The sequence below is a fragment of the Dendrobates tinctorius genome, unplaced genomic scaffold (genome assembly GCF_039654945.1).
Source record: "Dendrobates tinctorius isolate UK_male_01 unplaced genomic scaffold, ASM3965494v1 ptg000387l, whole genome shotgun sequence".
In the NCBI taxonomy this organism is placed as follows: domain Eukaryota; kingdom Metazoa; phylum Chordata; class Amphibia; order Anura; family Dendrobatidae; genus Dendrobates; species Dendrobates tinctorius.
Genome location: NW_027362053.1, coordinates 2,138,993 through 2,248,012, shown reverse-complemented (window position 1 = coordinate 2,248,012; position 109,020 = coordinate 2,138,993). Strand labels below are relative to the sequence as shown.

General features: G+C 44.1%; 2 protein-coding genes across 5 annotated transcripts; one reads left to right on the top strand and one right to left on the bottom strand.

Annotated features, from left to right (window-relative positions):
• Positions 1-19,129: 19,129 nt before the first annotated feature.
• On the bottom strand, positions 19,130-82,167 carry LOC141076097 (uncharacterized). Of its 3 annotated transcripts, none has more exons than XM_073563384.1 (8): positions 82,029-82,167; positions 41,269-41,366; positions 41,114-41,174; positions 36,767-36,864; positions 24,551-24,659; positions 23,923-24,011; positions 22,836-23,300; positions 19,130-19,668 (listed from the first exon to the last, which is right to left on the bottom strand). In XM_073563384.1, exons 2-8 carry the CDS (start codon positions 41,323-41,325, stop codon positions 19,330-19,332), a joined length of 1,218 nt encoding a protein of 405 aa, XP_073419485.1. In that variant the 5' UTR covers positions 41,326-41,366; positions 82,029-82,167; the 3' UTR covers positions 19,130-19,329. The 3 variants fall into 3 exon arrangements, with proteins under 3 accessions (XP_073419485.1, XP_073419487.1, XP_073419486.1); XM_073563386.1 differs by having other exon boundaries at positions 22,836-23,249; XM_073563385.1 differs by lacking the exon at positions 82,029-82,167 and adding an exon at positions 81,496-82,006.
• LOC141076094 (uncharacterized) lies at positions 82,132-101,564 on the top strand. Of its 2 annotated transcripts, none has more exons than XM_073563365.1 (7): positions 82,132-82,266; positions 84,065-84,211; positions 84,312-84,452; positions 84,536-84,659; positions 84,741-84,904; positions 87,917-88,019; positions 100,467-101,564. In XM_073563365.1, the coding sequence occupies exons 2-7, from the start codon at positions 84,134-84,136 to the stop codon at positions 101,351-101,353; spliced, it is 1,497 nt and encodes a 498-aa protein (XP_073419466.1). In that variant the 5' UTR covers positions 82,132-82,266; positions 84,065-84,133; the 3' UTR covers positions 101,354-101,564. The 2 variants fall into 2 exon arrangements, with proteins under 2 accessions (XP_073419466.1, XP_073419465.1); XM_073563364.1 differs by lacking the exon at positions 82,132-82,266 and adding an exon at positions 82,279-82,581.
• The last annotated feature ends 7,456 nt before the right edge of the window (positions 101,565-109,020 follow it).

Genomic DNA, 109,020 nt, shown 5'->3' with positions numbered 1-109,020 from the left:
TACATTGGGGGCTTATCTACAGCATTACAGAATGCTATATATAAGCCCCTGATGGCTGTGGCCGCAGCTCATAGGCCAAAAATGGGGTGACAGATTCCCTTTAAGGTTCCAAGGAGGGGTTCGAGGCCGAGGTGATACACCGGAACGTTAGATTTGAAAAATCTAACTTATTAAGGGGAGATCGGCAATTTTTCATGCAAAAAGGGCACATATTGCCGCAGCATGGACTTTTAGGGTACTCTTTTTCAGATCTTTCTCCCACCCTCTTTGTAAAAATTCAAGAATGGACACCCAAGGCACAGGGTTGTTTTGTAGTAGGTCTGACCCAGAAAAGTTTTAGAATTTTTCCCCTACTTTAACCTAAATATCAGTTGTAATTTTTTTTCTCCTGGAGTTCTTTAGGGTGGAGATTAGATTTTCTGAGCATCCCCTTGCCACGTCATCAAATAGAGACCCCTCATGTTGGGACATAGAATCAGCCCCTGGGACAGTAGCTCTAGAATGTCCGGAAGTGCCCATGGATCTTACATGGATAACCAGTGTAGGTAGTTGAACCTGGGCCAAAAGGGGGCCATTAGTATCACTTCGGCGCGATCTGTCCGAATTTTCCTTGGCAGTATCAGAATTAAAGAGATCAGAGGAAAGGCTTAAACTAGTCCTCTGACCCAGGGGCGGGCTGGGCCGGGTGGCAGAAAGGCAAATGCCCCTCGGGCCACTCCCGAGTCTGGGCCATCTGTGGAGTACATTGACTCCGTAGGGAAGGTCCTTTTGATTTAGAGAGGAAAATTTCCGGATTTTTTTTTCTTGCTCCACTTGCAAACAATTCTATTTGTGGTCTTCCTAAACAATTAGTAATGTTTTAGAATACCCCCAGGTTTAGATACCACTCATCCTGGTCTATGAGGTCACGACTGAGGTACTCTGCCTCTTAGTTTTCTACCCCTTTTAGGTAGCTTGTTGATAGTGATCTTAAGTTTCCTTTGGCTAAAGTTATCACGCTCACTTCTGTTATGAGATTTCTGGACCTTGTGCCTCCTTTTTGTTTACATATGCCAACACTGTCTTGTTGTCCAGCAGAACTTTCACATGGTGGCCTCTTATATCTGGTAGGATTTCTAGCGGTGGAATCCTGATGGCTGTTAGATCCTTCCTGTTGGAAGATGATTCTTTCAGACTTTAAGGCTATCCCCCTTAAGGATTTTGTCATCCATGGTTGCCCCCAAGCCGAAAGGATTTGCATCTGTTGTGACTACTTTGGAATTCCAGATCTCCCATGCATTCTCCCCACCCTGAGAGGTATTTCCTTTGCATTGCCACCACCTTAAAGATTCTGTTGAAATAATCTTTTTGTTCAGGTTTCCCTTGGCCCTTTCTCCTTTCAGGATTTCCACTAAAGATTCCTGAAGTGGGCTTGTGCCCAAATCACAGCAGGGATACATGACTTTAAAGACTTCAGGATTGACATAAGGGCCCCGTCACACATAGTGACGCACCAGCGATCCCGACAACGATATTACCTTGTCAGGATCCCTGGTGTGTCGCTACATGATCGCTGGTGCGCTGCCAAACAGGCAGCTTCACCAGCGATCACCAGCGACGTGGGTAACAAGCGACGCACGTCGCTTAGTTACCAGCGCGCTGGTGCAGGGAGCTGGTAACTAAGGTACACATCGGGTTTCTAAGCGGCGCGCGGCACCCGATGTGTACTTTGGTTACCAGCTCCCTGCACCAGCGCGCTGGTAACTAAGGTACACATCGGGTTTCTAAACGCTGCGCGCCGCTTAGAAACCCGATGTTTACCTTAGTTACCAGCGGTAGCTCGCTGGTCTCCCGCCTGTCACACGCAGCGATGCATGCTGGCCAGCGGGAGACCAGTGATCAAAAAAATGTCCTGGCAATTCCAGGACGATCAGCGATACCCGGCAGGGGGGCCGGTCGCTGAGAAGTGTCACACACAGCGATCTCGCAGGTGAGATCGCTGTTGTGTCACAAAACTTGTGACTCAGCAGGGATCTCGCTAGCGAGATCGCTATGTGTGACGGGGGCTTAACACTCTTAGGGTGGTCACCTGGTTTTTTATTAAATCGGACACTAACTTGCCCACTTTATTTTTTTTCCTCGGGAAGAGAAGAGGTTTGGCTTTTGGAATTTAGCAAAATTCCCAGGAACGTTTGTGTCTGTTCTAGATTTATTTTCTATTTCTTTAAATTTGTTAGCCACTCCAGAGAACACAGAATCTCCTTGACTTGGTTTACTGTTTTTTTTTGCAATCTGTTTCTAATTTCTCCACGATTAGGAAGTCGTCTAGGTAAGGAATGAATAAAATGTCTTTCAAGCTTATGTAAGCTGACAACTCTGCCACTAACTTTGTGAACGCCCTTGGAGCCATAGCTAGGCCAAAGGGGAGGACCTAAAATTGTAGATGTATGCTCTGAGATACTTTTGGTGTTTTTGATAAATAGGCATGTGATAGTAGGTGTCTCAGAGGTTTATAGCGGCCATAAAACATCTGGGAAACAAGTAGACTCAATGTTTCCATTTTGAAAGGTTTAGGCACCAGAAACTCATTCAAACTTTACTCCTTCGTCTCATTGGAGGACACAGATACTGTGAGTGTATGCTTCTGCCGCTAGGAGGCTGACACTAAGTGAAAAAAAGAGGTTAGCTCCTCCTCCGTCATATACACCCTCGCCCCTATTGCGGGCTGAACTCAGCTTTTTGCTTAGTGTTCATGGATGCACACACGTCTGGTTTTGCTCCAGACTTTTTCTTTATTTTCCCATGAAGATGAGACAGGGGCGACAGACCCCATTGAAAGGGTCCGATCTCCCCAAACCATCAACGGGAGAGCACGTTTTGAATTTCTTCTCCACGTATCCTCTCCCGCACCGTGGGACATATCTGGGCCGTTTTCCCCAGACCTTTTTTATTTTATTTTTACCGTCTATGAAGATGAGACAGGGGCAACGGATCCTATTGAAAGGGTCTGATTTCCCCAAATCATCAACGGGCAAGCACGTGCGAGTGTCCCTCCACGTATCTTCTCCCGCGACGTGGGACGCAATGCCGGACTTAGCCCTGACCACCCCTAGGTATTGAATCCATGGGCTGTACAGAGGCACAAGACAAGTCCGTGCGGCCCCCACTGCTCCACCAATGCTTAGACTGCGGTGCTGCAAGGCGGCGGATGGTCCCTCTCCTCACCCCCTGAAGGGGTTAGATGGAGGTAGGGTGTCTGCACCGTCCTATTTTGTCAAGGCCCCCTCACATACCTGAGCTGGGAAGCTGAAGAGGATCGTCAGGGAGATGGCCTGGGAGGGCTCCTGCGGCGAAGATCCGGGGCTGGAGCCTTTAGCTGTCAGATGCCACCGGCAGTGGCTGCAGAGCTATGAGAAGCCCGCACCAGTTAGTAGCGCTATTTTTTTGTGGCACCATGGGCCCCCCGTTCCCCCCCATCGCGGGCAGGGGATAAATTGAGGCCATGGCTTTAGCCGAAGCTAGGCCGCGACCGGAGGTTCCGCCTCCGAGCCGCGCGTCACTTCCGACGGTCCGCCCCCCAGGCCTGGGCGGTGGGGGATAAATTTAGTCCCTGGCTTCAGAGCACGGTTAGGCCACAGACCCGGAAATACCGCCCCTGGACCGGTTTATATACTGGCGGTCCGCCCCACAGCTGGTGGCGCGCAATTTTTGTGTGGAGGCGTCCAGGAACGGGGGGGGCACAGGACTGGGGTAAGTGCTGCCCGGGAACGAGGTGCTACCTCCTTCCCCCTATCCCCAGCAGTGAGCAGATACAGCATGTCCGAAGAAGCAGCATGCATCTCTTGTCGGGCTGCATTTCCGCGGGCGCAGAACAAGCGATTATGCAAAGCCGGCGACTCCAAACGCGCCCAGGAGCCCTCCCCTGCGACCGAACCCACAATGCTGGTGTGGGCAGTCCGCAGAGGACAAGGCTCGGGATTCCCGCTCTGCAGCGCCCGGAGCCTGACGCCTAACAGAACCTCAGTGTCCGTCCTCCTCTGCGACTAAGGAAGCCCCCCAGAGTGGGTCCTATCACTGTCACAGGTCATGCAATTGAGTCCCTTCAGGCCTCAGATGGGGGCAGGGACAGTGGCTCGCCGGCCTTAGCGGGGACCTCCGCCTCACAAGAGCCTCTCGCCTGCAGGGGCCGCTCTCACTCCAGGCAGACCCGAGGGAAACGAATCCACACGGTGTCGCCCAGTCCATCCGGTGCCTTGGCATCCGCAAATTCTGCTTCTCGCTCCCCGTCACCAGTGGTTGATAGCGAGCAGACCTCAGAATTCGACTCAGACGAGCTCTTTGACCTGGATACTCCAGCGTCACGTGAAACAGTGGACAGCCTCATAGAAGCCGTCAATCAGACCCTGGGGATTGAAGATGCTCCCGCAGCGGCTACGGGGCATGAAGTGGCATTTAAGCAAGTGAAGCGCCCGCACAGAACTTCTTCCTCTCACCCAGAGTTTGAGGACATGGTGCAGCGGCACAGAGAACATCCAGACAGGCGTTTCTCGGGTCAAAAGGCACTGGAAACAAGGTATCCGTCTGCTCCGGACCTCCGTAAAAAATGGAGGGAATCTCCGATCGTGAATCCTCCGGTTTTGCGCCTAGCCACTAAGACCCTGCTATCCGTCCCTAGTGTTTCCTCAATTAAGGATCCCACGGATCGCCTTATAGAGAGCTTAGCTCTCTCAGTATATGAGGCGTCAGGGTCAGCGCTCGCTCCCTCATTCACAGCAACTTGGGTAGCCGAGGCTATGATATTATGATCAGAAACATTAAACAAGGTCGTGCAGGAGCAGGAACTACTTGCAGAGATTTCAGAGGTCACAGGTCAGATGGCGATGGCCGGAGACTATGTAATCAATGCGTCTTTGGATGCGGACAATTGCTCGGCACTTGCTGCCGCTAATGCAATTTCTATCAGAAGATCCCTATGGTTAAGGACATGGCGAGCCGATTCTACTTCTAAGAAGTCCTTGGCTTACCTGCCTTATCAATGCAGCCACCTATTTGGGGAGAAGTTGGATCAACTTATCTCCGACTCTACAGGAGGAAAGAGTGGGTTTCTCCCTCAACAAAAGGTGAAAACGCTTTTTCATCACCCGTTTTCAGGCACGTTTTCGGGCCTTTCGCAACCTCGGGTGGACTACAGCGGCCAATTCCGCCGCCTCAGGCCACCCCAACCAGGATAGGGAGCAGCAGGTCTCATATAGAACCAACCCATTGGGGAGAATGCATACTCAGCAGCCCAGATCGAGGGGATCCAGATCCCAAAGATCGTCGGCCAAATGACTCGAGGCCTTTACCAGACGGCCCTGGCAAGGTGGGCGGCTGCCTACTCTGATTTCACCACGTCTGGGTCAATGTCGCTCACGACGTATGGGGAAAGGAATTGGTGGCCTCAGGTTACAAAATAGAATTCATCAGATATCCTCCAAGACGGTTTTTTCTTTCCCGGCTTCCCAGGGTGGATACCCAGGCAAGGGCTCTATTGGGAGCCATTCAATCGCCCCAGCACAACGAAGTCATTGTTCAAGTGCCGGAAAACGAAAGAGCTCAGGGGTTCTAATTCCAACCTTTTTGCGGTTCCCAAAGAGGACGGGTCTGCCAGGGCTGGTTTTGGACCTGAAGCTTCTGAACAAATTCATCAGGATCAGACATTTCCGGATGGAGTCTCTCCGTTCAGTCATATCGGCCATGGAGCAGTGAGAATACTTGGCCTCAATAGACATCCAGGACGCATATCTGCATATTCCCATTTTTCCTCCTCACCTTTGGCGATCAACATTTTCAGTTCATAGCGCTACCCTTTGGACTAGCCACGGCTCCCAGGGTGTTCACAAGAGTTATGACAGTTGTCATGGCCACACTGCATTCTCGAGGCATAGTCATCTTGCCTTATCTGGACGACCTCTTGGTCAAGGGCCCGTCAATACGGGTATGCGAGGAAAAGGTAAGCATCACGCTATATACACTTTTGGCCGCTAAGGATGGTTGACAATGCAAAGAAGTCATCCCTTGTGCCAGCTCAGAGGATCTCCTTCCTAGGAATGATCTTCGACACTTGCCGAGGGTTGGTAATTCTCCCTCAGGAAACGGCGCTAGCTCTCTGGCAGGGAGTCCGGACACTTCGGCAACTAGTCCCTCATACCATCCGATCTGGGATGAGGATTCTAGGGAAAATGGTGGCAGCAATGGAAGCGATAACTGTCGCCCAGTTCCACCTTCGCCCCCTGCTGCACACCCTCTTGTCAGTCTGGGCCAAGAATCCTTTCACGCTCGATCGGCGGTGCCGACTGTCCTCTCAAGTCAGGCAGTCACTCGGATGGTGGATAACCAGTTCCTCTCTGGCCCAGGGGAAACCGTTCCCCTCAGATCATTGGCTGGTAATGGCAACCGACGCCAGTCTCCTCGGTGGGGGAGCGGTGTTTCGCCACCACACAACCCAGGAACGATGGTAGCCACAGGAGGCACGCCTCCCGATCAACTTATTGGAGACACGAGCAATTCGACTGGCTCTACAGAAGTTTCATCACTTCCTAGCAGGCCGCCCCGTCCGAATTCAATCGGACAACGCCACAGCCGTGACTTACATAAATTATCAAGGGGGCACCCGCAGCAGAGCAACCATGCGCAAGGTGGGGCTCGTTCTTCAGTGGGCCGAAGCAAACCACTCGGTGATTTCGGCTGTCCACAATCCGGGGCGTGGAAAATTGGGTGGCAGACTTTCTCAGCCGGCAGGGTCTTGCATCCAGAGAGTGGTCTCTACATCCCGAAATTTTTCAGATTTGTCAACTGTGGGGAGCTCCGGATGTGGACCTAATGGCTTCCAGACTGAATGCCAAGGTGCCCACATATGTCGCTCAGGCCAGGGACTCGCAGGCATTCGCGGTGGACGCGTTGGTTCTGCCATGGAACCAGTTTCGCCTCCCATATCTATTTCCCCCACTGCCACTACTTCTGAGAGTCATCAAAAAGATCAAGAGGAAGGGGTGCCGGTGATTCTGCGGGTCCCAGACTGGCCCCGTCGAGCGTGGAATGCAGATCTAATGCAGCTGCTCGCCAACGTTCCTTGGCGCCTGCCAGAGCGCCCAGATCTACTGTCTCAAGGGCCGATTTGCCACCCGAACTCAGGGACCCTGTGTTTGACGGCATGGCTGTTGAATCTTGAATTCTAACCCAGGCAGAGTTCGGGAGCGAGGTGGTCGCTTCAATGATTAGCGCCCGGAAGCCGGCTTCACCACGAATTTACCACCACACCTGGAAGGTCTTCCTTGTTTGGTGTCGAGGCCGCTGTGTTTCTCCGCTGAGATTCTCGATCCCCAACATCTTGGCTTTTCTTCAGTCGGGCTTAGAGAGCCCGGATAGCTCAGTCGGTAGAGCATTAGACTCGGGCTTTGCCCCAAGTTTCCTCAGGAGACAAATATCGGCCTTATCCGTCCTGTTCCAGCGCAGAATTGCTACCAATTTGCAGGTGAAGACTTTTCATTCAGGGAGTCTCCCACTTGGTACCTCCCTATAAGGCCCTATGGACGCCTGGGACCTTAACATGGTCCTAAGTGTTCTGCAGGAAGCTCCATTTGAACCGCTTCAGGATATCTCTTTGCGGTACCTTTCCTGGAAAGTGGTGTTCCTAGTGGCCATCACTTCCATCTTGCGGGCTTTAGAGTTGGCAGCCCTATCCTGCTGAGCTCCGTTCCTCACTTTCCATAAGGATAAGGTGGTCCTCAGACCAGTCCCTCCGTTTCTGCTGAATGTCGTGTCCTCTTTTCACATTAATGAAGATGTTGTTTTACCTTCTTTTTGTCCAGCACCGGTGCACCGTGTGGAAAAGGCTCTTCACACGTTAGACCTGGTAAGAGCCCTCTGGAGGTACGTGTAACGGACAGCACCCTTTCTTCAGATGGACACGCTGTGCGTGCTCCCCGAAGGACACAGGGAGGGACTCGATGCCTCAAAATCGACCATAGCCAGATGGATTCGTTTGACTATTCAGGAGTCCTACCGCATTAGAGGCACGCCGATTCCAGCAGGGATCAGAGCGCACTCTACCCGGGCAGTGGGCGCTTCGGCACCAGGCTTCGACGGAACAGGTTTGCAAGGCAGCAACCTGGTCCAGCCTGCACACATTTGCCAAATATCCATGCTCAGGCCTCGGCGGATGCGAGCCTGGGTAGGATTCTCCAAGCAGCGGTGGCGCACCCTTTAAACAAGAGGTGCATGTAGCTTGGATTGGTGAGTCAATCTCCCACCCAGGGACAGCTTTAGGACATCCAGTACCTGTGTCCCCCAATGAGACGAAGGAGAAACATGGATTTTTGTGATAACTCATCGTAAAATCCTTTTCTCCGAGACGCTCATTGGGGGGACACAGCACCCACCTTATTAGCCAGATGGCTCTGTTTTTGGTTAGTTAATACGCATTTATTTATGTGATATAAGGTGGTCCTGTTCTGGACATGTTGTACCTGTATTAAGGCTGATTTTGTTGTCCTCCTACTGCTTTGGCACCAAACTGAGTTCCGACCGCAATAGGGGCGAGGGTGTATACGACGGAGGAGGAGCTAACCTCTTTTTTTCACTTAGTGTCAGCCTCCTAGCGGCAGAAGCATACACCCACAGTATCTGTGCCCCCAATGAGCATCTCGGAGAAAAGGATTTTACGGTAAGTTATCTCAAAAATCCATGTTTTAGATTTATAATTGTTCTGAAAGATTAGTCTGTTTTTTTCCTTAGAAAAGAGGGCATTGTAGGACCCTTTCCCCTTTCTTGTTCTGGCACGCAAATCAGCACCCCCTTCTCTATAAGGGACACTATTTACTGTTCTCCAGGCTGGTTATTGTGCTCCATCTGGAATTCCTTTTGCAGCATAATCCTGTTGTAATGGGAGGTTTTTAGCCCCTTCAAATCTCTTCCATTCCAGTTCCACCCACCGGACAGACTTAGGTGTAGACTTGGGGCGCATCCTGCCCTGCTCCCCCACCTCCAGATTGTGCTGCTCTTATTCGGTGATGCACTAAGCCATATACCAGACCGTGCCCCGGAAGAGACTTCAGTTCCGGGGAAGCACAGTGTCATACCAGACCATACTCCCTGAAATGATGTTACCCACTTTGCTGGCTCTCAGGGATGCACTGCGCCCTGCCAGGCCGTGCTCCCGTAAGAGATGTCCCTGTCCCTTGCTGTACCGTACCTGCTCACTGCTGACTCGCCAGGGACATCTATATGTAATGTGCTGCCCAATGCCAGTGATGCTGGGACCGCAGCTCCAGAAAAGACTTCTTTCTCCTTGGCAGCACCAGGGAACTGTAGGGTCTCCCTCAAGGACAGGAAACCACTGAAACATACTGGAGGGTTCCGCCTTTTAAAGCTGTAGGGTTTCCTGTCCTTGTGGGCAGATCCTCTATGGTGCTGTTGTGAGGAATGGGGAAAAAACACTTCTACAAGTGAATATTTTGTGTTAAATCAACTTTTTTATTTCAATATTTTTACAACCTTCATGGCAACATATAACACTTCTTTAAAATGTTTGTTTTAAAATATAGAGATCATCACTCTTCTGAAAATAAAGATGGTTAATAGGAACAATGTCCTCTAATTTACAGAGTCAGAATTAACAATATTAAATGTACAGGGGCTCAATCTGCTGGAGACATGAAATGCTCATGTATTGCAATAATATGAGAAACACAAATACTGATTTTTTTTTATTTAATTCTTTTTGCATAGTCCTAAAGTCTTTTGAGTCATAGTCCTAAAGACTCAATACCAATTTTCACTTTGATGCCATAAAACCTTTTTCTGTTACAAACTTCAGTGCTTCTAGGGGATACTACTTAAAGGGGTAGGCCATTACTTGGACAACCCTTCTCAATCATTACGTTCCACCATGAAAAGAAAAACAGTCTGTTTTCCCCTACTATGCCAGCACTGTTCCAACGATGTTGGCCGTGGGCCTTCCATGATGTTAGGTCACGTGAGCCCTGCAGCAAATCAGTTGCAGCTTCATTCTCTCTTTTCCAGAGGAAACTTCCCTTGGATGTCAGTTTTGTCGAACTCAAGTTAGAGTGAAGTGGCCCATTAGTGGCCATTAATTGGCTGCAGGGGTCACGTAACATTACAGTGCCAGCAATGGAGGTTAGTACAGGCTGTTTTTATTTTATATGTCAAAATATACTGATTGAGAAGGGGTTGTTCTAGTAGTGGATAACCCTTTTAAAAGGGAATGTATAATCAGAAAGTGACCTACTGTCTAAAATGTTTGTGTTAAATGCATTTTTTGGTAATGTTAGCTGCAATGAACAGACTGACCCTTTCTTTTATACCGAAGCATCTAATCAGGGTGTGCGCCAAAGGTCATTATGAAGGGAGTGGGATCAGCTGCGATCTCACCTATGGTGGATACTGAATTAACAGCTGTGTTAAAGTGTTATCAACCAATCATTGTACCCCGCCTGTGAGGATAAAGAAACTCCTGTACACTCTATGTGAAAGGACAGGAAGTAGGTGTTAAATAGCCCCATGTGAGAATGGCAAGATTACTCATCATTTTTTAATAAAGATTGTGCTATGAAAAAAAATTTGCACACATTTATATACAATGCATCATTTCTGACTACACATTCCCTTTAAAGAGATTGACCATTTTCTGGTAAAACATAAAAAGTACCGTAACAGTTTGGGCTGGTAAGAGTGCATTCATATTGTGTTTTGTCACCCATTTCTTGGTCCAGTCAAGGCTTATGTCCAAACCCCCCGCAAAACTGGCATATGCGCTGACAGGGTCATAGACCATAATGGTGCCGATAGAATGAAGGTGCGCTCTGTCGTGCGTCATTTTCGGCGATATACGCCTACTGGAGACAGACAACCAGACGTAGTTGACTGATATTTAAACATTACTAGTGTAATGAGGATACATATATTATCCATCAAAATGCTAATAAGACATCCCAAGTGTTTCATCCAAGGTGCATAATAGATCCAATATTTTGGATATTAATATTGTAACTTTTATGCACTAATAAATGTGTCCTCATTGCACCAGTTTGCTGACGTTTTCTTACATTTACAGAGTAACTAAACTTTTATTTACTTTTTTTTTATACAATTTTATTTAGTATGGGAAGTTATGAAACTCTGCAAATCATGCATGTCAGGCTATGTACACGTCTGAATACCTTTTTCCAGGGCTTCAGACACACGTCCTAACACATACACTGAACGTAGGGTAAAGCGCAATTTGAACATAAGCCTAAGTGACTTCCAGACTTTTTCCTCACTCTATTTGTCTGCCTACATACAGTTGCACTGATATCAGAACACAGGTCCTGATTCATTAAAGCGTTCAGACTAGAATTCTGGCGTAAAAGCTCTGAACAGTTGCAAAATTTAGGTGCAGTTGTCGGAGTTGGTATAAAATGGACGGACTCCTAAAATATATAATAAATTAGGTACAGTAGTACAATGCAGGATATGCTGGAAATGTTTTAATAAGAATTTGGGAAAGTTATGAAATGTCCTATAAATGGCTGTTCTGTTCCTGATCTAAAGGCCCTTTTACATTTAGCGATGCAGCAGCGATCCAACCAGCGATCCGACCCGGTCAGGATCGCTGGTGCATCGCTAAATGATCGCTAGTGAGCTTTCATACAGAAAGACCTCACAGCGATGCAGCAGCGACGCAGAGAACGATACTCACCTTTCACACACAGCGATCCTGCGTCCTCCCGCCCGCCTCCACGCGTCGCTGGACGTCACAGCAGGAAGTCTCAGCAGGAAGCGCCCGACGAGAAATGGAGCCGGACATTCTCGCGCGATCAGCGATGAGCAGCGGGGGAGCCGGTCGCTGGTAAGTATCACACATAGCGATATCGCTAGCAATATCGCTATAACGTCACAAAACCAGTGACGTTTTAGCGATATTGCTAGCGATATTGCTTAGTGTAAAACCCCCTTTAGGATCTTGGCTTTTAGTTGAGATGAATCTGTGCTGCCCTTTATGTACATGTTCAGTAGTGATCAGTGCTGTGGGGTCAGGGAAATGTCCTATAAATGTCTGTTCTGTCCCTGATCTCGGCTTTTAGTTGAGATGAATCTGTGCTGCCCTTTATGTACATGCTCAGTAGTGATCAGTGCTGTGGAGTCAGGGAAATGTCCTATAAATGTCTGTTCTGTTCCTGATCTCGGCTCTTAGCTGAGATCAATCGGAGCTGTGCTTTACAGTTGTGGCCAAAAGTATTGACACCCTGCAATTTTGTCAGATAATACTCAGTTTCTTCCTGAAAATTATTGCAAACATTCTTTGTTATTATTATCTTCATTTAATTTGTCTTAAATGAAAAAACACAAAAAGAATTGTCCTAAAGCCAAATTGGATATAATTCCACACCAAACATAACAAAGAGGGTGGACAAAAGTATTGGCACTGTTCGAAAAATCATGTGATGCTTCTCTAATTTGTGTAAATAACAGCACCTGTAACTTACCTGTGGCACCTAACAGGTGTTGGCAATAACTAAATCACACTTGCAGCCAGTTGACATGGATTAAAGTTGACTCAACCTCTGTCCTGTGTCCTTGTGTGTACCACAATGAGCATGGAGAAAAGAAAGAAGACCAAAGAACTGTCTGAGGACTTGAGAAACCAAATTGTGAGGAAGCATGAGCAATCTCAAGGCTACAAGTCCATCTCCAAAGACCTGAATGCTCCTGTGTCTACCGTGCGCAGTGTCATCAAGAAGTTTAAAGCCCATGGCACTGTGGCTAACCTCCCTAGATGTGGACGGAAAAGAAAAACTGACGAGATTTCAACGCAAGATTGTGCGGATGTTGGATAAAGAACCTCGACTAACATCCAAACAAGTTCAAGCTGCCCTGCAGTCTGAGGGTGCAACAGTGTCAACCCGTACTATCCGTCGGCGTCTGAATGAAAAGGGACTGTATGGTAGGAGACCCAGGAAGACCCCACTTCTTACCCTGAGACATAAAAAAGCCAGGCTGGAGTTTGCCAAAACTTACCTGAAAAAGCCTAAAACGTTTTGGAAGAATGTTCTCTGGTCAGATGAGACAAAAGTAGAGCTTTTTGGGCAAAGGCATCAACATAGAGTTTACAGGAGAAAAAAAAAAGAGGCATTCAAAGAAAAAAACACGGTCCCTACAGTCAAACATGGCGGAGGTTCCCTTATGTTTTGGGGTTGCTTTGCTGCCTCTGGCACTGGACTGCTTGACCGTGTGCATGGCATTATGAAGTCTGAAGACTACCAACAAATTTTGCAGCATAATGTAGGGCCCAGTGTGAGAAAGCTGGGTCTCCCTTAGAGGTCATGGGTCTTCCAGCAGGACAATGACCCAAAACACACTTCAAAAAGCACTAGAAAATGGTTTGAGAGAAAGCACTGGAGACTTCTAAGGTGGCCAGCAATGAGTCCAGACCTGAATCCCATAGAACACCTGTGGAGAGATCTAAAAATGGCAGTTTGGAGAAGGCACCCTTCTAATATCAGGGACCTGGAGCAGTTTTCCAAAGAAGAATGGTCTAAAATTCCAGTAGAGCATTGTAAGAAACTCATTGATGTTTACCGGAAGCGGTTGGTCGCAGTTATTTTGGCTAAAGGTTGTGCAACCAAGTATTAGACTGAGGGTGCCAATACTTTTGTCTGGCCCATTTTTAGAGTTTTGTGTGAAATGATCAATGTTTTGCTTTTTGCTTCATTCTCTTTTGTGTTTTTTCCGAATTGATCGTCAAACAAATTCGGCACAAATAGAGTACCAATATGGCAAATTCAGATTCTGAACAAATTTGCTCATCTGTAGTTAGAAGCTTCAGATTTATTATGAGGCATGCACGTATTCATGAATGAAGAGTGTGAGACTCCAGCATGAGCGTTTATCAACACCAGCATGACCAATGCCAGTCTTGATGAATTGGGCCCACTGTCACTTAGAGTACAGATGCTGGCAGTGAAAAGGTCAGCACCTATCTGCTCCTCTGAGTGTTGTACTATTCAGAAAAATCCCCAGAATGAGACACAGGTGCTGATCCTTTCACTACCATCATCTGTACTTCAAATGAGTAAGTTCAAATCTAAAATGTAGCTGAAAGCACTATAGTAGACTGGGGAAAAGCTGTGGCTTGGAAGTCATTTCCAGGTCATTTGTTTTACAGCAATGAAGATATATCCCCTAAAAAAGTGATTTGCACATTTTCACAACTTTCCAAGCTGGATAACATTATTAAAAAGGTAAATTAAAGTCTAGTTACTCTTTAAAGCTATGAATAATCTTTCCACAGAGCACCAACATAGTACACAGAGTACAGTGCCACTTTCACATTAACCAAGTAACATTAGATTGACTAATGGTCTGTTATTCATCCTAAGAATTTACATTGACTTAATGGACAACTTTCTCTGGACTATAAATGATCAGTAAACAAAAGCAACAATAGTACAGGGATTATAGTGTTACGTATAAATTACATTTCAAATAGGATGAGGAACCCTCATCCAATAGGTCAAACCACAAAAGATACAGTCCTTTACACTCCCATATACATGGAAGTCATCCAAACGCAAATACATTGGCTGACCATCCAACATGTATGGGGTCCTGACAAATCTCCCCCGATTGATGTCGGAAGAGAAAAAGCTCAGGTAATTAGAATTTCAATGCTGAATCCTTTCCTTTCCATTGGAGATAGGCTGTGCAGAACATATATATATATGGACAGCTTCTTGAAACCAGGAATCCAATATACACAGACATTGGCGACTACTTATTTTCTAATGGGAAAATTTGGTTTGCAAAAATTTTTAATGCTGGCCTACAAAGAACTCACAGTGGCTCCTGAAATGGTCTACCATTCTCTTAAAGCTCCATCACACATAACGATGTCCCAGCGATCCCACCAACGATCCGACATGATGGGATCACTGGGACATCGTTAGGCTGATCGCTGGTGAGCTGTCACATAGACAGCCCCTCCAGCGATCAGGACCAGTGACACTGAACGCTGGTTTCTAATGTAAACATCGGGTATCTAAGGGTATGTGTACACATAGTTTTTTGTCTCTGCGGATTTTGTAGAGAAAACCGCAGGAAATCCGCAGGACAAAGTGCTGCGGTTTTTCTGCGGTTTATCTGCGGTTTTGCCCTGCGGTTTACACCTCATAATGGATGAGGTGTAAAACTGCAGCGTTTCTGCACCAAACAATTGACATGCTTTTTTTATTTCCATAGGAAATAAACGTAGTGTACAACGCAGCAAAATCTGCTGCGTTTCTGCAGAGCCAAGAACGCTGCGGAAACGCAGCAGAAACCGCAAAGTGTGCACATACCCTAAGAGCCGCGCGGCTCCTGGATACCCGATGTTTACATTAGAAACCAGCGTCGCTGATCTCTGGTCTCTCGTTGCCACACGCAGCGATGCGTGCTGGCCAGCGGGAGACCAGCAATCCAAAAATGGCCCAGGCCAATTGAGGACAATTAGCGATAACCAGCAGGGGGGGGGCGGTCGCTGATCCCCATCACACACAGCGATCTCGCTGGCGAGATCGCTGTGGCGTCACAAAATCAGCGATCTCGCTAGCGAGATCGCGGTGTGTGACGGGGCCTTTATTGTCTACATTATCTCTTCCAATCACACTAAGCTGATAAGGCTTCCAGAGGCTACAGTAGAAATGCCTTCATCTGACGAATGATTACTGAACTTACATCTTCATGGTGCAAAGTCAAATTATATCGTAAGAATTCTAAAGTGAGTAATACAATAACCTACAAATAGATTACATTAAAGGATAACTCCATTGACACATTGACAACTCTTGCCAAATAGGACAATTCAGGGTTCAGAAATTTCAGGGGCGCCATAGCAAAGTGTCCATGTAGTTGCTCTCTAAAGCTGACCATACACATTAGATGGCTGTCGGCAAAAGAATGCTTCAGCCAACACTCTCACTTCTCTATGGGAAAACAACCAACTGACACTTCAGCCAGCAGCTTATCTCGGGGAGAATTATGGGATTGGCACGCCAAAATCGCACATTTGCTATCAACATCTCTCCCGATCAACAGTTGACTGGCGCCCCTGCACATTTGACTGTCGGCTGAACCGGTTGATATTGGCGAGTTCGGCAGACAGTCAAATGAGTTATGGGGTCCTTAAGACTCCATGTCTCTATCTAGCTTTGTAGTAGGTACGTCTCTTACCAATAGAGAGAGTCACACCCCAAGCCTTACAACAGTCATCACAATGCCAACTGCTCTCTAAAAAAAATTCTCCAGGCCTCTCTATGTAAATAACACTCATTGCATGCTATCATAAGGAACTTGGCTGTTCCCACACGACATAATAAGTAATACTAATCATTTTTTCTATAGATTTAAACAATACTTGCGTGCAAATTTCTTTAAGCCTTAACTAAACGGGCATTGTGGGACATGTGCTGTAGAATATCCCACCAGACACTGAACTGGGCAGGCTCCATGTACTTGGAGGGTTTTTGGGAAAACCAGCATAGATGAGTCCAGTGATCAGTAAGTTATGGTTTGTCCTAGAGATATGCCATAGCTTGTTTCTGTAGGAAAGCAAGATGTCTAGTCTGGCAGAGTACAATTCTAACATGTAACCAACATTACAAAACCAGTAGAACATAGTTTACATCATGGGTCAGAATGCTGACTGAAATGGTGGACAACTAGAAGGAAGAGAACAAAGGAAAATCTCCATTGCCATAAAGTACTATCTATTCGGAAATCAATCAAATTCAGGGGGGAAAAGAGGATTCTAAATAGGTTTAAGAAGGCACCCCACTCAATATGCATACACTCTGCTGAAGTACTTTGCACAACATTTTAATGGCCATGTTACCTACCTGTTATTTCCACAATTAAAAGGAATCTCTCAACAGCATGATGTAGGCATAGAGACCCTAATTCCAGTGATGTATCACTTCAAATACTGGGTGCGGCACTTGTGACTGAATACGTTTTTACTGTTGCATTTCTAGCAGAGCTCTGAATAACCCCACCCATACCACTGATGCTTTCTGTGTACCCTGTATATTGACATAAAGCTTCTAATCAGTGATGAGGGGGTGGCTGGACCAGAAGGTATGAGGACAGTTTTCCTCTAGTGATACTCTCCTGCTGATAAAACACCTATTTTAGTGAAACAACAGAACACAAAGCAGTGATACCATTGCTGGAATCCAGGTCTCTACCACAGCATCATGCTGCTATCAGATTATATAACAAAAATCTACTGACAGATTGTCGTTAAATATTTTTACCTGGAAAATCAGGAAATAAAGAAAAGTGAATAATTTAATGATACATTAAATAATGTAAAAAAGTAAAGATGCCCTATGGAAAGTTTAAACAAAATAGGAAACTTCAGGTGGTGGTAAATACTAATACAGACTAGATACTGATACATATTCTTTGTCAGAATCTATTATTGGAGATGATTTTTGTGCGATTTTCCTTACATACTTGCTCAATTCTAAATGCTTTGAAATGTATTGTCTTTCAACAGAACCTTAGAGACAATGGTTGGTACAGCCCAAGGCTTTTAAGATGTTAACCCTCCAAAGTCTTCTATATGGGCTTGCAGGTCATAGGGAGCGGAGTTAAATTATACCTTGATATAAGCGATCCAATGTCTTATTCCAGAGAAATCCATGTTTTTCTTATATGTAAATGTTCAGGACTATGGTTCAGACACTGAACTGCAGGAGAATTTGCCTCCAGAGATTATTATACATAAAGGGGTAAGTTACCAGTGTGAGACAAGTAATTAACACAGAAGAGTAGAACTGAACTTTGTCTTCTTGCAAATACCGTTTTTTCGGACTATAAGACTCACTTTTTTCCTCCAAAAATGTGGAAGAAAATGGGGGGCGCGTCTTACAGTCCAGATGTACCTGCTGCGGTGGTGGGGGGGGGAGTGGCTGAGACAGAGCAGTGGGTCACAGTAGGCAGGAGCCGGCAGCTGCGGCTAACTCCTATGCCCGCTGTTAAGAGATATTAATATTCACTGCATTCCATGACCATGAGCGTGGAGGGCAGTGAATATTCATTGCTCCTTAAGAGCGGACAGGCTGTTAGCCTCAGCAGCTAGCTTCCTGCAGCTGCTAGGTGTTCGCTTGTGCCCGCTATTAAGGCAAGGAATATTCACTGCTCTTCATTCCCAGACATAGAATACAGTGAATATTAATTCCCTTTAGTAGCGGCACACCCAACAGCTGCAGAAAGCCAGCGGCTTCGGCTAACTCTGTCCTCGCTATTAAAGAGCAATGAATATTTACTGCTCTCCACGCACATAGTCCCAGCATGGGGAGCAGTGAGTATTCCGGCAGCTGTCCCTTGGCTTGTAAGAGGCGCATGTTTAACGAGTTGGTGTGCGGTAAGCTATGTGAGGAAGTAGTAATGGATTTTCGGTTTGCTGCATAGATCATTTTATTGTCTTTTTTTTCCATTACTTTATCTTTCCATTCTGTTAGGATGAAGATCAGATATTTTTATGTTTAGAAATATGAAAATTGACAATGGGCAACTTACTTTTTGACCCGACTATATATAGTTCAGATTCTATTATTGAATCTATAACAAGAGGCAAGACTGTGGCCGCCTTCTCCCAGGAAAGTTAATGGTTATGACTCTTAATGAGAACGCTGGTGAAAACCACACCTTCCCATTGGAAATAACAATGGGTACACCGTAACTGTCCACACATGCATTAAAGGGTTATTCCCATCTCAGCCTTTCACGTCTGACAGGAATATAAGTCTGTCCAGGCTCAGACCTAAGGAGATGGAACTACGGAAACAGCCTGAAGCAGACGAGCTGTTCTGTTACTGCAACTCCCACTAAAATGAATGGCAGTTACGGAAAGAGAGGAGCACAGCAGGATCTCCAGAAAAGTGGATCAAAAGAATAACTAAATACAAATTCTATCAGCTCTGAATGTCAAATTATGTGATAGTCGATGTATGTATTTTCAGTGGGGTTCCCACTCCAGCCATTGACTAGAGGATTTTTATACTGGAGACTGCAGGGATAACGGATGGGAGGCAATGGAAGTTTACCCTATGAAGTAACACTACAAACAACCAATATCAGCAGTATATTTTGTATACAGCCTTCACATACTATGTACATAAGGCATATAGAAAACAAATATTGAACTTGTGAGTGGAGTTACCCTTTAAACAGGATGAGGAGCCCCAAATATTTTAGATGGGTGCAGAGTCACAGCTTTTCCTGGCCATTTGGTGAGGATAGGGTTGAGAGAAACTGGGAGGAAGGAGGTCAGCTCATTGCGTTGGATGAGTAGTAGTGAATGGGGTAATCGGCAATGTACGATTCTTCACTTAACTGGTTCAGCATGCCCTTGTATAAAACATCCATGACGAGGACCTCAGCGACAAGTCTTTGTTTTTCCTCCATCCTCCGTAATTTTGACGCAACTGTTACACCAAAGGCGTCATACTCGTCATTGTTTTTAGAGAGAATTGCTGCAGCTTGGGAAAGCAGCTCATTGCTCAGGTCATCATCATTGTACAGTTTTCCTTTCTTTCTCTTCCTTATAAATGGCATATCCTCCTGTGGGTCGTAGTCCACGTCCTCAGATTGGCTGTTACTGGTTACCTGAAAGTCACACGTTTGAGTGTCAAAACCCTATTGCATGCTTTTCATAATAAAATCACTATTACAGTATTATGGCGGTCCCTTCTGGATTGTGATCATAAGGACTAAAGGACGAGATCGGTTTACTACTTCCACAGTACTGTGCCATGCACTATACCATCCCTGCACCTTCTTAGTTGTCCCCATTGTCTTCACAGCCTAGTACCAGATTATGGACAGATCATTGCACTGAATAACGCCATAGACTCGGCAAACCCAGTTCCTTCAAATATGTATCCCGAGTAACACTATATCCTGCATTTTTAAGGACCAACAACTGAATACAAATGGAATGGCCACTGTCCCTCCCAAGATCAACATAGTTCTGATATACTACTGGTCTGGTGCATGATTCCTAAAGTGCCATACTGCTTACCCTACACCCACTTTATAAAGTGCATTCTCACCTAATTATTTTGAAGCAGGACTATAACAGAGGTGACCAGGTGGTGAGAAAGCCAAACCAATGAAGACCACGGATATGGCCATTCTAGTGGAGAAGAGTGCAAACGCTAATGGCACTTATATACATGCAACTCCCAATGGGGCCAATTTTAGACATTTTTTATTGCTATCTTTTTTTCGCACCTTCTAGGAGACATAACTTTTTATTTTCCCATCAACATACAGTAAATTCAGAATTTTGTAAGAAAATAAAAATTGGTTTGTGTGATCCTTTTCAGAGCTGTGTTTCTAGCTATTTTATTTCATTTTGTGGGGGAGGTGTGGTTAATGGAAAAAATGATTTCATTTTTTTCTTTGTGGAATTTTATATTTTAAGTTTTATATTTTAAATGGTGAGACTTTTGTGGATGTGGCAGTGCTACTTTTTTTTTGTTTTGGGAAATGTTTTTTTTCTTTTTAAATGACCCCTTTTTTACTTTATAGTCCCCAAGTACACTTTATCCTGTGCTTGTACTGTATACTACGTTCACTACATATTGCTGTATGTGGTGAAACTAATGATTTATCTGAGCTTCACAAAAGTGAGTTGGTGGCCTTCAGTACCTTGGCTGCTCACTGGCACCTTGAGATTGTGTAGCAAGGAGGGGTTGGGATGGGCAATGAAATTATGCCACGTAACCCCTTTACCCCCTTAAGGCCCCTTTACATTTAGCGATGCACCAGCGATCCCGACCACGATACGACCCGGTCAGGATCGCTGGTGCATCGCTAAATGGTCACTAGTGAGCTGCCACACAGGCAGATCTCACAGCGATGTAGCGACGCAGCAGCGATCGTTACTTACCTTTCAGACGCGGCGATCCTGACGTCCTCCTGCCCGCGTCCACGAGTCGCTCGTTGGCGCCAGCAGGAAGCGCCCGACGAGAAATGGAGCTGCATGATCAGCGACAGACAGCGGGGGAGCCGGTCGGAGGCAAGTATCACACATAGCGATATCGCTAGCAATATTGCTGCTGCATCACAAAATCGGTGACGCTTTAGCGATATTGCTAGCCATATCGCTATGTGGTAAAGCCCCCTTTAGTTTTTTCCAGTTTTGCATTTTAATTTTTTGCTCCCCTTCTTCCCAGAGCCATAACTTTATTTTTCTGTCATTTTGGCCATGTGAGGGCTTGTTTTTTCAATGCTAAAACTGACCTGCCATTATGATTTTCCAAGTCATTATGGGTTCTTAGACACCAAACACGTATACGTTCTTTTTTGTATACAAGTGGCGAAAAAAAAAATCCAAAGTTTGTAAAATAAAATAAAAGGTCGTTAATGTCCGAGACCGGTAGCATCTTCATTTTTCATGATCTGGGGGCTGGGTGAGATCATATTTTTTGAGCGCCGAGCTGACCTTTTTGGTGTAGATGCGATCTTTTGATTGCCTTTTATTGCATTTTAATACAATGTTGCAGTGACCAATAAAACGTAATTCTAGCGTTTTGATTTTCTACGTTACACCATTTACTGATCAGATCAATTGTTTTTATATATTGAAAAATCAGGCAATTCTAAACACGGCAATACCAAATATGTGTATCTTTTATTTTTTTAATTGTTTTATTTTAAATGGCGCAAAAGGGGTGTGATTTGAATGTTTATTTTTAAAAAAATATATTTTTAAAAACTTTTTTTTTTTTTTTTTACTTTTCACGGTCTTTAATAGTCTTCATTGGAGACTAAAAGCTGCATTCATCCAATTGCTTATTCTACACACAGCAGGGCTGACGTGCCGAATAATCTGAGGGCTCATTGTCGGAGCATCAAAGCGAGGGAGGCGACCTTGGATGTACCTATGCGTCCAAGGTTGTAAAGGGGTTAAATGCCATTGTCAAAGGTTGACATTTAAATGGTTTATAATGAGAAGATTAGCCTGCACCTTAAGGTCCCATCACACACAGCGATCTCGCTAGCGAGATCGCGGATTTTGTGACACATCAGCGATCTCGCCAGCGAGATCGCTGTGTGTGACGGGGATCAGCGACCGGCCCCCCTGCCGGGTATCGCTGATCGTGCTCGAGCGGCCTGGGCCGTTTTTCGATCGCTGGTCTCCTGCTAGCCAGCACGCATCGCTGCATGTGGCAGCGAGAAACCAGCGATCAGCGACGCTAGTTCCTAATGTAAACGTCGGGTATCCAGGAGCCGCAGCTCCTAGATACCTGCTGTTTACCTTGGAAACCGGCATACACGCTGGTTTCCAAGGTAAACATCGGGTATCCAGGAGTCCCGCGGCTCCTAGATACCCGATGTTTACCTTTGAAACCAACGAGTATGCCGGTTTCCAAGGTAAACAGTGGGTATCCAGGAGTCCCGCGGCTCCTAGATACCCGATGTTTACCTTGGAAACCAGCGTGTACGCCCTTTTCCAAGGTAAACAGCGGGTATCCAGGAGTCCCGCGGCTCCTGCATACCCCACGTTTACATTAGAAACCAGCGTCGCTGGTCCTGATCGCTGGGGCTGTCTAGCGATGTCCCAGCGATCCCATCATGTTGGATCGTTGGTGGGATCGCTGGGACATCGTTATGTGTGACGGGGGCTTTACACAGCATGTGCACCAAACAATCAACAGTGCTGTTTTCTTTTCTCCAGCAAATAATGGGTAATAACAAACAACAATATACTGGTGATGAGATTGTAAAGCGGAAATAAAGGAGATCTAAAGCCTAACATGAAATACCTGAGAAACATTAGTAGAGTCCTCCAGGATCTCCATGGTCTCTTCCACTGGTTCATCTTCCTGGCGGTATTCCTGGGACTCTCCTGAATTGGATGATCCCTCTATTGGTGAATCCTGACCAATTGTGAACTTAAGCAGGTCAAAGTACCACAGACGGGGAACATACACATCATCAGCAGAGGTGGCTGTCTTCCTGGACACCTGTACTTTGTTGAATTCTTTCTTGAAGACTGTCCTCAAATTGGCAATTTTATGTTTAACAAACTGGATGTTGGCGCTTGGGCAGACAGACCGGCAGAGATTGACCATGCTCTCATAGGCCTTCAGTCTTTTCTGTTTATTGGAATAGTCAGAGATCTTCACGTTCCACAGGCACGGAAAGGACCGATACATGTCTATGAATTCTTTCAGGAACTGTGGATTCATGAGATATTCGGAATAAATTTTCTTTTTTGAGAGATCCATCTATTAAAAAAACATTTATCACTTCTGACATCATAATCCGCAATTAAATATAACTCCACCTAAAGGCTTTGACTTGCAGCCAATTTCCATTTTAATGCAGAGCTGCATCTACATTAAAAATGCACTAGGGTTTATTAAAAAAAAGAAAAAAGTAAGGTTTTCACAACCTCAAGTCTACTACTAGCGACTACCTTTTCTAAGGCCATGACCCCTAACAAAATAAGAATACCTTACTATTCAACCATTACATAAACCTACCACACAAAGGAGTAATAACGGGGTTCTACTATTGTACAACTCATTTTCCATATCTCTAATATGCCTAATAAAATAACAAAAAAAGCTTACTTACCTCCCTGACTGTCAGATGGAACTGTGAAGATGGTAGTTCATCAGTGGCCCCTGATTGACGGCAGTGCTCAGATGACAAACAATGACACAATATCGCCAGGGGGAGGGGGTAAAAGGTAAGAGCTGCACCAGTATCGGAGGTAAGTGTGCATTTTTCTTATCCCTTTAACCACACAGGGCATTCAATAGGAGCTGTCCAGTAGTAGACTTTTTTTTTTAAATACCATTCTACATTGTTTCTTGCTTGGAGATAGTTTATGAAATAACATACCTTATGAGCACCTGCACGACTGCTTTTAGCAGGCGACCACCATTTCTTGTAAGGATTTCGAAGGGAACTTCGCCTTGTGTTCAGATGTACTGAAACAGAGTTAATAAGGAAACAGAATGTCATACAGTGTGACACACGTGGCATGAAGTCTTGGATATTTTGTGACCAATCTCTGGTTACAGATTGCTCCGGTGGAATAATATGTGCATTACTTTTTTGTACTGTTTAGATCATGTTGTTCCAATCTTACGTGTGTTTCCAATTGGTGACTGAGGATTATATACATTGCTTGATGTCTAGTAACCAAGTGGCGTGTAAGCATTGCTTGTACTTGTGACTTCGTTGTATGAACATTGCTCGGTGGCATATAAACCATCAGTGCCCGATGAATGGGTGGCATATGCTCATGCTGGTAAACTTCTCCTGTATGTACTGATCTGCTTCTATGTCCTGACACATGAGTTTCCTAACAAACAAGCGGTTCCATGGCTTGCCTTCTCCATGATGAGCCACACATAAGCAACAGTCGTTATCAGTTATCAGATCCTTATATAATACACAGCGGCCTGCACAGAAACATGTTATTCATCAGAACATGGGAGTTGTGTCTACAGTGGTTATTACACACCAGGGCTGATGTCTGCAGGAATTTCCTCCTCCTTCACCCTCACACTTCTTATATTTTCTCTTTGAATCTCTGGACCAATATCAACTACCACAATATTCAGGTTTTCTTCCTAAATACACAAACAGAAAGCAGTATTATAGTAGCTATAGAGGCACATATAGGTGGCAGTATAGCACAAATTACATTATTGTGCACGGCAGCTTTACCATAGCATGTATATTCTTGTACAAAGTGGGTGATAAATTATTGAACAAATAAAGCAATAATATAGTAGTTATATTCTTGTACATACGGGGCAGTATTACAGTAGTTATATTCTTGTACATAGGGGCAGTATTATAGTAGCTATATTCTTCTACATATGGGGCAGTATTATAGTAGTTATATTCTTGTACATAGGGGCAGTATTATAGTAGTTATATTCTTGTACATATGGGGCAGTATTATAGTAGTTATATTCTTGTACATATGGGGCAGTATTATAGTAGTTATATTCTTGTACATATGGGGCAGTATTATAGTAGTTATATTCTTGTATATAGGGTTCAGTATTATAGCAGTTATATTCTTGTACATACGGGGCAGTATTACAGCAGTTATATTCTTGTACATATGGGCAGTATTATATTAGTTATATTCTTGTACATAGGGGCAGTATTATAGTAGTTATATTCTTGTACATAGGGGCAGTATTATAGTAGTTATATTCTTGTACATATGGGGCAGTATTATAGTAGTTATATTCTTGTACATATGGGGCAGTATTATAGTAGTTATATTCTTGTACATAGGGGCAGTATTATAGTAGTTATATTCTTGTACATATGGGGCAGTATTATAGTAGTTATATTCTTGTACATATGGGGCAGTATTATAGTAGTTATATTCTTGTATATAGGGTTCAGTATTATAGCAGTTATATTCTTGTACATACGGGGCAGTATTATAGTAGTTATATTCTTGTACATATGGGCAGTATTATATTAGTTATATTCTTGTACATGGGGCAGTATTATAGTAGTTATATTCTTGTATATAGGGATCAGTATTATAGCAGTTATATTCTTGTACATAGGGGCAGTATTATAGTAGTTATATTCTTGTACATGGGGGCAGTATTATAGTAGTTATATTCTTGTATATGGGGGCAGTATTATAGTAGCTATATTCTTCTACATAGGGGCATTATTATAGTAGTTATATTCTTGTACATAGGGGCAGTATTATAGTAGTTATATTCTTGTATATAGGGTTCAGTATTATAGTAGTTATATTCTTGTACATATGGGGCAGTATTACAGTAGTTATATTCTTGTACATATGGGCAGTATTATATTAGTTATATTCTTGTACATAGGGGCAGTATTATAGTAGTTATATTCTTGTACATATGGGGCAGTATTATAGTAGTTATATTCTTGTACATATGGGGCAGTATTATAGTAGTTATATTCTTGTATATAGGGTTCAGTATTATAGCAGTTATATTCTTGTACATACGGGGCAGTATTATAGTAGTTATATTCTTGTACATATGGGCAGTATTATATTAGTTATATTCTTGTACATAGGGGCAGTATTATAGTAGTTATATTCTTGTATATAGGGATCAGTATTATAGCAGTTATATTCTTGTACATAGGGGCAGTATTATAGTAGTTATATTCTTGTACATGGGGGCAGTATTATAGTAGTTATATTCTTGTACATGGGGGCAGTATTATAGTAGTTATATCCTTGTACATAGGGGGCAGTATTATAGTAGTTATATTCTTGTACATATGGGCAGTATTATATATTCTTGTACATACAGGACAGCATTATAGTAGTTATATTCTTGTACGTACATAGGGGCAGTATTATAGTAGTTATATTATTGTACATATGGGCAGCATTATAGTAGTTATATTCTTGTACATATGGGCAGTATTATATTAGTTATATTCTTGTACATACAGGGCAGTGTTATAGTAGTTATATTCTTGTACGTACATAGGGGCAGTATTACAGTAGTTATATTCTGGTATATAGGGATTAGTATTATAGCAGTTATATTCTTCTACATACGGGGCAGTATTATAGTAGTTATATTCTTGTACATAAGGACAGTATTATAGTAGTTATATTCTTGTACATATGGGCAGTATTATAGTAGTTATATTCTTGCACATAGGGGCAGTATTATAGTAATATTCTTGTACACAGTGAGCAGTGTTATAGTAGTTATATTCTTGTACATAGGGGCAGTATTATAGTAGTTATATTCTTGTACATGCAGTATTATAGTAGGTATATTCTTGTACATATGGGGCAGTATTATAGTAGTTATATTCTTGTATATAGGGTTCAGTATTATAGCAGTTATATTCTTGTACATACGGGGCAGTATTATAGTAGTTATATTCTTGTACATATGGGCAGTATTATAGTAGTTATATTCTTGTACATGGGGGCAGTATTATAGTAGTTATATTCTTGTACATGGGGGCAGTATTATAGTAGTTATATCCTTGTACATAGGGGGCAGTATTATAGTAGTTATATTCTTGTACATATGGGCAGTATTATATATTCTTGTACATACAGGACAGCATTATAGTAGTTATATTCTTGTACGTACATAGGGGCAGTATTATAGTAGTTATATTATTGTACATATGGGCAGCATTATAGTAGTTATATTCTTGTACATATGGGCAGTATTATATTAGTTATATTCTTGTACATACAGGGCAGTGTTATAGTAGTTATATTCTTGTACGTACATAGGGGCAGTATTACAGTAGTTATATTCTGGTATATAGGGATTAGTATTATAGCAGTTATATTCTTCTACATACGGGGCAGTATTATAGTAGTTATATTCTTGTACATAAGGACAGTATTATAGTAGTTATATTCTTGTACATATGGGCAGTATTATAGTAGTTATATTCTTGCACATAGGGGCAGTATTATAGTAATATTCTTGTACACAGTGAGCAGTGTTATAGTAGTTATATTCTTGTACATAGGGGCAGTATTATAGTAGTTATATTCTTGTACATGCAGTATTATAGTAGTTATATTCTTGTACATATGGGGCAGTATTATAGTAGTTATATTCTTGTATATAGGGTTCAGTATTATAGCAGTTATATTCTTGTACATACGGGGCAGTATTATAGTAGTTATATTCTTGTACATATGGGCAGTATTATATTAGTTATATTCTTGTACATGGGGCAGTATTATAGTAGTTATATTCTTGTATATAGGGATCAGTATTATAGCAGTTATATTCTTGTACATAGGGGCAGTATTATAGTAGTTATATTCTTGTACATGGGGGCAGTATTATAGTAGTTATATGCTTGTACATGGGGGCAGTATTATAGTAGCTATATTCTTCTACATAGGGGCATTATTATAGTAGTTATATTCTTGTACATAGGGGCAGTATTATAGTAGTTATATTCTTGTATATAGGGTTCAGTATTATAGTAGTTATATTCTTGTACATATGGGGCAGTATTACAGTAGTTATATTCTTGTACATATGGGCAGTATTATATTAGTTATATTCTTGTACATATGGGGCAGTATTATAGTAGTTATATTCTTGTACATATGGGGCAGTATTATAGTAGTTATATTCTTGTATATAGGGTTCAGTATTATAGCAGTTATATTCTTGTACATACGGGGCAGTATTATAGTAGTTATATTCTTGTACATATGGGCAGTATTATATTAGTTATATTCTTGTACATAGGGGCAGTATTATAGTAGTTATATTCTTGTATATAGGGATCAGTATTATAGCAGTTATATTCTTGTACATAGGGGCAGTATTATAGTAGTTATATTCTTGTACATGGGGGCAGTATTATAGTAGTTATATTCTTGTACATGGGGGCAGTATTATAGTAGTTATATTCTTGTACATGGGGGCAGTATTATAGTAGTTATATCCTTGTACATAGGGGGCAGTATTATAGTAGTTATATTCTTGTACATATGGGCAGTATTATATATTCTTGTACATACAGGACAGCATTATAGTAGTTATATTCTTGTACGTACATAGGGGCAGTATTATAGTAGTTATATTATTGTACATATGGGCAGCATTATAGTAGTTATATTCTTGTACATATGGGCAGTATTATATTAGTTATATTCTTGTACATACAGGGCAGTGTTATAGTAGTTATATTCTTGTACGTACATAGGGGCAGTATTACAGTAGTTATATTCTGGTATATAGGGATTAGTATTATAGCAGTTATATTCTTCTACATACGGGGCAGTATTATAGTAGTTATATTCTTGTACATAAGGACAGTATTATAGTAGTTATATTCTTGTACATATGGGCAGTATTATAGTAGTTATATTCTTGCACATAGGGGCAGTATTATAGTAATATTCTTGTACACAGTGAGCAGTGTTATAGTAGTTATATTCTTGTACATAGGGGCAGTATTATAGTAGTTATATTCTTGTACATGCAGTATTATAGTAGGTATATTCAAGTACAATAGAGCAGTATTATAGTAGTTATATTTTTGTACATAGAGGGCAGTATTATAATAGCCATTTACTTTTACACAGTGAGCAGTGTTATAGTAGTTGTATTCTTGTACAAAGAGGCCGTATTATAGTAGCTATATTCTTGTACAAAGGGGACAGTATTAGGTTGCGTTCACACGCTGCATTTTTCTCCTTCGTCTCATTGGGGGACACAGGTACTGTGGGTGTATGCTACTGCCACCTGGAAGCTGACACTAAGTGAACAAAAAAAGGTTAGCTCCTCCTCCGCCGCATACACCCTCGCCCCGGCTGTGGGCGGAAACCAGTTTTTTGCTTAGTGTCCCTTGGAGGCACACGCGTCTGGATCTCTCCAGACTGTTTTTTTTTTTTGTTTTTTTTTTACTGAAGATGAGACAGGGGCGACGGATCCTATTGAAAGGGTCCGATCTCCCCAAACCGAGCGAGCACTCGTTGAGTATTGTCTCCGCGTATCCTTTCCCGCGCCGAGGGACATATCTGTGACCTTTCCCCAGACGTCTATTTTTCTTTTTTGCGAAGATTAGACAGGGGCAACGCATCCTATTGAAAGGATCCAATTTCCCCAAACCATCAACGGGCGAGCACGTGCGAGTATCCCTCCACGTATCATTTCCCGCGACGTGGGACATTATGCCGGACTTAGCCCAGTCCACCCCTAGGTATTGAAACCATGGGCTTGCACAGAGGCACAAGACTAGTCTGTGCGGCCCCCACTGCCCCACCAACGCAAGACGGTGGTGATGCATGGCGGCGAACGGTCCCTCTCCTCGTCCTGCAAGGCGGACGGAGTTAGGGTGCCTGCACCGTCCAAAGAATTACCATCCCCTCTACCTGGTACGCTGGATCGCAGGTATGGAGGGCTGGGGAGGGCCCTGCGGCAGCGTTCTAGGGGAGGCTCCAGGCCATCAGGAAAATGAGACCGATTACGGGGGTAAGGCTGCAATCTGGCAGTTCTCCTTCCCCTTCCTCCCCCCTACCTTCCATGTTCGTCAGTCGGGGGCTGCGGATGCGGGGGACCGCCAGCGCCCAGGGAGCGGCTCATAAGGGTATTGGCAGGATCGCCAGGATAGTGGGGCCGCCAGTGCGGGGCGGGCAGGCAGTGAGAAATTTAGCCCGCGGCTTTCAGCGTGTCTGGGCCGCGGGTGGAAGTTCCGCCCCCTGGTGTGACGTCATATCCGGCGCCGCCCCCCGTGGCTAGGACGGGCGCCGAACAAATTGAGGCCCCGGCTTCAGTGCGGGGTAGACTGCGACCGGGAGAGGACGTCTCGGCCTACCCAGAGGAGAAGGGAGCGCAGCACAGAAGCAGCAGCAGGAGCGCGGGGGGACATAGGATCAGGGTAAGTGTGACCCCGACCCTGGAGCCGTGCTACGTGCGTCAAAGGGTTGTCCTCCTCCTCCTCCCTTTTCCCTTTACTCTCATAGATTGGGCCTAGCAGCAATATGACCGGAAAAGGAAAACCGCATACGTTCCTTTATACCACATGCATTTCCTGTGAGGCTGTGTTCCCACGAGCGCAGACTAAAAAGTTATGTGAAGCCTGTGACTCCGAACGCACCCAGGAGCCCTCCCCTGTGACGGAGCCCAGGGGTCCGGATCCCCCGGAATGGGCTTTATCACTTTCACGGTCTATGGATTCGCTTACAAAGGCGATCGAGGTCCTTCAAGCCCCAGATAGGGGCAGAGACGGCGGCTCGCCTATCTGGGAGGGATCATCCACCTCACAAGAGCCTCCGGCCTGCAGGGGCCGCACTCTCTCTAGGCAGGCGCATAGGAAGAGAACCCACACTGCGTCTCCGGGCCCCTCCGTTGCTTCGGCATCCGTGAGTGCGGCGTCTCGTTCACCGTCTCCAGTTTCCGTGAGCAAGCAGAGTTCAGATTATGATGCAAAGGAGCCCCTGGACCTAGATACTCCAGGGTGTCGGGAAACGGTTGACAGTCTCATCGAAGCTGTCAATCAGACTTTGGGTATCGAGGATGACGTCTCCCTAACCTCAGGTCATAAGGTGTCCATTAAGAGGTCCAAGCGACCGCATAGAGTGTTTAGCACTCACCCAGAGTTCGAGGACATAGTGCAGCGTCACAGGGAACGACAACACAGGCGTTTTTCGGGCCAGAAGATGCTGGAAGCAAGATATCCGTTTGCACCAGAGCTCTATAAGAAATGGGCGGAATCTCCAGTCGTGGATCCCCCAGTATCACGTTTGGCCTCAAAAACTTTATCGGTGCCTAGTGTTTCTTCCATTAAAGATCCCACGGATCGCCTCATAGAGAGCTTGGCCCGCTCGGTATATGAAGCATCAGGATCAGCACTCTCTCCCTCATTTGCAGCAACATGGGTGGCCAAGGCCATGATGTCCTGGTCAGAGTCATTAAATAAAGTCCTGCAGGATAAGGACCTGCCGACGGAGGTGTCAGAGATAGCAAGTCAGATCACGATGGCAGGTGACTACTTAATCAATGCCTCCTTAGATGCGGCTAATTGCGCAGCACTAACGGCGGCGAATGCAATCGCCATTAGGAGAGCCCTGTGGTGTGGTTAAGTTTGTGGCGGGCTGATTCGATTTCCAAGAAGTCCTTGACTTCCCTGCCTTATCAGTGTAACCGTCTATTTGGGGAAAAACTAGACAAGCTCATCTCGGATGCTACGGGGGGGGAAAAAGCAGTTTTCTCCCGCAGCAGAAAATCAAACTGCCGTTTCGTCAGCCTCAGGCACGCTTTCGGGCGTTTCGCAACCCCGGGTGGATGGCAACAACCAGTTCCTCCGCTCCAGCTCGCTACAACCAAGACAAGGATCGTCAGGTCATGGATAGAGCCAACCCGCTGGGCAGGATGCGAGCCCGCCTGCCCAGGTCAAGGGGAGCCAGGTCCCAGAGACCCTCAGCTAAATGACTCGGGGCATCCGTTACCTGAAGACGACAGGGTAGGCGGCCGTCTGCTCCGGTTCTGCCATGTCTGGGTCACGGTAGCACGCAACGCGTGGGTGGCAGAATTAGTGTCTTCCGGATACAAAATAGAACTTATCGAGTATCCCCCAAAACGATTTTTTCTTTCCCGGCTTCCCAAAGCGGAGTCCCGGGCAGAGGCATTGCTGGGAGCCATCGAGGTACTCCAGCGCAACGGGGTCATTGTCCCCGTACCAGAGTACGAGAGAACTCAGGATTTTTATTCCAATCTATTCGCGGTCCCCAAAAAGGACGGGACAGTAAGGCCGTTCATCAGGATCAAACACTTTCGAATGGAATCCCTCGGTTCAGGCCATGGAGCAGGGAGAAAACTTTGCCTCGATCGACATCCAGGATGCTTACCTGCACGTCCCTATTTTTCCTCCGCATCAAAGGTTCCTGCTTTTTGCGATCGCTGGTCGGCATTTCCAATTTGTAGCTCTGCCTTTCGAGTTGGCCACCGCCCCCAGAGTTTTCACGAAGGTAATGGCGGTCGTCATGGCCATTCTACACTCTCGGGGCATAGTAGTCTTGCCGTACTTAGAAGACCTCTTGGTGAAAGGTTCATCATTTCGGGCATGCAAGGAAAATGTCAGCATCACGCTGGATACCCTATCCCGCCTAGGATGGTTGGTCAACGGGAAGAAGTCATCCCTTGTCCCAACTCAAAGGATTTCTTTCTTAGGGATGATTTTCGACACCTCCAAAGGGTTGGTGATTCTCCCTCAGGACAAGGCTCTAGCGCTCCGGCAGGGAGTCCGGAAACTTCAACAACCAGTTCCTCACACCATTCGGTTCGGGATGGGGATCCTAGGGAAGATGGTGGCGGCAATGGAAGCAATCCCGTTTGCCCAATTTCATCTTCGTCCCCTGCAGCACGCCCTCTTGACAGCCTGGGACAAGAGGCCATTCACGCTCAATCATCAGTGCAGGTTGTCCTCTCAAGTCAAACAGTCACTGCAGTGGTGGACGCTCGACTCCTCTCTCCTTCAGGGGAAACCCTTCCCCCCAGATCAATGGTTGGTGGTCACAACAGATGTGAGCCTACTCGGTTGGGGAGCAGTGTTCCACCATCACACGACTCAGGGGCGATGGTCGCAACAGGAGGCATGCCTCCCGATCAACTTGTTGGAGATACGAGTGGTGCGGTTGGCACTGCAACATTTCCAGCACTTTCTAGCAGGTCGTCCTATCCGGATTCAATCAAACAACGCCACGGCAGTGGCTTATGTAAATCATCAAGGGGGCACGCGCAGCAAAGCAACCATGTGCGAGATGGAACACGTACTTCGCTGGGCTGAGGAGAACCACTCAGTAATTTCAGCAGTCCACATACCAGGCGTGGAAAACTGGGCGGCGGACTTCCTCAGCCGGCAGGATGTCGTACCCGGGGAATGGGCCCTGCACCCCGAGGTCTTCCAGCAGATTTGCCAACGGTGGGGAACACCGGATGTAGATCTGATGGCCTCCCGGGTGAACGCCAAGGTGCCCGTGTTTGTCGCTCGGGCTCGGGACCTGCGAGCGATCGCAGTGGATGCGTTGGTTCTGCCATGGAACCAGTTTTGACTTCCATACTTGTTTCCCCCGCTGCCTCTACTTCAAAGGGTCATCAGAAAAATCAAAACAGAGGGGGTTCCGGCAATTCTGCTGGCCCCAGACTGGCCCCGTGGGGAATGGTACGCGGATCTAGAGCAGCTCCTCGCAGACGTTCCATGGCGTCTGCCAGAATGACCAGACATTGTCTCAGGGGCCGATCTGCCACCCGAACTTAGGGGCCCTGTGTTTGACAGCATGGCCGTTGAATCTTGTATTCTGACCCAGGCGGGGTTTGGGCGTGAAGTGGTCACTACGATGGTTAGCGCCCGAAAGCCTACCTCGGCAAAAATTTACCATCACACTTGGAAAGTCTTCTTTGGTTGGTGTCGAGATCGCGGGCTTGCTCCACTGATTTTTTCGATTCCCAACATCTTGGCTTTTCTTCAGTCAGGCCTAGACTCAGGGCTGGCCCCGAGTTCCCTTAGGAGACAGATATCGGCCTTGTCTGTCCTTTTCCAGCGAAAAATCGCTACTAATATGCAGGTGAGGACGTTCATCCAGGGGGTCTCACATTTGGTACCTCCCTATAGAGCGCCTCTAGATTCCTGGGACCTTAACCTGGTCTTTAGTGTCCTGCAGGAGGCTCCTTTTGAGCCATTACGAGAAATTTCACTGTCGTACCTTTCCAGGAAGGTGATATTCTTGGTAGCCATAGCTTCCATTAGGCGAGTCTCGGAGTTGGCGGCCCTGTCATGCCAAGCTCCGTTTCTCACTTTTTTCAAGGATAAAGTGGTTTTCAGGCCAGCTACCCACTTTCTGCCGAAGGTCGTGTCCTCATTTCACATTAATGAGGACATTGTCCTGCCTTCATTTTGTCCAGCGCCAGTACATCAGGCGGAAAAAGCGCTTCACACATTAGACCTAGTGAGAGCACTCAGAAGGTACGTGTCTCGGACGGCACCCTTTCGCCAGACGGACACGCTGTTCGTGCTCCCCGAAGGGCGCAGGAAGGGACTCGCAGCCTCAAAGTCAACCATAGCCCGATGGATCCGTCTAACTATTCAAGAGGCTTACCGTATTAGAGGCACGCCGATTCCAGCACGGATCAGAGTGCACTCTACTCGGGCAGTGAGTGCCACTTGGGCGCTTCAGCACCAGGCTTCGGCAGAGCAGGTATGCAAGGCAGCAACCTGGTCCAGCCTGCACACATTTTCTAAATATTACAATGTGCATACTCAGGCTTCGTCAGATGCGAGCCTGGGTAGAAGAGTTCTCCAAGCAGCAGTGGCGCACCTTTAGACAGGAGGTGCATGTGGCGTGGATCGGTGAGTCAATCTCCCATCCAGGGACTGCTTTAGGACGTCCCACAGTACCTGTGTCCCCCAATGAGACGAAGGAGAAACATGGATTTTTGTGAGTACTCACCATAAAATCCTTTTCTCCGAGACGCTCATTGGGGGACACAGCACCCACTCTATTAGCCAGTTGGCTCTTGTTTATTTAATTAATATATTTCCTTTTTGAGATTAGGGTGGCCCTTTTCCAGACATATTGTATTCTGCATTAAGGCTGATTTATTTTGTGTTCTCCTACTGCTGTTGCACTAAACTGGTTTCCGCCCGCAACCGGGGCGAGGGTGTATGCGGGGTAGGAGGAGCTAACCTTTTTTTTGTTCACTTAGTGTCAGCCTCCAGGTGGCCAGTAGCATACACCCACAGTACCTGTGTCCCCCAATGAGCGTAAAAAGTTGGTCACACTTGTCAAGCACTATGTTGTGACCATGTCAATCAGTTTTCCAAGCGATGCTACAGATCACTTGTTAAACGCTAGCATTCTGCAAGCTAATTACGCTTGCAAAATGCTAGATTTTCGCGGGAACTCCGCATGCGTTCCTGACACGTTGATATCGTTGTCGGGATCGCTGGTGAGTCGCTATGTGTGACCCCAGCCTAAGATAAAAACAAAATGAGAAAACACCCTGTAGTAAATAAATAGCAAATTGTGCATGAAAACAATAGAGGGTACTTAGTGAACATAATTTTGGTCAAAAAATTGCAAAAGCCATCCCACCACGTCACAGAGACTCTATTAGGGATGGTCCTAACACCTTACCATGCCATGTGTCTAATGACATAAATGAGAATATGGGGCAAGAAGGACCGAGGTCCCGACTAATGGACACCGAACAATTGGGAACTATATGGTTGTAATCTCCAGCTTAAAAAAAAAAAAAATAGAGGCCACTGCCTTATTTTCACATTATTTTCATGCACTATTGCTCTTTATTTATTTACTGCACGGTATTTGTTCATTTTTTTTTTATCTAAAGTTTTGTCTGTTTAGTGGCGAGTGTGAACATGAGCTTACAAGCTGCATGGACACCAACTCATATTCCAGTTCATTGCGTTTTGTTTTTGTACAAAGGGAGCAGTATTATAGTAGTTATATTATTGTCTATAGTAGGCAGTATTATAATATTTACAGACTTAGTACTAAGGTAGGTAGTTATACAAGAAGGATAATTACAGTTGTTATAGTGTAATAGGGAAGCAGTATCATATTGGCTATATTCTTGTACATGAAATAATACAGTAGCTATACTCATCTATAATAGGCAGTATTATGGGAGTTACCGTATATTCTTGTCCATAAAATTAGTATTATAGTAGACATATTCCAGTCCGTAGGGGCAGTATTATATCAGTTATATTCTTGAATATATTCTTGTATAAGTTATAGGCTTGTACATACGGTATATCATTATAGCAGGTTTATTCTTGTATAAAGTAGATAATATTATGATACAGTTATATCTTGTTTATAAGAGGAACGTATTATGGTAGCTACAAAATTGCCCTAACAATACAATAGTATAGTATCTTTATATGGCAGAAGGCTAATAGTGTTGTGACAGTAAATATATTTAAAGGGGATGTCCATTCTAAGAAGAGAAGTCTGCAGACTACTGAATTGTGACAGTATGCACTGTGCACACTGTCATGATTTCCTGTATTATTCATGAGGGTGGGCGGTCATGTTGCCAATTGTCTGTGCCAACTGGACTCTTCTAAACTAGGACATTAAAAAAGTTCAGAAACTATAAGGAACTCCCGGAATTGAATTGCTCCTTAACCCAAATAAGAATTTGACTCTAGTTTTAATAAGACTGTGTGCAGTTGATACCTTAATATGCTTGTCAGGAGGAAAAGCTTCTTCTGTGCGGTTCTGTGAAAATCGAGGAGTTGGACATTTTTCAGGTGAATTTTTGTTTCTGTTGCAATCTGCAGGAAACACACACAAAAACTGAACAAAACGTTTAGGTGAAGATCTACTATGAATAGAAATAAGTGGACGGATTTGTGAAACTCTGGTCCAGCGTCCACAGGAAGCCTGCAAATCTTTTACTTTCCCGCATCCCCTGCACAGCACTTAAATAGCTAGGTCTGGCACAACGTCATCTATATGAAGTGACGCACAGATGACTTCGCACTAGAACTGGTTAAATGCTAGGCTGGGGACATTGAAAGGTAAGAGATTTGAAGGTCTCACGATTAGCCACCACGTACCACTGACCTCTACACTAGTCCGCAAATTGATCCTTTCATCTCTAACAATGACCTTCGAGTCCTGATTGCACTCATTTTCACTGGCCCTCTTGTAGTACTTTTAAATGAAGTAAACCAGAGTAAAAGTAGAAAATCTCACTTATATGTTCCTGCCAAACTCTAATAACTATTTTATTGCACCCTGACTGCTCAGGTCCCAAACAACAATAATGTAGGGCAAATGATGTGTAGGAGGTGATGGACTGATGAGATGATGTCTAAGGGTTCATTCAAATGTTAATGATTTTGCTAGTACGGAAAAAAAACAGAACACTTTTCATCATTGTTTTGGATTAGATTTTCATAATTTTTTGCATAAGAAGTATTCTCAACCCTGAAAATGGAACAGTACACGAATGGCAGAATGCTGTCCCATTTTTTCATGGACCCATTTTGATGTTTGGACAGATTGAAATTGGACATGACTTTGCCTGCGAAAAAACATTAACATGTGAATGGCCCAACAGATTGTAATGGATACAAGTTTCATCTTTAAAAAAACACTAATAATACTAGTATATGGAAAACTGATGTCTGAATGAGACCTTACACTGATGCCCAGATTGGGAGATTATATTATTGTGTACTCTTCTTCAATCCTCCCCATCCACCTCACCTCCGCCTCAAAACTGTTCCTTAACATACAATCCTCTGTCTCCAAACACAAACAGCCCCCTCATGCCCTCTCCTGCTCTCACCTGCTAACACTTTCTCTGCTCCTTCTCACTGCTGGTGATATCTCTCCAAATCCTCACCACATTCCCACAGTCATTTCTACCTCCCATCCACGCTCTATCACAACCTTCCGTAACCTCTCTAACCTTATACCCATTCACCCAGCCCCCGCTTCCCCAGTCCCACTAAAAGAAGCTCTGTGGAACGCTTGCTGTGTCTGCAACAAGCTTTCCTACATCCATGATCTTTTTGTTACTACCAAACTTTCCTTCCTCGCCATCACCGAAACCTGGCTCACCCCTTCTGACACAGCCTCTCCTGCTGCTCTTTAGTATGGTGGCTTCCACCTTTCTCACACCCCCCGCCCCAGCAGCAAACATGGTGGAGGATTTGGTTTTCTCCTGTCAGATACCTGCTCCTTCACCCCAATCCCACTGCCACCCTCAGTTACCCTCCCTTCCTTTGAGGTGCACTCTGTGCGCATCTACTCCCCCTCCAACCTCCAAATGGCTGTCATCTACCGCCCCCCAGGGCCAGCCACCACCTTCTTTGACCACTTCACCACCTGGTTACTTCATTTCCTTTCCGCGGACATCCCTACTATCATCATGGGCGACTTCAACATCCCCATTGACACTTCCCTCTCAGCTGCCACTAAACTTCTATCTCTCACTTCCTCCTTCGGCCTCACTCAATGGTCTTCTACAGCCACCACAAAGATGGCCACACACTGGACCTCATCTTCACCCGCCACTGCTCACTATCTAACCTCTCTAACTTACCTCTTCCCCTCTCTGACCACAACCTTCTCACATTCTCTTCCCTCTTCACTCCATGTCTACAATCCCCACCCCACAAACTTTTACACCCTCGCAGAAATCTTAAACACCTTGACCTACACTCATTCTCTGAATCCCTCCTCCCTCTCACAGATATAAGTTCCTTACACAATGCGGATGACGCTGCCGCTCTATATAACACCACAATAGCTGTAGCTTTGGAATCCACTGCCCCACTTATACATACCAAAACTCGCAAAATCAACAGACAGCCCTGGCACACCAGCCTGACCAAAGAGCTGAGGCGAGCTTCCAGGGCTGCTGAGCGCAGATGGAAAAGATCCCACTTCAACAAGAGCTTCATCGCATTCAAACAGTCCCTCACTACTTTCAAGACCACACTCGCCACAGCTAAACAAACCTACTTCTCATCTCTCATATGCACCCTGTCTCACAACCCTAAACAGTTATTCAACACCTTCAATTCTCTCCTCCGCCCCCCAGCACCTCCTCCCTCCCCACTCATCTCAGCTGAAGACTTTGCCTCATTTTTCAAGCAGAAGATTGATAACATCAGAGACAGTTTTGGTTAACAACCCCCAGAGCCCTTCCTCCCGACTTCCCAGCCCTCCACCTTCAAAACCAACTTCACCATTACACAAGATTGACTCTCCACTCTACTCTCAAGATCACATCTCACCACCTGTGCACTTGACCCGATCCCATCCCACTTCATCCCAAACCTCACCACAGTCTTCATCCCAACCCTAACCCATCTCTTCAACCTATCACTAACAACTGGTGTTTTCCCCTCAAGCTTTAAACATGCCTCCATCACACCTATCCTCAAAAAGCCCTATCTTGACCCATCCTCTGTATCTAGCTATCGCCCTATATCACTTCTCCCCTACGCCTCTAAGCTCCTGGAACAACACGTCTACCTTGAACTGTCCTCCCATCTCTCTTCTTGCTCCCTCTTCGACCTTACAGCTTACAATCTGGCTTCCGGTCACACCACTCCACTGAAACTGCCCTTACTAAGGTCACCAATGACCTCTTAACTGCCAAGAGCAAGCAACACTACTCTGTCCTCCTCCTCCTGGACCTGTCGGCTGCCTTTGACACAGTGGACCATTCCCTATTATTACAGACTCTCTCATCCCTCGGCATCACAGACTCGGCCCTATCCTGGATCTCATCATACCTAACAGACCGGACATTCAGCTTCTCCCACTCACACACCACCTCCTCACCCCCTATCTGTCGGAGTCCCACAAGGTTCAGTCCTTGGGCCCCTGCTGTTCTCCATTTACACCTTTGGCCTGGGACAGCTCATAGAATCTCATGGCTTTCAGTATCATCTCTACGCTGATGACACACAGATCTCCATCTCTGGACCAGATATCACCTCCCTACTAACCAGAATCCCTCAATGTCTGTCCACTATTTCATCCTTCTTCTCCGCTAGATTTCTGAAACTCAACATGGACAAAACAGAATTCATCATCTTTCCCCCATCTCATGTGACCCCCCCAACGAACCTATCAATTACAGTAAATGGCTGCCCACTCTCCCCAGTCCCACAAGCTCGCTGCCTTGGAGAAATCCTTAACGCTGATCTCTCCTTCAAACCACATATCCAAGCCCTTTCCACTTCCTGACGACTTCAACTCAAAAATATTTCACGAATCCGTTCATTCCTCACCCAAGAATCTGCAAAAACCCTGGTCCATGCCCTCATCATCTCTCGCCTTGACTACTGCAACCTCCTGCTCTGTGGCCTACCCTCAAACACTCTCGCACCCCTCCAATCTATTCTAAACTCTGCTGCCCGACTAATCCACCTGTCCCCCCGCTATTCCCCAGCTTCTCCTCTCTGTCAATCCCTTCATTGGCTCCCCATTGCCCAGAGACTCCATTACAAAACCCTAACCATGACATACAAAGCCATCCACAACCTGTCTCCTCCATACATCTGTGACCTCGTCTCCCGGTACTTTCCCGCACGCAACCTCCGATCCTCACAAGATCTCCTTCTCTACTCCCCTCTTATCTCCTCTTCCCACAATCGCATACAAGATTTCTCTCGCGCATCACCCCTACTCTGGAACTCTCTACTACAACATATCAGACTCTCACCTACCATCGAAACCTTCAAAAAGAGCCTGAAGACCCACCTCTTCCGACAAGCCTATAACCTGCAGTAACCACCGATCGACCAAACCGCTGCACGACCAGCTCTACCCTCGCCTACTGTATTATCACCCATCCCTTGTAGATTGTGAGCCCTCGCGGGCAGGGTCCTCTCTCCTCCTGTACCAGTTATGACTTGTATTGTTTAAGTTTATTGTACATGTTTTTATTATGCATACCCCTCCTTACATGTAAAGCGCCATGGAATAAATGGCGCTATAACAATAAATAATAATAATTATAATAATAATAATAAATTGTGCGGTGTACGCACTCACCTGTGCTAATATCTGTAGGTTCTTCCTCCTCCTTGATCTTCACAAGCCTTTGGAATTCACCCTATATATTTAGTGCAACAATGTTGGAATGTGTAAGCATCTTTTATTAAGATATATATGCAAAATAATAACTATATTAAGCTGCCTATTTTTACCTGTGTTCTCTGAAAGGTAAAATTCGAATTCTCCTTCTTACATTTTTTATTGTCCATTGCTGTTCAGCACAGTAGAGGCATGTGGTAAAATGCTGGTGCTAAAAACGCAAGAAAATGCATTACATTCTAAAATGGACTACCTTGAGACTACATGGACATAATCAATAAATTAACAATAAACACACAATGGGACAAAAATGTATGCGCTGGGTGGAAGTGAATGCGTTCAAACAGTAAGTGGGCTGAGCTCAGGGACATAGTTTACTGCTGCACAATTTTAAAGTCCAAGACCTTGTCTTCTCTGCCCTCACTTTGGAGTTTTTTTGGTCAGAGCCAGGGATAGATAAAGTGAATCGGACTGTCATTGACTTTTTTTGTTTAATTTTTTTCTTGCATTATTTTTTTGCTGATTTCCCCTGTAACTAGGAGTGGAATATTAGTCCCAGTATCTGGGCAAATTCAGTCTCCTCTAACTGCAGAGCTGATAGTGGTTTATTTCAGAAGTGACTTCCATTGAAGAACAGATGTTTTTCTCCACCTGAAAAAGATGTTGGGTGAACATATCCTTATTGTTTCCTAACCAGTATGCATCAGGCTCATTTTGATGGTGATAAGCCATTTCTATCTTCTCAAATGTGAATTTGGCTGTCTTTGACACTCAGCTCCTGCAGCTGCTGACTCTGCAAAGTCATTCTAAAACGTCACTATGGAATCATATGGAGACCAGCACAACATTTTAAGAAGTTGGTTGGTTTTCATAAGACAACAAGGCTTAGGATAATACAGCTCTGGCAAAAATTATGAGACACAGCTAAATTTTCAGATGGTCTGATTCTTTTCATTATAAGTATATTTTTTGAGTAAAATGTAAATTTTTTATTCTATAAACTACTGACAACGTGTATCCGAATTTCCAAGCACTAAGTTTTGTATTTATTTTCAGAAAATGAGAAATGGTCAAAATAACAAAAAAAAAAAAAAAAAAAAAATGCTTGCAGATCTCAAATAATGCTAAGAAAACAGGTTCATAATCATTTAGAAACAACAATACTAATGTTTTAACTCAGGAAGAGTTCAGAAATCAATATTTTATGGAATAACCATGATTTTTAATCACAGCTTTCATACGTCTAGGCATGTTTTCCACCAGTCTTTCACACTGATTTTGGGTGTCCTTATGCCACTCATTTAAGCAGTTCTTCTTTGTTTGATGGCTTGTGACTATCCATCTTCCTCTTGATTACATTCCAGAGATTTTCAATAGGGTCCAGGTCTGGAGATTGGGCTGGCCATGACGGAGATTTGATGTGGTGGTCCTTCATCCACACATTGAATGACCTAGCTGTGTGGCATTGCGCATTTTCCTGCTGGAAAAACCAGTCCTCAGAGTTGGGGAACATTGCCTGAGCAGAAGGAATCAACTGTTTTTCCAGGGTAGCCTTGTATGCGGCTTGATTCATACGTCCTTCGCAAAGATTAACCTGCCCAATTCCAGCCTTGCTGAAGCTGCCCCAGATCATCACCGATCCTCCACCAAATTTCAAAATTTCATAGTGGGTGCAAGACTCTGTGGATTGTACGCCTCTGCAGGTCTCGGTCTAACCATTAGACCAGGTGTTGGGCAAAGCTGAAAATTAGACTCATCAGAGAAGATTACCTTACTCCAGTCCTCTATGGTCCAATTCTCATGGTCTTTGGCAAACTTCAGCCTAGCTCTCCGTTGCTTCTCATTGATGAAAGTTTTTTTTCTACCTTTACATGGACTCGAGCCCGGCCTCTAAAGAGCCTGTTACGAACTGTTCTTGTCGTGCACTTCACCATTACTTTTGTAGGTCACTTGATGTCATCCTGTAGTTGCTGAGTGACATTTGAATAAGAGGACGGTCATCCCGGTCAGTGGAGAGTCGTTTTCGCCATCTGTCGGTCTGTAGCTTTGTTGTCCCCAATGTCTGCTGCTTGACCTTATTGTAATGGACTGCCGTCTTAGAAATTTCAAGGATGGAGGCAACATGAAGCTCACTGTATCCCTCTGCCAGTAAAGCCAGAATTGAGCCCTTCTTTTCCTCACTCAAGACTTTTCTTTTCAACTCCATTGGCATGGTTAAAAGTTATTTTGTCATTCCTATTACTTTTGGGATATTACTAGCACTTGTTTTGCCATCCAGCTTGTCCTATTGCAAGAGGATTGTGAACACCACAGCAGGGTTTTTTATACTTTCCTTTGTTAAATAAGATTTGGTTCAGGTGATCACCTAATCAGAAGCACATTAAGTAGAATGAGGTGTACTCTGGTTGGAATTCAACTGACACTGGAATGGAATGGCTGTCAGACATGTAGAGAAGCTGATTTTTATAAAACTGTGCAGTGGGCTCTTAATTTTTGCCAGAGCTGTAGGTCGATATTGACTTTATTATTGCTACCTTCCAGCAGGTGGTGGTAAAATTCCTGTCCTCTTCCTTCCTAAAGAGGAGATTTACATATTTACATTAGCAGAGGAGCATTGCATAACCTATAAGTCGCCAACTTTACTCTCTCCACAAGAAGAAACGTTACCCTTTAGATCCCATCATATGCATCTCATCCAGCCAAACTAGGTCTCCTGCTTGGCACCGATGAAGGGCAAACACCTCTGAAACACATCTCTATCTAAACTGGAGCTAGATTGGTTTCTTATCCTAAGTCATGTGGCAATTCCCTATAAAGAATCAATACTGACTTTTAGAATTACAAACTCCAATGGTGGTGCTAAAATTTCTATCCTCCTACTCTTTGAAGAGGCTATCTGCATGTTACCAAGAGAAGTTGTGATGTAGTGCTGTATTCAACAGTATTTGACATCATTAAGTTTCGCAAGGTGGTTGTAGCCGATAAACATCACCTCTACAATTTATGGCCACCGTCTACTCAATGCTGGCACACCTTATTGGCAGCCCCTGTGGCTTTAAATAGATGCAGACATTGGCATGACTTACACCCTAATATGCAGAACATATTTCATGTGTCCAGTGTTTTGAGTTCTCACCTGCTGACAATCTACAATGGTGCAATACTGGTTCAGGTCACTTGTCTGGTACTTTGATTTTATCAGTTTCCTCCCCAGCATTGTACTGGTATGTCTTTGTAAGTATGCAGGTAGGTCCAGAAATATTTGGACAGTGACCGAATCTTGGTGATTTGAGTTCTGCATGCCACTATTTTATATTTGAAAAGAAACAACTGAGATGCAATTGAAGTGTAGACTTTCAGTTTTAATTAAAGAAGTTTGATTTGAAGAGAATCCTTTCCAGGTAATGACTGCCTGACGTCTGGAAGCCATGGACATCACTAAACTCTGGGTTATCTCCTTTTTGATGCTTTGCCAGGCCTTTACTGCAGGTGGTTTCAGATGTTGCTTATTTGCGGGTTTTTCTGCCTTAAGTTTTGTCCTAAGCATGTGCAATGCTGCCCGATGGGTTGAGATCTGGGGATTGACTCGGCCATTGAAGAATATTCCACTTCTTTGGCTTAAAAAACTCCTGTGTTGCTTTAGCAGTATGTTTTGGATCTTTGTCCATCTGTACTGTGAATCACTGTCCAATCAACCTTGCTGCATTTGTTTGAATCTGAGCAGAAAGTATAGCCCTGTACACTTCATAATTCATCCGGCTGCTTCTGTCTTTAGTCATATCATCAACAATCACTAGTAACCCAGTGCTATTGGAAGCCATACATGCCCATGCCACCACACTGGCTCTGCCATGTTTTATAGGGGACGTGGTGTGCTTTTTGGATATGAGCCGTTCCAAGCCTTCTCCATACCTTCTTCTTCCCATCATTCTGATACAGGTTTCATCTGTCCAAAGAATGCTTTTCCAGAACTGGACTGTTTTTTTTTTTAGATTTTTGGGGGGCAAAGTCTAATATGGCTTTTCTATTTTTAAGGCTAATGGATTGCACCTTATGTTGAACCCTTTGTATTTGCATTCATGAAGCTTTGTCTTTATGGTCGACTTAGATACTGTAACACCTACTTGCTAGAGAGTATTCTTCACTTTGGTGGGTGTTGTGAAGGGGTTTTCTTCACCATGGAAAGAATTCTGCGATCATCCACCAATGTTGATTTCTGTGGACGTCCAGGCTTCTTTCTGAGTTCTCAAGCTCAGCCGTTTTTTTTTTTTTTTTTTTGCAGAATGTGCCAAAATGTTGATTTGGCCACTCCTAACATTTCTGCTCTCTCTGATGGATTTCGTCTTTTTTTTCAGCCTAATTATGGTCTATTTCTCTTCCATTGAGAGCTCCTTTGACCACATATTTTGGGTTCACAGCAGCAGTTCCAACTACAAATGCCTCACTTGGAATCAGCTTCAGACCTTTTACCTGCTTAATTGATGGATTAATGATGGAAAAGCCCATGCAGCCCATTAAAGAGCTTTTGAGATGTATGTCCAAATACTTTGTCACTTTAAAAAGAGGCAGTTACATATTAAAGAGCTGTGACTCCTAAACCCTTACTCCAAATAGGATGTAAACACCCTCATATTTAAAGCTGAGAGTCTGCACTTTAATATGTTCTAGTAAAAAAACTAAAATGCCAAAACATACTTCATTGTACAAATATTTCTGGACACCCCCTTGCCATGGTGTTAGTGATTTCCTGTGCACACCATGCTTGTACTGTACTGTGATTTGTTGTTTACCAGCTGCTCCTTCCATTACTTTTTTTTCCCATCAGGATTTGACTCTTTTTAAAAGATTTTTTTTGTATGTGGCTTTAGAATTAATGCAAAGATACTTATTTTACAGTATTTGCTTAGTCCTGCAGCCTTCTTATTCATGTGTTTAAAAATGACTGGTGTGTACGAGACTGGCTATTTTGGTGCACATACTCATGGTTGCTACAACGTTTGGAGGATAACTTGGTACTCTACAGATGTGTTTTTTATGCCACTGTGACACTGCACTGGAATTCATAGAAGAAAATAGTCTGTTTTCTGGATAATTGTAATTCAGCAGGAAGTCATGGAAGATAACCTAGATTTGTTCTGCAGCAAAACCATCATCAATTAAGGAAGCGAGTGTAAAGTGCTAAGCTCCATGCCGGCACCTGCTTCTAACAGCAGCATCTAGAGCTAGCTCTGATCACTGTTTTTTTTAACCATTTAGATGCTGCTGCCATCACAGACAGTGGAATTTAAATGATCCTGTTGCTGGTGTGTATGAACTCCAGTTCACATCAAACCCCAGCAATGCAATCACAGGGAGCCGATGGCAGCCATAAGATTACTGCACACCCCCTTCATCTTAATTACTATCAGGATCCTGACAGTGCCGGCATACAGCCTCCGCTGAGCAGGGACTCACCCGCACTGTAGGGACCCCTGGGGACCAGAATAGCCAGAAAGTATAGGTGCACAGGACCTTAGTGATGCAGTTTAGCAAGCCGGCACGGGACCTACGGTCATGTGACTGCAAGGGGGCGGGGCTTAGCGTCCTGCTTTCACAGAAGACAGCAAACTCAGAGTCAGGCAAAACGGAGGTCGTTCACAGTACGGACAGTGAGGTACAGAAGGGGTAAACAGACGGGAGGTCAGACAAAGCCAAAGGTCATACACAAGAGGGCGACGCGGTACCAAGGGGACGAGCAGAGAGAAGTCGGGTCACAAGCAGAGTCATACACGAGAGGTAGCGCAGTACAAGAGGGACAGGCAGAACTCGTAACAGGGACAACCAGATCAAAACCGAACATGCAAGCAAGATATCAGGCACAAGGCACACGTACGCACAAGGTCAACTAACTCAGCCGAGGGCAGGAGTATTACTGACACCGGACCTAGGTCCAGTGAGCATTAAATAGCCGCCCTCTGCCAGGGAGAGGCGGAACAATTAACCCCCAGTCTGACCAGGACGGGCCAAAGCGAAACCCTTTCCTGGATCTTGACAATTACTATATTTTGCAGTATATAGGACAAGCAATCGAATGATAGTAGGTTCAAGTTTCTTAAAAAAAATATAAAAAATATATAGATTAAAAAAGTTTAAAAAAATATTAACCCCTTCATAACCTTGGGATTTTCTGTTTTTGTTCCCCTTTCCAGAGCCATAACTTTTTTATTTTTCCATCAATATAGCCATGTGAAGGCTTGTTTTTTGCAGGACGAGTTGTGCTTTTGAACATCATCATTGATCTTACCATATATTGTACTGGAAATCGGGAAAAAGTTTCCAAATGTGGTGAAATTGCAACAAAAGTGGAATTCCACAATTTTTTTTTTTTTACTATGCTCACTAAATGCTAAAACTGACCTGTCATTTTCATTCTCCAAGTCTTTATCAGTTTGCAGATCCCAAACATGTATGAGTTCATGTGCATTTAAGTGGTTGAGAAAAAAAATCTAACTTTTGAAAAAAAAAAAAAAAAAGTGGTGCCATTTTCCGAGATCCGTAACGTCTCCATTTTTCGTGATCTGGGGCTGGATGAGGGCTTAATTTTTGAGCACTGAGCTGACGTTTTTATTGATGCCATCTTGGGGTACATACAATATTTTGATTGCCTGTTATTGAAATGTTGTGGTGACCAAGAAAATGTAATTCTGGTGATTTGATTTTTTTTCTCATTATGTCATTTACCGATTGGATTAATTAATTTTATATATTGTTACATCGGGTGTTTCTGAACACAGCGATACCAAATATGTGTATTTTTTATTGTTTTCATTTTAAATGGGGCAAAAGATCCCCAGTTGTCATGCATCACTTGATGGGGTGCCGATGGGCTGGGTTTGTGACATGCTTCCGGCGCCATCATATTAAATGTTGCTGTCAGAAATTGTGCACTTTTATTGTTTTATTTTTCATAAAAATACTAATTCATATATTTAGTTTTTTTATTATTATTTTTTTTTAGCTTTTTTTTAAATTTTTCTTTAAACTTCTTTTTAACTTTGTCCTAGTATGGGACTTTCATTTTTTGCAGGCTGATTGCTTGTATAGCATGTGGATGCAGCAGCTTCCCTATGTTATGCAAACTGTCATCCCTGCACTGACAAGGCGAGTTGCTGATCGTGCAACTTTCCTAGCTCTGGTGACCCGGATGTCGTCATGATGACATTGGGTCACTATGATAACGATCGGGACCCCGCGTGACGTAGTGGGATCTCCGATCCAAGGGCAGAGGGGCTGTTATCCCTCTGCCTGCTCCCAGAATGCTGCGATCGAGTTCAATTGTAGCATTTAGGGGGTTAAAGCTCTGGGTGTGGTGAGGGACTGCTCCTGGCACTTAGTGTCAGCTATCAGAATCAGCGGACAGCCAGAAACTTTCGTGGAGGGGGTGTGAACATATGATAGATAGTACATTTTCCTTACAATTATGTCCTGAGCGGGGGGGGAGACAGAGAATAGGTAAATTATCCCGTTCCTGACATCTGTCATATATATATATATACGCTACAAGTCAGAAGCTAGTGTATGGAGAGGATTCATGGGATGAGCTCATCCCATACTCGGCAGGTGATTGCTGTATATTAGAGCAAGGATCTGCCTCTAAATATTGTGGATGGAGAGGAGCCCCCGCTATGTTTATCTTGTTAAATGCTGCTGTCAAACTGACAGCAGAACTTAACACGTGCCATCATGGGATGGGGGGGTTGTCACTTCATGCGCCCATCAGCACGCTCATGACGTGATTGCGAGGTTGCCGACTAGTTGCTATGACAGCAGCAAATCTGATGGAAAACTTTGTGCTTGTCATTACAGAGCATCTTTGAAACCCTGCCTGTGAGACAGAGATTCTTGCTTGATATAGCACAAGCGATCAGACAATCGCAGCTTCAAGTCTCCTAAGGGTACTAACAAAAACAATGAAAAGTTAAAAAAAATGTATACAAAAAAACCCCAAAAGTTCCAATGAACCCCATTTTCTCAAGATGAAAATAAAATAAAAAAATATGACTGGAGAAACAAATGGGCTATCCTGCGCTGCTGTGGAGAAAAAAATGAATGATGCCAATTAAACTACAGGTGGTTTTATTTGTCAACTTGTTTCGAAGTATATACCGTAACTTCTTTATCAGGACAAACCATGGCAAGATACAGTCAGCAAAAGGAGATATAAATAGGCAAAGCATTCAAAAAAGGCACGTGAAACACAAGACGTCTGAAGAACCTATAGCACGGGGTGTGACATTTCACCCGAGGTCAGGAATTTCATGTCACATGTTGCAGCTTGAAAGCACATTATTCAAAAATCATAATGACAATAAGTAAATAGTAATATTGTTGTTTGAAATAAACAGATGTAGTGCTAAAAAAAATATGTCATTTTTGCCTATGCTGACTGTATCTTTATCGTGGTTTGTCCTGATGAAGAAGGTACATACTTCAAAACACGTTGACAAAACCACCTGAAATTGGATTGTCAACCTTCATTATTTCTCCATGGCAGCGCAGAATAGCCCACTTGTTTCTCCAGTTCTAAGCATTATCTCCTCGTGGGTCTGCAGCAGCCTTATAAGTGGTTGTGTGCACATAACCCATCCAGGTGAGCACAATCATGCAGATCCTTCTATACCAGACCTGGGCAAAGTGCAGCCCGCGGGCCACATCCGGCCCTCTGGCAGTCTCAGTCCGGCCCACGGACCAAGACAGCCGTAGGGCTGGAAACCAGAGGTCCGCGGGTCGCACCGTGCACACCTACCGGCTTTCTCCGTTGTCCCCCTAGGCGCAGTCAGCACTGGTGGAAGAAGGGCCTTCGGGAGGCTGTGTGGGGCTCATGCAGTATATGGAGAGGCTGTGTGGGGGGGCTCGTGCAGTATATGGGGGGGGCTGTGTGGGGCTCATGCAGTATATGGGGGGGCTGTGTGGGGCTCATGCAGTATATATAGGGAGGCTGTGTGGGGCTCATGCAGTGTATATATAGGGAGGCTGTGTGGGGCTCATGCAGTATATGGGGAGGCTCTGTGGGGCTCATGCAGTATATGGGGAGGCTGTGTGGGGCTCATGCAGTGAGCCCTATATATATAGGGAGGCTGTGTGGGACTCAAGCAGTATATGGGAAAACTGTGTGGGGCTCATGCAGTGTATATAGGGAGGCTGTGTGGGGCTCATGCAGTATATGGGAAGGCTGTGTGGGGCTCATGCAGTATATGGGGAGGCTGTGTGGGGCTCATGCAGTATATGGGGAGGCTGTGTGGGGCTCATGCAGTATATGGAAAGGCTGTGTGGGGCTCATGCAGTATATAGGGAGGCTGTGTGGGGCTCATGCAGTATATGGGGAGGCTGTGTGGGGCTCATGCAGTATATGGGGAGGCTGTGTGGGGCTCATGCAGTATATGGGGAGGCTGTGTGGGGCTCATGCAGTATATGGGGAGGCTCTGTGGGGCTCATGCAGTATATGGGGAGGCTGTGTGGGGCTCATGCAATATATATAGGGAGGCTGTGTGGGGCTCACGCAGTATATAGGGAGGCTGTGTGGGGCTCACGCCGCATATGGGGGAGGCTGTGTGGGGCTCACGCAGTATATGGGGAGGCTGTGTGGGGCTCATTGCAGGATATGGTGAGGCTGTGTGGGGCTCATGCAGTATATGGGGAACGCTGTGTGGGGCTCATGCAGTGTATATAGGGAGGCTGTGTGGGGATCATTCATGCAGTGTATATAGGGAGGCTGTGTGGGGCTCATGCAGTATATGGGGAACGCTGTGTGGGGCTCATGCAGTGTATATAGGGAGGCTGTGTGGGGATCATTCATGCAGTGTATATAGGGAGGCTGTGTGGGGCTCATGCAGTATATTGGGAGGCTGTGTGGGGCTCATGCAGTATACGGGGAGGCTGTGTGGGGCTCATGCAGTATACGGGGAGGCTGTGTGGGGCTCATGCAGTATACGGGGAGGCTGTGTGGGGCTCATGCAGTATACGGGGAGGCTGTGTGGTGCTCATACAGTATACGGGGATAACCCCGGCACACTAATAACATGAAAGTAAAGTCTTCTCAACGACAGTCTTTAATTGTTGTGATTTTATTGATTGTGAAAAAAAAGGGTGGTGTTACAATCCAAAAAAGGGTGGTGTTACAATCCAACGTTTCAGCTCTACATCTCGAGCTTTCATCAGGGATATGACTAGATCCTTGGTTTTGAGGTGTGTGTATAAGTGGTATAGGTTTGCCTTTGTAATCCAGCTGCTGGAACGGTACCTATAGTAACCACGATGTGTAGGGTCAGCACGTGACTCCCGTCCTTGTGTCCTAAATCTAGTCAGGTGTGGAGGAGGCCACTCCACACCTGACTAGATTTAGGACACAAGGACGGGAGTCACGTGCTGACCCTACACATCGTGGTTACTATAGGTACCGTTCCAGCAGCTGGATTACAAAGGCAAACCTATACCACTTATACACACACCTCAAAACCAAGGATCTAGTCATATCCCTGATGAAAGCTCGAGATGTAGAGCTGAAACGTTGGATTGTAACACCACCCTTTTTTGGATTGTAACACCACCCTTTTTTTTCACAATCAATAAAATCACAACAATTAAAGACTGTCGTTGAGAAGACTTTACTTTCATGTTATTAGTGTGCCGGGGTTACTCCTATACTTTAGTCTTGTTTTTTCCCAGAGCACCTAAGTTGGGGTTTGAGCCTGTCATATCTACTTTATACAGTATACGGGGAGGCTGTGTGGGGCTCATGCAGTATATGGGGAGGCTGTGTGGAGTTCATGCAGTATATGGGGAGGCTGTGTGGGGCTCATGCTGTATTGGAGAGACTGAGGCTCATGCAGTATTGGGCAGGATGTGTGAGGCTCATGCTGTATATGGGGAGGCTGTGTGAGGCTCATGCTGTATTGGGGAGGCTGTGTGAGGCTCATGCTGTATTGGGGAGGCTGTGTGAGGCTCATGCTGCATTGGGGAGGCTGTGTGAGGCTCATGCTGTATTGGGGAGGCTGTGTGAGGCTCATGCTGTATTGGGGAGGCTGTGTGAGGCTCATGCTGTATTGGGGAGGCTGTGTGAGGCTCATGCTGTATTGGGGAGGCTGTGTGAGGCTCATGCTGTATTGGGGAGGTTGTGTGAGGCTCATGCTTAATATGGGGAGGCTGTGTGAGGCTCATGCTGTAATGGGGAGGCTGTGTGAGGCTCATGCTGTATATGGGGAGGCTGTGTGAGGCTCATGCTGTATATAAGGGGCTGTGGGGGTTCATATGATATACAGAAGGGGCTGTGCTTGGGTTCAAAGATATATAGGGGGGTGTCAGCATACTTAATTCTGCTCAATATTAAGTAATACAATTAATATTAATAAATTAACATTGATTAGAATTAATTTCAAGCTATTGGTTCGGCCCTTCACAACAGTCATGGTCTCTCATGTGGCCCCTCGGGAAAATTAATTGCCCACCCCTATTCTATACTGTTACCTTGATAAAGCCCTATTTGCGCTTTTGTCTCCTCTCCAGTTTCGCTCTCTCAAAATAAAAAAATACACGATCAAGCAATCAAAACGCCACATCTATATCCAAAAAGGGTATCAAGAAAAAAGTTGCTTCGCCTCGCAAAAAATAAGCCATCACAAAGCTCATTCGATCAAAAAATGAAAATATTATGGGTCTTGGTAAATGGCTACGCAATACCCCAAAATTTTTTTTACAAGCTTACCCCCCACTAAAATAATTTGAAAAACTTGGAATGTTTATCACCTTAATCGTACTAATGAGCAGAAACATATTGCAAGGTCATTTATATCACAAAACAAAAGCAATTTCCAAAAAACAATGTCAGACTTGCAATTTTTTTTTTACATTTTCTCTGCACATGGAATAATTTTCCCATTTTCCAGTACACTATGTGGGAAAATGAATGGCATCATTCAAAAGTCAAACTGGTATGCCTATTGTGGTGTAGTGACCACTGTGTCCGCTAGGGGGCGCTGTGTGGGTGTCCCAGGACAGGCGTATAAGCATTTCCAGTGTCCTGATAGGTGTAGGATGCTGAATGATCGTAATGTATCTCAAGGTGGGTGGCCTTGAGATGAAGACTTGTGTATGTGTTGATCAGCAGTGGTGTGGCTAGAACGCCATAGTAAAGAATATATGAATGCTTGTAGGACCTGTGATGAGGTCATAGCCATGTGACCCGGTGGGCATGGCTACGGACCATATAAGGTGGCCAGGGTAGGTCACATGAGTGAATGCTTGGACCCGGTTGGTCCGTTGTGGAAGGTCCCGCTGGGAGATGGGGTTTCCTGCCTGACAGCACGTGAATGCTGTGAGTAATGGCTTCAAGCGTATGAGAGTTCCCTTACACGGCGGCACCCTGGATTCCTCCTGCAGGCACTAAGTGCTGTATCTGTTTGCAGAGCCTGCACTCCTAGCGCTGTTAACCCATTCCTGTAGCCCTGCTTTATCCAGTCACATTAATCCAACTCCAACCAGATAGACTCGTGCTCCAGCCTATATATAATACCAGCATAGACTTTTCTACCATCTAAGGATATCTATTACCCTATCTGTATCTTTTGCAGTTTTCTACCAAAAGAAACAAAAAAAAAACCTTTCTGATGAAGGTCCGTTGTTGGACCGAAAACGTTCATACGATATGAGTCTATTTTTGTCTGGATGCTAAATAAAGAATATACTGCTTCTTCATTCTTGAGTGCCAAGTATTTTTGTACATATTTATGGGTTGGAAACCTTACTTGAGCACCGAACAACCTTCCTTTATCTCTGGATTGCCGTGTTCTTTTGCCTACTGTAAAAATGTAAATTGGCGTGAAGGGGTTAATAACTTGAAGTGATAGGCCAGGCTAAGGATATGTAATTTTAGGGGGCGCTTAAAACTGTGGATATTGGGAAATAAACTGGGATCACACATGCGGCAGTGCCAGGTATTAACATGCGAGACTCGGCCGTCTTCCTCGCATGTGTGATCCCGGCCTTAATTGGATTCTCTGGTGGTAGTGCATTCCAGAGAATTTGTGCAGCACGAGAAAAGTCTTTCAGGTGTGTGTGGAGAAGGGGGGGAATTTTGGATTGTAGAATATATTAGTTTAAAGTCATTAGCGGAACAGGGAGCACAGGTAGGGTGGTACACAGAGGTGAGTGTGGAGAATTAGGAAGTTGCAGAATACTGATTAAGAGTAATAAGTTAAAGAATTGCAATGTATCTGTAAAAGTTGGTTACTATACGGTGACTCCGTAGAGAATACAATTGTTTTTGGGCACCCATAGACTTGAATTGGCGCGTCTCATCTAGCAGAAGAAACTACACCTTCTACAGAATTATTAGAAGAGTATTATGACCAGATCATCATTTTTATGCAGATTTTCCAACTCCAAGCTGTATAAATGTGAATGTTTATTGGATGAAGCAGATCAGGTGATGTGAGGAGGGTGCGACCTAAGCATACAAACACCCTTTATTAAGTTGTGCAGACCTATTAGACAACTTGTTTTCCTCAAGCAAAAATCGGCGAACAAAGAGATCGACCGACTCTGAAAAGTCTAAAATTGTTCCCAATCTGACTGAGGGAAGCGGCACTGTTATGAATGAGTCCCCATAGGAGGCAAAAACAGAAATACTAGCTAAATCCAGAAAAAAGTTGGCAGCTATCAGATTGCAGACCCCTGAACCTAACAACAACAACTAGCAATAGCCATGGGGGGTTCCTACGGTGCCCTAGACCCCTCGATCACAGCCGGAGAACTAAATAGCCTAAAGACAGAAAGGGAAATCTAAACTGCCCCAGAGCAGACCCCAAAGCAATAGGCAGCCCCCAACATATAATGACGGTGAAGCAAGATGAAAAAACACTCACACAGATAGAAAGATAGGCTGTGCAAATGATGGGGCCAAAGCTAACTAAATAGGACAAAATAGAAAAGCTGCTGTCTGCAATCCACCAAAACAAGAGCCAACAGACTGATAGGGAAAAAAGCCCTGAAGACGCTAGGCTTCAAAAAGACTATATCAGTACTCAGGTATTTTCTGAAGACAGAGCAAAAAGGAATTCAGCTCACCCCAGCAGGGAATGGCAGAAATCCAGAAAAACAAGGCAAAACAAAACCAAAACACAAATGCAAAAAGCAGAGAAGAAAACTTAGCTTTTGAGGAGCAGAAATCAGACTGGTCTCCTAGAATCCCTCAGGGAAATCACCAGCAAGGTAGAAGGGTGTCGGCTGCCTTATATCCAGTCAGCAATTCCAGTCACCCAGTCATCATCATCCAACTCAGGTGCTTGGTAATCAGCCTCACTACCTTCCTTCACCAGAAGAAGGAGTTCATCAGACCTCAATGGTGAAGGGGAAAATGAACTCACAACACAGCACTATTGAAACTGATAAGATATTGGGGGGGTGATAACAGTACCAAACGTTTTTTTGTAAATAGTGAACAGGGTTGCAAAAAATGTATTGAAAAAAAAAGGCACATTAACTTCCACATATCTGGAAAGAATCAAACGTGAATGGACCAGGAAACCATTATCCTCCAGTGCTGTTATATTTGTATTCTAGAACTGCAACCTCCCTGGAGGGCTGAAAAGTACAAGGTGTTCAGTGCTCAGAGACATGGCCAAAGTAAGGAAGGCTGACACCCAACCACCACTGTACAAAACACAGAAGTGGTCAAGACTGAGCCAAGAAATACCTGGAGATTGAATTTTCAAAGGTTTTATGTACTGGTAAAATGACAGTGACTCTTAACAGATGAGATGGATGGGCCCGTGGTATTGCTAAAGGCACGGCTGTGGAGTCGGAGTCAGTGTCGACGTAAAAAAAAAAAAAAATAACTGAATATATATAATAAATTGATATAGTAGTACAATGCAGTATGTACTGTAAATTTTTTCATAAGAATATGGGAAAGTTATGAAATGTCCTATAAATGTCTGTTCTGTCCCTGATCTCGGCTTTTAGTTGAGATGAATCTGTCCTGCACTTTATGTACATGCTCAGTAGTGATCAGTGCTATGTCCTATAAGTGTCTGTTCTGTCCCTGATCTCGGCTTTTAGTTGAGATGAATCTGTGCTGCCCATTATGTACATGCTCAGTAGTGATCAGTGCTGTGGGGTCAGGGAAATGTCCTATAAATGTCTGTTCTGTCCCTGATCTCGGCTTTTAGTTGAGATGAATCTGTGCTGCCCATTATGTACATGCTCAGTAGTGATCAGTGCTGTGGAGTCAGGGAAATGTCCTATAAATGTCTGTTCAGTCCCTGATCTCGGCTTTGAGTTGAGATGAATCTGTGCTGCCCTTTATGTACATGCTCAGTAGTGATCAGTGCTGTGGAGTCAGGGAAATGTCCTATAAATGTCTGTTCAGTCCCTGATCTCGGCTTTGAGTTGAGATGAATCTGTGCTGCCCTTTATGTACATGCTCAGTAGTGATCAGTGCTGTGGAGTCAGGGAAATGTCCTATAAATGTCTGTTCTGTCCCTGATCTCGGCTTTGAGTTGAGATGAATCTGTGCTGCCCTTTATGTACATGCTCAGTAGTGATCAGTGCTGTGGAGTCAGGGAAATGTCCTATAAATGTCTGTTCTGTCCCTGATCTCGGCTTTGAGTTGAGATGAATCTGTGTTGCCCTTTATGTACATGCTCAGTAGTGATCAGTGCTGTGGAGTCAGGAAAATGTCCTATAAATGTCTGTTCTTTTCCTGATCTCGGCTTTTAGTTGAGGTGAATCTGTCCTGCACTTTATGTACATGCTCAGTAGTGATCAGTGCTGTGGAGTCAGGGAAATGTCCTATAAATGTCTGTTCTGTCCCTGATCTCGGCTTTTAGTTAAGATGAATCTGTGCTGCCCTTTATGTACAGGCTCAGTAGTGATCAGTGCTGTGGAGTCAGGGAAATGTCCTATAAATGTCTGTTCTGTTCCTGATCTCGGCTTAGAGTTGAGATTAATCTGTGCTGCCTTTTATGTACATGCTCAGTAGTGACCAGTGCTGTGGGGTCAGGGAAATGTCCTATAAATGTCTGTTCTGTCCCTGATCTCGGCTTTTAGTTCAGATGAATCTGTGCTGTCCTTTATGTACATGCTCAGTAGTGATCAGTGCTGTGGAGTCAGGGAAATGTCCTATAAATGTCTGTTCTGTCCCTGATCTCGGCTTTTAGTTGAGATGAATCTGTGCTGCCCTTTATGTACATGCTCAGTAGTGAGGCAGTGCTGTGGGGTCAGGGAAATGTCCTATAAATGTCTGTTCTGTCCCTGATCTCGGCTCTTAGCTGAGATGAATCTGTGCTGCCCTTTATATACAAGCTCAGTAGTGAGGCCATGCTATGCAGTCTGAGTCGGGAGTCAGGGAAATTGAAGAGTCAGAGGTTTAGATTACCTATTCCACAGCCCTGGCGTTGGCATCGTATTATCAAAGAGGAGTTAGCTGGACCTTTTTAGGATGAAGATGGACTCAAAATCAACTCCCAAACCTACTGCCACTTTTTAGAAAACTCTTTCAATAAGCAGTGATACAGGAAAAACTGCATCTTTCAAGAAAACCATAAATGCAGGAGAATTCTTCCTCGCAGGCATCAAAATCTCCAATGTTTGGCTGCCAGTAAAGGCTTTGCAGATGCAAGAATCATAATGACAAGGCTCTGCCTCAGCTGATCTAAACCCTATCCACAACTTATGGGCTTTTCTTAAATGGTAGATTTATGGTGAAGAAAAACTGTGCACCCCTCTAAACAGTGTCGGGAAGCAGGGCTGTGGAGTCAGTAAGACAAACCTCCGACTCCTCAATTTCCATTACACAGACTCCACAGCTTTGTCGGGAAGGCTGTGGAAGATGCTGTGTTGTGAGTTCATTCTCCCCTTCACCATTGAGGTCTGATGAACTCCCTCTTCTGGTGAGGGAAGGTAGTGAGGCTGATTACCAAGCAACTGAGCAGGATGACTGGAGTTGCTGACTGGATATAAGGCAGCCGATGCCCTTCTGCCTGGCTGGTGATTCTGTTATGAATGAGTCACCGTAGGAGGCAAAAACAGAAATACTAGTTAAGTCCAGAAAACCAGAGAAGTTGGCAGCTATCGGATTGTAGACCCCTGAACCTATCAACAACAACTAGCAGTAGCCGTGGAAGGTTCCTACGGTACCCTAGACCCCTCGATCACAGCCGGAGAACTAAATAGCCTAAAGACAGAAAGGGAAATCTAAACTGCCCCAGAGCAGACCCCAAAGCAATAGGCAGCCCCCAACATATAATGACGGTGAAGCAAGATGAAAAAACACTCACACAGATAGAAAGATAGGCTGAGGAAATGATGGGGCCCAAGCTAACTAACTAGGACAGGATAGAAAAGCTGCTGTCTGCAATCCGCCAAAACCCTATCAAAACAAGAGCCAACAGACTGATAGGGAAAAAAGCCCTGAAGGCGCTAGGCTTCAAAAGACTATATCAGTACTCAGGTATTTTCTGAAGACAGAGCAAAAAGGAATTCAGCTCACCCCAGCTGGGAATGGCAGAAATCCAGAAAAACAAGGCAAAACAAAAAAAACACAAATGCAAAAAGCAGAGCAGAAAACAGCTTTTGAGGAGCAGGAATCAGACTGGTCTCCTAGAATCCCTCAGAGAAGTCACCAGCCAGGCAGAAGGGCGTCGGCTGCCTTATATCCAGTCAGCAACTCCAGTCACCCAGTCATCATCATCCTGCTCAGGTGCTTGGTAATCAGCCTCACTACCTTCCCTCACCAGAAGAGGGAGTTCATCAGACCTCAGTGGTGAAGGGGAAAATGAACTCACAACAGTACCTCCCCCTTGAGGAGGGGTCACCGAACCCTCATCCACGCCACCAGGGCGATCAGGGTGAGCCCGATGAAAGGCACGTACCAATCTTTTGGCATGAATATCAGAGACAGAGACCCAGGAATTATCCTCCAGACCATAACCCTTCCACTTAACCAAATACTGGAGTCTCCGTCTAGCCAGACGGGAATCCGGTATCTTCTCTACCTCATATTCCATGTTACCTTCAACCAATACAGGGTCCGGAGGTGCCACCCCAGGAACAACTGGTTCAACAAACCTCTTCAACAAGGACTTATGAAACACATTATGGATTTTAAATGTGACAGGAAGAGCCAAACGAAAAGAGACCGGATTAATAATCTCCAAAATCTTGTAAGGTCCAATAAATCTAGGCTTAAACTTAGGAGAAGCCACCTTCATAGCGATATTTTTTGATGATAACCAAACCATATCACCAACCTTAAATTGGGGACCAATGGTCCTATGTCGGTTGGAAAACCGCTGGGCCTTTTCCTGGGAGAGAGATAACTTATCCACCACTTGGTCCCAGACCTGGTGCATTCTCTCCACCACAGTGTCAACACCTGTGCAGGTAGAAGGCTCCACCTGCCCTGAAGAAAATCGAGGATGAAACCCAAAGTTACAAAAAAAAGGTGACATCAAAGTGGCAGAACTAGCTCTATTATTTAAAGCACATTCGGCCAAGGGCAAAAATGAAACCCAATCATCCTGATCAGCGGAAATAAAACATCTCAAATATGACTCCAAGGTCTGGTTTGTTCTCTCCGTCTGCCCATTGGTCTGAGGGTGAAAAGCAGAGGAGGAGGACAACTGAATTCCCAGCTTAGAACAGAAAGTCCTCCAAAATCTAGACACAAACTGAACTCCTCTGTCAGATACAATGTTCTCAGGAATCCCGTGCAAGCGAACCACCTGTTGCAAAAACAGGGGCACCAACTCAGAGGAAGATGGCAACTTAGGGAGTGGTACAAGATGAACCATCTTAGAGAACCTATCACAGATCACCCAAATAACAGTCATTCTCTGAGAGACAGGCATATCAGAGATGAAATCCATTGAAATATGGGTCCATGGCCTCCTGGGGACCGGCAAAGGCATCAACAACCCACTAGAGCGAGAACAAGGTTTAGACCGGGAGCAAGTCCCACAGGATTGCACAAAATTCCTGACATCACGAGACAAGGCGGGCCACCAAAAAGACCGACTCACCAGATCTCTAGTACCAAAAATACCCGGATGACCAGCCAATGCAGAGCAATGAACTTCAGACATCACTCTCTTCTTCCACTGGTCAGGAACATACAACTTTCCACTGGGACAACGCTCAGGTTTGTCCTCCTGGAACTCTTCCAGAGCACGTCTCAAATCGGGCGAGATGGCAGAAAGAACTACCTCTTCGCCTAAGATGGTAGCAGGCTTGGTCACCACAGGAGAATCAGCAAAGAAGCTCCTAGAGAGAGCATCAGCCTTGACATTCTTAGTGCCAGGAAGAAAAGAGACCACAAATCAAAACGTGTAAAAAACAAGGCCCACCTAGCCTGTCTAGGGTTCAAGCATTTGGCCGACTCCAGGTAAATCAAATTCTTGTGGTCAGTGAGGACCACGACTTGATGTTTAGCTCCCTCCAACCAATGTCTCCACTCCTCAAATGCCCATTTCATGGCTAACAGTTCCCGATTCCCCACATCATAGTTACGTTCAGATGGAGAGAACTTTCGGGAAAAGAAAGCACAGGGATTCATTTTAGATGTTACAGGATCCTTTTGGGACAAAACAGCTCCTGCACCAATCTCAGAAGCGTCCACCTCTACCTGGAACGGGAGTGAGACATCAGGTTGCCGCAAAACCGGGGCAGAAGTGAATCTTCGCTTCAGCTCCTGAAAGGAAGAAACAGCCTCCGGAGACCAATTCAACACATCAGCACCCTTCTTAGTCAGATCAGTCAATGGCTTGGCAATACCTCTCATGCAGTCCTGCGTTCACGTAAACGCCGATCAACCTGAATGGCTAATGACATAGAATCGTCAAGACCAGAGGGAACAGGAAATCCCACCATAGTATCTTTTACGGCTTCTGACAAACCCTTCCGAAAGAGAGCTGCCAAGGCATTATCATTCCAGGTAGTAAGGACCGCCCACTTTCGGAATTTTTGATAGTACAATTCTGCAGAATCTCGACCCTGGCTCATTGCCAACAGGGTCTTTTCAGCCTGATCAATAGCATTAGGTTCGTCATACAACAACCCCAAGGCTTGAAAAAATGCGTTCACATTAGTCAGAATAGGATCATCTGGTTTCAAAGAAAACGCCCAATCCTGGGGATCGCCACGCAGCAAAGAGATGACAATTTTAACCTGCTGCGCGGAGCTCCCTGACGAGTTAGGCTTCCAGGCAAAAAATAATTTACAATTATTTTTGAAATTCAAAAATTTAGACCGATCCCGAAAAACACATCAGGAGTAGGGATCTTTGGTTCAGCAGCATGTGAATGAGCAAGGTAGGCGGAAATTCCCCGCACTTCCGCAGCGAGCTGCTCCACACGATCAGACAATTACTTTATCTCCATTGAGAGAAAAAAAAAAATCCCCCTACGGCCTCAGAGATATAGAGGAAAAAATATACACACTTTTTTTTTTTTTTTACAATTCTTTCCTGCTATTGAGTATCCTAGGATCTGCAGTATGGCTGGTTATTCTGTTATGAATGAGTCACCGTAGGAGGCAAAAACAGAAATACTAGCTAAGTCCGGAAAACCAGAGAAGTTGGCAGCTATCGGATTGCAGACCCCTGAACCTATCAACAACAACTAGCAGTAGCCGTGGGGGGGTTCCTACGGTGCCCTAGACCCCTCGATCACAGCCGGAGAACTAAATAGCCTAAAGACAGAAAGGGAAATCTAAACTGCCCCAGAGCAGACCCCAAAGCAATAGGCAGCCCCCAACATATAATGACGGTGAAGCAAGCTAGCAAAACACTCACACAGATAGAAAGATAGGCTGAGCAAATGATGGGGCCAAAGCTAACTAAATAGGACAGGATAGAAAAGCTCCTGTCTGCAATCTGCCAAAACCCTATCAAAACAAGAGCCAACAGACCGATAGGGAAAAAAGCCCTGAAGACGCTAGGCTTCAAAAGACTATATCAGTACTCAGGTATTTTCTGAAGACAGAGCAAAAAGGAATTCAGCTCACCCCAGCCGGGAATTGCAGAAATCCAGAAAAACAAGGCAAAACAAAACCAAAACACAAATGCAAAAAGCAGAGCAGAAAACTTAGCTTTTGAGGAGCAGGAATCAGACTGGTCTCCTAGAATCCCTCAGAGAAGTCACCAGCCAGGCAGAAGGGCGTCGGCTGCCTTATATCCAGTCAGCAACTCCAGTCACCCAGTCATCATCATCCTGCTCAGGTGCTTGGTAATCAGCCTCACTATTTCCCCTCACCAGAAGAGGGAGTTCATCAGACCTCAAAGGTGAAGGGGAAAATGAACTCACAACAGTGCTGCCTAGTGATGGGCGAGTAGCATCGTTGCTCGTGTAATCGACGAGTATTTTGGCGTGCTCGGAGTTTTAGTTTTCCTCGTCTCGGCTGCATGATTTGCGACTTGTAGACAGGCTGACTACATGTGGAAATTCCCTAGCAAACAGTCATTCTACACATGTATTCAGCCTGTCTCGCAGTTTCAAATCATGTAGGTGAATGCCCAAAAACTAAATCTCCGAGCACGCCAAAATACTCGGAGACCACTCGAGCAACGAGTATACTCGCTCATCACTAGTGCTGCCCAAAACACTGATTGTCAATAGACTGACGATATGCATAAAAACAGCGATCAATAAGGCTATGTGCACACGTAGCGTTTTAAAACGCACACTAAACCGGACTCCTTCCCAGAAATCACGCGTTTTTTTCCGCACGATTTCACCGCGATTTTACCGCGATTATGATCGCGATTTTGCCGCGATTTTCGCGTGCGATATTCAAGCACTTTCCAAGCGATTTGAAGCATCGCTTGGAAAGTGATTGACAGGTTGGTCACACTCGTCAAACATAGTGTTTGACAAGTGTGACCAGGTTTTTACTATTGAGGCCGCCTATGCGGCCTCAATAGTAAAAGATAGAATGTTAAAATGCTAAAAAAAAATAAAAAAATCGGGGTATATTTACCTTCCGGCGTCCCGCGCTGCATTCCCGGGCCTCAGCGTTCCCAGTAATGCCTTGCGAGACCTGTGATGAGGTAGTCTCGCGTTGCTATAGTGATCTCGCGAGACCGCTAGAGTCACGCGAGACTACGTCATTACAGGTAGTAGTAGTGCCTTGCCGCAAGGCATTACTGGGAACGCTTAGGCCGGGAATGCAGCGCGGGACATCGGAAGGTAAATATACCCCGATTTTTTATTCTTTTTTTACAGGGGTATGGTACCCAGGGCCTGGAGGACAGTCTCCTCTCCTCCACACCGTGGGTACCAACCGCACATGAGACGCTTAACTTCCCGCATGGTGGGCATAGCCACATGCGGGAAGTAAGCGATTCTCATGCATTCCTATGGGTGCGGAATCGCGGCAATTCTTTGCGATTCCGCACAAAGAATGAGCATGCTGCGATTTTTTCCGCGATGCGATTCCGCCGCGGAAAAAAGCGCAGCATTAGCACAGCATGTGCGGAATCCCATAGGAATGCATGGGGTGCGTTCTGTACACGATTTTTAAGCGTTTTCGCAACGTTTTCGCGCCGAAAATCGCGGCAAAAACACTTAAAAATCGCTACGTGTGCACACAGCCTAAGGGGCCTTATTCCCTCATTGTGTTTTCAAATGTTGATCGGGAATGAGAAAAGCGCCGTCAAGTGGCTAAAATTCCTGGGGGTGACAACTTTACATGACACCAGACACACTGAGGGTAGATCCAGCTATAAGCAGGGTGTCACAGGAACAATATCTGGTATCGCTGTAATCATAAAGACCTGATGAATAAATCGGTCTTCTCACTTTTACCGCATGGTGAACAGCGCAAAAAAATAAAAATAAAAAAAATTACTGAATTGCTGTTTTTTTTCATTCTGTGTCTACAAAATCTGAATAAAAAGGGATGAAAAAACATTGTGTGTCCCAAAATGGTACCAAACAAATCTTCAACTTGTCTCACAAAATGTAAGCCCTCATACAGCTCTGTTTGCCAAACAATAAAAAAGTTACAGCTCTCAAGAATATGGCGAGAAAATAACTATTTTTTTTTTTTTTTTATAAAAAAGCATGTTCACTCTGTGATACCAGCAAAACCTATAAAAAATGTATAAATCTGGTATCGCATCGACCCCAACAATAAACCCCCCCTTATCACTTACAGTCATATGTAAAAGTTTGGGCACCCCTATTAATGTTAACCTTTTTTCTTTATAACAATTTTGGTTTTTGCAACAGCTATTTCAGTTTCATATATCTAATAACTGATGAACTCAGTTATATTTCTGGATTCAAATGAGGTTTATTGTACTAACAGAAAATGTGAAATCTGCATTTCAACAAAATTTGACTGGTGCAAAAGTATGGGCACCTCAACATAAAAGTGACATTAATATTTCGTAGATCCTCCTTTTGCAACAGTAACAGCCTCTAGTCGCTTACTGTAGATATTAATGAGTTCCTGGATCCTGGATGAAGGTATTTGTGACCATTCCTGTTTACAAAACAATTCCAGTTCAGTTAAGTTTGATGGTTGCCGAGCATGGACAGCCCGCTTCAAATCATCCCACAGATGTTCAATGATATTCAGGTCTGGGGACTGGGATGGCCATTCTAGAACATTATAATTGTTCCTCTGCATGAATGCCAGAGTAGATTTGGAGCGGTGTTTTGGATCATTGTTTTGCTGAAATATCCATCCCCTGCGTAACTACAACTTCGTCACTGATTCTTGCACATTATTGTCAAGAATCTGCTGATACTGAGTTGAATCCATGCGACCCTCAACTTTAACAAGATTCCCGGTGCCGGCATTGGCCACACAGCCCCAAAGCATGATGGAACCTCCACCAAATTTTACTGTGGGTAGCAAGTGTTTTTCTTGGAATGCTGTGTTTTTTAGCCTTCATGCATAACGCCTTTTTGTATGACCAAACAACTCAATCTTTGTTTCATCAGTCCACAGGACCTTCTTCCAAAATGAAACTGGCTTGTCCAAATGTGCTTTTGCATACCTCAGGTGACTCTGTTTGTGGCGTGCTTGCAGAAACGGCTTCTTTCTCATCACTCTCCCATACAGCTTCTCCTTGTGCAAAGTGCGCTGTATTGTTGACCGATGCGCAGTGACACCATCTGCAGCAAGATGATGCTGCAGGTCTTTGGAGGTGGTCTGTGGATTGTCCTTGACTGTTCTCACCATTCTTCTTCTCTGCCTTTCTGATATTTTTCTTGGCCTGCCACTTCTGGGCTTAACAAGAACTGTACCTGTGTTCTTCCATTTCCTTACTATGTTCCTCACAGTGGAAACTGACAGGTTAAATCTCTGAGACAACTTTTTGTATCCTTCCCCTGAAAAGCTATGTTGAATAATCTTTGTTTTCAGATCATTTGAGAGTTGTTTTGAGGAGCTCATGATGCCACTCTCCATAGGAGAATCAAATAGGAGAACTACTTGCAAGTGGTCACCTTAAATACCTTTTCTCATGATTTGATACACCTGGCTATGAAGTTCAAAGCTCAATGAGGTTATAAAACCAATTTAGTGCTTCAGGAAGTCAGTAAAAAGTAGTTAGGAGTGTTCAAATCAAGAAAATGCATTTGCACCGGTCAAATTTTGTTTAAATGCAGATTGCACATTTTCTGTTAGTACAATAAACCTCATTTGAATCCAGAAATATAACTGAGTCCATCAGTTATTAGATATATAAAACTGAAATAGCTGTTGCAAAAAAGAAAATTGTTATAAAGAAAAAAGGTTAACATTAATAGGGGTGCCCAAACATTAACATATGACTGTATATTGCAGGGTGAGCCGCACAAAAATAAAAACTATTCTTGTACTGCTGTCTATATGTTCATTCTATCTCCCAAAAACTGATACAAGGATTGGTTCACATTTATCCTGCAATCTCCGCTGAAGCGCTTATGTCAGGATTACTGTGTAAATTCCCCAATCGAATTGAATTTTTGTGGATTTACAAGCAAATCCCGACATAAGTGCTCAGAGTAGAACAAAAAATATGACTCCAGCCTTATACTGGAAGTGATCAAAAACTGTTATGTACCACAAAATGTTACCAATAAAAAACATACTTTATCCTGCACAAAACCAGCCCGCACTCAGGTCCGTAATCTGTCACTGGAAATATCTGGATACACATGATGAGAGCATTATACTGCCTCTGTACAAATCTCTGGTTAGACCGCACATGGAGTACTGTGTACAGTTTTGGGCATCGGTGCTCAGGAAGGATATAATGGAACTAGAGCGAGGGCAACAAAATTAATAAAGGGGATGGGGGAACTACAATACCCAGAGAGATTAGCAAAATTAGGATTATTTCGTCTATAAAAAAGATGACTGAGGGGCGATCTAATAACCATGTATAAGTATATAAGGGGACAATACAAATATCTCTCCAAGGATCTGTTTATACCAAGGAAGGTGACGGTCACAAGGAGGCATTCTCTGCGTCTGGAGGCGAGAAGGATTTTCCACCAACATAGAAGAGGATTCTTTACAGTTAGGGCAGTGAGAATCTGGAATTCCTTGCCTGAGGAGGTGGTGATGGCGAACTCAGTAGAGGGGTTCAAGAGAGGCCTGTAAGTCTTCCTGGGGCGTAACAATATTGTATCTTACAGTGATTAGGTTCTTTAGAAGGACGTAGATCTGGGGATTTATTCTGACAGATGGACAAAAGTCTATTTTCGGCCTTGCTAACTATGTTGCTAATATAGGGGTCTTTCACGTTACTGGTAGAACAAGGACTGTGGAAAAGTGAAATGGCTTCTCACCCCCTCAAATAAAATCTAGTAAATTCTGCGCTAACAAATCCAAATGCCTCCTCCTTCTGAGCCTCACTGTGTCTAAACCACACTAAGCAGACACGTTTGACATTATTGTAATGAAGGGAAGGCACTTAATTTATGTGTGCGTATCACCAAAAGCACAATCTGGGCACAATGTATGGGGGCGTTACAATAAATGGGGGCTTCTCACTGTTTGGGGACACCATGTATGGGCACTAAACTGGCATATTTGCAATTCTCTAGAAAAAAGCCTGGTGTGGATGTTATAAAGTAATCACTGCAGCTGTAGATGAATTCATGGAGAGGTGCAAATTCTACAGGATCTCTTTTGGGGCTTCACAAATGTCGCCCGCAAACTATTCTAGCAAAATATGTGCTCCAAAATCCATACAGTGCGCCTTCCTTCTCCGCCCTGACGTGTGGCCTAACAGTAATTTCTGACAACATATGAGGCAGCACTGCGTTCAGGAGAAATTGCGCAATAAATGACGAGTTCCAGCTACATCTATTAATCCTTGTGTAAATGACGAATTTGCAAATACAAAAATTACATTTTTAATAATAAAATGTCATATTTCCACATCCCAATGTTATAAAATTCTGTGAGGCACGTGTGGGTTCAAAATACTCACTACAGCGCTAGATGAATCCCTTAAGTGATGAAGGTCATTATGGGGTCACCTGGGGGGGAGGGGTTTCTGCTGTTCTGACAACTTAGGGCTCGGCTAACGGAACCCGCAATCTATTCAAACGAAATCTGCGTTCTAAAATCCGAGTAGCGCTCCTTCCCATCCGATCCCTGCCGAGTGCTCACAGTAGTGTGCAACCGCATATGAGGTCCTGCCACGTTCATTAAAAATTGCATAGCAAACTATGGGTCCATTTTATCCTATTACCCCTTGTGGAAATTATAAATTTGGGGCTAAAACAGTATTTTAGAGGGAAAAAAAATATTTTTTTTGTTTTCACATCAGTTTTAACCCCTTCATGACCAAGCCTGTTTTGACCTTAATCACCAGGCCATTTTTTGCAATTCTGACCAGTGTCGCTTTATGAGGTAATAACTCAGGAACGCTTCAACACATCCTAACCATTCCGAGACTGTTTTTTCGTGACATATTGGGCTTCATGTTAGTGGTAAATTCAGGTCGATAATTTGCGATAATTTGCATTTATTTGTAAAAAATAAAAAAAAAAAAAAAAAAAAAAATGGAAATTTGGCGAAAATGTCATAATTTTCAAATTTTTAATTTTAATTCTGTTAAACCAGAGAGTCATGTGGCACAAAATACTTAACATTTCCCACATGTCTACTTTACATTAGCACAATTTTGGAAACAACATTTTTCTGTTAGGAAGTTATAAGGGATAAAAGTTGACCAGCAATTTCTCATTTTTACAACAAAATTTACAAAACCATTTTTTTAGGGACCACCTCACATTTGAAGTCACTTTGAGGGGTCTATATGGCAGAAAATACCCAAAAGTGACACCATTCTAAAAACTTCACCCCTCAAGCTACTCAAAACTACATTCAAGAAGATTATTAACCCTTCAGGTGCTTCACAGGAACTAAAGCAAGTTGGAAGGAAAAAATGGATATTTTAATTTTTCCAACAAAAATTTTCTTTTAGCATCAATTTTTTCATTTTCACATGGGCAACAGGATAAAACGGATCCTAAAATCTGTTGAGCAATTTCTCCTGAGTACGCCGATACCTCATATGTGGTCATAAACCACTGTTTGGGCGCATGGCAGGGCTCAGAAGGGAAGGAGCGCCATTTGACTTTTTGAATGGAAAATATGCTGGAATATTTAGCGGTTGCCATGTCGCGTTTGGAGAGCCCCTGTGTGCATAAACATTGGAGCTCCCCCAGAAGTGACCCCATTTTGGAAACTAGATCCTCCAAGGAACTTATCTAGATGCATAATGAGCACTTTGAACCCCCAGGTGCTTCACAAATTGATCCGTAAAAAATAAAAGTACTTTTTTTTCACAAAAAAATTTTTTTAGCCTCAGTTTTTTCCTTTTCACATGGGCAACAGGATAAAATGGATTCTAACATTTGTTGGGCAATTTCTCCTGAGTGCACAGATACCTCATATGTGGTCATAAACCACTGTTTGGGCGCACAGCAGGGCCCGGAAGGGAAGGAGCGCCATTTGACTTTTTGAATGGAAAATTAGCTCCAATCGTTAGCGGAAACCATGTCGCATTTGGAGAGCCCCTGCGCACCTAAACATTGGAGCTCCCCCACAAGTGACCCCATTTTGGAAACTAGACTCCCGAAAGGATGTGTGGTGAGCACTTTGAACCCCCAAGTACTTCACAGAAGTTTATAATGCAGAGCAGTGAAAATAAAAAAATCATTTTTTTCCCTCAAAAATGATTTTTTTAGCCCGCTATTTTTTATTTTCACAAGGCTAACAGGAGAAATTGGACCACAAAATTTGTTGTGCAATTTGTCCTGAGTACACCGATACCCCATATGTGGGGAGGAACCACTGTTTGGAAGCATGGGAGAGCTCAGAAGGGAAGGAGCACCATTTTGGAATGCAGACTTTGATGGAATGTTCTGCGAGTGTCATGTTGCGTTTGCAGAGCCCCTGATGGGCCTAAACAGTAGAAACCCCCCACAAGTGACACCATTTTGGAAACTAGAACCCCCAAGGAGCTTATCTAGATGTGTAGTGAGCACTTTGAACCCCCAAGTGCTTCACAGAAGTTTATAACGCAGAGCCATGAAAATAATTTTTTTTTTCCTCAAAAATGATTTTTTTAGCCCACTATTTTTTATTTTCCCAAGCGTAACAGGATAAATTGGACCCCAAAAGTTGTTGTCCAGCTTGTCCTTAGTATGCTGTTACCCCATATGTGGAGGGGAACCACTGTTTGGACACACGTTGGGGCTCGGAAGGGAAGTAGTGACGTTTTGAAATGCCGACTTGATGGAATGGTCTGCGGGCATCATGTTACGTTTGCAGAGCCCCTGATGTACCTAAACAGTGGAAACCCCACCACAAGTGACCCCATTTTGGAAACTAGACCACCCAAGGAACTAATCTAAATGTGTGGTGAGCACTTTGAATCCCCAAGTGCTTCACAGAAGTTTATAACGCAGAGCCATGAAAATAAAACAAATTTTTTTCCACAAAAATAATTTTTTTAGCCCCCTATTTTTTATTTTCCCAAGGGTAACGGGAGAAATTAGACCCCCAAAGTGGGAGTAAACCACTGTTTAGGCACACGTCGGGGCTCGGAATGGAGGGAGCACTGTTTAACTTTTTGAATGCAAAATTGGCTGGAATAAATGGTGGCGCTATGTCGCGTTTGGAGACCCCGTGATGTGCCTAAACAGTGGAAACTCCTCAATTCTATCTCCAACCCTAACCCCAACACACCCCTAACCCTAATCCCAACCCTAATCATAACCCTAACCCCAACACACCCTTAACCCGAATCCCAACCCTAACCACAAGCCTAACCCTAATCCCAACCCACCCCTAAACCTAATCTTAACCCTAATTCCAACCCTAACCCTAATTCCAACCGTAACTCTAATTCCAACCCTAACCCAAATTCTAATCCTAACTCCAACCCTAACCCTAATGGAAAAATAAAAATATTTTCTTTATTTTATTTGTTCCTACATATGGGGGTGATAAGGGGGGGTGGTGATTTACTTTTTTTTTATTTTGATCACTGTGGGGGGGAGGGGGGCAGATTACGACGACGGTTGCCGATCGGTGCCGTCAGTCGGTGGCGGCAGCCGATTGGCGCTTCCAGTCGGTGGGGGGGGGGGGGGGCTGATCAGTGTCTCCAGCCATGGCCGATGCTATTGCATCGGCCATGGCTGGATGGTAATATTTCACCAAATTTCATTGGTGAAATATTACAATCGCTCTGATTGGCTGTTTCACTTTTCACAGCCAATCAGAGCGATTGTAGGCACGTGGGGGTTAAGTCACGCCCCCTGGGGTTAACTTTGAAGGGTCCTCTGCGGGGGGGCTTTAAAGTCATGACGCCACATAGGTGTCATTGGTCATAATGGCACAGGTTTTCATGACGCCTATGTGGCGTCATTGGTCGGGAAGGGGTTAAAGTTTTGTGAATCACTTGTAGGTTAAAAATGCTTAGTACACCCCTAGACAAATTTCTTGATGGGGTCTCATTTCCAAAATATGGAAATATGGCAATTTGTGGGGGGTTCTTGCTGCTTTGGCATGTCAGGGGCTCTGCAAATGCAACATGGCATTCACTAACAAATTGTCACGCCGCTCACCTGGGGGCGGGATCTGGTCCCGACGTCATCTCTTCCAGAGCCGCGGTCACTCCGGGGGTCCCGCCGGGTGCGCACGCGCACCTCTCGTACCTAGGTTCCTGTCTCCTCCATGTTATGTGTGCGCTTGCGCGCTCTTCTCAGTTCGGTCTCCAGGTCAGTCCTCTCTATGGTACTGGAGGACTTGACTCGGAAGCCCTTGTGATCATGTGCTATATCAGGCTACCTCTTCCTAGGGGAGGTGCCTGATTATTGCTGTGCTTCCTGGCTTGGTCTGCCATGTCCCTGCCTGGCTGTGCGCTGTATTCGGGTCCTCTGCCTTGCACTCTGTTTTGCCTCTTGGCACACGCTCTGAACCTGCACTCTGCCTTGTACTCGGTTGTGCCTCCTGGCACACGCTCTGACCCTGTGCTCTGTCTCATACTCAGTTGTGCCACCTAGCACACACTCTGATCCTGTGGTCCGTCTTATACTCAGCTGTGCCTCCTGGCACATATTCTGATCCTGTGCTCTGCCTTGTACTCAGTTGTGCCTCCTGACACACACTCTAATCCTGTGCTCTGTCCTATGCTCAGTTGTGCCTCCTGGCACACACTCTGATCCTGTGCCTTGTCTTATACTCAGTTGTGCCTCCTGGCACACGCTCTGATCCTGTACTCTGTCTCTTACTCAGTTGTGCCTCCTGGAACACGCTCCAATCCTATAGTCTGTCTTATGCTCAGTTGTGCCTTCTGGCACACACTCTGCTACACCTCCTGGCACATCTGCTGCCTAACTCAGTACTCTGACGTGCTCCTTTGCACACATCCTGCTTTGCTCACACCCGGACGTATTATTCGCTGCATGCCATACGTGTCCCCGTGTACACGCCTTGTGTTCCCGAGTACACCCAGTACCGTCCTGTACACCACGTGTTCCTGTGTCCACGCTTTACACGTTCCTGCAGACACACTCACTCGTGTCTCCTGTGAGCCGGCCACCTGGTGCCAGCAGTCGTGGTATCTCACCCCCTGGGGCTTGCCCCTGACACTCCCTGTATAGGGGGTGGTCCTCACTAGGTCAGCTCACCCTGGGAGGGTTGGTGCCATGGCCCAGAGGGTCCACTCCAGGAGTCGTCACACAAATCCAGAAAAAATTATGCTCCAAAAATGAAATAGTGCTCTTGGCTTTCCCAGTTTTGCTGTCGGCCTAAACAGCAGTTTTTGACCACACATGGGGAATCTTTGTGTTTGGAAGAATTTGCATTACAAATTATGGGGTCGGTCCATTTTTTCCAATTATCCATTGTAAAAAATACAAATTTGGGGCTAAAACTAACATGCTAGCAAAAAAAAAAAAAAAACCAACAAAAAAAATAGTTTTCATTTTCACATCCACATTTGAAAAAGTTTGGTGAAACACCTAGGGGTTTAAAGGGAATCTGTCATCCCTTTTTTGAGGTATCATATAATGATATCATTCAATTGTGTGTCACATAAGGATTCTCTTAGTACTTTTGCTTCCCCCTGACCCCGCACCTTTCATGCATACATTTTTTATATCGGTTCAGATGTGTGTTAACTGCCGCAATCCGGTCCGATGGGCGGGGCTTATTCACCTGCTCCCCCCTCCCTGTCTTGCTCTACGCAAGAAGAAGTGCATAGATCATGACAGTAACGGGGGGGGGGGGGGGGGAGCAGGTGAATAAGCCCCGCCACGTGTTCGGTCCGATGGGTGTCGCCGCCCCGTCCGGCGCCTCCCTTCTTCATGTGATGACGTCCTCTTCTCCCGTCCTGTAATGGCTCCGGCGCAGACGCATTGCTCTGCCCTGTTGAGGGCAGAGCAGAATTCTGCAGTGCGCAGGCGCCAGACCTCTCCTGACGCCTGCGCACTGCAGGACTCTGCTCTGCCCTCAACAGGGCAGAGCAGTGCGCCTGCGCCGGAAACATTACAGGACGGGAGAAGAGGACGTCATTGTATGAAGAAGGGAGGCGCCGGACGGGACGGAGACACCCATCGGACCGCCCACCTCGGTGAGTATAATATAACGTGTTTTTCTTCTCTTTCAGGTTACATCGGGGGCTTATCTACAGCATTACAGAATGCTGTAGATAAGCCCCCGATGTCTATGCCGGCAGCTAATAGAGGCTAAAAAGGGTGACAGATTCCCTTTAAAGGGAACCTGTCAGGAGGATTATGCATAGTAACCTACACACAGTGTCAAGTCGGAGCCGTTATATGAATAAAATGATACCTTGGTTGATGAAATCAGTCTTGTGCTTCTCTTTTAATCCTTAATTTTACTTTTTAGTTAATGATATGCTTGTGTCCTAAGGCAGGGTTCATGTATGTGGTGCACTGATCCTTAAGTGACCTGCCCCCTAGTTTGATGCTATTGTAAAAGTGCCTCCACTGGCTCCTAGCTGCTGCAGACAAAATGAAATTACACTACATCAAAATGGTGCCGTGGGCTGCGCCTGCGCACTAGCATCTATTGCGTACCGACAGATGCTACTGCACAAGCGCCTCCACCTGCTCCTTGTTGCTGCAGCCAAAAAAACTTACACTACAACAAAATGGCGCTGGAGGCAGCGCATGCGCAGTAATATCTATTGCGTACCGATAGATGCTACTGCACAAGCGCCTCCACCTGCTCCTTGTTGCTGCAGCCAAAAAAACTTACACTACAACAAAATGGCGCTGGAGGCAGCGCATGCGCAGTAATATCTATTGCGTACCGATAGGCGCTTGTTCAGTAGCATCTATCGGTACGCGATAGATGCTAATGTGCAGGCGCAGCCCACGGCACCATTTTGATGTAATGCAATTTCATTTTGTCTGCAGCAATTAGGAGCTAGCGAAGGCACTTGTGCAGTAGTATCTATCAGAACGCGATAGATGCTAATGCGCAACCGACGATGCCATTTTGATGGTGATTTTTGTTTCTTTTCAAGAGCGCAAGATAATAGGCACTGACTAACTTCATTTTGATTGTGACAGTTTTTTATTTTTTTTTTAAATACACACATTAGCATATTCATTATGCAAACTAGGGGGCAAGTCACTGAGGGAGCAGTGACCTGCAGCAGCCTGCATTAGGAATGCCTTATCAGAGCACCACATACATGAACTCTGCCTTAGGACACGAGCATATCATTAACTAAAAATAAGGATTAAAAAAAGAATTTCATCAACAAAGGTATCATTTTATTCAGTATGACGGCCCCAACCTTACACTGTGTATAGGTTACTATGCACAGCCCTGCTGACAGGGGCACTTTAACAAGCTCAACACAGCCCTTAAATGAATGCTTTGATAGGTCTACTTTCTAAAATGGGGTCACCTGCGGAGGGTTCTGCTGTTTTGCTACCTCAGGGGTTCTCCAAATGAAATATAGTGTCTGCAATCTATTGCAGCTAAATTTACACTCCAAATACCAAATCTCCATTCCAAGCCTTGCCTTGTGTCCAAACAGAACTTTTTGTGGGGTATCTTTATGCTCAGATGCTCAGAAGAAAGTAGGTAACAAACTTTGCGAACTGCTTTTTTATGTTACTTCTGGAAAAAGTGAAAAATTTGGACCAAAAGGAACATTTCTGTGAATAAAAAATAAAATGTGTGACAGTCCTTATTCTGACCTCCCATGCGTGCACCGTTACAGCGGTATCGGTACCCGCTCTCCCGGTGCTCACGTGACCATCTTACATCACACAAGCTGTGCACACTGTTCCCACCTTCGGACAAATGGAACATCAAAAGGAAGTCAGAAAGCAGCCGCAGCCCTTACTTCCTGTTGATGTTCAATTCATCTGAGATACAGAATCTCCAGTCAGCTCTTCAAAGTACTTTTTCTGAGGTACCACAGCATTTGAGCGTAAAACATGCACAACTGCAATAATGCAGACTGTGACTCATACAGCCACTGGTTCTGGCAGCATGAATCAGCTGACACGTTCCCATTAAATCCTGAACAACCTGTCTAATCTCATAATCGGGTGAGTTTCTATTAGGTATGATCCAGACTGGACCAGGGTAATGTAGTGGATGTTGCCTATCTGGACTTTTCAAAGGTATTTTAAGACCATGTAGAAGGCGTTAATTCGCCGAATCACCTGGTCTGAGAGGCTAAACCCCCCCTTCCCCTAATCTATTTATCTACTGTCCAGAAGTGTGGATTTATTTTATGATGGACTTTAATAATAAAAAATCTTTGCTAAAGCAAGAAAAAAGTTAAAATTTTGTATCCTGGATTTTGTCTGCTGGAGTTTAAAGTTACATTTTTTTATTTTATACAGTGCCACATAAAAGGATGGTGCATAGAGCTGAGTGACTATGGGAAAATATGTGTAACTGGGTTAACAAATGTCTCTTAACCCCTTCACCCCCAAGGGTGGTTTGCACGTTCATGACCGGGCCAATTTTTACAATTCTGACCACTGTACCTTTATGAGGTCATAACTCTGGAACGCTTCCATGGATCCCGGTGATTCTGACATTGTTTTCTCGTGACATATTGTACTTCATGTTAGTGGTAAAATTTCATTCAAATAACTTGCGTTTATTTGTGAAAAAAATGGAAATTTGGCAAAAATTTTGAAAATTTCGCAATTTTCCAACTTTGAATTTTTATGCCCTTAAATCACAGAGATACGGCACACAAAAAACTTGATAAGTAACATTTCCCACATGTTTACTTTACATCAGCACAATTTTGGAACCAAAATTTTTTTTTTGTTAGGAAGTTATAAGGGTTAAAAGTCGACCAGCGATTTCTCATTTTTACAACACCATTTTATTTTTAGGACCACATCACATTTGAAGCCACTTTGAGGGGTCTATATGATAGAAAATACCCAAAAGTGACACCATTCTAAAAACTGAACCCCTTAAGGTGCTCAAAACCACATTCAAGAAGTTTATTAACCCATTAGGTGCGTCACAGGAATTTTTTTGAATATTTAAAAAGAAATGAACATCTAACTTTTTTTCACACAAAAAATACTTCAGGTTCAATTTTTTTTTATTTTACCAAGGGTAACAGGTGAAATTGGACTGCAAAAGTTATTGTGCAATTTGTCCTGAGTACGCTGATACTTGATTTGTGGGGGGAACGACTGTTTCGGCGCATGGCAGAGCTCAGAATGGAAGGAGCGCCGTTTGACTTTTTCAATGCAAAATTGGCTGGAATTCAGATCGGACGCCATGTCACGTTTGGAGAGTCCCTGATGTACCTAAACAGTGGAAACCCCCTACAAGTGACCCCATTTTGGAAACTAGACCCCCCAAGGAACTTATCTAGATATGTGGTGAGAACTCTGAACCCACAAGGGCTTTACAGAAGTTTATAACGTACAGCAGTACAATTAAAAAATCATATTTTTTCCACAAAAATGATCTTTTCACCCCAATTTTTATTTTCCCAAGGGTAACAGGACCCTAAAAGTTATTGTGCAATTTGTCCTGAGTATGCTGATACCCCACATGTGGGGGTAAACCACTATTTGGGCGCATGGCAGAGCTCGGAAGGGAAGCAGCGCCATTTGATGTTTTTGGCTGGAATTGAGATCGGACATCATGTCGCGATTGGAAAACCCCTGATGTACCAAAACAGTGGAAACCCCCCACAAATGACACCATTTTGGAAACTAGACCCCCTAAGGAACTTATCTAGATGTGTGGTGAGAACTTTGAACCCCCAAGGGTTTCACAGAAGTTTATAACATAAAGCCGTACAATTAAAAAAATCATATTTTTTCCACAAAAATGATCTTTTCACCCTCAATTCTTATTTTTCCAAGGGTAACAGCACCCTAAAAGTTATTGTGCAATTTGTCCTGAGTACGCTGATACCCCACATGTGGGGGTAAACCACTATTTGGGCGCATGGCAGAGCTCGGATGGGAAGCAGCGCCATTTGACGTTTTTGGCTGGAATTGAGATCGGACACCATGTCGCGATTGGAAAACCCCTGATGTACCTAAACAGTGGAAACCCCCCACAAATGACACCATTTTGTAAACTAGACCCCCCAAGGAATTTATCTAGATGTGTGGTGAGCACTTTGAACCCCCCAGTGCTTCACAGAAGTTTATAACGCCCGGGCGTGAAAATAAAAAATTCGCATTTTTTCCACAAACATGATCTTTTAGTCACCATTTTTTTTATTTTCCCAAGGGTAACAGGAGAAATTGAACCCCAAAAGTTGTTGTCCAATTTGTCCTGAGTACGCTGACACCCCATATGTGGGAGAAAACTACTGTATGGACACACGTCAGGGCTCGGAAGGGAAGTAGTGACGTTTTGGAATGCAGGAATGCAGACATTGATGGAATGGTCTGCGGGTGTCATGTTGCCTTTGGAGAGCCCCTAATGTACCTAAACAGTGGAAACCCCCCACAAATGACCCCATTTTGGAAACTAGACCCCCTAAGGAACTTATCTAGATGTGAGGTGAGCACTTTGAACCCCCAAGGGCTTCACAGAAGTTTATAATGCCCGGGCATGAAAATAAAAAAAATCGTATTTTTTCCACAAACATGATCAATTAGTCCCCAATTTTTTCATTTTCCCAAGGGTAACAGGAGAAATTGAGAAATTGGACCCCAAAAGTTGTTGTCCAATTTGTCATGAGTACGCTGACACCCCATATGTGGGAGAAAACTACTGTATGGACACACGTCAGGGCTCGGAAGGGAAGTAGTGACGTTTTGGAATGCAGACATTGATGGAATGGTCTGCGGGTGTCATGTTGCCTTTGGAGAGCCCCTAATGTACCTAAACAGTGGAAACCCCCCACAAATGACCCCATTTTGGAAACTAGACCCCCTAAGGAACTTATCTAGATGTGAGGTGAGCACTTTGAACCCCCAAGGGCTTCACAGAAGTTTATAATGCCCGGGCATGAAAATAAAAAAATCGTATTTTTTCCACAAACATGATCAATTAGTCCCCAATTTTTTCATTTTCCCAAGGGTAACAGGAGAAATTGGACCCCAAAAGTTGTTGTCCAATTTGTCATGAGTACGCTGACACCCCATATGTGGGAGAAAACTACTGTATGGACACACGTCAGGGCTCGGAAGGGAAGTAGTGACGTTTTGGAATGCAGACTTTGATGGAATGGTCTGCGGGTGTCATGTGCGTTTGGAGAGCCCCTGATGTACCTAAACTATTGAAACTCCCCACAAGTGACCCCATTTTGGACACTAGACTCCCTCACGGAACTTATCTAGATGTGTGGTGAGCACTTTGAACCCCCAAGTGCTTCACAGAAGTTTATAACGCTCGGACGTGAAAATAAAAAAATCATTTTTTTCCACAAAAATGATATTTTTGCCCCCAAATTTTTATTTTCCTAAGGGTAACAGGAGAAATTGGACCCCAAAAATTGTTTTGCAATTTGTTCTGAGTAGGCTGATACCCTACATGTGGGGGTAAAACACTGTTTGGGCGCATGGCAGAGCTTGGAAGGGAAGGAGCACCATATGACTTCTTCAACTCAGAATTGGCTGAAATTGAGATCAGACGCAATGTTGCATTTGGAGAGCCCCTGATGTGCCCAAACAGTGGAAACCCCCAATTCTAACTCCAACCCGAACCCCAACACACCCCTAACCCTAATCTCAGCCCTAGCCCTAACCCTAGCCCTAATGGAAAAATGGAAATAAATACATTTTTTTAATTTTATTATTTTTCCCTAACTAAGGGGGTGATAACGGGGGGTTTGATTTACTATTTGTGGCGGTTTTTATGTTTGGCAGCTGTCGCACGCTAAAAGACGCTTTTTATTGTAAAAATAGTTTTTGCATCACCACATATTGAGAGCTATAATTTTTCCGTATTTTGACCCACCGAGTCATGTGAGGTCTTATTTTTTGCGAGACGAGTTGACGTTCTTATCGGTACCATTTTCGGGCACGTGACATTTTTTGATCGCTTTTTATTCCGATTTTTGGGATGCAGAATGAACAAAAACCAGCGTTTCATGAATTTCTTTTGGGGGGGTGCGTTTACACCGTTCCGCGTGCAGTAAAATTGATAAAGCGGTTTTATTTTTTGGGTCAGTACGGTTACAGCGATACCTCATTTATGTAGTTTTTTTATGTTTTGTCGGTTTTATGCAATGAAAACTATTTTATATAAAAAATAATTATTTTTGCATCGCTTTATTCTGCGAGCTATAACTTTTTTACTTTTTCGCTGATGATGCTGTGTGGCGGCTCGTTTTTTGCGGGACATGATGACGTTTTCAGCGGTACCATGGATATTTATATGCGTCTTTTTGATCGCGCGTTATTACACTTTTTGTTTGGCGGTATGATAATAAATCATTATTTTCTGCTTCGTTTTTTATTTTTATTTTTTAAGGGGTTCGCTAAAGGGGTTAACTAATGGGACAGTTTTATAGGGCAGGTCGTTACGGACGCGGCGATACCTAATATGTGTACTTTTATTGTTTTGTTTTTTTTTTATTATTTTCAAAAAATGAATTTATTGGGGAATATTTTTTATTTTTTTTACTAATTTATTTGGCGATTTTTTTAAATTTAATTTTTAAATTTTTTTTTAATTTTTTTTTTACTTTATTACATAGTCCCAGGTGGGACATCACTGTCCTGTGACAGACCGCTGATCTGTCACAGGCATTGAAGAAGACTTCCTCTTGCCTGCGCTTTGCAGGCACTGAGGAAGCCAGCTTCCTCAGGTCCCCGAAGGCCCCCGTCGCCATCTTGGATTCGGGGGCCTGGAGGATAGGAGCCCCCCGCAGCAGCGCTGCACATTGCGCTGCCGTGGGGGGCTCAGGGAAGCACGGAGGGAGCCCCCTCCCTGCCGATGCTTCCCTTTAACTCCTGGTACACCGCGATCATGTTTGATCGCGGTGTGCAAGGGGTTAATGTGTCGGGTGTCAGCTGTGATAATCAGCTGACACCCGGCCGCGATCAGCGGCGCTCACCACGTGGGCGCCGCTGATCGCGGTAGACGTACTATCCCGTCCACGGTCATACGGGCCCGGGTACCGTGGACGGGATAGTACGTCGGATGTCAGGAAGGGGTTAATGGAACACACTTGGATTGGGTCACAGTTAACAGCGAGGTAATGCAGGGCTCTACTGTTATTAATGACCTTGCAGGGGGCAAAGAGCAGAATTTCAATGTGCAGATACTAAATTCTGCAGTAACGCTAGTTTCACACTAGCGTTCTTGGGCGCAGGGCTGCCGCCAAGCCCCCTCCGGTCAGTTCCTCCTCTGATCGCATGAGGCTGCATGCGATCAGCATATCCTATATTTAGCGTTGGATACGCTGATCCTGCACTGGTCTGATTTTGCTGTGCCTGTACCCAAAAACGCGCTGTGTTGCATTTTTGTGCTCTGGGTGCAGCGCCAGCAAAATCAGACCAGCGCACGGTCAGCGCAGGATCAGCGTATCCAACGCTAAATATAGGATATGCTGATCGCATGCAGCCTCATGCGATCAGAGGAGGAACTGTCTGGAGGGGACGCGGCCGGGGTGGGGCTTGGCAGGAGCCCTGCGCTGCTCCCAAGAACGCTAGTGTGAAACTAGCCGAAGGCAGGTAGATAATGTAATAATACAGAAGGATTTATATAAGATGGAGGCTTGTCTGAGAAATGGAAATTGACGCTTAATGTAAATAAATGTAAGGTTACGCACTTGGGCAGGGGAAATAAAAAGCATAACTATGCAAAATGCCAGAATCCTCAGTTAAACGGTCACTGAAAAAGACCTGGGAGTATGGGTGGACGACAAACTCACATTTAGTGGCCAGTGTCAGGCAGCTGCTGCAAAGGCAAATAAAATAATGGGATGCATTAAAAGAGGCATAGATGCTCATGAGGAGAACATAATTTTACCTCTATATAAGTCACTAGTGCGACCACACTTAGAATACTGTGTACAGTTCTGGTGTCCGGTGTATAAGAAAGACATAGCTGAACTGGAGCGGGTGCAGAGAAGAGCGACCAAGGTTATTAGGGAACTGGGGGGTCTGCAATACCAAGACAGGTTATTACACTTGGGGTTATTTAGTTTGCAGAATCGAAGGCTTAGGGGTGATCTTATTACAATGTACAAATGATGACAGTACAAAGACCTGCATAATGAACTCATAATCACAGATACTTTACTGTAAGAGCAGTGAGACTATGGAACTCTCTGCCAAGTGATGTTGTAATGAGTGATTCACTACTAAAATTCAAGAAGGGACTGTACTCCCAGATAAATATCTTACATGTTCCGGCTCTAGATTCAGCGATGGGACGGAAATCCAGGGAACTAGTCTGATTGTCGTATGGAGCAGGGAAGGAGCTGTTCCCCTAATATGGGGCATGGCATGGTCTTGTGCTTTCTTTCATGCAGCCGGTGTCTCTGTGATGATGATGATGTGGTTTGGGCACCAAAGTCCCTGATGATCCTGGTTGCCCTTTTCTTTGTCCTGCAGCCACACGTGTGACCGCTGCAGCCCATCGTTGGATTTGTGCCATAAACGCTGGCATCATTGCTGAAGCCTGGGACACCACCAGAGCAAGGGAGCAATAAACAAGGGACTATAAGGCAGTTCTCGTTTTAACACATTCCATGCTTTTTTAGGATTTAAAAAAAACCAACCCTGGCCAACTCTTGTACTGCCTCTCATTTCTCTCCAGCACGCGAATGTTTAATGGAGTGACTTCCCTCCTCTGCTGGGCACATAACAGGGGCTCCAGAAAAGGCCGCCGTGTACTGTGCCCAGCAGTGACTCTCCCAGATAACAGCCGTACTTACACAGCGAGGCTTCGGTGCTCTTGTTGACTAAATCACCGGAACTGGAAACCTCGGCATGCCATTGTGACGAGCCGCCGCTTCCACTTCCGGGTTCAGCGTTCCACTAGCATCCTGAGTTCTGCGTTCCAGCAAGTGCCTACGCGAAGACGTCACGATTTCAGTTTTGTTCTTTAAACTTCCGGTCCGCCGCTGCTGCTGCGCGTTCCCATAGTTGTGACCTGGTAGATCCGGCTTCCAGGTGGCCAAGACCTTTTATTTCTTAGTGGTATAACTATATCTTTACCATTGGGGCGGCAGAAAACTTCCCGTACACTATCCAGAGTAGCGCCGGCACTGCTTGTCTCCAACAAAATGGCCGCCGCCATAAAGTGAAGACACTTTGGTGGATAACTATCGTATTCTGGGACGATACTGTTACCGGTCATTCAATGTGCTGGGAATTCCATGACTACATTACGCATGATTCTCGTCTCCCCGTAGTCTTGTACTATTGACGCCATCCCGGAGCCGACCTTGGGGGGCTACACAGAGAGGGCTGAAGCTGTGAGGGAAGGTGAGGAGTAGGTTAGGCATAGTCTATAGTTATTTCATGCTCCAGGAACAGTTGCTACATGTACAATAGTCCATGCTTCTTTGTCTATGGTTTGCATTTAGGACATGTACATCTAGTTTCTCCAATCGGGGTGGCTTTGCATATAATATCCAAATTATGGTGGCTCAGAGAATGAGCCAATCAGAATGGATGCATGCTTGTGCGGTCCTACTGTGTAGACTGTAAAATGAGGGCGAGTGTGAAGACCCCACCATTAGACTAACGTCATCGGAACCAGCCGACATCGCCAGATCCGGTCAATGGTCCAGCGTGTATGGGGAACCCCCCTCTCATTATTAGCAAGAGGGGCCTGGCATAACCTGCTTTGGTCTGCTGATCTTGTTCTCCTGGAGATATGCCACCTTCATAGATGTCTGGCAGCACATACAACGCAGATTAAGATAGGACAAGTGTCCGTTGTCATTTTTTGTGGCCAATCCGTCCCCCAAGAATAGGGATGATTTTCCTTCCACTTGTGTGAACCCCGCCTAAGGGTAAGATCAGATAATGCGGCTGAAAATCCACAGACCTGCCGGGTCCAAAGGTGTTATGAATTCAAAACGTGCTAACACCACGTTCACACATCCATGTGTCGCCATCCAAGTGCGGACCGCCACTCACAGGCTGGGTGTGGTCTCAGACATGGCAGCTTGTCACGAAACCCATTGTCATGATTCCGAGCGTTTGCTTGAAACACGAAGACCCGACGTCTAGACGTTTACTTCCATGATTTTAGTTTTCCCCTATATTCTAGATAAATGTCAGGTTTTCTATTTGTGCTGTTGATATAGTGGCTGCTGCATGGAAACGTTCTTTCTCCAGCTTCATATCTGCCAACAAGACTGTTGAGTTCTGGTCGGGAGACCCGCGGCTAGTTCTTGAATGGCGGATCGTAACATACGGATGTGTTAATGTGGCATAAGGCCAGCTGGTACGGTCTAGACACCGTTTCATGTGCTTTCTGCGGTAATACGCATGCTTTGACACTACGTTTTCTGACTGCATGCTGTTTGGCTAAGCCATTACTCCAACTTGTCATGTAGTAAAAACACATTTTGAAACGCCAATTATTTATGCAAAAACCGTATCAGAATCTCATCACAGCCGGACGGTCTGTAAAATGTGAATTGTTTGTGTGTTGATATAATAATTGGGGGGTGAATGACCCATGTGAAGACTTACAAGCCTCACTCTCAGCAGAGCAAAGTAATGGCACTTATTTTTTTGTGCTTTTTAAAACTGCAGTGTAAAAAAAAACCAGTAATTTGTGTTTTTCCCCATTGAAATCAATTAGAATATTCAAAGAGTGTTTTTTTTTTTTGATGATTTGGGACTAAAATCCTCTCCAGGATCCAACATAAAAAACCTCTGTGACCATACTGAAACCATATGAGCGTTCTGATCTGTAATGTGATATTATAGGGTATATTTCTTATTTCTGTAGGTGTGAGGAAAGGCGTGCCTGAAACAGAGCTCATGTATTACTAAAACTACCTCATACTGTGGTACCAAAATGAACACGAACCAGGGTCACATTACCGAGAAGATATTGCGCCTCACCTTGGAGATCATCTACCTGCTGACGGGAGAGGTGAGGGGTTCTGGGTACTTTGTCACATATCATGAAAATTAGCCTGCCATTTATAACGGATTAGCAGCAATGACTTTTGGGATTCATTATCTCTTCTTAGGATTATGGACCCATGAAAAAAAACAATAAACAACTCAAGACTCTGAGCCTTATTATGGAAAATCCCTACCTCTCACTGAGAAACAATGAGCAGAAGATCCTGGATCTCACCACCAGGATCATCCATCTGCTGACTGGAGAGGTGAGTGCCGCTCGAATACGGGGTCATTATATAGTAACACAAGAGATAATGTGCCTGGATTATAATTTGTCATTGTCTCTCAGGTTCCTATAAGATGTGAGGACGTCACTGTGTATTTCTCCATGGAGGAGTGGGAGTACATAGGAGGACACAAGGAGCTCTACAAGGATGTCATTATAGAGACTCCTGAAACTCTCACATCACCAGGTAAAAACCTAGCTATGCACAAATCTACTGATAAATCTCATAGAAACAATATATTCAGATAATATGTGGATGCTTTTACAGAGAGGTCTAATGAGAGGAGTATACCAGAGAGATGTCCGAGGTCCATTAAGAAAAGTATACCAAGAAGATGTCCGAGGGCTAGTAAGAAACGAATACCAGAGAGATGTCCAAGTCCTATTTATCTTCAGGATTTTGTGAAACACGACATATCTCATGGATACTCGGTAATATTCTAATGACAGTGCATGAGTGGTACGAGTACTCTTAAAGGGAATCTGTCACCTATTGTTTTCATATATAAGATGCCGCCACCGCCATCAGGGGCTTATCTAAAGCATTCTGTAATGCTGTAGATAAGCCCCCGATGTAACCTGAAAGAGAAGAAAAAAGAGTTATATTATACACTCCCAGGGGCGGTCCGGTCCGATGGGTGTCGCGATCTGCTCCTGCGCCTCCCATCTTCTAGCAATGATGTCCTCTTCTTTGCTTCGTTGAGGGCAGAGTACTGCAGTGCGCAGGCGCCGGGAAAAGTCAGAGAGGTCTGGCGCACTGCAGTACTCTGCTCTGCTCTCAACAGGGCAGAGCAGTGCGACGGGAAGCGAAGAAGAGGACGTCATCGCTAGAAGATGGGAGACACCGGACCGCGACACCCATCAGACCCGGATCGGACCCGGACCACCCCAGGGTGAGTGTAATATAACTCGGTTTGTTTCTCTTTCAGGTTACATCGGGGACTTATCTACAGCATTATAGAATGCTGTAGATAAGCCCCTGATGGCGGTGGCTGCATCTCATATATGAAAAAATAGGTGACAGATTCCCTTTAAATGGTTTCTTGACACAAGCAGAGAACGTGCAGTGTGGGGAAAGTCTTACATAAAGTGTCTGTTTCCAAAGACCAGCCATGAGTCCTAAAAGGCTGCCAATCAGTAGACATTTGCAGATCGTCGGTTGTTTAATAGCAGACCGATAGTGAATGATGTGCACTGAGAGATCAATATTTAATGGTTCAGAGCGCATAGGCTGTCATTGTTCTTAGCAGAGTGGGTCCTGTTTACACAGGGTGATGCACCTCTGAGAACGATGATTCTTTTGCCCTGCACAAGAGATCATTTCTCCTGGCGAACCAGCGTTTTGCTCATTCATCAAGGTGATCGGCAGCAGCCTGTTTATATTGAAAGTTTATCGTGAAACCAGTGTTCTTAAAAATTGTTTGCGATAATCTTTCAGTGTAAATGCATCTTTAGGCAATTGGACCATTGTAAATCTCATCAATAGGTGGCTATAAATTGCCACATCCATATTTAGCTTGTGAGGGCCGTGCCAGCTGAAATTGTCAGGTTTTTCTGGCACTGTGTGTACGGGGCCCTGACTCTTTCCCGATAGACATTTTAACGCCACACAAAAAGAAGAAAAGTAAGGAGAGCCAGCAAAGAATAATACAAATATATTATTAAAACTTGGTAAATATTAATTATATTGCTAGCTGATCGGTGGACAAAATATGGGACAGTCGCAAATTTACCAACAGCAACACACACAGAACCACATAACGATCATAGGTCCCAATTAAATACAATGTTTATTGTTACAACAAAATAATATTTTAAAAACAGATTTTATTAAAATAAATCAAGTCTGTAGACATATGCTGAAAAGATATAGTTTATAGGGTCAATACTTCCCAGATATAGGACATACCCTTTTATATATGATAGTGAAAAAAATGTGAAAAATATATGAAAAATGTTATATGTGATAATTCAATATATTATATTTGTATAAAGTCTATCATACATATAAATAAATAAAGTGCTGTGCAAATTTAAATACAACAATACACATGACCATATCTATATAATTAAAGTGCACTGCAATTCAACAATAAAACAGTAGATGTCGGTATGCCTATGCAGATCATCCAAGTATTACCAAAACGACACCATAAGGTGTCACTATTAGGTCCGAATGCCTGCAGACCAGGGAAAAGTGCAGTGTAGAAAAAAATATATAAATAGAGAATAATAACTAAGTATGCTGTGAATAACCTCGCCTGGTCACCTGGGATAGACACCCAGCCCCAACGCGCGTTTCGGCGCTAAGCCTTGTATTGTTGTATTTAAATTTGCACAGCACTTTATTTATTTATATGTATGATGCACTTTATACAAATATAATATATTGAATTATCACATATAACATTTTTCATATATTTTTCACATTTTTTTCACTATCATATATAAAAGGGTATGTCCTATATCTGGGTAGTATTAACCCTATAAACTATATCTTTTCAGCATATGTCTACAGACTTGATTTATTTTAATAAAATCTGTTTTTAAAATATTATTTTGTTGTAATAATAAACATTGTATTTAATTGGAGCCTATGGTCGTTATGTGGTTCTTTGTGTGTTGCTGCCGATAGACATTTTGCAGATATAAATGAAAAGTGAAACGGCCCTTCCAGTACGTTGGTACAAAAGTAGGATCCTATCCCAGTAATAAGTATTTAGAGTCTTGGCACTTGGATGTCGTTCAAAAAAGATGATAATTTATTCATGAAAATAATCCAGAAAACAAAACATGTTTTGGTCTGCAACTCGACCTTCATCAGTCTCCAGTTAAATTCTGTAGGAGATAGACGCTGAAGATGTATCCATCATCTACTGGGCTGTGAGGTGTAGAATTTAGAATTGCATTTTCTATCATTATGTAGGAACATGGGGCACTGTGTAAGGGTGGTTTCACATTAGCGTTTCAGGGCGCAGCGACGGCCTGCACACGGACGCCGCTAAGCCCCGCCCCCTGCTGTGCCTCCTCCGGTAGCTCAGCCTACGGGCGCATGACGCTGCATGCGTCCTGCGTCCCCTATCTTTATCACTGGGGTTGCAGGCCATGCGCAGTATGCGTTTGGCGGCGCATGCGTCCTTTTGACGGTGCGCCGAGCGCAACCAAATTGCAACAGGTTGCGTTTGGCGCTGGTCAGCGCACCGTCAAAAGGACGCATGCGCCGCCAAACGCATACTGCGCACGGCCTGCGTCCCCAGTGATAAAGATAGGGGACGCAGGATGCATGCAGCGTCATGCGCCCGTAGGCGGAGCTACCGGAGGAAGCGCGGCAGGGGGCGGGGCTTAGCGGCGGCCGTGCGCAGGCCGTCGCTGCGCCCTGAAACGCTAATGTGAAACCACCCTAATAGGTGTAAAATTTATTTTTATCTTTAATGTTTCATTTAGGAGGAGAACTTGAACATTATAGTTGTTGACATTGCACCAAAAACTGAACCTGAAGATAAGATGAAGATTAAAGAGGAAGATATTGATGTTTGTCTTCACTCTGGTGAGTACAATTACCTGCGACATGGCTGCTAAGCCCCCTTCTATACCCCAAAGCACCACTCCAGCATTTCTTTTTTACTTCAGTGTTGTACTTGTGCAACTAATCTCAGTTCCCTGACCCTAGTCTTATACTTACCAGCCTCTTTCTTCAGCTCGTCCCGGCGTCACTCCGGACCCACGCTGACATTTTGTGACCACTGCAACTTCTGACTGACCAGAAGTCAGAAGTAACAGTCATAATCTCTGAATGTAAGTTTAGACAACCTCGTCATGGCCTCTTTCTGGCTCTCAGACTTACACTGAGTAGTGACATCTAGCTTGCCCAGCAAATACTGGATCAATCTGCAGGTCACAGACTGCTACTGACTGACAGGAGCGGCGTCACGAACAGCTGAAGACTGTGGCTGTTTAGTATAAGACTAAGGACAGGGAACTTGGATTAGTACCACCACTCCAGTGCTGCAATAAAAAAAAACGCTGGAGTGGTACTTTAACCTATTGTTGTCTGAAACAGGTTAAATCGATGGGATCAGCTGACACCCAAATGTGTATGAGACCCAGGACAAATGATTGTCAGAGGGAGTTAAAGAAGTACTCCTCCTATCAAAATTTGTATCCTCTTGATATACTGCAGTCATGATATTATACAGCACTGTGTACTTACAGTCGCTCATTTTACCCTCCTACCCAGCTAATTCTTCTGTTTTCCATTAGGTTTATGACATCACTTGATTAAAATACTGACTAGCTGACTCTTTCTAAGCTATTTGTAGAAACAGGAGGTCAGTTTTCCCTGTTTGAGTCATATAAGTCACTGCAAAAGTCCCTGGCAGGGAGGAGGGAGCATGTGGGTCAGGAGTTGGAGGGGGATGATAAATGCAGGGACAAGAGCCTTCCTGTTTCTAACATAGGGCAGAGAAAAGAGAAGAATGTACTGGAGAGAAAGGTAGAATGAGCAATTGTAAGTACACTGCGCTATATAATGCGAGGGTTGCAATATGTAAAAAGGATAAAAACTTTGATGGGAAGGGTACTTTTTTGAAGTATTTCACATATTCAATTTTGGACTGCCGATCCTATGGTTTTCCCAGAGATTAGCCGCTACAAGTCATGTCTGGTTGTGGCTCACTTGTAGAGCTCTCGTAGAGAAAATGCAGGAGTGCTTAGTCTAACAGCCAATCCAGTGTATGGGAGAGCCATCCGAGATTGCTGCTGTCCAAACAACAACCTTCTTTGTTCAATAAAAACGTTTTGATAAAAAAAAACATTGCTTACAAAATGAGCTATAAAGATCTTCTCATTATACCATCACAAGAACATGATCAAAGCAATGAACCAATCGTTATCTGACAGGATCATAATGCCAAAACATTTAATCCCAACTCCCTCCCCACTCGCCCATCTAGCGAGCACAATAACATTATACCAAGTACAATACCTGGATCATATAAGAATCAGGAGTAGCAAAATAATGAGGTTTTCTTGCCTGAAATAGTATATAGCTATTAAAAGATAAGCGAGTTAAACATGACATTCCCTGCCAGCACCTCCGACACCACCGATGAACATCTAATCCAATCCCTCCAAATTTAGCTGTGCCCCTCCCCCCCCTTTTCTTATATATCTTTTTTTTTTCCACTAAATTAGTGATATTCAAGCAACTCACAACCTCATAAATGGAGGGAACAGCACTTGCTTGCCAGTGTTTAGCTACAGATGCATGTAAAAGTTTGGGCACTTGTGGTCAAAATTACTTTTATTGCGAGCATTTTTTTATTATTTAAATATATGGTTCCAGAGAGCGGGGCCTTTATTTACTGCTTTTTTATGGTTTCTACCAAAGAAAGCCCCCCAGGATTCTCTGAGGGCATGCCTTTAGGCAGCTCTGCATTATTACCCTGTAGCTACATTCCCTTGGCACAATGACATGTAAAAGTTTGGGCACCCTTGATCAAAATTGCAATTATTGGGAACAATTAAGCAAATTGATGATGAAATGATCTCCAAAAGGCCTAAAGTTAAAGATGACACAGTTCTTGTGTATTTTAGGCAAATATATACAGTACGTTTTGTTTTCGTCTTTTACATTTTAAAAATTACAAAAAAAGAGAATGGGCTAGTGCAAAAGTTTGGGCACCCTTGTAGATTTGTGTGCGCAGATAACTTTGGCCAAGGTTTCAGACCTTAAACCTCTGTAGCAACAACCCCACCCTCCACGTCCACATGAACAATCCCTCCTCACACAGTAACAAATCCTCCCCCTCTAGCAGCCTCAGTGCAGAGAGCAGAACCACCCAGCTGCTTCTCCTCCAGACACACGCTGAACAGTGATCTATGGAAAGTGAAACTCTAGTGAGGAGGGAAAATTATCCTGTATTCTGGGCCACTCCATGATTACAATACATAACTCACTCATTATCAGTGATTCCTTCCCTCAGTGTCCCAGGCTGCTGGCAGTGATGGGGCTCGGCTGCTGGCAGCAGTGAGAACAGACTGTGTGATGGCCAGTGATGGGGGTCTGCAGCTTCTAATCTGCACAGGGGAGGGCTTGTTCATGTGGACGGGGAGGGCCTGTTGCTATGGAGGGTGGTGTTGTTGCTATAGAGGGCAGGTTTTTAGTAGAGTAGGAGGAAACGACCAGTTCTCATTTCAATGCCAGAACACACCCCCCCTTGGACGTTCTGATCAGAAGCAAGAGAGTGATAGCTAGAAAACCCTGCAAACTGGTGACAGAAGGTAAATTACTTATTGTCACCATTCTGCAGTCCAGATATGTACTGAGATTATGTGAAAAGCCCGGACAGCCTCTTTAATTAGCCTGTTAGGGTTATGACTTGTTCACTATCATAGTTGGGAAAGGTCAGGTGATGCAAATTTTCCAGCTCTTTAAGAACCCGGCCTCCTCTAACCTTGTGCCAAAAACCAGCAGCCATGGGTTCTACTAAGCAGCTGCCTAGCACTCTGAAAATGAAATGATGGAGGCCCACAAAACAGGAGAAGGCTATAAGAAGATAGTAAAGCGTTTTCAAGTTGCATTGGGGTTGTAACGTTTCACGGGTAAAGGGAAGGATGGATTCAATGAAATTTCAATAAATTCATGATGCACACATAACACCATCTGTAAAAAAGCTGAAGTTGAAAACAGGATGGCTTCTACAAATGGATAATGATGCTAAACACACGTCACAATCCACAATAGACCACCTCTAAAGGAGCAAGCTGAAGGATTTACAATAGCCCTCACAGTCCCCTAATCTGAACATCATTGAAAATCTGTGGCTAGAACTCAAAATAGCAGAGGATGCAAGACTAACCAGGAATCTCACAGAACTGGAAGACTTTTCCAAGGAAAAACGGATGAAAATCCCTCAAACCGATCTTTCAAACTGAAAGACTCTTGTCTGGCTACAAAAAAACGTTTGCAAGCTGTGATACTTTCAAAATGGGAGTGCTTTTGCATCATCCTATTTTTTTTTTTTTTTTGGTCATTTTTAAAATTTTAAAGATGAAAAAAATGAAATATATATACACTGCTCAAAAAAATAAAGGGAACACTCAAATAACACATCCTAGATCTGAATGAATCGAATATTCTCATTGAATACTTTGTTCTGTACAAAGCTGAATGTGCTGACAACAAAATCACACAAAAATCATCAATGGAAATCAAACTTATTACCTGGATATGGAGTCACACACAAAATTAAAGTGGAATGTAATGTCCTTAAAACAAGTCAAAATGAGACTCAGTAGTGTGTGGCCTCCACGTGCCTGTATGACCTCCCTTCTGTACAACGCCTGTGCATGCTCCTGATGAGGCGGCGGATGGTCTCCTGAGGGATCTCCTCCCAGACCTGGACTAAAGCATCCGCCAACTCCTGGACAGTCTGTGGTGCAATGTGACGTTGGTGGATGGAGCGAGACATGATGTCCTAGATGTGCTCAATCGGATTCAGGTCTGGGGAACAGGCGGGCCAGTCCATAGCTTCAATGCCTTCATCTTGCAGGAACTGCTGACACACTCCAGCCACATGAGGTCTGGCATTGTCCTGCATTAGGAGGAACCCAGGGCTAACCGCACCAGCATATGGTGTCACAAGGGGTCTGAGATCTCATCTCGGTACCTAATGGTAGTCAGGCTACTTTTGGCGAGCACATGGAGGGCTATGTGGCCCTCTAAAGAAATGCCACCCCACACCATTACTGACCCACTGCTAAACCGGACATGCTGAAGGATGTTGCAAGCAGCAGATCACTCTCCACAGCGTCTTCAGACTCTGTCACGTACTCAGTGTGAACCTGCTTTCATCTGTGAAGAGCACAGGGCGCCAGTGGCTAATTTACCAATCCTGGTGTTCTGTGGCAAATGCCAAGCGTCTTGCACGGTGTTGGGCTGTGAGCACAACCCCCATCTGTGGATGTCGGGCCCTCAGACCATCCTCATGGAGTCGGTTTCTAACCGTTTGTGCAGACACATGCACATTTGTGGCCTGCTGGAGGTCATTTTGCAGGGCTCTGGCCGTGCTCCTCCTGTTCCTCCTTGCACAAAGGTCAAGGTAGCGGTTCTGCTGCTGGGTTGTTGCCCTCTTACGGCCCCCTCCATGTACCCTGGTGTACTGGCCTGTCACCTGGTAGCGCCTCCAGACACTGGACACTACGCTGACAGACATAGCAAACCTTCTTGCCACAGCTCACATTGATGTGCCATCCTGGATGAGCTGCACTACCTGAGCCACTTGTGTGGGTTGTAGAGTCCGTCTCATGCTACCACGAGTGTGAAAGCACAACCAACATTGAAAAGTGACCAAAACGTCAGCCAGAAAGCATTGGTACTGAGATGTGGTCTGTGTATCTTGAAATACAAAGGAAATGTGTCATGTTTAAATTTAGGCCATCTAGAGATCATTTCATCTTCAAGTTACTTAACTGTTCACATTAACCCCTTCACGACCCATGACGCCTACGTAGGCGTCATGAAAAGTCGTGCCCAAACGACCCATGACGCCCCCTTAGGCGTCATGCTATAAATAGCGTTCCTGCGGGTCGGGTGACCGGGGTCATTGAAATGTCACCCGGCCCGCAGATACAGGACAACATGCAGTTAAGCCCGGGGAGTGGCTTTGCAACCACGTTCTTAGGATCGCTCTGATTGGCTGTTAAAAGTGAAACAGCCAATCAGAGTGATAGTAATATTTCATCAATGAAAATTGATGAAATATTACAATCCAGCCATGGCCGATGGTGCAGTAGCATCGGACATGGCTGGAGACACCGATTCGACCCCCCCCGGCAATCTGCCGCCGCTGTCATCATCTGCCCCCCCTCCCATTCCCTCCGCTCCCCGCCAGCTTCCGATCCCCCCCCTCACCCCCCACTGGTACCTTCTGAGTCCCTCTGTCGCTCCCGATGTCCCGCGGGTCCGGCTCATGGGCGCCGCCATCTTGGAAAATGGCGGGCGCATGCACAGTGCGCCCGCCCGAATCTATTGGCTGCAGATTCCATTCTTTCATTTTGATCACTCTCACAGTGATCAAAATGAAATAAAAAGTAAATAAACCCCCCGATTATCACCCCCATAGGTAGGCACAACTAATAAAATAAAGAAAATATTTTTATTTTTCCATTAGGGTTAGGGTTGCAAATAGGGTTAGGGTTGGAAATAGGGTTAGGGTTGGAATTAGGGTTGTGTGTTATGGATGAGTCACCGAAGGAGGAAAAAACAAAAATAATAGCTAAGTCCAGAAAACCAGAGAAGTTGGCAGCTATCGGATTGCAGATCCCTGAACCTATCCACAACAACTAGCAGTAGCCGTGGGGGGTTCCTACGGTGCCCTAGACCCCTCGATCACAGCCAGAGAACTAAATTAGCCTAAAGACAGGGGAAATTTAAACTGCCCCAGAGCAGACCCCAAAGCAATAGGAAGCCCCCAACATATAATGACTGTGAAGCAAGATGAAAAACAATAACACAGATAGAAAGATAGGTTGAGCAAATGATGGGGCCCAAGCTAACTAAATAGGACAGGATAGAAAAGCTGCTGTCTGCAATCAGCAAAAACCCTTTCCAAAAATGAACCAACAGACTGATAGGAGAAACAGGCCCTGAAGTCGCTAGGCTTCAAAAGACTATATCAGCACTCAGGTATATTCTGAAGACAAAGCCAGAGATCAACAGATCAGAGACAAAAATGGAATTCAGCTCACCCCCGGCCGGGGATGGCTGAACTCCAAAAAAAACAAGGCAAACAAAACCAGAACTAAAGTGTACAAAAGGCAGAGCAAAACTTAGCTTTGAGAAGCAGAAATCAGACTGGTCTCCAAGAATCCAGCAGGAAAATCACCGGCAAGGCAGCAGGGCGTCGGCTGCCTTATATCCAGTCATCAGTTCCTCTGACCCAGTCCTCATCTACCTGCTCAGCTGTTTGGTTATCAGCCTCACTACCTTCCTTCGCCAGAAGAGAGAGTTCATCAGACCTCACTGGTGAAGGGAAAAATGAACTCACAACAGTTGTGGTTAGGGTTATGGTTAGGGTTGGGATTAGGGTTAGGGGTGTGTTGGGGTTAGGGTTATGGTTAGGATTAGGGTTAGGGATGTGTTGGGGTTAGGACTGTGGTTAGGGTTGAAGTTAGAATTGATGGGTTTCCACTGTTTAGGCACATCAGGGGGTCTCCAAACGCGACATGGTGCAACCATTGATTCCAGCCAATTTTGCGTTCAAAAAGTCAAATGGTGCTCCCTCCCTTCCAAGCCCCGACGTGTGCCCAAACAGTGGTTTACCCCAAAATATGGGGTATCAGCGTACTCAGGAAAAATTGCACAACAACTTTTGGGGACTAATTTCTCCTGTTACCCTTGGGAAAATAAAAAATTGAGGGCTAAAAAATTATTTTTGTGGAAAAAAAATGATTTTTTCATTTTCACGTCTCTGCATTATAAACTTCTGTGAAGCACTTGGGGGTTCAAAGTGCTCACAACACATCTACATAAGTTCCTTGGAAGGTCTAGTTTCCAAAATGGGGTGACTTGTGGGGGGTTTCCACTGTTTAGGCACATCAGGGGCTCTGCAAACGTAATGACGACCGCAGACTATTCCATCAAAGTCTGCATTTCAAAACGTCACTACTTCCATTCCGAGCCCTGACTTGTGCCCAAACAATGGTCCCCCCCCACATATGGGGTACCAGCGTACTCAGGACAAACTGGACAACAACCTTTGGGGTCCAATTTCTCCTGTTACCCTTGTGAAAATAAAAAATTGCAAGCTAAAAAATCATTTTTTGAGGAAAAAAATGATTTTTTATTTTCATGGCTCTGCGTTATAATCTTCTGTAAAGCACTTGGAGGTTCAAGGTGCTTACCACACATCTAGATAAGTTCCTTGGGGGGTCTAGTTTCCAAAATGAGGTCACATGTGGGGGGTTTCTACTGTTTAGGCACACAGGGGCTCTGCAAATGCAACATGATGCCCGCAGACCATGCTATCAAAGTCAGCATTTCAAAATGTCACTACTTCCCTTCCGAGCCCCGACGTGTGCCCAAACAGTGGTTCACCCCCACATATGGGGTACCAGCGTACTCAGGACAAACTGTACAGCAACTTTTGGGGTCCAATTTCTCCTGTTACCCTTGTTAAAATAAAAAATTGCGGACTAAAAAATATTTTTTTTAGGAAAAAAAAATATTTTTTATTTTCACGGCTCTGCGTTATAAACTTCTGTGAAGCACCTGGGTGTTCAAAGTGCTCACTATGCATCTAGATAAGTTCCTTAAGGGGTCTAGTTTCCAAAATGGGGTCATTTGTGGGGGAGCTTCAAAGTTTAGGCACACGGGATCTCCAAACACGACATGGTGTCCGCTAACGATTGGAGCTAATTTTAATTTCAAAAAGTCAAATGGCGCTCTTTCCCTTCTGAGCCCTGCCGTGCGCCCAAACAGTGGTTCCCCCCCACATATGGGGTACCAGCGTACTCAGGACAAACTGTACAACAACTTTTGTGGTCCAATTTCTCCTGTTACCCTTGTGAAAATAAAAAATAGCGTGCTAAAAAAATCATTTTTGAGGAAAAAAAATGATTTTTTATTTTCACTGCTCTACGTTATAAACTTTTGTGAAGCACTTGGGGGTTCAAAGTGCTCACTACACATCTAGATAAGTTCCTTAAGTTTCCAAAATGGGGTCACTTGTGGGGGAGCTCCAATGTTTAGGTACACAGAGGCTCTCCAAATGCGACATGGTGTCCAATAACGATTGGAGCTAATTTTCCATTCAAAAAGTCAAATGGTGCTCATTCCTTTCCGGACCCTGCCGTGCGCCCAAACAGTGGTCTATGACCACATATGAGGTATTAGTGTGCTCAGGAGAAATTGCCCAACAAATTTTAGGATCCATTTTTCCTGTTGCCCATGTGAAAATGAAAAAACTGAGGCTAAAAGAAAATTTGTGAAAAGAAAGTCTTTTTTTTTTTACAGATCAATTTGTGAAGCACCTGGGGGTTCAAAGTGATCACTATGCATCTAGATAAGTTCCTTAGGGGGTCTAGTTTCCAAAATGGGGTCACTTGTGGGGGAGCTCCAATGTTTAGGCGCGCAGTGGCTCTCCAAACGCGACATGGCAAGCACTAAATATTCCAGCATATTTTCCATTCAAAAAGTCAAATGGCGCTCCTTCCCTTCTGAGCCCTGCCGTGCGCCCAAACAGTGGTTTATGACCACATATGAGGTATCGGTGTACTCAGTAGAAATTGCACAACAAATTTTAGGATCCATTTTACCCTGTTGCCCATGTGAAAATGAAAAAAATGATGCTAAAAGAAAATTTATGTTGGAAAAATTAAAATGTCCATTTTTTCCTTCCATGTTGCTTTAGTTCCTGTGAAGCACCTTAAGGGTTAATAATCTTCTAGAATGTAGTTTTGAGTAGCTTGAGGGGTGCAGTTTTTAGAATGGTGTCACTTTTCGGTATTTTCTGCCGTATAGACCCCTAAAAGTGACTTCAAATGTGAGGTGGTCCCTAAAAAAATGGTTTTGTAAATTTTGTTGTAAAAATGAGAAATTGCTGGTCAACTTTTAACCCTTATTACTTCCTAACAAAAAAAAAAAAATTTGTTTCCAAAATTGTGCTGATGTAAAGTAGACATGTGGGAAATGTTATTTAGTAACTATTTTGTGTCATATAACTCTCTGGTTTAACAGAATAAAAATTCAAAATTTGAAAATTGCGAAATTTTCAAAATTTTCGCCAAATTTCTGATTTTTTCACAAATAAACGCAAAAATTATCGACCTAAATTTACCACTAACATGAAGCCCAATATGTCACGAAAAAACAGTCTCAATCGCTAGGATGCGTTGAAGCGTTCCAGAGTTATTACCTCATTAAGGGACACTGGTCAGAATTGCAAAAAATGGCCAGGTCATTAAGGTCAAAATAGGCTGGGTCATGAAGGGGTTAACGGTAATTTTGACCAGGGGTGCCCAAACTTTTACATGTCACTGTATAGACTTTCTGGTTTGATACAGGTATTTTGGCTATAGCCAATTGTAATGAAGATGATCCGATATCTCCCACATAATCTAACACACACACTTTGGGGTTTGGAGAAATATACATACAGTATTTTACCTAAGTATTTGTATGGAAAAACCAGGAGTGGAACGGTCAGAGGAAAAGTATAATAGAAACCCGTCACCACTTCTGCATTTATCACCCACTCTTGGGTTTGGCTTACAGATACTGAGGTAAAAACTCACCTAATACTCAACGTGTGCACATGGGTTAAGAGTCAGGAACTTCTTTATCTTTCCTTTCTTTTTGGGCAGATCAACAATTACCAACTCATATAACGACTCTAGGAGCACCCCAGGTAACAGTGCTCTATTAATAATTTCTATGTAGTACGGCAATAATTCTCCCTCAAAGTGCTTGTAGATTTCTTTTGGTAGGCTTCAGGGTGGTCTTATTATACATTCTGTCCACGGCTTGTTGGATTTCTTCCAAGGAAATTGGCTGATCAAGAAAATCTCTATCTTTATCTTCCAAAGAGGGGAGACTTCTGAACAGATAGTCCAACAAATTGTCCTGTGAGTATTTAACCCTAGAAGAATACAGATGCTGATGAAACTTAGACCTTTAGTATTTCAGGAGTCCTGGAGACTCCGTTACCCTCTGCTTCCCTCAATGTATAAAAGTGTTTTCTTTTTGGGCCTTAGGGCCCCGTCACTCACCGCGATATCGCCAGCGAGATCGCTGTGTGTGACATGTATCTGTGACTGGCACTCCTGCCGGGTATCGCTGATCGTGCAGGATCGTCCTGGGCCATTTTTTGATCGTTGGTCTCCCGCTGGCCAGCATGCATCGCTGTGTGTGGCAGCGAGAGACCAACGATCAGCGATGCTGGTTTGCAATGTAAACATCGGGTAACTAAGAGCCGCGCGGCTCTTAGATACCTGCTGTTTACCCTGGATACCAGCGTGTTCGCTGGTCCTGATCGCTGGTGGGTCCGTCTATGTGACAGCTCACCAGCGATCAGCTAACTACGTCCCAGCAATCCCATCCACCTCGGATCGTTGGTGGGATCGCTGGGACATTGATGCGTGTAACGGGGCCTTTAGCCATCCTTGTAAGTAACCGATCAGTGGTCTCCCCCTCCTCATAGAACTGTTTTAAAAATGTATGTTTATTATACATTATTTTGATAATGTGTGCAAACTGTAAAGCACTGCGGAATATGTTAGAGCTATATAAAAATAAAGATTTTTAGTATAATTATTATTATCGGCTAGCTCCAGTTGAAATGACTGAATTTCCTTCTGAGATTCTTTCCACTGTCTTAAGTTTTCAGGACTGTTATTTTGAATAAACAACGATTGTGTCCCTGACTGTTTTCGAGGACTATACCCTTCTTCTGTGATTTATCTTTTACCGTCTTTATTTCTCTAATTAACACCCCCCTTCAGAAAGGTCTTCATTGCATCCCATACCACTTTTATGGGAGCCAAGCCCAGATAAATTGAAAATAATTTTGACATTTTTTTCCATAAGATTATTACAGTTGATAATTTTAAGTCAAAACAGGCTGGGGAAATCTAGCCCTTAACGGATCCACTTGTATCTGAAACAATAAAGGAGAGTGGTCTGATGAAGATCTAGGGGAATATTCTGTATCAGTGAGCGTCGGGATCATATGAGAATTGCATAATCTTAACTCAATTCTAGAGAGGGATTAATAGGGCCATGAGGCAAATCAGTAGACCCTTACATTAGGAAACATCTTTCTCCAGATATCAGCCAAGCCCACCTCATTAATAAGGAGACAGAGTGTCCTCTCCACCTGGATATTTGTCTCTAAAGGGTTACAAATGCCAAAATCACCCCTGACTATTAAAGGAATATCTGTCCAGTCTGCTAGTTTCACTAAGATTTGTTGGGGCTGAATATTTGATTATGGTTGGGGAACGTACAGTACAACAATGGCGCATTCATAATGAGAAATTAAGTAAAGGACACCAACCAACCTTCCCAAATCATCTTAGAAAGTGTCTATGCGTAGAAAAGGAATATTTTTATGCACTATAAGACTATCTCCCTGACGAAGGCAGCGTGCCGAAACGCGCGTTGGGAAGGTGCCCAGGAGACCAGGAGCAGCTGACATTACCCTGTGAGTCGTATGCTAGTACTAATACACTATAATACTTACCTGTGTTTACTGTTTTTACCCCCTCCTGGTCCATGAACAGTAGATGTGGACACACTGACACTCAGCATTATATCTCTATACATTTTCTTTTACTCTCTTACCCAGTGTATAATGATATTAACATAGTGTACTGTTTTTTCCTTGGATATACTGACACATGGTGGTGTTTCTGTTAATTGCACTCTATCACTTTATTTTTTGTGGTTTTCACTCACTACAAATTGTGCATTTTTTTGCTCATATTTATACTAAGTGGTGCATTTTTCTACACTTTTTTTTACACCTTTTTACACTCTCTTTTGCACTTTACGTGTCATGCCGCCACTGTATACTCACCCGGCCTCCGCTCCCGCGCCGCAGCCCCCCGCCGTTCGGCAGCCGCTTCTGACAGGTCCGCGGCCGATGGCAACTCTGCATGCAATGCGCCTCCCTCCTGTCACTTGTGCTCCGACAGTGCCCTGACCCAGAAGCACCGTCGGACCAATGGCAGACCAGGCTGGGGTATATCAAGCTGTCCTCCTTTTAGGGAGGCGCCTGATCGTTGTGTTTGCTAGCACACTGGGCCCTGCTTCCTCGTGTACTCTCTGCAGTCCTGTCTTCCGTGGTTCCTGCAGCAGAATTTAATTAATGGTCTTATAATAATTCAATTGTGGCAAATACCCAAATGTAAAATTCCAAGAAATGCTGTAATGTTTAGACTCCGATCTGTGAATGCGATTCTAACCAAAGTAATTTTTTTCTTTTTCTCTTAGACAGTGAAGTCATATACAACAGTCAAGATCTGAGTTTACAAGAAATATCTGAGGGTATGAGTCAGGCTGACCAGTCCGAACTCTCCAGTGGTCAGTCTGACCCAGATTTGCAGAACATGAAACAGTATATTTGTCCAGACTGTGGAAAATATTTTTCTCGTCTATCCCATTTCACCATTCATCGGCGAATTCACACAGGGGAGAAACCATACGTGTGCTCAGAATGTGGAAAGAGCTTTTCGTGCAATTCCTATTTGGTTAAGCACCAAAGGAGCCACACTGGGGAGAAGCCGTTTGCCTGCTCTGAGTGCGGAAAGTGTTTTAATCAAAGTTCTAACCTCTTCAAACACCAGAAAACTCACACTGGTGACAAACCATTTATGTGCTCTTTGTGTGGGAAATGCTTCACCCAAAAATCACATCTTGCCATCCACCAGATTATCCACACTGGAGAGAAAAGGTTCAATTGTCCAGAGTGTGGAAAATGCTTCAGCAACAACGCTAGGCTGGTTGCTCATATACGGGTCCACACAGGTGAAAAGCCTTTTGGTTGTTCTCTATGCGACAAACGCTTCACACAGAAATCCCACTTGGTCAAACACCAAGTGGTTCATACAGGAGAGAAACCATTTGTGTGTGCCGACTGTGGGAAGTGTTTTATTAGTAACTCGCATCTTATAATACACCAAAGAATCCACACAGGAGAGAAACCATTTTCCTGTTCAGAATGTGGAAAGAAGTTTACCCAAAAATCAGACCTGGTACGCCATGGGAAAATCCACATAGGAGATAAACCATATTCTTGTACGACATGTGGGAAACAGTTCCTTTGTAAGGCTTATCTAGTCCAACATCACAAAGTCCATAGAGTGGAGAAGGGAACATGATCTACATTGAAAAACCGCAAGAAATAAAAAGTCTGTAACAATTGGAATCTAATCACTGGACTCAGCAGCTCTACCAATGTGAGCCACTGAGCGCAGTGATTGACTGTGGCGGTCATGTGTGCTGTTAGGTTGAAGCTTAGATGTCAAATCATCAACAAAAATGGGAGAAGCAGCTGAAAGTCAGCACTGTACCCAGGGAAGGTGGGGAACTGGTCTTTTTATTATTTTATACATCTACAGTACTGCTCAAATTAATTGGGACAAAGCATTTTTTTCAGTAAAATCGTAAGTTGGTTACCAGTCAGTGATTCAAACCAGTTTAACGGCTTTGAACAGGTGTGAGTGCCTGTGGTGTGAGTGCCTGTGGTGTGAGTGCCTGTTCAAAGCGGTTAAAACTGGTTTGAATCACTGACTGGTAACCAACTTATGATTTTACTTAAAAAAATGCTTTGTCCCAATTAACTTGCACAGCACTGTACAAACCTTTAACTATAAGTTTGTCCCAGACAAACACTTTAAAAATTACAACAGTTTAACATTTTGAACCTAAAAGAATATTAAAATGACCCAAAAGGTTTAGATTTGTTGCTAAACCACAGATAAAGGCCTGTGTACTTTGCATAAGCGTCTGGCAAAACTTTCCTCCCAGCTGTGCTTCACCAACAAGAAAATAATTCTACCTAATGTCCTGCAGTGTTCAACCCGTGGAAGGCAACAAACCCGTGAAGCCGATGCCAGATTTCCTTAACTTTAGCAATGAAAGAACTTTTCTGACTCAATGGGGTCATCAGACTCTATCCCTTGATCAATAACCCATCTCCTGCAATTTAGTAACCATATGTTGCACTGTTATTACTCTTTGTAAGTGTTTTATTGAATTCACCATACTCAAATTCCTCTTACTAAAAAGAATCCCCGCTTTGGTATAGAAATAGTCTCTATCGCTTCATTGGGAGATATAGGAGACCATGGATGTAAGCTGTTGACACTAGGCAAAAAAGTTGTCTCCTCAGCAGAATACACCAACCAACCGGCCCAGAGGAGGCAGACCGTATTTTTAGATCTTTGTTCTCATGTGCTATTATACTCCTTTTAATGCATTTTATCATTCCTCTTGTACCTTGGCAGGTGCTACAGTTATCCTTAAGATTTATATAATAAGGTCTACCTATTCTGTTGAGAGTTGGCCTTCTACATAACAGAAAATGATTCTCATGTTCATCAAAGAAAAAACACCCAAATTCAGATCTACACACACTTGTGTATGCATGTACCAAGTCGGACTCTCATTGGCAGCCTCACAAGCATTGGCTATTTCTTAAGGTACTGTCACACTTAGCGATGTACCAGCGATCCCGACCAGCGATATGACGCGGTCAGGATCGCTGGTACATCGCTAAGTGGTCGCTAGTGAGCTGCCACATAGGCAGATCTCACCAGCGACATCGCTGGGGACGGGGGTCGCTACTTACCTGTCACACCAGGCGATCCTGCGTCCTCCTGCCCGGCTCCACGCATCTCTCGTCGTCACAGCAGGAAGCGCCGCAGGAAGCTGACGACGGGAAACAGTCCAGGACGTTCTCGCGCGATCAGCGATAACCAGCGGGGGAGCCGGTCGTAGGTAAGTATCACACACAGCGATATCGCTAGCAATATCGCTATAACGTCACTAGTTATAGCGATATTGCTAGCGATATCTCTTAGTGTGACAGGCCCTTTAGGCAGTCCTACACGTGAACTAACCGGCCATCTAATAAGTATAGGTACGCCCCGACTCTCTGCCGATGGCGGATGCGTTTTTGTTCTCACCAGGAATAAGCCTAGCCACAGGTGTCTGCCACTGGTTTTCTATTGATAACCAGCATACTTATCCAAGCTGAGTGCGCATGTGTATTGGGTGGGGGAATAGCTGTCAGCTGCATACAAGCTATCTAAGGCCTAATTCAGAAATCTGAGGGGATTTTTTGCATACGAGAAAAAATAGACTTTCTTATATGGTTTTTCTCATATGAAAAATTAATAGTGATGAGCGAACGTAGTCAGCTAAGGTGTTATCCAAGCCCGCTCATGTGCTAGTAGAGAATCTTCGACGTGCTTGAATACTATTGGTCAAGTCACCACAGATGCATGTTTCCCTGCTGTTCGACAGCCACAACACAGGCAGAGATTGGCTGTTGGTTAGGTAATCCCTGCATTTGTTGTGGTTGTTGAACAGCTGTGAGCTATGCAGCCACGGCGACTCGAGCATATTATTCAAGCACGTCTAAGATGCTCTATTAGCACACGAGCGGGCTTGGATAACACCTTATCTGAGAACATTCGCTCATCACTAAAAATTAACAGCAAAAAGCAGTCAGCACTCACATGACCCAGGAATGACCTGTGTGTACTGTGTTTTTTGACAGAACCATTGGTTTCAATGTTTGAGTTTGATTCACGACTGATAGGATCAAAAACAAAAATGTTTCTGTCTTTTTGTTTTGTGAATACTTGCACGACAAAAAATGTGTGGACAGCCCCATAGACCATAATTCAGTACACAGGGGAAGCAAGCATCTTGCATAATGATTTGGGGTCACCAATCTGTTTATGGTGCGAACTTCTTTCCACTAATTTCTCCGAATGGGTAGTCTGTTGATAAAATGTGTCAAATGTTGGAAATGTTTTAAAATATTAAACCCTTTGCGCCGGAGCACATTTTCTTTTTTGCATTTTTGTTTTTCGCTCCCCTTTTCAGTCTATATGGCCATGTGAGGGCCTTATTTTTGCGGGTTGTACTTTTGAACAACACCATTGGTTTTACCATATCGCGTACTCAAAAACGGGAAAAAAATTCCAAGTGCAGTGAAATTGCAAAAAAAAGTGCAATCCCACACTTGTTTTTTGTTTTTCTTTTCACCATGTTCACGAAATGCTAAAACTGACTATGTCTAGGTTCATTTTTATCTAAGTGGTGAAAAAAAAATTCCAAACGTTGTTAAAAAAAAAAATAGAATTGTGCCATTTTCAGATACCCGTAGCGTCTCCATTTTTCATGATCTCGGGTTGGATGAGGGCTTATTTTTTGCGGGCAGAGCTGATGTTTTTAATAATACCATTTTGGTGCAGATATGTTCTTTTGATCACCCATTATTGCATTTTAGCGCAATGCCGAGGCGACCAAAAAAACGTAATTCTGGCGTCTTGTCTTTTTTTCTTACCACTCCGTTTAGCGATCAGGTTAATCCTTTTTTTTATTGATTGGGTGATTCTGAACGCGGCGATACCAAATATGTGTATGTTTGATTTTTTTTTTTTTTGTTTCATTTTGAATGTGTTAGGAATCTGGGTCAGTCTATGCTTATGCAGCAACCCAGATTCTCACATTTGTCTCCAGAGGCTGTCCTTTGTCCCAGCTTCTGAGCATGCTCACGGGACGAGCTCTCACTGGAGTTCAGGAGTCAGGTGCTCAGGTCCTGCTCCTGATTTGATTGGTTATGCTCGGGGCTCTGGAGATTTCCGGCAGGTCCCGTACGCTATAAAAAGTGCTATGCCATGCGCTAGTATTTTCTATACTTGCTGCTGTGTGTTTGGTGATGGATGCTTGGTCTGGTGAATGACTTATTATGAAACCCCTTCCCTCGGATATTATGTTTGTGTGAGTGACTGGGACAGCCAGTATTGCGCTAGCACCAGCGCGCTCAAGCATCATTCGTTACAGCAGCCAGCATTCTGCATTGCGCCTGCTAAATTCGCGCTTGCAGTCGTTTTTTGCGCCCGCAGTTGCGACGCCGTGCACACGGTCTGCCACGGTAAGTCTATCCGGTTGTAGTGTTGTCTTGAACTACTCCGATCCATGGCTACCGCACGTGTGCCGCTGATGGTCTGTGAAGCTGATACAGACTCGGCGTTCTTTGTATTTTTGTTTTGCTTGCAGCTCTGTCTGTGAAACAGCCTGCTTCTGCATTACTTTTCATGTGCAGCTCTGTGACCTCAACAGAGCTACTTTTGTGCACCAGGTGCAGTTAAACCTTGTGCACATTATCGTCCCTGTTTTCTGCCATTTTAGCAGCGGTTATTTCACCTGCCGCACGGTGGACCCCGGGCGGCGAACACGTTTATATTTTTTTAAGCATGTTCCGCCGTCGTAACAGAATGTGGCAAAACGGGGGTGATTTGAGCTTTTGTATTTTTTTTTTAATATTTTTAGATACTTTTTTTTTTTTTTTTTGGCATGCTTCAATAGTCTCCATGGGAGACTAGAGGCTGCCATAGCCTGATCGTCTCTGCTACATAGAGGCGATGCTCAGATCGCCTCTATGTAGCATAATTACTGCATTGCTATGAGCGCCGACCACTGGGTGGCGCTCATAGCAATCTAGGATCAACAACCACAGAGGTCTCCAGGAGAACTCTAGTTGTTATGCCGACGCACCGATGACCCCCGATCAATAGTATTTTATCTACTATGCTAACCTTATATTAATTTGAATAAAATTTTTTGGTTTTTTTGGCATACAGCGTCCCCTTTTTCTTCTTTTGAGGCAGTTGTCAATTTAGTTGTTTGCTTTCAAGATGGATTACCGAGGAATTAAAGGTGGGGTTTTTCTTACGGGAAATATCAGTCTAGCTCTTTTATAGTAGAAGACTGGTTTGTAGTAAAAATTCTGTCAAGAAAGGGTTTAATTAGCAATCCATACACGTCTGATGAGGGTTTCAGTTGGCTATACACATTAGATGGCTGTCAAAAAACAATGTTTCATCCAATCTTTCAGTAGATGGCTGACTCTTTAATACACCAAGGGTACAATTTCAGCCGAGAAAGCCATGGACTGACACGGCGGATAGCGGCTTATCTTGCCAGCAAGCAACTGTCTTTTGGAGTAAGCTGGTTGAGGAAAAAACTAAAATGGCATATTCTTTATTTATTGTATTTATAAATTTTATTTTGCTGTGAACTTTTTACTACATAATTTTACGTTTTACTAGTATTGTTTATGCACTTTGTACCATTTTAAAGGATAATCTTTTTCTATTTTTTTTTATTTTCAACCCTACCAATTTATAAATATTGGGTTGTGAAAAATGTAGTTAACAGTCTATGTACATATAACATCGTGTTATTCTTCAAATAGCATTAAATAAATACAAATCTTAAACTATGGATATTATTTATATTTTCCATAACATGTATAATAAACTTACCTTTTTCTATAGTTTTAGCTGCTCACTTTTTTGTCTTTTTTTATTTATTGTATCACAACTTTATCAACTGCATGCAAATTACGTTAGGCAATTGTACTAGTGGTAGAAGTAATTTCGAAATCCCCTGTGCAAGTACATTGTCCTGTAAAACCTTATTCTTTGTATTATAAGTGGAAACTTGAAGTTTCGCTCGCAGAAGAAAATATAACAAGGGCAGCACAGTTAGTCGCCGAAGCAAAAACATCACCACTGTGGAACATCATACATGGGAAAGGTTTGACATCAGCCTCTTTAGTATTTAGTAGAGCACCTTTTTGACTGATATGACGAGCTGCAAACCAGAAATCATTTTATGGCATTGTTCCTGAGGAATCTTGGCTAGAGTTTGTGCGAAACGATTTGCACAAACCAGTCCGTTGGCCAAAATGTAATGTATGGCTTCTGGACTGGATTCCTGAGCACTGCTGTTTACAAGCTCATCTACTCAGAGTAGTGTTGAAAGCCAAAGGTGGAATTGTTAAATACTAACAAAACCGGAGCAAAACCGTAACAATGCAACAATTTGCACAACTAATCATGTGCTAAATAGTTGCAATTCATATTTATGAATGAGACAGCCAAGATGATTGTCTATAAAATGATGGTAGCCTCACGTTCCAAGCCGTAGTGGATGGTGAGATATGGAGCCTGAACGTCAAAAGTTCAAAGCATTGTTACCCTTTTGCTCATCACAGTACCATTGTTTCATATGCATGAAAAGTTCCAGTTTTTGTTTCTTTTTTCCAAAGAAGAGAAATCCCAAACTGTTGTGTATTTATTTATTTGGTTTTCAGCAAACTGGAGATTACGTTTGTTGTGCTTTTGTGTTAGCAGAGGTGCCATAATGGTATTTGGAAATGGAGACCTTCAACGTTTTTAGTATGTGCCTTAAGCCCCCGTTACACACTGCGATATCGCTAGCAATATCGCTGTAAAGTCACCGATTTTGTGACGTAGCAGCAATATTGCTAGCGATATCGCTACATGTGATACTTACCGCCGACCGGCTCCCCCCGCTGATTATCGCTGGTCGTGTGAGAAGGTCCTGGATCATTTCTCGTCGGGCGCTTCCTGTGGCGCCGACGAGCGACGCGTGGACGCAGGCGGGAGGACGTCAGGATCACCGCGTCTGACAGGTAAGTAGCGACTCCCGACCCCAGCGATGTCGCTGGTGAGATCTGCCTGTGTGGCAGCTCACTAGCGACCACTTAGCAATGCACCAGCGATCCATATCGTTGTCGGAATCGCTGGTGCATCGCTAAGTGTAACGGTACCCTTACTGTACAAACTGAAACCCCGTGGCTTGCTGCCACCAAGTCTTGCTGCAGTTCTCTTGTAGTCACTCACAGGATTCTGACCACCTGCCTCAGAAATCAGGTGGCATCTGGTCATCACATTCTCTTTTTGCCAAGTTTATGTAGTAAATATAAATCACAATGTCCCACTGAAAAATTGAATCAGCCTCCCGTTGAAGCAAAAGCGAAACGCGCGTCGGGGCAGAGGGACGCCCGAGGAGACTCCTTATCAATCATCGGTAATGGCTGCTTTGCTCTATGATATTATTTGTTTCATTGTTACATGATTACTGCAATTATGCCGTTGCATGGATTCATATTGTGAGACCGGACTTGAATGCCGCTAACAAAGACTGATATTGCCATAAGGATGGTTAGTACATTGGCCCAGTTTAATATTTATCCATGGGCATCGCCATAGTTCAGATTCCTTGCGGTTTTTGGCAATTTGCAGGGGTAATATAGACCTGAGAGCTCCCACATTGATGAGAATCCTTATCGTACTAATTTATGGATATTTATTATAACAAATTGCACAGTTTTCACATTTTTGTGGATGTTTTTATAGAATAAGGGATTTTGCAGCTATTGTTTTCCTATTACTATTTTTGATAATGGTGTATTTATTTGGTGTTTGATATATGTGAAAAAAATGGGCTCACAACGTCCCTTTATTGATATGTGCATCTCTCTATTTGTATATTTTTAAATTCTTTGTTAATAAAAATATAGCTTTTTATACCAATTGGTCCTTTATTCTGATTCAATTTTTCAGTGGGACATTGTGATTTATATCAATAGTTATGGTATTTACTTTTTGATTACAGAGGCTATTCTATAAGTGATTTATCAAGTTTATGTAGTGTAGCAAAGTTCTTTTAAAGGAAATCTTTCAGCAATTTTTTGCTATGTAACCTGAAGACAGCATGCTATAGGGGTTAAACAGAATTTAGCGATTCCTGTCTTTTCAAGCTCCATGGATTTGATTGCCTGCAATGTTTGTGTTAGCACCAGAAGATTATCATTGCTCTGACCCAGGAGCTGGGCCTCCTGGTCAGACACAACCCCCCCTGTGATAGGCCCCTCAATGTCTATGGGCATTGTACATGGAGAGCCTGGTGTAGGCAAGGTTAGCTGTGGTGTGGGTGG

Bases quoted from the DNA above. Each gene is read 5' to 3' on its own strand.
- LOC141076094 (XM_073563365.1), top strand. From the start codon at position 84,134: ATGAACACGAACCAGGGTCACATTACCGAGAAGATATTGCGCCTCACC. The intron at 84,453-84,535 runs GTGAGTGCCGCT...ATTGTCTCTCAG, and splicing joins TCCATCTGCTGACTGGAGAG to GTTCCTATAAGATGTGAGGA. The intron at 84,660-84,740 runs GTAAAAACCTAG...ATGCTTTTACAG, and splicing joins TGAAACTCTCACATCACCAG to AGAGGTCTAATGAGAGGAGT.
- LOC141076097 (XM_073563384.1), bottom strand. From the start codon at position 41,325: ATGGACAATAAAAAATGTAAGAAGGAGAATTCGAATTTTACCTTTCAG. The intron at 41,175-41,268 runs GTAAAAATAGGC...CTAAATATATAG, and splicing joins TTACCTTTCAGAGAACACAG to GGTGAATTCCAAAGGCTTGT. The intron at 24,012-24,550 runs GTGTGTAATAAC...ACTCTGTTTCAG, and splicing joins TCCTGCAGACATCAGCCCTG to TACATCTGAACACAAGGCGA.